The 111,068-nt window shown below is 40.7% G+C and overlaps 5 protein-coding genes and 2 long non-coding RNA genes across 9 annotated transcripts; 4 read left to right on the plus strand and 3 right to left on the minus strand.

The window, feature by feature from the left end:
* Positions 1 to 7,158: 7,158 nt before the first annotated feature.
* Positions 7,159 to 13,126, plus strand: LOC120729000 (homeobox protein otx5-like). Of its 2 annotated transcripts, none has more exons than XM_040024341.1 (3): positions 7,159 to 9,043; positions 10,141 to 10,292; positions 10,570 to 13,126. In XM_040024341.1, the coding sequence occupies exons 1-3, from the start codon at positions 8,917 to 8,919 to the stop codon at positions 11,206 to 11,208; spliced, it is 918 nt and encodes a 305-aa protein (XP_039880275.1). In that variant the 5' UTR covers positions 7,159 to 8,916; the 3' UTR covers positions 11,209 to 13,126. The 2 variants fall into 2 exon arrangements, with proteins under 2 accessions (XP_039880275.1, XP_039880264.1); XM_040024330.1 differs by having other exon boundaries at positions 7,159 to 9,016.
* A 21,945-nt stretch (positions 13,127 to 35,071) lies between these two features.
* LOC120729033 (histone H3.3A) lies at positions 35,072 to 38,927 on the minus strand. Its single transcript, XM_040024415.1, has 4 exons — positions 38,793 to 38,927; positions 37,722 to 37,865; positions 37,284 to 37,437; positions 35,072 to 36,554 (listed from the first exon to the last, which is right to left on the minus strand). The coding sequence occupies exons 2-4, from the start codon at positions 37,847 to 37,849 to the stop codon at positions 36,426 to 36,428; spliced, it is 411 nt and encodes a 136-aa protein (XP_039880349.1). The 5' UTR covers positions 37,850 to 37,865; positions 38,793 to 38,927; the 3' UTR covers positions 35,072 to 36,425.
* Positions 38,928 to 39,646: 719 nt separating this feature from the next.
* On the minus strand, positions 39,647 to 42,350 carry LOC120729025 (histone H3.3A). Its single transcript, XM_040024404.1, has 4 exons — positions 42,214 to 42,350; positions 41,002 to 41,145; positions 40,666 to 40,819; positions 39,647 to 40,556 (listed from the first exon to the last, which is right to left on the minus strand). Exons 2-4 carry the CDS (start codon positions 41,127 to 41,129, stop codon positions 40,428 to 40,430), a joined length of 411 nt encoding a protein of 136 aa, XP_039880338.1. The 5' UTR covers positions 41,130 to 41,145; positions 42,214 to 42,350; the 3' UTR covers positions 39,647 to 40,427.
* Positions 42,351 to 42,890: 540 nt separating this feature from the next.
* Positions 42,891 to 52,596, plus strand: nop53 (NOP53 ribosome biogenesis factor). Of its 2 annotated transcripts, none has more exons than XM_040024366.1 (12): positions 42,891 to 43,135; positions 43,652 to 43,728; positions 43,848 to 43,953; positions 45,595 to 45,797; positions 47,035 to 47,090; positions 47,572 to 47,667; positions 47,956 to 48,057; positions 48,171 to 48,338; positions 49,339 to 49,514; positions 50,399 to 50,465; positions 50,844 to 50,920; positions 51,030 to 52,596. In XM_040024366.1, the coding sequence occupies exons 1-12, from the start codon at positions 42,930 to 42,932 to the stop codon at positions 51,088 to 51,090; spliced, it is 1,395 nt and encodes a 464-aa protein (XP_039880300.1). In that variant the 5' UTR covers positions 42,891 to 42,929; the 3' UTR covers positions 51,091 to 52,596. The 2 variants fall into 2 exon arrangements, with proteins under 2 accessions (XP_039880300.1, XP_039880310.1); XM_040024376.1 differs by having other exon boundaries at positions 43,851 to 43,953.
* Positions 52,597 to 54,473: 1,877 nt separating this feature from the next.
* Positions 54,474 to 84,639, plus strand: LOC120729022 (gap junction delta-2 protein). Its single transcript, XM_040024391.1, has 2 exons — positions 54,474 to 55,615; positions 83,265 to 84,639. The coding sequence occupies exons 1-2, from the start codon at positions 55,545 to 55,547 to the stop codon at positions 84,112 to 84,114; spliced, it is 921 nt and encodes a 306-aa protein (XP_039880325.1). The 5' UTR covers positions 54,474 to 55,544; the 3' UTR covers positions 84,115 to 84,639.
* On the plus strand, positions 71,035 to 72,584 carry LOC120729043. Its single transcript, XR_005694839.1, has 2 exons — positions 71,035 to 71,135; positions 71,179 to 72,584. It is a non-coding gene; the product is annotated as an uncharacterized LOC120729043 (long non-coding RNA).
* LOC120729048 lies at positions 72,466 to 72,887 on the minus strand. Its single transcript, XR_005694840.1, has 2 exons — positions 72,754 to 72,887; positions 72,466 to 72,526 (listed from the first exon to the last, which is right to left on the minus strand). It is a non-coding gene; the product is annotated as an uncharacterized LOC120729048 (long non-coding RNA).
* Positions 84,640 to 111,068: the final 26,429 nt, after the last annotated feature.

Below are 111,068 nucleotides of genomic sequence, written 5' to 3' on the forward strand. Positions count from 1 at the left end.
CATTAACCCTTCCTTTCTGTCCATCATAACCTTTTTACACTCCTGTAAATATGCATCAGCAGCACAGTGGACCCCATGATGCAGGCAGGCCACTGTAGCGTGCTCTAAGTGTCCTCTGAATCTTGACAAACAACATCGAAACAAACAACGTTAAGGACACGTTGCATTTCAGTGCAACCAGTGGCTTACCTCACTTACCAGTACACTTACACAATGGGTGAATTTTTACATATAAAGTTACACTTGTGTTGAATATTATGGCATTAAAAAAGTGTTTTACTTTGCTGACCAAAGAAGGCAAAAGAGAATATGGGTTAGCATGCAGTCAGTCTCATGACCATCAGACAATGCTCATGATGTAGCCTCCAGCTCTTCTGAGATGGCTTTCATTTCTGCTGTGAAGGTGTGATTGTTAAAAAAAAGAGCACACACACACATGCAGATGTGTAGCTACATCTATATATTGTGTTTCCTGCAAATTGTATGTCCCTTGCATGAGCAGTACTATATGATTGAAATCACAATTATGGTTTTTCTTTGCCACTGAGTTGCATGCTGGGTAGATTGCTGTGTATGTGTGGTCACTTTAGTACTTTGTGAGAGGGCCTCTCAATCTGCACATGTGTATTGATGCTCAATTGTCTGTGTATATGTGTGTGTTTTTTGTGATACCCAAGGACCACTATGTGCACACCTTTGTCCTTCTGTGTGAGTGTGTGTGCACAAGTGTGCATTTGCGCGCCTGCTCACTCTCACATCTCTGTTACAGCCTGTCCATTGTGAACAAGAGTGTTGAGCAAGATCCTGACCCACCGGTGGGTACTAATCACACACATTCCTCAGGATTAAACAGCCAATTAACAATAAGAGCGCCATTGTCGCCCTGTCTCCTTGTGCGTCACACGTAAAAGGTTTTCTGTGTGTGTATGTGTACCGAGCGAGTGCGCGCGACTCTGTTTGTGTGCCGAGTGCATGTGCCTTTGGACGAGCACGAAGCCAAGGTGCTTTTCTGCTGATCAGAAAGAACTCTTTGTGCTCCTGTGGCGATGTGTTACAATATTAACATGAAATCGATGGCTTCATAACTGAGATTAAACAGAAACTGTGTGCAGCGTAAAAACAGCGTTGATAGAGAGAAAGATGTTCTGTAAATGCAAGATGTGTGTGTGTTTGTTTATGTGTATTTTGGCACAGTGTTCTTAATGAAGCAAGATAAACCAGGACCTACTGAGACAACAGTGGCAGCTCCACCCGCTACAGAGCAATAAACATTCCTTGTGATTCTACTCTGTTCTGTTCGTTAGTATATGCATTTGTGAGACTGTGTGTGTGTATGCATGATTGCATATATAAATGGTACCTTCAGTACCATTCAGTGTGTCTGTGTATGTGTGTGTGTGTCCATAGGGTGGGTGTATGCATCAGTGTGGCACGTGTCGGAGTGTGGCTGAGGATTAGTGAGGCTCAGGGCCTGTTGCTCCACTTCCATGATTATTACTGCTGTCTACTGCCATATGGGCTGGTGGTGTTGCAGGTGGTGGGTGGGGGTTCAAGCTACTGTACCACGCTACACACACACACACACACACACACACCCCACCTTTGTCCACCCACTGCAATAATGTCCCCCTTCTCCTCCACACCAGCACACACACATGATCAGAAGACACACACACACACACACACGGTCTTTTATAAAGCATATAAAGCCATATGTGCATGAATGCACATATGAGCTTTGTCTTAACTAGCTGAAGCCTGTGTGTGTGTTACATCTGGGGGACATAACTTCCCTGGAGACAGAAAGCATGTCCATATAGTGTAATTGAAAAATTTAGGTTTAAAACTTAGTGTAAGCTGTGTCTAAGTTGTGAATAGATGGGTAACAGGTACTACTTTAGTACCTGTGAGTCAGCAGGCAACTGAATGCCATATGGTCAGAGAGCAGTGGCCCGGGTTTGAGTCCGAACCTGAGTCTTTACCATACAATTATAAAGCGCTCTGAGGGTGCTGTTGTTGTGAATTAGTGCTACATAGTTAAAAAAAAAATGCAAACTCAATTGAAGAGCACAGGCTGCCTTTTGATGTTAATTAAACACTGTGAATGCTTTTACATTAGCAGTTTTTCCACGGTTTTTACAGTTTAATCATATATTTTTTATGAATAATAATAAATAACTTTAAGCAAATGAAAAGTATTTGGTTTGCTATAAAGGTTACCTCAAATAATCAGTCAACATTATGAACTCCGTTTATTCCATAACATAATTTGTATTTTGAATGATCATTATCTACCTTTTCTTCAACCACAATTAAAATGAAGCCAGAATTTTGGATGAAACGCATCTGAAATGTATAAAAATCAAAGGTTTATTTATTTAAATAAGTACAAAAAGTATAACAATCAGGTACAATTTTATTGGACCAGATCCTGTTAAATGTAGCAATTTAAATTGCACTTGCATAGAAAAATTCAATGAACAATTTACATGTAATTAAATTAGTTCAAGTCAGAATTTCGGGCATATGTGTGTGTGAGTGTGTGTACTTTTTTTTCTTTTTATTGCATTTACTGAATTTGTATTCACTTCCAGTATTAAAAGTGAATATTTTGACATTGTGTGGTGATATTTTGGTATGCAGTTTCTCAGCTTCTACTAATGTATGAGTATGACGGTATGAACAGGTGTTAACACCCTAAAACCTCAGACAGTGATAGGGAGGGGGTTAAATGATGACTGGTATTGCACACACACACACACACACACACACACACACACACACACACACACACACACACACACACACACACACACACACCACCTGCTGCTGTCTGCAGTTGATTAGAGATCTGTCTACCAGAGAAGACAGCAGGACACACACATGCACGCATCAGGGGGTCTGCAGTCTGTGAAATTGATCAAGATGCTGGCCAGACATTATTTACAGATGAACTCATAGTCAGACTGATCCTCCTTCTTCTGTCATACACACACTTTGTGCCTCCACATGGGACCCAAAGGAGGCTGGAGTGCAGCACAGCTTCTTTAAGAAAAAAAAAAAACTCAGCAGAACTGCATCCTGCAACGACTGACGTCACGCATATCATACATTATGTATAATTACATTAATCTCTTCTCATAAAACAACTGTCCACATAACACGCATGGTAATAAAACCAACACTTTAACACTTTAAAAGCTGAACCCTGAAACTGAAAATAAAATTTTTAAAATTATAATATTAATTATACAGCAATATTAATTTGCATAAGTGCATGAGTTTTCATTTTTATTCTATTTGCTGCAGGATGTAAAGAATTATTTATTTGTTTGTTTTTTTTGGGTGGGGGAGTGTGTGCATTTTATTGCTTAGAAATTTATTGTGTAATTTATTGAAGTTTATATAAGTTTACACCAGTTACACTAGTTTACACTAGGCATTCAGGGGTTAATTAAAACATTCACTAATATCATTCATCAGCCTGATAGCCACGACTCTATTCAAGAACGGGGCCTCGTGTGACTGTATCATAAACATGGAAAAAAATGTGAAAAAAAGTCTTTGGTTGCAGTTGATAAAAGCTGATATGAACAAAAGGCGTTTTAGAATCACGGAAATAGGTTTGTATTTCTTTTTTAAAATGTCATAAATATAAATAACAAACATTAGTTTCTTCCAGGCTGTATTTACCATAAAAAATTCATGTGAAACAATTTTTCAGAGGTTTCCAAACATGAAATATATCACCAAAGAGACCACCAAGTATAAATATGACTGAAGTTTTAGCTGCATCAAATTTGTTAGAGATTCTTTAAAGTAGCTTGTTTGTTTCCATATATACATAGTCACCAAGGTGCAAGTAAATTAAGTATCCAGCCCTGGTCTATATTTGTTGAGTATATGTTTATATATGCATCGCATTGTATAAGTGTTAACAGCCTAGATCCATGACAGACTGCTGGTAACCCAAATCCTTCTCAAAGGACGCGCTCACGCAAGCCCACACATATGCATACGTATACACTAACAGTGTGCAGAAACATTGTAACAGCAGGACTATTCAGTGTAACCTACTCACAACTGTACATATATGAAATGTAAGCACTATCAGAGAGAGAGAGACACATGGTCTGACCTGGGCTCACGCAGAGTAATCCTTACATGAGTTAAATGGGGAGTTAACACTGACCTCGATACATACCCTCCAACAACAGCATTCATAGCTACATACAAACTCCTACAACAGATGTAGTATGAACATGTGTCGTCTGTGAATGACTTTCTATATGAATAGGCCAACTTGTATACTGAAAAACATGAGAGGCGGCACAGCGCTGACAGCGGGACCCTGAGAAAGCTCAGACTGGGTCTGTCACAACGCCCCTCCCATGCTCCCCCTCCATCTGCCTCTCTCTCTCTCTCTCTCTCTGTTCTTCCACTTTTTTCTGCCCTGTTTTATCATCACTCTAGTCAAGTCTTCCTTTCTTCTTTCTTCTCCACCCCATCCGCCCTAACTTTCCGCCCAGTTTCCTCCAGTTATAGACTTTTGTCGTCCGCCAGTCACTCACGGTAACTGTCGCATTCTTACCTTCTCGTTTGTGTCAGCCTGGCCGGTCTCACCCTCACTCACACACAAACACCACTGTGGCCTTTTCTCTCTCGCAACAGCAACTTCCTATAATGTTCGTTTACCTTATCAAAACTGATCAATCCAGCCACAGAAGTTAAGGTCCAGGCTCTCCGTTCCAGTGCAGTGAGCGCTCAGTTCTCTCCATCCACCCTTCCTCTGTCAATCTGGCCACAAACCCCTCTTTCCTCCCTTTATCCCGAGGTAAGATACTTACTTTTCAGATAAAGCATATTATGATAAATCGGCTGAACTCTGTGCGCGTGTGTGTGTGTGTGTGTAACTGTCTCACACACACACACACATGCACACTATAAGCACACAGAGTGTACACAGACATACAAAAATACGCTGTGTATCGAACAATATGATGTCAGAGTATTTAACAGCTGGGGGAAATGTGTGTGTGTGTGTGTGTGTGGAGGGTTTGTGCATGTATGTGTATGTGTGTTTTAGGCCTTTTTGAATTTAATGGTTTTTGGTCTTTGTCGTGTTGCAAATGGCACAAAAACAGCTTTTTTCATCTCCATCATGCCCAAACACACACACACACACACACACACACACAGAGTAAATTTTCTGTCAGTAAAAAAGCCTCGGGAACATTTCATGAGCAATGACTGAGTGAAACTTCATTTCAATTCCAGTTTGAAATCCTTTTTTTATCCTTTGGAATTAAAACATTCAGACATCCATCTGAGCAGCGCTGAGCATACAGATGAGGAGGATTTCATATCTGAGTATTTTTCTTTCTTTTTTTTAAACTATAGCTGTCCAGAATGGATGAGTTTGCTCTCAGCTTCTTAGTTTATTGAAGGGCGTTCACTAATGAAAAAGGGATGAGAGAAATAGTGGAGCATATGGGCAAATGTTCTCTAACAAAGTGGGATGGCAGTTAAGGTCAACAAGGGGAATAAAAGAGTTTGGAGAAAATGAAAACTAAATGAAAATACAATGGCGGTATTTGCCGGTGGGACATGTATGCGTGCTTGTTTCAAAATGGGATGTTTACGAAATGCTGTGCCCTGCTGTGTGTGTGTGTGTGTGTGTGTGTGTGTGTGTGTGTGTGTGTGTGTGTGTGTGTGTGTGTGTGTGTGTGTGTGTGTGTGTGTATGTGTGTGTAGGTGTTTGTCTGTGGGAGTATAGATTAGATGCACTAAGCCTCTTATGTGATGGTTGCCCTTAATTTGCTTCTACTCTGGGTCCTAGTGCATCCAAACCACAAGCATCACGGAACAATTTCCAAAACAAACAACCCAGAAAACATTACTTGTCATGCAACAGTAAAATCCGCTGCTTTGAATAAGAGCATTAATATTTAGACTGGTACCTAGCCCTGTATCTTAGGGAGGGCTTATCTTTTTATGCACATTCAAGAGCACAATTTAAAGAGTAAAAATCACAAAGAAAATAACTTGGAGGAGAAAAATAGTGACTGTACTAAATAATTCTGAATAAATGAGTCAACTTCCTAATGCTTTCATAATGCTTGTCTTATTTTCTAAAACAATGGATGCGGCAGTTTTGGAACTTTTTTTCTTTAAATCTGGTGCAGCATTTAGGCTACAACCTAATGACGATTTTAAAAAAAAAATCCTATATTTTATTATCTTATTAGGAACCTAACAGTCTAATTTAGAACAGCTTTTCCATTTCAAAATAAATGTACAATAACTAAAAATAACTGTATTAGGCTATAAAGCATAGTTGTAAAATATTAGTATATATATATACTAATATTTTACAACTATGCTTTATAGCCTAATACAGTCCCAAATACAAATGTGTCATTTATAATTAGCATACAATACAGGCTATTTATGCTTTTGTTTAATATGCTCGCGTATATTGTCAACTGAGAAACTACTGATTAAATGAAGTTATTTTTCCTACTATAAGCTAATCAAATTCTACTGCTCATAACAAAAAACATTTCTAACATAAAAAGTAAGAAAACAATGTATTTTCTGTTAGCTTATAACATAAAACATGTTAAAAAATGTACTTAAGACTCTGAGGGCAGGTGCTAGGAGAATGCGCGTGCACAGCACTACCGCGCTCGCGCCCTGACGCGCATCTGAGGTCTCGCTATTCCCGCCGTTTTTTTTTTTCATGTCAGCTGGAGGTCTCGAGACAGTCTTGTCTTCGGACTCCCCACAGTTAGCTCATTTAGCTATCCTGCTAGCAGTTAGCTGTGTATAAACTACCCAACAACAACTGACAATAACAGCTAGACATACAAACAAACACACAGGCGTACCTGGATGCGGTAAGCAACTGAAGAGTCCACCGTATCCAAACCGTGAACAGCGCGCACACTGGAAGGCCTCCCACACACTGAGACAGCCACACACACCTCAGCAGGTGAAGACATTTTATTCTGAGATTTGGAAACGTTCAAACACGCCGGTAAAATACTCTCTGTGGCTCTGTGTGTGTCTTTATATCTCCTGCTTTGGCTTTACAGAGCTAGATAAACCCCTTATACAGTTTGGGCTGTAGCTACATGTGTGTGTGTGTGTGTGTGTATGTGTGTGTGGATTTTAAACTATAAGAAATCCGATTCAATTAACAAGCGCAGAGAATCGGCTTTGGACACTGTGAAATTGTCTCGCTGTAGAGGATGGCACAGGCCAAACTAGCCTGGGAGGAGACACAACGCATATACAAAGCTCATCGATAATAAATACAACACCAGGACTGACAAAATAAACAAAGGGTAACGGAAACAAAAAAACAAACAACCATCTGTAATAATAGTGCGTACAAAATTATAAGATAACGAAATAACGTCGGACTTTGCAATAAAACATCTTTATCAGATACTTATTACACATTTAGAATTTAGGTATATAATCAGACCAGGGCCTGACAAATCAAATAAAACTAGTTTCAGATTATTATTATTATTATTATTATTATTATTATTATTATTATTATTATTATTATTGATTAAGTGAATGAATGGATAATTGGTCCGGAGGCAGCATGTTGGGGATCAGAAGGGGATTTAATAGCAGAACAACGCGGTCTTTGTGCTACTTTTAATCCGGCCTGTACCCCCTTCTCCGCCTCAGCTGCTCTACCTCTGCCTCCACACTCAGTCGTCCAATTATTTTAGGGAGGCCAATTTCAAAAATACTTTAGAACAATATAATACATTTTTTAAAAAAGAATTAATTCAAATTAAAAAAAATGATATCTTGACAATGTCTCCGGACACCTATGCTTGTTGCTGGGACGACTGTTTTAAGCTTGGCAAGTGGCTATAAAAACGAAAATTGTTAAAAATTTGTGTTTGCGCGCGCGCGGTGTGTGTTTTATAATACTTTTTCGATGTTTGTGTTTACTGCCTGCATACCAACACGTCTTCTTTGTTGCTGCGGCGACATTTAGATCAAATAGGGACATTAAAAAGACCATATATTATCCTCTATTGAAAGACAACTTGAATGAATAATGAACAATATGTAGATGCGCGTGGGCGTGTGCGCAGAGAGAGAGAGGGAGAGAGAGAAGGAGGGAGGGCTCTGGGTGTCTACTTGGATAAGAAGTTACTTCTAATTAGCCAGTCTCTTCTCGCTCTCCTCACTTGTCCGCCCTGCAGATCAGCATCCTCTTCTTCTCAGGGACGACCAGGGACAGAGAGGCCCCCCACCCGCCTTACAATTTTTCAACACCCGTCAGACCGCAGGCACCAAACTGCTGTGGAGCTGCCGCTGCTGCCGCTGCTTTTTGGCATCTTTCACCCGGCCACGTTATATGTGCGCACTGCAATTACGCACGGCTCTGATGGAGATTCTAACCGGCCTCGATTAGCGAACTGTGCTGTTTTCAGTGTGGTGTATTGACTTGTCGCACCGGGCCGACTTCAGTTGAGGTAGTCTTTCTTTTTTTGACTAGAAGCATTGAACAAACACCAAATCCTTAAAAGCGCCGTGGTTTTACGCGTCAGGTGGAAACAAACGTAAAGGGGCTTGGCCAAAGGTGCCTGGCTGGAAGGCAGTAAGTCAGAGTAACGTATAAAGATAGTTGAGGAGAAGGCAGTCAATGGACAATTAAAAAAACAAAAACAACCTAAGGCCAAACATCCCAGGAAAAGGAACAAACACCGTTAAAGGCAGTTAGAAGGAAAATAGAGAGAGAGAGAGAGAGAGAGAGAGAGAGAGAGGAGGGAAAGAGAGAGAGAGAGAGATACACCCCCTGGAGACTAGTTAGGAGACCCGGCCCCCGGTCTGAGAGAAGGAGAGAGCGAGTGAGGGAGTGTTTTAAAGCCGGCAGGAGGCATGATGTCCTACATTAAGCAACCCCATTACGCCGTGAACGGGTTAACGCTGTCCGGCCCGGGCATGGATCTGCTCCACACCGCCGCCGTTGGATATCCCAGTAAGTACTGGCCTTTGACTTCTGTGTGTTTTTAATCTGTGTAAACCTGTAGTTTCTTTAATCGCCTTTATATTAAGTAAACAAATAAAATAAAACAAGGGAAATGATGGAATTAAGTGAAATATTCGTTATGTATTTATTGCTTATATCGCGCAGAAAAACGGTAAAGAAAAAAAAAGACTCAATTTGAATAATATATTTGAAAATTTATCTGTACGGTTATATTTCTGATTATGAACCTAAGTGTCTACTGCTCCGTGTATCAGAACATGTGTTCACTTGACCTATAAATTCAGAGGATTATAGAGTCAAAAAACAATGAAAATGTGTGAGAAGAGAAAGGCCGCCTGTTCTCACACGGAATTAAAACTAACTCCAATCTGTTGCGCTTACAGTGTAACCTATTTACAAAAAGGACAGTCATTGTATTTCATATTGGTGCATTAATAATATATATTTTTTTCATGAATGAACACTGAGGTTGTTTATAAAGGCCGATATGCAGCGATCAGCATCTGCCACAGCCCAGATGATAGTTTGAAACGACGGCAGAAGGCGTGTTGTCGAGCTCGGCCCAAAGTTTACGTTTTTAAAAGTCATAATCCCCGATGTGGATATTCATTTCGTTTCGGTCTTTCTTTTTTTCCCAGTCAGAAATATTAAAAAAGAAAGAAAAACATCAGGCCTGCTGGATCCGGTCCTATAAAAACGTTTCAATCCCGCACACGTTTGTTTCTTTCCTCAATGCCACATAAAAGATTGAGCTACGGAGACTCGCCACTATTTGTTTGTCTACAAATATCCACAGCAGCGTATAAAATGTGAAACGAAGCCGCAACAGTGCTTATGTATTTAAAGTGTATGCTGCGAATTCAAGAGAAAAATCGGAATTCGTTTATTTGTTTCAGCGTTTTTATTGAAGTGGTTTATATATAGATTTGAATTTCATATTATTTTCAATTCATCAGTTCAATCATTTTTTAAATGTAATAAATGCACACCGACGTTGATACATGGCCTTGCATGGTCCAATAATTTTTCTGCGGAATTCTTCAGATATAAACTCAACGTAGATTTTAACGTGGCAATAATAATAATAATAATAATAATAATATTTTTTGTAGGCACCCCACGCAAACAGCGTCGGGAGCGCACGACTTTCACGCGTGCGCAGCTGGACATCCTGGAGGCTCTTTTTGCCAAAACACGCTACCCAGACATCTTCATGAGGGAGGAAGTGGCACTCAAGATCAACCTGCCTGAGTCCAGAGTCCAGGTAACACATTATACTGAAAATTATACTCATATATATTTTCCTATATTGGCAGGGCAAAACACCTGTGTGTGTGTGTGTGTGTGTGTGTGTGTGTGTGTGTGTGTGTGTGTGTGTGTGTGCGTGTGTGTGTCACAGAGACACACATACAGAAAGAAAGTGAGGGTTTGTTGAGTTCTTATGAAAGCAGCTTGTACATCTTTAATGTTTTTTATCAGCTGCTTTGATTGTGAAATAGTGATACTTAGATATCTTCTCTCTGATGCTCCTGTTCCCAAAGGTCTGGTTCAAAAACCGTCGTGCCAAGTGCCGCCAGCAGCAGCAACAGAGCACAGGCCAGTCCAAACCACGGCCCCCTAAAAAGAAGGCATCCCCTGCTCGTGAGGCCAACACCGAGGCCAGTGCCAACCCCACCAACGGTCCCTACAGCCCTCCTCCCCCTCCTCCAGGCACCGCCATCACCCCCAGTTCCAGCTCTGCTAGTGCCACAGTGTCCATCTGGAGCCCAGCCTCGATCTCTCCGCTGCCAGACCCCCTGTCTGCTTCCACCACCCCGTGCATGCAGCGTACCACCACCTACCCCATGACCTACACCCAGGCCCCAGCCTACAGCCAGAGCTACGCAGGCTCCTCCTCCTACTTCACTGGCCTGGACTGTAGCTCCTACCTGTCTCCAATGCACCCACAGCTGTCGGGGACCGGAGGGGCCCTGAGCCCTATCACAGCCTCCTCTATGGGCGGGCCCCTAAGCCAGTCCCCAGCCTCACTGTCCTCCCAGGGCTACACAGCCGCCTCACTGGGCTTTGGAGCCGTCGACTGTCTAGACTACAAAGACCAAACTGCCTGGAAGCTCAATTTCAATGCCGCTGACTGTCTGGACTACAAAGACCAGAACTCCTGGAAGTTCCAGGTCTTGTAAATAACAGGAGGTGGGGCGTGGGGAGGGAGGTAGAGGGAAGAGGTAAGAAATAAAAAGATAATAATCAAAGTAGGTTGAAAAAAAAAACCAAGATTACTTTCTATGTGTTTTAGAAGGAGGAAGAGGTAAACTTGGGACACAGAAGTCCCACCAATCACACATCAGCTGAGGAAGTGATCGGCTGAAATAAACTCTACGTGTTTGTTGTTTCAGAAAAATATCAGTGGGAGTAATGTGATCTGTTGAAGCTCGGTTTGGTGATTGTAACAAAGAGATGGCAATCGTGTTTAAGCAACATAGAAAATCAGCCTTGAAATCAAGGAATGGCTACATGTAAGGAAAAAGAGACTGATGTATGCAGAATAAAATCAGACTACTGAGAACAAGCTTTCCTTTTGATTCGACTGATAAAGCTGAGTTTGACTTGGACCAAATTTAAAGCAGGGCTTATTTGTAAAATTGACAATGCACAACAACATTTGTAACCTACAGGTTGTTTTTAACATAGAATTGAAATGGACCTTTTACACTGATGAGAACTGCATTTCTTCCTTTCAGACTTCTAATTTTGTTTTTTCTGTCATGTTTTTCTTTGAAAAAGCTGCTTTTTTTAATCATTGAGCTTTGAGAAATGAAAACAGTTCAGCTAACCCGGTGTGACACCTAAAGCTTGGTGTCTTTACAGGGTCTTCTCTAAATCACACACAAGCTGATGGTTCCTAGTAGCCTTGCATGACAGTGACCCCTGCAGCCTGTGTGGGATACGAGCTGAGGGGGGGGGAGGAGTAGGTCACTCCAGTGACTGCAGTACGAACCTGTTGCCTTTGAGCATGGTTATAATCATTAGCTGAATGGCTAGTACATTGTTAGTGTAATAAGATCACTTCCACACATTTTGAGGGACAATGGTCACATTGTTGCTAGTTGAGGCAGAGGAACCCCTCATCATCTCACAGTGGCATGATGAGAGCAGACTGCCAATAAACTGCTGCAGTGAGGTATCTGATGGGAGAGGAGACTGCACCGGAGAAAGGGAAGGGACTGGGCCTACATGCGGCCGACTCACCCCTCCTCCTCCTCCTTTGCTCAGAGTCTGGTGCCTCTCACAGCTCCAACCTGTAAAGATGTGATGGGTACCACTTTATGTGTTTGATGTTTTGTCTGATTTCTTTTCTTTTTTGTATTAGACTTAAAACAACTTAAGTTTCTTTTCAAATTTGTGAATTTGTTTGAGTAAAATTTGTGGTAATTTGTTTTTAAGTTCATATTACTATCAGTACTATTATAACTATCATCATTAATATTATATCTTCTGCTGACATGGACTTTGCTAATATACTTTTTTGTTGTTGTTTTGTAAATATTAAAACTTGAAAGTGTAATCATGTCTGGTATCAGCTGTGTGTTGTTACACAGGCACTCCACCCAACAGACTCTATCACCCTCTTTCTTAATTTCTAGAAAACTGCCAACTTTTAATTTTTTTTCTGTTTATATACTTCTGGTTTCTGCTTCTTCTTCTTCTTTTTTGTCAAACTCAGGGGTTTATCCAATAGAAGTAGCAGTATGCTTCTTAATCATTTATTGTACTTACATTTTTTTTTTTTGCTTTATAATCGTCTCTGCTTATTTTCTGATATGAATTATTTTGTATATTTCATTTGTCTCCTGTGTTTGACCGGTCTCATCACTACCATGCCAGATAGCTACAATGTTTCTGAGACATTAAACAACTTCATTAAAACTCCTGGGTTACTGTGTTCTCTAAGTCATGGATCCTTCCATTTCTCTGCAATTCAGGGCTGCAAGATAGTGCTAAATAGTGATACTGCAAATTTTAATATCGTTCCAATACCAAGGGAATACAGGGTCAGTACTGCTGGTACTAATACAGATACTTTTAACATATAAAGCCAGCTTTTTCAGGGGAGAGCAGTGTGTCACAATTTATGAGATGAATCATCATCAATTTGGAAATGCATTTTAGTGTCCACTAAATCACTGTGATTTTTATTCTCCACAATAATTAGTTAACACAGAAAGACACATCTTTCAGCTTTCCATTTATTTTTAAACTGGGTTTTTTGGAGACCTGGAATTTAAATTTGCCTGTCTCTGAAGCTTGTTGGGTCAACTCCTGTTGTTTAAATTTGATATAGGCTATTAATAAAACAGAACTGACAGTCACACAAAAAGGATCAGACATTTTTCATAGTGCATGTTTGAGGTATGTTTTTTTCATTTCCAGAAAAATAATGTGCCTAACACAATTCAGTGTGCCTGATATGAACAAAGTACCGATCCTATCACGCTAGCATCAATCCAATACCGATACTGGTGTTGGTAATACTATCGATATTTGGATCGATACGCCCACCTCTACTGCAAGAGAAGAAAATGGAGCACTGGGACATCTATAGTGGGGAACATTGGGAATCCATACAAGAGGTTCAGTGGGTATAAGGCTGAAATGAGAGGGAGCAGGGCAGAGAGGACAGAAAACAGATTAGAACTAACCCTAATACCGAGTCTCACCACCACACCGGGTCCAAACTGAAGCACGAGAGACAGGCAGATTACTTTGGATTGATGGATGTTTCTGTGTGTTCCTGCCACCGATAGGCCAGAGGGTCAGCTTTATGGGGGTTGCGCAAAGTGCACTGGATGAAAGGTTTTAGCCGTGCTTCCGGGAACCACATAGGCTATGTCTTTTGTCCCTGTGCACTGCCTTCTATATGCTTTATCCATATTTTATGGTCAACCAGGGTAATACAAAGGCAGTCCATGGGCAGGTCAACCTGCAGGGAGTGTTTGCTATTAGATGTGATGTGACCGGTCTGTGGGCTACGCTTTCTTGTACTGTTGTTGATCTGTCAGCCAGTCACAGAGAAGAGCAAAGTTATAATATTCTCTAATGCCTCAGATCAATTACTGTCAGTTTGAGCATCAGTCAGACACCTCAGATTAGATCAAGGAACAAAATCCACAACTAAAAATCAGTGTTGATTCTTACAGGACAAGCGAGTCAGTCCCAAAGAATCCCAACTTCAGCTATGAAATGAAGATATTTACAGACAGGAGGAAAGAAAAATGTATTAATAATAATTAATAACTCATCCTTTGGATATTTTTTAGGCTTAATGTTAGGTATATATGGCTGTTTGACTGATAGAGCCTCAGGCACAGGCAGCCATAGCTGGCTAATTCGACTCACTGAACTGGACCTCACCTCTGTGTTTTGTTGTGTTGGGGCCTTTTTGATTATTTTTCGTGGGATTATCTAAAAACTATTGAATAATCTATGGTGCAAAAACAGAGGAAAGTCACTCGGTGACATGAACAGATCAATGTCATCAAAGGTGTTGATTGCTTCTGTTTGAACAGTTTCTAAAGGCTGCTATTTGTTCTTTTGGGAAATGTTTTGCCTGTTTGGTTTGCTGTAGTTGGGCTGTCACAGTGTGGCCGATGTGCTTTTTTTGGGTTGCAAATTTGCGTTGCCGAGAAAGTTAAGCTTTTGAGCTGCTGGGAATACAGTTTATCTAACAAAATGAGTGAGACTAGTGAAATGCCTGAGGAAAATAGAGGAAAGGAGGACAATCAAGCTTGAAATAAGGGCACTGACTTGAAAAATTGAAAGTCTTCAGACAGAATACAAATTAAATGTGGGGAAAAAAACAAAAGGACTAACATATGAAATTAAAGAGCTTACAAAAAAGGATGAAAATGCAAGGGAAGATTGCAACAAACTGGGGAAATTGATTCTGCTGTATTAAAACCACAAAGAAGCACACGAGTCAGTTATATTAAGTCCCAAAGAGGAAAAGGAAACCCATAGAGACTGGTTTAAACGTACTACCGAACACAATTCAGCCGTTATGGAAGCTCTAAAGCAATGGCATTTTGGAGCTTGTAGGCCTTTCTGCAAACTGGTCATGGGGCTGTGGGATGCACTGCTTGCTGCAAATTTAGACATTTCTCCCATTTCCCCAGATGAGGCACCTGGCGAAGTAAAACTGAAAATACTCATTCACTATTGTTCAAAATGACATTCCCCTCTCCAAATCAGACAATATGGCAACAACAGACAAATGTAAATACCACAAGTGTGTGGAATATGTAAAAGTGCCATGGTTCTGGGTCATTTTAACCCAGCATGATCTATTTCTTGTATTTTGGTATTTCTTCTGTATTATGGTTTATTTTCTGATTCTTTAGTTGTCCTGTTTGGATAAGTTTCAGTGTTATTCTGGTTAAGAGTTTAGGTTTAGTTCAGTGTCTACTCTGTGCCTGTCATGTTTCTTGTTTTACTTTGAAGGTCCGTGTCTCACGTTAGCATGTCCAGTGTTACTCTCCCCTGTGTTGTCATTATGTTTCATTCGAGTCAGCTGTGTCCTCATGTGTCTCCACTTCCCCTGATCACCTCATGTGTGTTTCACCCCCATGTCTGGTCATAGTTTTTTGTAACAGTTTATGTCATAATTCTAGGTCTTAGTTCTAGTACCGTAGTACCCACAGGGCACAAGGAGAACAACAGCCCCACATTCAAACCCAGAGGGTCCTTAAAAAAAAGTTAGCATAATGAATGCTTTTCATATAACTTTCAAATGTCAGTCACCAGTATCTCATAGGCAGTCGCTTCAGCTTCAGCTTCAGCTTCCGTGCAGTGGAATAAACTTTAGATTCAATCATGCCCACTTCATGTCATGTCCACTTTCTCTGTTCTGTGTTCCCCATGTCACTGTGAAATGCTGATTGTGTTGAGGCAGCTTTGAGGGTATATTTCTATAGACTGTACCTTGAGTAACAGAATTACTTTTACTCCACCTTTATTTCTGCGAATTCAGGAACCTCAGCCAAACTGTGTTTAGAGAATCGTACCTGACGATGATGAAAATATGGAGTCATGTTTTGTAACAGGACAGCAGGTTAAAATATATCCTTACAGATACGAGTTGTGCATACAAAAGGACAAATCTCAAGGTATTGAGTTACCAGTCCAAGACAATAATACCAACCACAGTTGAAGGAGATTGATTTTTTTGATAGTGACAAACTTCAGTACCAAACATCAGTGAGAGCAAGGATAGAAAGCCTGGAGATTGTTTCTATTTTCTGGAACAGTACACAAGAGGATGACCGAGGGAACTTTAACAGCTGTCTCCATGTTGTCTTGGACAGAGGATTCAGAAAGACTTAGTCTTTGCTAAAGAAGCATTTTGGCAATGAGCATAAAATTTACACAGCTTATATGAAGAAGGCTCCTTAGAGGGCGTCAGTAACACTGAGCATGACATGAAAGCTCTGTAAGCACATACCCTCTTTCTGAGAGTTAAAATGTTCTAGAACACCCTAACTACACGCGTGAGCTTTACAACACGCTTCAACAGGTTGGTCATGATAGAGAATTTTCCCTATTTCAAAAAAAATACATTGAAAAGAATAATTTTAGGTTTAGCCCATTAAAAATGAACACCGGCAATTGCCATTATCATTATATATAAATATATATCTGTATGTATGTATATATATTACAACTTTAATGATTGACCAGCTTCTGGCCGACATCAGGAATCCATGATAAAGTTGTTCTATATGCCACAAGTTCTGGAGTTGTGTATAGTGTATATAGATTGTATATGATGGACATTGTGCTGTCCAAACTATGCTTTCTTAATGCACCATTATAAGTTATCATGGCCAGGAGGACATGTCAACAGGCTATTGGTTTTAAAACCAGAGAAGCTGTGGGCACAGTAATTCAAAATTAACTGGCAACATCAGAGATGATTCAGAACCTTCAAAAAGTAGTAGTTCTCAGATATACCTTTAAGATCTACCAAACTAGTCAGTGGTCGTTACAGCACCGGATTACCTTTAAAGAAAAGGGAATTATGCATACTTGACAATAGAAATGTTGCACCAAAGGGTGTGCTGACCATTACAGAGAAGATTCCAGAGGGACCAATTCACCATTTGTTTCAAACTACACCAACTTAATATATGATATATCAAGGTTAGCAGGTAAGTTACGTGATCGTGATAGTCTCTTGGAACATAGGGAAGGCAACCCCCCCCCAAAAAACGATATGTACCACACAATAGAGGCGGCTGAGGTTATTACTCAGGCTGCCCAGTAACAGTGAGACTTCTGACTGGGATTTAGCCTGAGAACACAGAGCTGGGTTCAGCCTCATGGTGACACAGCATAACTCTGGCTAACCCAAAAAGCTTATTAACATTAAGCATGAGACTGCAGTCACTAACAGACTTCAGTGGCTGTTCATTTACCCAGTTACACTTGAAATTATAATGCTACACTCTGTGACATGAAAAGACAGATTTTTGTTACTAAATCGTGAGCAGAGTGAATTCAACAGATAGATAGATAGATAGATAGATAGATAGATAGATAGATAGATAGATAGATAGATAGATAGATAGATAGATAGATAGATGTCCTGTACTCTGCAGGCAGCATACTCCTGTAATCCCCCAGAAGCAGCATATGGACCACGAAGCACAGACACACAGACAGGGATACACTCAGGACTTAGAAATATGATTCATTTCTTTCCCCTCTCTAATCCCCTACAAACAAGCTGGTGGCTGGCCTGCTCTGGAGGCACACTGTAATCATGCCACAGGCTGCTGCTGCTGCCAGAGCTGAGCGGCCTCCCCACCATCCCTCCTTCCCTCCCTTCCTTTCTCCCTCCCTCCTGTCCAACTGCAGTCCAATTTCCTCTTAATCGATTCCTAATCCCACTGCCGCCATAACACATGCGTCAAACACACGCTCAGGCACACGCAAATACACATAGGCATGAATTCGTACTGACGTGGGTGCAATTGCATCATCAAACATACACTAGTGAATGCAGACTCTTTTAAACATATAGTTTTTCTTTCAGGGAAAGCAACAGTATCCATAAAACACAAGCATTCTGCTAATGCATGCTTATTGGTAGACTAAGAACTTGCAATAGGACACACATCTTAATGGCACTCGTTTCCAGAGGAAAACAACATACTGGAAGAATAAACGCCAGAAACTTACATGTGTAAATAAGAAGGGACTTACAAGGGTGGTTCAAGTTAATCAGGAACCTGCTGCTAGAAATTCTCTGGTGCTCCTAGCTTCAGGGCTGAAGTCAAAATGACAGCTGTAGTAGCTCACAGTGTTGTGATATCCCTGACAGCTACACAAAGGCAATTTACTATAATCGAAATCCATAAAAAGTTTACAAAATATAACAAACGCAAGAAGAAAATTATTACGCTACAAAATTTGATAATAAAGTATGTTGCTTAATCAGAAAGTTATTAATTATACTACCTGTTATATTACTCTGTAACATGATCTGAAATGCATTATTACATTATTATCGTTAGTTAACAATATAAATCTCAGGCTACAGTTCTATAGGCCGACACGTATTCCTATCCTACATATAGGTTTTTAGTGTTGACATGTGGACACAAAACTAAAAGTTGAAAACCAGACCAAGATACGCCCAGGCGTTACCCACAGTGATTCTGTATAAGCATGTACAGGTAGAAATCAAATCTACAATCTGGCAAGCCTGACCGCTCATCACTGCTTTTTGTTACCTGTTAAAGTTCAGGCTCCGGAAGCTGGGCTGGGGTCTGCATTCAGTCAGCTTATCATCACTCTGAGATCTTTGCTAGCTTTGTGTTAGCATACTGTCTGTGCAGATGTTTACATTTTACCATTGTGCTCTTGTCCTTTTGTGCAATAAAAAAGAGTAGGAGAAGTCCACTCCTTGTAAGTTGTAGACTGCTCCACCATTTTCCTTCTTCCTATTCCTTTCCTATTACCTTCCTATTCTTCCATACCTATAACATCAGGTATTTCGGATGTTGCCTGTCATGCAGTTAAATGAAGAAAGTTTGTAATGAAAGTAATGATATATTTAGAACTGTAATGGGATTGCTGAATTTAGTACAGTAAAGTGTTACATTACTGCATTACTGAGAAATAATGTGATTGCAGTAGTCAAGGTCAAGGTCAAGGTCAAATTTATTTATATAGCACATTTCAAACAGCCGATGCTGCACAAAGTGCTTAACAATATAAAAATGGTATTAAAAAGCAACAATGTAATACAATAATAACAGTAAAAAAACAATAATAGGACAATAAAAGAATTAAAACAATAACTAAACTAATTCAAATAAGACCAAAATGCTTGGGTCATAGTGTGTTAAAAGCCAGGGCATAGAAATGTGTCTTTAGTAATGATTTAAATTGCTCAAGTGTTTGTGCAGATCTAATATTTAAGGGGAGACTATTCCAAAGTCTGGGACCTGCCACAGAGAAGGATCTATCACCACGGGTTTTGAGGTTAGTCCGTGGGATGGACAGCATTAGTTTTGAGCTAGACCTCGTGGTTTTTCCTGGAGCATAGGCAGAGAGGAGCTCAGACAGGTAAGGAGGGGCTCGAGCATTAAGTGACTTAAAAACAAAAAGTAGAAGTTTAAATTGGATCCTGTAGGAGACAGGAAGCCAGTGTAAAGAAGCTAAAACTGGGGTTATATGCTCTCTCCGTTTGGTACCAGTTAGCAGGCGAGCAGCTGCATTTTGAACCATCTGAAGACGATGGATGGTGGCCTGATCTAGACCATAATACAATGAATTGCAGTAGTCTAATCTGCAAGTAAGAAAAAGGTGAATAACACGCTCAGAGACGTTAGCCGGAAGGTATGGCTTTACCTTGGCTAGCTGTCCTAACTGAAAAAAACAGGACTGAACTACTGCACTCACCTGCTTATTCAATTTAAAAGAACCATCAATGTAGACACCGAGGTTTTTTACATGTGTTTTACAATACGAGGAAAGGGCGCCCAGAGTGCTGTCGATATGATTAAAGTTGCCAAAAATGACAACCTCAGTTTTATTTTCATTTAGCTTTAAAAAAATTTAATGACAGTTCTTATAGTTACACACAATGCTACATATTGCACAGCAATCAATTCCATTAAAATGCTCCAAAAGGTACTAGCAGTGGAAACAGGGGAAAGAGACGTCCAATTTAGTAATAATTAGCAGTCTGGGAAGTCTCCAGGTATATACGTTCATAATATCCCCTTGTCTGTTTGGGGAACTGAATCCCTTTTAGACCCTGAAAAGACCACTAGAGGAACTGTAGATTTAAGTACTAGAGCAGGGGTGGGGGAACTCCAGGCCTCAAATGGTTTTAGATGTGTCCTTGATCCAACGCAGCTGATTTAAATGGCTAAATTACCTCCTCAACATGTCTTAAAGTTCTCCAGAGGCCTGGTAATGAACTAATCATCATCCTTATTACTAATAATTGCAGAACTCACTGTGCACATTTTGAAACAACAATAACAGATTAAATTCATGTACTGTGGCCAGTTAATCGTGTGCTAACTTGTCAAGATCTGGTGAAAAAGGTCCCATTCACACAGGACTAGAGAACAGTTTACAACCATCTGGCAACCACTGATGAGGGAATAATGAGTACTTATGAGCAGTTGGCGAGGTTTTGGAACCACTCCCAACCTTTTGGGGACTACACAGTTCTCTCTAGCAACCAGTGGTTGTATAAATATGACAGACAGCTTTTGAGCAAAGTGTACTTCAAATCACGTAAAAAACGTAAATATTTTGAGAGGGCAAATGTTTGATAGGGTTGATAAAGCATTCACAGTACTTTACTTGTTGTATATTTTGCCATTTTATAGCCAAAATGTATTAAATTAATTATTCACCATATAATTCTACACACAATTCCCCATAATGACAAAGTTATATCGATATTTTTGCTAATTTATTAAAAATACAAAGCAAAAAATATAACATGTACATAAGTATTCACAGCCTTTGCTCAATCCTTTTTTGAAGCAGCTTTGGTAGAAAGTACAGTCTTTTTGAGTATGATGAAGCTTGGCACACCTGTTTATGGGAAGTTTCTCCCATTCTTGTTTGCAGAACCTCTTAAAGATCCATCGAGTTGGATGGGGAATGTCAGTACACAGCCATTTTTAAATCTCTCAAGAGATCTGATGTTCAATCAGGTTCAACTCTGGACTCTGGACCCAAGGACATTCACAGAGTGGCCCCTAAGCACACAGCCAAGTAGTGTTTTGGCTGTGTGCTTAGGGTTGTTCTATTGGAATATGAACCTTCACACTAGTCTGAGGTCCAGAGGGCACTGGAGCAGTTTAACATCAAGGATGTCTGTGCATATTGCTGCATCCATCTTTCCCTCAACACTGACTAGTCTCCTACTTTCTGCTCCCAAAAAACATCCCCACAGCATGTTGCTGCCACCACCATGCTTCACTGTAGGGTTGGTATTGGCCTGGTGATGAGCAGTGCCTGGTTTCCTCTTAACATGACTCTTGGTATTCTGTCTTTTATTGGTTTATTTTTATAGCATGGTTTTATGCATGTTTGTATATATTTTTGCATGCTTTTATTTTGAAGTTTGTTGGGTGTTTTACTTCCTACCCACCCATAACAACACCTGCATTAACACCTGCTCACACTGCATAAAAGATGGGAGGTGTGGGCAAGTCGATAGGAGTCACAGAGCATGTGCAGAATGGCATGAAAGCATGAAGACTGCAGAGCTTCAGCAGAGCAACAGGATGGGGAAGCCAGACAGAAGCCAAGGAGATTGGCCCTGGAAGTGTCTGCTGAACTGCTGTTGGATATAGTGGAGGAGTTGTATGCAGTAAGGCCTTTCTCAACCAACCAATGAAGAAGAGGGTTTTCTGTGATGGTTGGTGCAAGAACATCCATGTCAAGACTGTTGCACCTGTCATACATTGTATATGTGTAGGACTTTTAGCTTGGTTTTAGTTTTTTAAATGCCCTGGACTTGTTTTATTGTAAATAAATGTTGAATTTTGTGCTCCTTGGTTATCAAGAAATTGAATCCAAGTGTTAAACTTGTATTTGTTAGCTGTTCACTGGAACTCTCAATGAGAAACCAAAGAGGTGATACATACAGTATTAAAATGTAATTATTTATCATAGCACAACTGTTCCTCAATAAAGTTACCTAAGATTAACTGTATCACGTATTTGGTAACGAGTTAGTCATTTATTTTTCATTTGTCAGTCATTAGCATCAGATATTATTTATCATACCTCAACATCGTAGCATAGCATAGCCCTAGTCTGAAATCTGCACAGATTACATAAGAGACATTAAAAATAATAATTCGTATCAATCATTTAAATAAGATTTGTAATGGTCCAGTAATACTTCTAAATCACATAGTACTGCAGTGTAAGTAGTGAGTGATCTGCAGCTAACAGTGGTAACAAGATCAGTATTACACTATGAATGGATCAACCAGCCACTGTCAGCCTCAGCATACACTTCTGCTTAGGGCTTTACTGCAGATTACAACTTAACACCTAGTTAATATCACTAATAGTAAAAGTCAGACTTTAGAGCCGCAGATTAATGATATGCTTCACTGAAACAGTTGTCTGGATTATGGAGGCACTTGGCATTTGGAGCTAGTGAGAGCATGTATCCAAGTGACTGAACCTGAGGCAACAGGTAGCAGTGTGGCCATTTCAGTACCTCTCTGGTGCCTGTGCCACTCTTTCTGATGTCCCACCTCCCATCGGAGGTTTCGTTTGACTTCTTTCCCGCTGCATGTAACCTACCTCTTCTCCCTCTGCACCCTTCTCTTTCTCCCTTCTTCTCACATGTTCCTTCCTTCACGCCGCCTCCCCTCGTCTGACCCTTCCTCCCCACCACCTCCTCCAGTGTGCCCCTTCGTTCCCTCCGCTCCACCTCTCCTTGCAGTTTGTTATTCTTGCTGATCTAATTTAGAGAATGTCCCAAATCCTCTTAGTGTCCTGCTCCCTCAGCGCAACACTAAGTGAATTAGATGGGATTACTGTCTCCCTCTTCCTCCTCCTCCTTCTCGTCCTCCTCTTCCTCTCCATCCACGCCATCACTCTCGCTCATCATCTCTATGTCCATCTTTCTGTGGACATTTCTCTTTTCATCGGCGGGATTAAAGCCTTCTCCCTCTCCACATGACAAATTGGTTCCAATGTTCCCCCTGCTGACAGATGCTGTCGCAGGCCCAGTCCATCATGGAACATTAAGTATCGTTAATTAAACTTTGACCTCTTGCAAATAGAAAAATAAAATCATGACATAACACAGATGAAGTCCATCAAACATCAGCATGTCAAAGTAGAACAGGGAGAAGATATTACAAGGAAAGCGCTGTATGAACATGGATGCTGCTGATCAGGGTTGCCGCTCACCCTCGTTCCACTGCAGGCAGCACTGCTGGAACCACGTTTCTCAACTGTGTGACTGGGATTGATTGCACAGGATGCTGGAGGAACCCCAGATCCAGTTTTGTGCCAGTAGTCTAATCCTCAGTCTGGCTCCCACAGCTTCACCCTGATCTCTCCTGTTTAATTGCAGGGTCAACTTAGGTGCTGTTTACCAGAACGAACTCTGTGGTAACACTAAATTTGTCAGAATCCCTTTTCTTTCTTAAAAAATGTGAGATGTTGGTGTTACCATAAAAATATTATTTTAACCATACATATACACAAGCTGTCTCACATCCTGTACTTATGAACTTTAGTCTTGTTACCTAGATTAGGTAGGACTTTCTTACAAATTACTCAGTTTTTGAGCCAGAGCTAAATGTTGGACCATTTTATTAGTTTGTTACTTAGTATTAATGAGCAGGCTGTGTGTCTATGTAGCGCACCTGTAAGAAAGAGGGTGTGAAACAGATGGAGACGAGGAAGATGGGAGATTCTTTAAATGTATTCATAAATTTTTTTCAACCATTCACACATAATAACCTCACCCCCACTAACTGCATGTCTTTGCACTGAGGAAGAAAGCCAGAGTACCCGGACAGAATCCACACAAACATCAGAGAACATGCAGACTCCACACAGAAAGGCCTGTGAGACCAAAGTGCTATCTCCTACTCCACCTTGCTGCAAGCTGGTGATTCTAAATAAGGCTAGGTTAGCCCTGTAACAGACTGGTGACGTGTCCAGGATGTACCCCACCTCTCAACCTATGGCAGGTGGGATAAGTAGGCTCCATCGGTGGAGATTGGATGGATGGATACATTTGAAGCTCAAGGGAAATGTTACTATTTATGGATGACTCATTTCAAAAGGGAGTTTGTGTTTACGTTCTTTTCCCCCCGAGTTGTCTTTGAAAACAAATTGAAAGATAATTTTGCATTAACCAAAAGTTTTGTGAGAGTGCCGGACCAGTTAATTTGCAGAAGAAGAATCTTATTATCATAAGTTCTGTGCATAAGTTGCAGCATTTGGCTTGAGACAACACTACTCACGCAATATGCAACATGTAAGGGCTCAGGAGGTAGAGCAGTTGAGCTATTAATCACAAGGTTGGTGCTTCAGTCTCTGGCTTCCTCAGTCTGCGTGTCTCAGTGTCCTTGGGTAAGATATCTAACCCCAAGTTGCTCGTCCATGGATTCTTCAGAGAATGAATGTTTGTGAATGTTAGACAAGAAAAAGAGAAAAAAAAAGTAGAGAAAACGTGCTTGTATGAACGGGTGAATGGAGCATGTTGTATAAAGCACGTTGGGTGCTCAGATAGAGTAGCAAAATGCTACATAAGCATAAGAACCAATCCCTTTAAGTTTGTTATAGTTATTCACCATGAAGTTTTTATACAGACATAATTTTTGTAGCTTTCCCTCTGTATGTACAAGACTTATATCCAAATCCAATTTATTTATATAGCAAATTTAAAAACAGAAAGTTTGCCCAAAGTGCTGTACAGAAACAAAAGGGTAAAACACAAGATAAAAACACTGACACTCACATAAACACATAATAATACACATAATAAACATATCAACTCACACCAGTCTGAAAGCTGTCGAAAAATGGTGTGTTTTCTAAAAGCGACTTAAAAACAGGAAATGAAGATGCCTGTCTAATATTTAAAGGCAGCGTATTCCAAAGTTTGGGGGCCAAAATTGAAAAGGCTCGTTCTCCTCTACATTTTAGCCTAGATTTTGGGACAACCAACAGGAGCTGGTCAGCTGATCTAAGGGTCCACGAAGGAATATAAGGCTGAAGTAACTCAGAAAGGTATGGGGGAGCAAGACCATTAAAGCATTTATAAACCAGCGTTAGACCTTTGAAATTAATTGAACAGGAAGCCAATGAAAAGAGGACAGGATAGGAGTTACATGTTCATGCCTGTGGGTACCAGTCAAGAGGCGGGCAGCATGATCCTTGGCTGACTCCAACATACAGTGCATTGCAGTAGTAGTAGAGTTGAAATAAAGGCATGTATTACCTTCTCCATGCCACGTCTTGACAAAACTGGCTTCAGCTTTGCTATTTGCCTCAACTGGAAAAAGCTTTTTTGCAACACAGAACTAATATGTTTGTTCAATTTAAAATCCGAGTCCATAATGACTCCCAAATTTGCCACGTGCTGTTTGATATAAGACCCTAGCCAACCACAATTCCCAAGCGGGTTGCATGAAATATTATTAGGCCTAAATGCAATCACTTCCATTTTACTCTCATTGAAGCTCAAAAAGTTCAGAGCCATCCAAGCTTTGTCATCTTCAAGGCAGTTCAAAAGGATTTGGATGGAGCCTGGGCCATTTGGTGCTAAAGGCAAATAAATTTGGCAGTCGTCTGTGTAGTGAAAGGATATTTTGTGTTTTGTAAAAATAGACCCCAAAGGGAGCAGGTATAATGAAAAAAGAAGAGGGCCAAGGATTGAGCCCTGGGGTACCCCACAAGAAAGAGGGGCTGAGGTGGACTCAAAATTTTCAACATTAACACTAAACGTTCTGCCACTCAAATATGAACGAAGCCAATCCAGTGCTGCATCTTTGATGCCAACCAGGTGTTCCAAACGGGAGATAAGAATACTATAGTCAACAGTATCAAACGCTGCAGTAAGATCTAAAAGCACAAGGATCACAGCACTTCCACAATCATTAGCTAAAAAGATATCGTTAAAAAGTGCTGTTTCAGTGGAGTGTAAATGTTTAAAACCAGACTGAAAAACATCCATGATACCATTAGTATCTAAAAACGTATTCACTTGGGTAAAAACGATTTTTTCCAATATCTTTGAAAGGAATGGAAGTTTTGAAATGGGCCTAAAATTTGAGGAAACTAAAAGGTGAAGGCCAGGTTTTTTTAATAAAGGGTTTACAATTGCATTACAATTGATACATTTGTATCAAACCTTGCCCGATGAGGCATTGATGGTCGTGTTTATTGAGACTTTGGATGTATACAAAACTGTGAGTCAATTGCTTTCAAAACGTTTTGTGCTTTTGTTGTAATACCTGTACTGATTTCCGAAACCCTGCCTCGAACATATGCCCGTGATGCAGCAATAATGAAAAGAGTGAAACTAATACTGAAAGTAAATGAAATTAAAAACAAAAAGTCAAAATGGAAATGAAATTAATTAGAAAATACAAAACTATATTCAATCATGTTAGGGTTGGTTAGATATATAGATATAGTAAATATAATCACATGTAGATTTAAGCAATATTGGCAAAAGTATAGTCAGTGGTAGATGCTATGTGTTTTTGGTAATTGCAGTTAAACATTATTGTTATTACAAAAAAACATTATAAAAAACAGCATCTGTCTCATGCTAGTGGTAACATAATAATTGCATGTAGGTGAAAATCTAAACTGGGATCAATCTCTTCACTGTAACAAATTCCAGCTTCACTTACAGATGTGCTTGGCCTTTACACGTGGCTCAAACACGTATCAGTTATCAGTATTTTATTACCTACAGTTGTTCTCATTTTCAGTGTTTCTACTTTGACCACTACATATGCTGTATTTTCTGTGGATTACACTGGTAATCATCACTCGTCACTGCCCTCTGTGTCTGATAGCATCTAGTGTTGCCTGAGAGCCGCTGACCTTTGCCCCCATCACTCCACCACATTTATGTTACCTGTGATTTCTTACTTCAGTATGAACACTTCTTTAATATCCTGGAATACTTTACACATGTTTTACCTTCATGGAGCTGCATCAGAGCATTTTACATGACACAGGACCAAAAGTCCTGCTTTTTAGCCTAAAACCCCACTCCATGTTTTTGTCCCCCCTCGCCTTCCCGTGCTCTGTCTTTGTCTCAGTTTTCTCCCCCTCACTCGTCATCTGTAGGCCATCTGATCCCCCCCATAAACAACGACTACCTACCCATTTCTCCTCCTTCACTTTCAGTAATTCCAGCGTTGCCTCTCTCGTTCGCTTGCTCACGTAGCTCGCCCTAATCCAGCTCTGACCTCAATCCCGTGATGTAATGGATCATGTGACGCAGGGAGAATGGGAGAGAGGAATAGAAAAGAGGAGAGCGAGAGAGGAACAGGGGACGTAAAGTGGGGAAACATGGCCTAATCCCCAACGCTGGAGCTGCAGACCAATCACAAACTTGTGGCGTGGGAGGGGTGGGGGTCAGGGGTGCCTCCATTAAGTTACAAAATGTGAGTCAGACACACACATAAGCACACACCAACAACACACACTCCTTCTGGAAACAACAAGTCAACATGTTTGTTCCGTCTCTGTGACTCGGTGGCTATTTACATGTCAGTGTGTCTGCCAAAAAAACACATCAACAGCCAGGGTGTTTGTGACGGGCGAGCAGCCTCACACTCACACAAATATTTACTGTGTGTCACTGTGATGATATGAAGAATTCATCAAGAAACGGCATCTATTCATTGCCAAATCATGGGCATCGAGCCTGCAGTCTGTGCCGTGCAAACACGCAAAGGCTTAAAAGATCGCTTTTGACTGTACATGGCTCATAGAATCGACGCAATATTTGCTGTAACCATCAATTATTTTGTTCTTAAGTAGTTAAAAGCAAAGAAAGAAACGCGTGAAGTCACTATATTCTCGGGGGAAACTGCTTGCTATCCATGTTTCTGTTTCACTGCCCATGCACACGTCCTGCAGTTGTATTTAATTTGGAAAAACAGACACAACATGAGGAGGAAATATAAGGATAGGGAGAGACTGACCAGTCAGTCACAAAACTGCAGTTCTTAACTGTTCAACGAAGGGCGCTGTAGAGAGGCTGCCGAGCATTTCCCATGTGTCTGCAGACTGTATGTTCTCCCTCCCTCCTCGCCTGCTTCTGGTAGCAGTGTGACTAGAGAAGCACATGGCCTAAGCGATGCAAGCCAGCACAGACACACACATGCACACAGGGACACACTGGTGCTGCACAGTAACATGAACAGGGATGTAAAATGTGTCGCTACTCATTTACTTACTCGTTTCACTTGAGTGATTGATCTTAACTTTGCTGTGTTATATGAGCAGGGTTTAGTGCTGCCTGTAGGTTCTCCCTGTGACTGTGTGGGCTTTTTTTTTATGTTATCCAGAGACACATGCATGCTGGGTTAATTGATCATTCTTAGCTAGCCATGAGCGTGTAAGTCTTTCTGGTTAACAGTAGTCTTCCCTCAATGAAAGAAAGCCTTTTTCAAAGCTTTGTGTTGATCTTTAAGATCTTTCACTCACAAGAAAACATGCACAACTTTATTATTTCTTCTGAAATAATTGTAAGAGCAATTCACCATATTAATATCATATTGTATAAAAATAAGACTGGAAACAATTGATCAAGAAAAGAACTGGTCAAGAAGGTTTTTACTGAGGCCGTAAATCAAGTGAGGAGAAGGGCAATTCTTCTCATAGGCTTCAATACAATCTGACTTCCTTTTGCAATAAGAAATGTCACCCCCTGCTGGCCATCAGTAAGAATGCATTTTTAAGGCACCCCAATCTTGGCATCACTTTTCCCTTTTTGTTTTCCAGACAAAGGGATTTTTTATAGACAGTCAGCAGGTTACCTAATTTTAACCTAAATACCTTTATCATTCTAATGTAACAGCATTTTAGAAAACATCTCCCACCCCATGCAGGAGACTCTAACAGCACTGAGCAGCTCCTTCAGTGGCTGTGGCACCCACGATGTGGGACGTGGAGAGATTTCGCAGGTCTTTCCTCCCCACTGCTGGCAGACTCCACAACAAAGACTTCAACTGATCAAACACACACACATCCACACATGTGCAATAGCAGTAACACTAAGTGCAATACTCTTTCTGGCATCGTTGTATCATACTCATATCGTATATAGCATTTGTATTCTATTTTATTTGATTGTATATAGTATTTTATTTTATTTTTATTATATTCTATTTTGTGCAGTTTCTTATGGATATATTATTCCAGTGTTTTTTCTCTAATTTTTCTATGCAACTTTGCACTGTCCACTGCTGTAACAAAACAAATTTCCCACGCGTGGGACTAATAAAGGTTATCTTATCTTATCTTTTCTCTGACCACATATATACTGACCAGTGGAATCACACTTCAGCATTAAGTGGATTAAAAAGCTACATGAAAACCATCACTTGCGCTAACCCCACATGTAGTCCTTAGCATTCAGCTATTTTTTCTTTTGTTCTTATGTCCCCCTCATTGTCCACACACAGTGTGGACAAACAGCTACAGTCTTTATTAAACAGCATGTGTGGGACTCCACTGAACCCTGCTGTGCTGCTAGCTGACTACCAGCTTGTGTTAACAGGAGACCACAGTTAATCCCTCAGAGCAATTCCCAACTCCATCCACCCCAGCCCCCCACAACCTCCAGTTCCTCATCACCCCCCACTTACTAGTCTCTTTGTGGTGCACTAGTACATTACAGTAATCTCTGTGGTCCACTCTTGTAGTCTTAACCCATTCACCGCCCTCCCACAGTGACTACATCCCCAAATGCTGCAACCATACAATTTAAAAAAACAAACAAACAAACAAACCCAATGTTACGTCCATCTTCTGCCAGACATCCCAGCTGGACTTCACAGGACAAGTGAGGTTAAACCCACTTCAGTCTCAGTTTGATTTCACCTACTTATTGTGAGGTTAGGGGCATGGATGGATGCCAGAACAGGCTACTATCGCTACTATCCACTCAATTTGACCTCCAAGAGCATTTTTGGTGTAGTCACCTGAAAAATACTATGTCCCTCTTTGAGGTACTGCCCATCCAAGAAGCTTGTGCTCCAGTTTTGGTTAATCTGTCACTTAGAAGCATGATTGTGCCTGGTATCTTTACAGTTTGTGAATGCAGCTTGCTAACCAATCTGGCTAGCATTTCAGGGCTAACCAATTAATTTTTCCAAGGTGCCACATGAGACTGTTGTTGAGGGTCACACCAATAAGCTTATAAAGAGATCAAATGAATACAGATCAAAACTGAGTTCACCTTATTGGTGTGGCCCTCCACAACAGTCACAGTTTATCATGTGGCCCCTTGGGAAAATAAACTGCCTAGCTTCTTAGCTTAACTTAGCATACTACACTCTCATCCAAGTAAGGTCTCGTCTGGCTCCTTTACAGCACATCGAGGCCCAATTGAACACTTTAAATATAACCCAATAAAAACTGTGATTATAATTGTTTGGATAATGATGGGGACATGCTACATATGTTAGGTGAATTTGAACGCACACATGACCCGTCTTAAAACTGCATTACAAGGATGTAAGTTGGACATGCGATAACACAATCAATTAGAAATAATAAAGAATAAGATGGATTTATGTCCTGTTATAAGGTAGCATTTTAATTCTCTCTCGGAAACGCGGTGGCGTCTGTATGAGAACAACCTGCTCGTTTCTATTCATGTGTTGTGGATGTTGGACTAAGAGCAAGGACTACAGGAAGAACAGCTAAGGCTGATGCTAGTGGGGATCCTTATTAAACAAAGAAACAAAGAAACAAATGACATCAGACTTTTCACCTTCACCTTCACGTCTGACAAATTTGAATGCTTTAGAGTTTAGATTTTAGAGATTGATCCATTTGAACTGTTTCAACTGGTTTAAACAGTGGAGATTCCTGTTTGCATAGAGTTTTATGCCAGTTTTGGCCCCCACTCGTTCCCCCCCACCATATACATCTGTCCCTCTTCCTTCTTCTCCTTCTGTCCTATGTATATACCCCCTCCTCCCCCAGATAAGACACACAAACACACACACACACGCACTGTACCAGTTCTGTTCTAATCTGGGGTCGACCCCTCAATTTGCCCCCTTCTCCCCCAACACACACACACACTCATCTCTCTCTCTCTTCCTCAACATCTACCCACTTCCCTCATTTGCCCACTCCCCCCCTCCACTCCTCCCAATCCCAGCACTGTGTTAATCTGCTGCTGGTCTGACGGTCAGCACTTTGAGCAGCAGACAGACAGATTGGCTGTAATCCCCTGAGTGCCACAGATGGAGCGCCACTACGCAGACCTTGGGGAAGGTGAATGCACAGTTGTGTACAAATACACACACATATACACACTGAAACACGCACAAAGACAAAAGCATGAAATAGAAAGAAGAATAACTATGATCATACCTCTTTAATGTGTTGACATGCAGAGTCCATTATATGTTGAGCTATTAGAGCTGTAGTGGTTTCACATGATGCTTCTTTGTTTTAAGAGCAAACTGAATGTTTCTAAAGAGCAAAGAAAAGCTAGAGAGGCTCCAATCAGTGGCAAAAGCTAGACACAAATATTTCACACAGTAATTCCTCGTTACTGCAGCTTATTCAGAACAATAAAGGCCTGGCTCACCTGCTACCACCATGCTACCCTTCAGGTCCAAATCCTGAAAGAGACCATTCTTTTCATATTCTGCCATGAAATCCTGCAACTGACAATTAGTAGGGTGTTCCTTTCATCCAGAGCATGAAATTATTTCATGTATAATTAACTGGGTAAGTGTGTGAAGCCAATTTTCAGTATAATCTGGGAAAATGCGTCCCGTTTGGAACAGGAAACAGACTGGGTTATTGTGCCACCGAGGCAGGATGCTTAAGTCTGATCCTGGTATGGATGTTTCAAATAATCCAATACAAATTTATCTGCTGAGCTGTCATTTAAAAAAAATGTAAATACATGAAGCGAGACAAAGCATATAAAGGTAAATCGTGGGATGTAAAAAATCAGCTCGTCAAACTTATTGATCAGGTGATATTCCCCCCCCCCCCAATCACCTAACACCCGCTGCTATACAGGCTGGGGCACTTTGGTCAGTTTAACTCACGACTGAGGGTGGAATTTAAATGAGAACACGGGGTGTTGGGTGGCATTCAAGGACAAAGGCTCTGGCAGTCAAACCCCTGGCTGTTGGAATGTTGGATCTTGGGATATGGCATGTCACATCTCATGTGGGGGAGGAGCCTGACCTTGCGTATAAGGTTGCGAGACACTGGATAGATATAATAGGGCTCACCTCAAAGCCCAACTTCAGAACTTTGACTCTGGAACCAGTCTCCTTGAAAGGGACTGGACTTTGTTTCAAACTGGAGTTGCCTGGAGTGAGCAGTGGCAGGCCAGGGTGGCTATTCTTGTATCCCCCTGGCTTGCTATCTGTACGTTCAGATTTTCCATTGTGCACAAGAGGGTTGTGTGTCTGTGCCTTCAGGTCGGGGAACTGGTCCTGACTGTTGTTAGTCACTTCAGAGTGCCCAGATCTGCTTGATCTGAGCCTGAATGTTATTCTGTTACTGAACTTGTGCTAATCACAATTTGTCCATAACAAGCACGATGTTCAAATATAAGGTTGTACATAAAAGCATGAGGTGCAACTTGATGACTGTTTTTGTAATCATTTCGTGACATCTATGATCTCATGTCTTGGACACTTGGATAAAGAGAAGAGCTAATAAATCCTTCGGATGGAAGCTTTGGAACATTGAGTCTAAATAAACAATGCTGCACGGAGCTGCGGCCACAAGGTGGTTGGTGCCAGTCGAGGATGTAACGATGTAGTTTTCATCCTAGGTGTGGAACACTGCAATTTTGTTGGCTTTGTAAGGTGGTGGCTTCAAGCTCGACCACGCAGGAATGAGAATTAGCATCCCCAAGTTTAAATATCTCTGGGTTTTGTTCATGAGTAAGGGAAGATTGGAGCGGGAGATTGATAAGCGGATTGGTGCAGTGTCTGCAGTGATGCAATCTACATCCCTACTCTCACTTGTGGTCATGGGATCTGAGTAGGTTTGGTTATCTGAGTAGGATGCCTCCTGGGGCTCACCTGGGCAAGATGTTCCAGGCATGTATTACCATGAACAGGCCCCGGGGTAGGTCTACAACACGCTGGACAGTATACATCTCTTGCGTGGCCTGGAAATGCCTTGGTGTTCCCCTAGATGAGCTGAAGGAGGTGTCCAGGAGAGGAGGTCTAGGATTCGCTGTCTTGGCCACCACAACATGGTCCTGGATAAACATCAGAAAATGGAAGCATGGATGGACATAGAAGAAAAGAGAATAATATAAAGGAAAGCTGTGACAATTAGACTTTGTACGCACTGCAGGTTTTCCTAACCAGGATGGGGTTTTTTTTTTACACTGAAAGGTAGTTCATTTAGTCATTTTAACATTAACTAACAACTTGTTACATTTAGTCTGACTCCACTGGACTGAAAAGGAAAAATGGGAATCCTGTCAGCTGGAGTAGTTGTATGAATGCTGATCTCATGGGGAAAAATATATATATGTAAAGACTGTGTCTTGTATGAAAGTTATTAAACAAGTATTGACTCAATAAAGTCATGTGAGCTTTTGATTAGAAGTGACATCAGACAGAAAAATGGTGCCCAGAAGCGATCGCTTGTCTGTGGGTATGTGGGTGTACATCCATACATGTTTGTAAGTCTGCACCAATGTACAGTGGTTGGTCAAAACAAAAGGATTAAAGGCTGGTGTTTGATTAGATGTTTGTTTGTCTGTGTGCGTTTCATTGTAATCAGTATAGCTGAGGTCACACAGACATGCAGCGACATGGGCAAATGTGTGTGTTTTATTGTGATGAACATGGCTGAGGGCATGGCTTTATCCCTTTTAATCAAGGGAGTAGAAGGATGAAATGAAACAGTGATGAGGGGAATGATGTCAACCCAGGAAGGGAGTCTCACATCTGTGTGTGTGTCAGAGAGAGGGGCCTAAAAATATTAAAAGGCAAAGTTTAATGGACAAAAAAAAAAAAAAGAATTTAATGTTATAGCTGAGCTTAAGGTTAACTTAATTTTGGTTAACCACATTAGTGGTAAGAAAGATGGAAAAATATTTTGATTTCATCCGTACAATTACAATCATATACATATATTTCTAAATTAAGGCCCATCGTGATTTTAGAAGTAACTAATTTCTTGGTGTAGAGGAGCTATGTACGGTGTTTTGGAGTTTGTACGTGCTTTGTCTCTAGGGGCCACCGTAGCTATGAGTTCAAGTCACAAACACTGTGTTGTAGCGCCATCTAGTGGTGTCACTGCCATTAATATAATATAAGGAACTTAAGGAAGTCCCAGGTGCTCTCGAACCTGCTGTTTGTGCATCTCATTTAGCTTCAAGTTTTAAAGTTTGGGGTCATATTGAGTCATAAAAACTATTTTCTTTATTTTTGTTTCTGATGTGTTGGGAGCAGTTTGTAAGTGTTTGAAAATGAAGAGCCAAAAATATTTAAAGCTTACAGAGAGCACAAAGTACTCTTTACAATAAACTGGATCCTTACAGCGCCAACTCTAGCTATTTATTCCTGCTACAGAATAAGAAGCTATACAGGTCAGCAACCATTTACATGTAGACTGAACCGAAATGTAAATTCTTAATATATTTTAGACTTCTTTTTTGTAATGCTGCTAAACTGTTGGAAAAGCTTATTGGTAAATGAACAGTGGTCTTTCTTTAACAGGTATAAACAATCCACCTGAGAGCATTTATTTATGCAGCACAGACACAGAGGAGTGTGTGTAACATCCATTTATTACCACCTTATATGACAAATCTGGAAATTACAAACATTGTTTAATTGAAACATTATCTTCAACATTTAAAAAAAAGAAACTCAAATAAAGCAAAAAACAAATTTAAGTTAAAAGGGGTGAAAAGTCAACCTGAGAAGCGGTATACAGATGATCAATTGATCCAGAGTGAAGAAAATAAAAGTACAGGGGGGACGTATACAGAAAAAATGACTATTATTAGTCATTCAATGCTGATTCAGAATATCCTTCACATTTTAATCAGTTGTTTTATTTTCTTAAAAAAATCATTTTTACACTTTGAGAACTTTTGGTTTTACAGAATGTTACAAATCTTGATGAGCCTTTGCTATAAAAAGGTCTTGGTATTAAAAAACGTGCCACTGCTAAAAAAGTATCTCTGACACCATTTGAGCTCATAAGCTTTGGTTTTAAATAATTAGAACCCAATTTGAACACAACAAACAGACAGATGAGGTTAAACTCTATAAGAGCGTGTACAAGAGGATCAAACTTTGGTGTCACTGAGAGTCAGTAGCATCACATTTCAGTAGAAAAAAATATTTCAAATCTGCTTTCTGTATTTGTTTTGTTTTGAATCTGTTTCATCCCCCCAACTCTGTGTCAAATAGTTTCAAAAATAAAATAAAACAAACAAAGAAAAAATCACAAGTGTGAGACTTATTTGGAAAGACAAAACCCAACACAATGAATAACAGCAATGAGCCATATGGTAATCATAGAACTACTTCCCCAAGATGCTGATAGACTGTATACAATTTGCTGTGGTGATCAGAGCCAACACTCACGCAGACACACAGGACACCAAGTCCAGGCTCAGCTCTCTGGGGCAGAAACAAACTGCTGCTGAGCCGAGGCTGGCAGGACAGGAAGCAGGACGAGAGGACCAGGCAAGTTCTTCTAGCACCCTGCTGCAGAAAGGAGACCAGAGTCCCCCCAGCAGAAAAAAAACAGCCATCCTGTCCTCCTGCTTGTCCCTCCCACATTTGCATTGTTCTACTCTGTTTCTCTCCTCACTTTATCCATGTTACCCACTCTCTCACAGAGCCTGTTAGAAACAGTGCAAACCAGGATATGTGTGCTTGAGGAGATCTCATCACCAAAGATTTGGTACATGCACAAAAAGAGAGTACCCTAGAAGTCTGCTGCCGAGAGCACTAAGAAAAACACGACTATACACTTTAATTATAATATAATCAGTTTTCCTCTACACACTACTAACACAGGGAGGGAGGGAGGGACGGCGGGTGAGGGGCAGAGGGATGGAGAGGCAGAAAGGTGAAGGAAGGACAAGAAGAGGTGAGAACGAGAGCGTTTAAGCACGCTCTCCGCGGATGCGACGTGCCAGCTGGATGTCTTTGGGCATGATGGTGACACGCTTGGCGTGGATGGCGCACAGATTGGTGTCCTCAAACAGACCCACCAGATAGGCCTCGCTGGCCTCCTACAGAAAAGAAGAAATGCAACAGTTGTCAGCAGAGCTGAAACAATCACTTCAATGATCACTTGAATTTGGTATATTTATTACACTTTTGGAGTTCATCAGTCATTTTGCAAAAAAAAAAAAAAAAAAAAAAAATCTTGAACAAAATTGTGCAGAGATTTTATTTTTTTTTTAAACTACATACTAGAGATATGTTTGTGTGTGTGTGCACACTGTATAAAGTCTTCAGCACACCTGATATACAATATAGATGTAAATTTTAGGAGTGCAACAGTTTGCAAAATTCACTCTAGCAATGTTGGCTCAAATCACATTTTCAGCACAAAAAAAAAAAAGCACAATAACATGCCAATGTTTTAAAAAAAATGCATAAAGTAATGACACCTCTCTCTTGTTGTGTCAACACTGAACACACAGCTTCAAGAACCCTGAGCTTCACATGGTGGCAGGATGATGGATCTACACAGTGTGAGCACAGAGGCTGCAGGTTCTGACCCTGATTAAATATCAACATATTGTGTGAGTTAACACATCACACACATTTATTCAAACCAGCACAGTGTCTGGCCAGCTTTAGAAACTAACCCTGCGAGCAGTCAGGCTGTTTCAGGTCGAAACAGTCAGGTACAGATACCTCATCCAAAGTCGTGTGTGGGCAGGAAATCGCTGAAGCTAGCTGAGAATTTTTTCAGAGGGATACTCCTCTTGAAAGCCCCATTTCATACTGACCTGCAGAGCTCCGATGGCTGCGCTCTGGAAACGCAGGTCAGTCTTGAAGTCCTGGGCAATTTCCCTCACCAGACGCTGGAAGGGCAGCTTGCGGATCAGCAGCTCAGTGGACTTCTGATAACGACGGATCTCACGCAGAGCCACAGTACCCGGCCTGAAGTGCAGAGGTGGAAATTAAACTTACTTTAAACTTGGCTTTGACTTGCACTGTGCATATGCAACAATAAACACATTTAGAAGAGGAGAGACATCAGTGATAGCCTGAAGAAAACACAATAACACAAAACCCTTACAGTAAGCTAAAAAAAGAAATTAAATCTAACTGGAAGAAAGACAAGGATATGTGTCTCTCTAATTACAAAAACGATAACTTACTATAATCTTCCTGGCCTAAAACGGAGAGGAGAAGTTTTGCAAGTTAGTTTTTGCCTGCCTTACCTGTAGCGATGGGGCTTCTTGACACCACCAGTGGAAGGTGCGCTCTTGCGAGCAGCCTTGGTGGCCAGCTGCTTACGTGGAGCTTTACCTCCAGTGGACTTACGGGCAGTCTGCTTGGTACGGGCCATGGCTACTACAGATCACCTGAAAAAGAGTGAATAAAAAGGTTGAATTTGATATTTTATAGGACAATTTTTCAAATGCCTTCTTTTTCTTGCTGAGTAATATGGAGGACAAATACATTAAATGCTTGAAAGGCTCCAATAATTAAAATATGATAACAGGAAAACCTTTTATTGCATTTTGTGTTATTTTCTGTTATTACAGCAACAGCATTGATGTAATGCTACTGCTGTGTCGAATATGCTCAATAATGGCAATTTGAAATTAGGCAATTATTTAATCACAGCTACCGCAGCTTGTAGGTTGCAGCAGACAACTTAGATTTACTCAACTTTTCTAGTAAATAAACACACAAGACATTTCCCGTTGACGACCAGCCAGACATGCGTCAATCAAAGTTGAACGACTACACGATTGGCTGGCAAAGCTAAAACTATTACCATGAGCCAACCAGCGTATGGAAACTAAAATGGGCGGGCTCTCCAGCTACCTTCCACTGTTACTAGGTCCGCCCACCTCGCTCTGATGATGGCGGCGGTTTGATGCGCAAGCGGGATAAAGACCCAGGGCAGAAGAACAAGCGGGTAGCACATAAACAACTTCAATTTTACAACTCTCCGACGCTCCAGCGAATCGGAAAATGAAAAAAACAGAGATAGTACATGTTAAGGAACTCATAGGTGAACACAGGAATGCTGAACGACCCCTAATGGCAGCGTAGAACCGAGCTGAACCGGCGCATAATTTGAACCAGAATATCCGCTCATCTGAGCGGCTGCAAAGAGGACTGCATTTCACCGCCGCTTCGACAGCCGTGTGTGTCTTATTTTCTCACACGACGAAAACACTGCTTTTTCTCCCTCAAACGAGCTTGTGAATTGTAAATAAAAGAAACAGAAAAATTCAAAGTTCAGCCACGAACCAGGTGACACATTTCGAGACGCTTACCTAGAGGGAAAGTGAAGAGAAGTGGAGAGAAATGTGTCGCTTGTCTGTATTTTCTTCTTCGTATCCACAATGGGAAGCAGCGTCCAGCGGGAAAATGGCCGCCGCGTCAATCATGTGTCCCACAATGCAACGGCGTTAACAACATTTCTGTGGTTACAGTGACAGGTGCTGCCCGGAACTGGGGAGTTAGTTTGACGTTTTCTTTTTAATCGAACATTTCGGGCTTTTAAATGTCGGTAAAGCTAAATGTAGAAAACGGAAGTGCCTGCGCTTCCTTTGAGTGCCTTCTTTATTGTCGAATTAAAGTATTAACATTTGAGTCAAACTGAAAGAGACATTTAAAAGTTGGCTTCATGCAGTGACAGTTCAAAGGTTGTTTTTAAGTGCTTTTTCGCAGCAGTCGGAAAACTACTGTCAAAATGTTTCATATTCGAAATGCTGTTATTTAGTTTTACAAGGACTAATTTTAAAAAATAAAAATAACTTTGGAGTAGTTCTTCCAACATTTTTAATAGTATTTTTGCTAACTATTGCTGTTTTATGAATTTACAATAAAAAAGTAAGTAAAGTTATCCTTGTCCCTGGAGTGAGATTTTCTCCCCAACCCCTGTTAAAAGGACGTTTTTCCTACCTACTGTCACCAAGTAATTCCTTATAAATGGTCATCTTTTTTCCTCTGTTATTGCAGGGTATTTACCTTACAATATAAAGCACTTTGAAGCAACTGTTATTGTGATTTAGTGCTATATAAATACAACTGAAATTAATCTTACTAGGTTAATTTTTATAAATGAATATGCCAAAAATACAAAGCTGGGGACTTTAAATTGCTTCAAGATAAAAATCACAACTCATTTAAGCACAAGAATCTGTTTATTATGTTTGTATGTGAATTCTGGAGTACAAATATTTTGCTCTTAAAAATGACTGAAACATAAATCAAGAACACAGTAGAAAAAAAAGGGTTACCATATCAACCTGAGAGAGGAACAAAAAGTCATAATATTACCTGGACATGATAACGTGGCTGAAAATTAAAATATGATTAACAAAGGTCTGCTACATATATGCCGTTCATCATCTGTCAAACCATGCAGTGTCATCATAGCACAATGACATTTCCAATTGACAACCAGAATTGATCTTTTGAATTTTGATACATCAAACAGCAACAGTAGAAATACACCATATCGTAAAAAAAAAAAAGCAAAAGAAAACTTACTACTTTTACAACAAGTTTCTACTTGTTTTTTAAAAAAAAGAAAAGAAACTCAGAAGACTCATATCAATGTATGTGTCTGTCTGAAGATGAAACTCAACCTTAATGCTAATTTCTATTCCCATGTTCAGATCATACACTATTCTTGGTTCGCAAAAGCATCTTATTCATAGAGGTCACAAGGTATTCCTGTGGCTCACTAATTAGAACTGATGAATGATTTCAAAGTACATGAAGATACCGCTAAGAAAAATCTGCTACCGGTAGCACCAAAGAAGACATGATCACACATTTACGGTTATCACAATCATGATATATAGAGAGAACCTCAAACCAAACTACTAAGTATAGAGGAAGGAAAAGGAGAAATGAGTGGCGAAGGGACGAGAGGACAGAGTATAATAAATCAAAATATTTTAAGCACGCTCTCCGCGGATGCGACGTGCCAGCTGGATGTCTTTTGGCATGATGGTGACACGCTTGGCGTGGATGGCGCACAGATTGGTGTCCTCAAACAGACCCACCAGATAGGCCTCGCTGGCCTCCTGCAGGTGGCAGAAAAATTCAACATTAGAGGCATTTTAGTGAACGGATGACAAATAGCCTGTTTTTTTGTTGTTTTAAAAACGAAATTAATCAGTGAGAGCTACTGACCTGCAGAGCTCCGATGGCTGCGCTCTGGAAACGCAGGTCAGTCTTGAAGTCCTGGGCAATTTCCCTTACCAGACGCTGGAAGGGCAGCTTGCGGATCAGCAGCTCAGTGGACTTCTGATAACGACGGATCTCACGCAGAGCCACAGTACCCGGCCTGAAGTGCAGAGGTGGAAATTAAACTGGCAGTGAGTCAGTCTTATCTTATAGTGAGAATGTGCAACAATACAACGGGGGCCCCTAGTTAAGAAGACTGACTAATGACGGATGCCTGCTCTTTTCATGCACATTAGGTTTACATTATACTATAGTTTCCAGGAGAGCTAGGTGACATCTCACCTGTAGCGATGGGGCTTCTTGACACCACCAGTGGAAGGGGCGCTCTTGCGAGCAGCCTTGGTGGCCAGCTGCTTACGTGGAGCTTTACCTCCAGTGGATTTACGGGCAGTCTGCTTGGTACGGGCCATGGCTACTACAGATCACCTGAAGAAAACAAGTAAAAGGCTGCATTAATAAAAACAATAACAACAATAATAATAAATACAGACACTTTTTCCCATATCTATGACAATCTTTTTCGTTACAGCAATAATAAAAATAAAGTGATTGCATATTAATTTAGTTTCATATTTCTTAGATGTTCAACAGACAGGGTTTATTTTTTTTCTTCCGGAAAGTTCAGAATAAAATATGTGTACAGGCTGTAAAGAATGAAAATTAACTTTCGCATTGTATTTAAAATGATTTGGAAGTTAACAGCAACATGACAGACTCCACTCTTCCACGGGAGCCTGAGTTTTGTTTTGTTTTTTTTAAATACCCGAGGTGGCTTATGCAATGGCTATATAAAAAAAACCCCCAAAAAAACAGTAATAGGCAGCATAGGCACCCAATCATAACTGAGCCCTTTATCAGATAACCCAATCACATCATGGATTAGCGCCTTTGGGGCGGGACGTAATGAACATGCCAACCACTCAGGGCACGGGGTTTCCCAGACAAACCTCGCCCCTTGCGCACTGAACGTGGGTTTGTTCGTTTCTTCATATTGGGCTCTCCGCTTGCTCACAAGTCTAGTGTTTTTCATTCAGAATGAGCTATTTTAGAGGAAAACCAGTCGACCCCGCCCACCCCGGCGGCCTCGTAAAGGCAAACTAGCGCACCGAAGATGATGGCTGGCTGGTTGGCTTGAAGAATGTAAACGGGAAGGAAAAATCGTTGTACCAAACGAAGAGGGTGACGATAAAAACGACGGAAGAATATAAAAACCGCGGCATGAAAGTGGAATACACTTTTTGAGGACGACACTAGACATGTCAGGGGATCGATTGATGATAATTATTGTGTCAGATGACCCCTCACTTTAGGCGCATTTCCGAGTCAAATTCGACCGGATCACAAGTGCTTTTTAGGTCCCTCACTCCCCGAGCAGGCAGATAATAGCTCGAGTGCCCTGCGTTTTCGTCGAAAATAAACGAAAAAACAAATAATTTCCAAACTAACTTGACATTAAAAGATACAGTGGAGTTTTATTCAAATAATGATACTCACCTTTGAAAACTTGGTCAAAGATTGCCGCCTAAAACTGGGAATGTATTCTTGAGACTCTTAAGCGTTGTTCTCGCAATAAAATGAAGGGAGGAAAAAAAGGAAAAAGAACATATGAAAGCAAGAGGAGACACGTTTCCCATGATGCAACTGTGACAAACATATTTCACACATGCTGCAACATGATAAACAACTGCATCATCACCCTCACCAGCAACGTCCCGCAACAAGTTTTTCCCCAAGCTGATTTTTGACCTTTTTGTTGGTTAAAGTAATTATTAGAGAAGTGTTTAAACCAAACGCCCATTACAGGAAAAGGGAGACTGAAGCACCATCAGCATTCAAGAGTCATTGCAGAAACAGTGATATTCAGTCTTTCAGCCCTTTAGAGCTATATTTGCTGTTTATTTTATATTATTTCTCAAAATAAAAAATGTAAAAGCAGTGTAATTAAACTGTTAATATTATACAAATATAAATATATATATTTTACATTAGAGCCAGTCCTACAATATGGTGAGTTTGTAAAATATATAAACAAATCTCATCTTAATTTTGTAAACAATGCAGTGAAAAGCAGAACTACTTTTTCATTAAGTTAGTTATAAAAGCAGTTTAATAGCGTTTACTCTGCCAGTCCGGCTGGTGGCGCCAAACTGTGGTTCCCGCATACAAAAGAAGAAGAAACGCGCTTCTCCCTCCCCCACTAGTCCTCCAACATGGCGGCTGCCAGGAGATTGAAGCGCGTGGCGATCTCACAGCCAGGTTTTTTAACTTTAAACCCCAAAGTAACCCCTACAGACCTGGTCAGCAGTCGGAGAAAGCGTGTGAACAAGAATAAGAAGAAGAACTGGAACAAATACAGTGACGTACAGGACGTAGAGGAGTTTCTAGAAGACGTCAGGCATCAAGAGAGGACCACGGGGTGAGTTAACAGCCAGCGAGACGTGTTGAAAATGTGTATTTTAAGTATAAAATTAAAAACAGAAATTGTCAACTATTATATCTGATACTAGTATTTCTGCTCACCTTTACCCCTAGGTTTATATTGGGCAGATAAAAATGTGCTGTGTTTACCTTTCAGTTGATAATAATCATGGTCTCAGAACATATCCGTTTAAACATTACAAGGATGAAGTTGCTTCTGTCGTGTGTGTATGCGTGGGACTTTTATTTTGTCACTATCATGGTTTGTAATGACTTGATAGTTTCAAACCTGCTGTCGGCCAAAAATATACAGACGTGTTGGTTTGTGGTCTTGAAATGTGAGCGTTTACTGTTATTGACTTTGGTGGTTTTTAGTCTGCTTAAAAACTCCTGTGATGGACTTTCTTTTTCTCCGCTGTCCACAGCATACATGACACTGTTGAATAATTGTTGTAGTTGAAAATCTGTCTTTTAAATTATACGTATGACATAATGGCACCTTTTTGGATTTCAGGGGTCTGCTGTCTGAGAAATCAGATGACAGTTTGTTCTTTTTGGATGTTGGACAGCCGAAGAAAGTTGAAGAGAAAGGTAAACTTGTTTCCCTGTCATCTAAAGCACTTTATTTCTATCCTCTTATTTCTATTATTTTGTTTAAAAAATGCACCCGAACAAGTTGGTAAATCTGAAATTTTGTTTCTTCTGTGAAGAAGCTGCAGAACCAGTCAAGGGGAAGAAGAGGAAAGGGAAATCATCGCGTCCTCTGAGGATAGACCTGATCCTTAAGCATGACTCCCTTGTTGCACCGCCTAAAGAGTCAGTAATCCTAGTCTCTTCTGATCCTTGAATCTGTGGTCTTTCAACAGTATTTTTTGGGGGGCATTTTTGCCCTTATTAAGTGGCACAGTAGTGAAGAGTAGACAAGTGTGGGAGCGTCAGGGAAGACACACAGCAAAGGGCCTTGGGACCAAGGTCTGGGCATATAGTCCTACTCTGAGTGTGACACCCCCCCATCCCCCCCTTTGAATCTGTTTTAAATTGTTTGTCTGCTTTCCAGTTTTTTGTTTATCACACTTAAATGTTTTAGATCATCAAACAAATGTAAGTATTAGACAAAAATGATGCACGTAAACACGATGCAGATTTTAACTGAAGGTGTTAATTATTAAGGGGGAAAAGAAATTCAAAACCTACATAGTCCTATGTGAAAAAGTGATTGTCCCCTCCTTTTGTAACATAAATTGGTGTATTGCATCTTTGCAAAGCTGTGTTCAATTTCTCTAGCCACACCCAGGCCTGATTACTGCCACACCTATTCTCAATCAAGAAATCATTGAAATAGGACCTGCTTGTGGTGTAGATCAAAAGATCCTTGAAAGACATCATGCCAAGGAAATTCAGGAACAAATGACAAAGTAATTGAGATCTGTCAGTCTGGAAAATTTTATAAAGCCCTTTCTAAAGCTGTGGGACTCCAGCAAACCACATTGAGAGCCATTATCCACAAATGGCAAAAACATGGAACTCCTTCACAAGAGTGCCTGGTCAGTCAAAATGACTCCAAAAGTGCAGCAATGACTCATCCAAGAGGTCACAAAAAACTCCAGAACAACATCCGAAGAACTGCAGGCCTCACCTGCCTTAGTTACAGTCAGTGTCAATGACTCCACCATAAGAAAGAGACTGGGCAAAAAAGGGCTGTATGGCAGAGTTCCAAGATGAAAACCACTGCTGAGCAAAAGGAACATAAAGGGTGGTCTCAGTTTTGCAAGAAAACATCTTGATCTTCAAGACTTTTGGGAAAATACTCTGTGGACTGACGACTTCACCTGTGAATGGCTTAAGGAAAACAAAAAGACAACTTTAGATTGGCCTAGTCAAAGTCCTGACTGGAACCCGATTGAGATGCTGTGGCATGATCTTAGAAAGGCAATTATGCTCGAAAACCCCCCAGTGTGGCTCAGTTATAAGTGTGCAAAGATGAGCGGGCCAAAATTCCAGTTATCCCAACACTTGATTGCAGTTGTTGCTGCTAAGGGTGACCCAAACAGTTATTAGGTTAAGGAGGCAGTCACTTTTTCACGCAGGACAATGTAGGTTTGGATTTTTTCCCCCCTTAATAATAAACACCTTCATTTAGAAATTCAGGAGACAATTTGTAGAACATAAACCTATGTTTTAAGAATATTTATTATATTTATTTGGCTTAATGTGGAGGACTGTGTGTGTCCTGTGATGATCTCATCCTTGCGCTCCCAGTATTTCCTTCATGGGAATGTGAAGACAGTTCACAGGAGCTCAGGAGACTGTTATGTGAACAGTGTCCTGGGATCTGAGGATATAAAAACACACCAGGAGAGGAGATTCTGCTCTAACACTTCCATTTCTTTTGCATCCTTCTTCCGCATGTAATCAAATAATCATCTCTTCTGCTTCCTCTTCCACCCCCCCCACTAGTGTGCTGGCCTACCAGAAGCCAAATGCCAAGAAACTTCGTCGCACTGCCGAGAGAGCGGAGAAGCTGGCAGCCAAAGGCGTGGTCCCACGGAGCAAGAAGCGTCTGCTGAACAGAACCGTTGTCGACAGGACGAGCAAAAAGACAGAAACTGAGGCCAACAACAACCCAGAGAGAGATTTTTATGACATTTGGGGACAAGAGAGTGAGTTTTGTGTGTTCATTTATGTACATCCAATGATGATCCCATCCTTGCGCTCCCAGTATTTCCTTCTTGGGAATGTGAAGACTAACATGGAGCTCAGCTGATTGTTGTGTGAACAGTCGTCTGGGACCTGAGGATACATCTTATACATATCAGATTATATCTACTGTCTACTCTGAGATTAAAAAACAAACCTTTTGCCTAAGATTTTCTCGCAGTGGTGCAGCCAGTGATGCAGTCATTGACAGTTCTATTTGTTTCATGCTTCTACTCACATCTACAGCACGAGATCCACCTGACATATTTTGATGGTTCACTGGTTTCTGTAACTTTATAGAAGTTGTTAATGGCTTCAAGGGTAAAGGTGCCAGAGAACTTCATTGATTTTTGATGGATTCAGCAGTGATTTAACACTTTCACATGGCTCTGAGACTCGGGGTTCATGCAGAACTGTGGATATCTGTATCTTGTTTACATTCTGGTAGTTTATATGTGAAGGATAAGCTATAAGCAAACATGAACCTGAAATGTGTTTGCATGCATTTCTAGGTTTGGGTATAGCTATTGACTAATATTAAGCTGGGTATCCATAGAGCAGGTAGCCATCAGTGATATGGGCACCGTGTGAGTGAATACTCATTTAAAGATTTCTGTGGCACAGAATGTTTGTCCATAACAGCTGATGTGATTAGGGGAACCCAGAGGAGGAAGCTGTAGGTCACAGGTGTCGAACTACAGGCCTTGAGGGCCAGTGTCCTGTAGGTATTAGACCCAAAACAGCTGATTTAAATGGCTAAATTACCTCAACATGTCTGGAAGTTCTCCAGAAACCTGGTAATGAACTAATCATTTGATTCGGGTGTGTTGACTCAGGGTGAGATTTAAAACCTGCGGGACACCGGCCCTCGAGGCCTGGAGTTCGACACCCCTGTGTAGGTTTTAGTGCTGGCTTGTTTAGAGTTGATTGCAGTATGCCAGTGTTATTGTACATGTATTATGAAGTTCCAGTTTAGGTCAGCCAAAGGAAATGTTCCAGTTGAGGTGGAGGGATACTTTAACATGCTGCTTTGCTGTCTAACAGCTGCTTTCCCTGCAGCTGTGTTGACAACTTGCAAGACTGGCACAGGGGTGTGGTTTGATTTTTCCAATATCTGTTGTTAATTTAGAAAATGTGGAAGTTTTGACGCATTTTATTGGAATGCTGTGTATAACCCCCCCCCCCCCATTTCAATTACAGCCAAAGATTTGGGCGAACCTTGGTATCTTCAACAGACGCGCAAGAAACTTGTCAAGGTGAGAATAACAGTTGACTAAGATTAATCATGCTGTCTGAAGTGCTCCAATTATGCTCATTTACACGACCTACTAATTGCCTTATTTTGGGGGGTTAGAATAGGTTCAGCTTGGTGTTAATTTGCATAGATGTGCATGGACCCCATGTAGTCACGCTTTCATATAATTACAGAACGTATTAAGTTTGTAGTAGAGGAAGCTGCTCATTCATTCATTGTGTGCAGAGATACTGGTTTGACATCATGGCAGTGTGTTACATGGCAGTGTAGATAAATAATGGTGTAACTTGACTACAGCAGTGTGATAAGCGGGTTGGCAGCAGTGTTTTCTTTGGGGGGGGGGGATAACTGTTTGGCACAGGCTGTAACTTTTCAGAACCCTTACGTGTAAGATAGGGGGAGGGCTTTAATTGATTCGAATCGGTGTATAAAAATATATTTGTTGTTTGATTTTGTTGAAGTTTGGTATTTTGATATTTCAGCGTCCAGAGAAGCTGAACGAGAAGCCGTCTGTGCTCCCGGCTGTAGAGGTGATCGCTCCGGGAGGGTCCTACAACCCAGACTTTTTCTCCCACCAGGTAAATTAAAAACCTGCATCTTCGGGTGTAGTTACTGATCCTACATATTGAAATGTAATTGCCGAAAAAGAGTAAAGTGTTGCATAACTGTTAATAATTTAATATTAGTGCTCTTTGGTGCAAAAAATAAACATGGTAACTTTTATGTAGGCAAATTTTTGAATGGAAACTGTATTTAGAGCAAGGTGACTTTGAAACTATGGCCCCAGCCTAACAACCACTGACTTAGATTATTATAAAGCTGCAGCTGGTAATTAACAAATGTTCATCTCTCTCTTCTGAATGCAGGAATTGCTCAGGGAAGCCCATGAGGTGGAGTTGAAAAAGAAGAAGGTAGAAGACAAACTAGAGAGACAGCTGGCTTACAACAAAGCAGACACAGCTACAGAGGTACAGCTGACAATTCCTCTAGCTCGCCTTCATCTTTCACTTTGTTTTTGGTGCTGCTGATGAATGTGTCTTTGACTTTTTTCAATTCTATTGTGCGTTATTGCGTTTTTCAGGAGACAATCCTCCGTGAGCAGGTAGAAGGCTTGGTAGAGGAGAGTGAAGAGGAGGAAGAAAAAGATGCTCCAAAAGAGGATGGGGAGGAAGTGGCAGTGGGAGCCATCGCAGTGGCCGACAAGAAGACTGAAAGACAGAGAAAGAGAGAGAAGGCAGAAAAAATCAAGGTACAGCTACAAGAAGGTTTAAAACATCCCAAATTACAGTGACCCTGACCCTAAGAAGTTTTCATACATCTGCAAAAAGATTACACTAAACCCAAAGTGCAATGATTTTCACAGCACACATTTTGATTTGCCACTGTTGGTAAAGGACGGGTTTGTTAAGGACTGCTTCTTTCCACTTGGGTGGTCCTTCTGTATACATGCTCACTGTCGTGGCTTATTAAGGGCGCCTAATGGAGTCACTATTGGGCTGATGAATGTGTGCCTACAGTGAAAAGCCAAAAGGTTCCACTGAAAACTCATTAATTGCATTTTATTGTATTAAGATTTTTCACTGGAGGATACACTGATGTCTGTGTAAGAATATTTAGTTCAGTTAGAGTGGTGGGTGGGACTTCAATACTCACGGACGCAGCTGGCAATATCTGCTCTCCCTGAAACCATACGGGACCAAGAGTAGAAAAAACTAATGGAAACTGAAGTTTTAAAGTTAGTCTAACAAGCTCACCTCCTAATACCCATATTATCATTCCACTCACATTTTAAACATTTATCTCACTGCCTAAGACTCCAAATTAATCATTTTTATAAAGTATACAATATCTCTTAAACAGTATAACAGTACTTGATATAAACACACCAGTCAGAACAGATGGGTTAGACGTGAGTACATCAGAGGGCAGCTTAGGTTGAGCAATTTGGAGCCAAAGTTAGAGGCAAGGCAGAGATCATTTGGACATGTACAGAGGAGGGACAGTGGATACACTGGACAGAGGATGACCCGAGATTCATGGATTTTAATGCAGATGAATATGCAGAGGGGCAGGTGATCTGCTGTGGTGACCCCCTAAATAGGCAGCCAAAAGAAGAGTCAGAACAAACAGCTCAAACGTAATCTGATGACTTCAACACTTGTAAATAGTTAACCTGAAATCTGAAGGGGATAAAACATGCGTGTATGTAACACAGTCCACTCATGGCTCTCTTTTGAACCCTAATATAGGAGCAGCAGCGGTTGACAGAGAGGCGACAGACTGAGCAGCAACAGCAGCTCTTCCAGCTTCGCTCCATAAAGACCTCGATCAAACAGCAGGAAGAGACGACCCAGATCAGACAGAAACGACGCAAGGCCAAGGAGGAGGCCCAGAAAGCTCAGCCCAGGCGACTCGGCAAACTCAAGTACAAGCCTAACATGTTTTTTTTACACACTCATACTTGCGTGCTCCAGAGTTTTAACAACTTTTATACAGTCTGAGGTGCAAAATGGGTTTAAATTGTGATGACAGGTTTTCTTTTTTTTTTTTTTTTTAAGTTTGATTATTTCTTTGTTTCTTTGACAGCTGTTGTTGTGAAATCAAAAAAAAAAATTCTGATTATGACAAGGGAAGTTTGAACACTTAGACTCTTTATTGCTCATCTGGGTTTTCTCCTTCAGTCACAGCTGCTAATGGGGACAGAACTGTAATCCTGTAAAGTTGTACAACAGCTTCAGTGCACTCTCGTAATGGCTGCTATTCCTGCTAGCTATGAAATCAAAATATTGTTTTTAACTAAACAAAACTAGCATGACAAGTCATCTGGTAACAGTCAAAGCAAGGTTTTTCCCAACTGTTTGGGAGATGTACTTATTTCCACAGTGGTGGAAAAAGTGGTGGGTTGTTGGGATTAAATCAGGGTCACTGAGTAGTTTCTAAACCTGCATGATTGGCACTTTAGTCATGTGATCCTACACTGCCATCATGGTTGTCACATGTTCAAAATGGCTACCAAAATAAATCACATGGTTAGCGGTCACACATTTCAGTTTGCTTGTCTTCTGTCTTTTTGTAGCTTTTTAGCATCAAGCTGCTGAAATAGTTTCAGCACTTTGACAAATCATAGCTGAATCATCATGTATGATTCAGCTTCCCCCACCTGGTATTCATCCACATTTTCAAACGCCCTCGCCCCAGCTCAATTTTCTGTTGGTAGTGGCCAACATTGTCTCAGCAGGGGTCATTTTTGGCTATAAATAGCCTTTTCTATCCACGTCTTTAATGTTTGCTTTATATATTTCTTCACAGGTTCCAGCCTCAGGACATGGAGGTTCAGTTGAGCGACGAGCTAGCTGGCTCCCTGCGACAACTCAAGGTACTTCAGAAGCACTTTGACCTCCGTGAGCAAGGACACCGTTTATCTGTAATGGGTTTTGGCTAATTTGGCTGCTGTATTATCTTCAGCACTTCTCCACTATTCAAAGCTTTATCCCATTCTCTCATACTGTGCTGACTCGCTTTCCCCACAGGGATCATTAGTTTCATTTGATGTAATTGCTGGTGGAAAATTCCCAGTCCTTCCCTCTTATCTCCCCCAATTATGTCTTTGAATAATACTTAAATCGGTCTTTGTGATGAGAATAGGATTTTATGATGCACGTGGGGATTGCATATCCAGTGAGAGCAGCGTGACATTTGTGTCACATGGCTTTGTTTTGACTATTTCTCTTTGTGTAATGTTGCGACTCCACAGCCAGAGGGCAGCGTGCTCATGGACCGCTTCAAGAGTCTGCAGAAGAGAAACCTTATTGAACCCAGAGAAAGAGCCAAGTAAGGACCTCTGCTTTGCTCTTACATAACATCTCATCAAAGGCCCAGAGTGATGTGTGAATTCATAAGGTGTGTAGTGAATAACATGAGTTTCCACCCTTCCTCCTAGGTTCAAGAGAAGACTCAAGGTGAAGTATGTGGAGAAGAGGGCTTTCAAGGAGATTAGTTGATGCCGACCTACACATCACGGGACTGAACGCAAGAAGCTGGGAGACTTTTAAACCACCATTGCAGAATAATGGAACTGTGTATATACGACATAATGACTGAGGGCCTGCTGGGCCCTTTCAGACTGATGTCACCTGCAGCAGTGATATATAAACTCTGACCAAGAGTGCCGGATATGAGTTTTAATTGTTTCCTGTAGTGCATCTGCCATGCAGTGTTTCTATAATTTCTTTCAGTTAAATACAGATTACTGTATCATTGTGTGTTGTGTTACATAATGTCATGCCTATCAGGGCACGATCAAAGGGTTTGTAGTAAATGGCCGAGTCCAGCTGTCAGTGTGTCACTACGCTGCTCATACAAGAGTACACTAGGTTAATGAAGGGTTAAACCCTGCAGTGGTAATGGCAATATGTCAGCTCATTGCTTAAGATTATGCCATATTCACACACCTAAACATTTTAGTGTGTTCTGTGCTTGTTTGTTTTGATAACACAAGTCCATCATAGAAGCTGCTCAAATGAGATTGCATCATTTAGTCTGTTTTCACAGACAGTTGATACACTCTGCTTTAGATGCTAGGATGCCCACATTATGTAACAATTTGCAGCATACAAAGTTAAGGGTACACAATAGAAACAAAGTATGTCTTTTTAAAATCCTCAGTTGCATTAGTTGATTAAGCTGAGCTTAACTGAAGTAGATTAATGCATTTCTTTTTTTTTTTTCTTTTTTTTTTAATATTGGGTTTAAAAAACAAACAAACAGATGGGCTTGAGGAAGTTGGCATGTGATAATTGATTCCATCCCGCTGGCTTAAAACCATAATTGCCTTCGGTGTCCCACTGGCGTGAACAAGGACCTGCACGCACACACACACAGACACCCACGCCCCGTCCCCTAAGCCCCATGGTCCCTGGAGTTGCTCCAAAGCTTCTTATCTGTTAATCAGTGTGAAATTGTAGTCTTTACCTTCAGTGTCCACAAAAGGGCTCCCAACCACATGCATGCTAGTCGGTTGAGCTGTCCCTCCTCCCTCTCAAGACAAACTGAGCACCTGATCCTGGGCTATGCTTGTTTGAGCACTTATTAGTGGTGATGACGCCAAATTACCTGCTGATGAATTAACCTGATGACTCATAAAGCCACAGCTCGTCTCCAACCCCTCGTTCTATATTTAAAGTTTTTACGAGATATTGGGCCAGAAGTAATTTTATCAAATAATTTGTTGTACAGATATTTTTGTGGATGTTGCTGCTTTTTTTTTTTTTCTTTTAAGTATTTGGTGGGTTGTATCAAAAAAAATTGAGGCATTTTGACATGTAACACCAAATCTGTAGGACTTCATGGGAGGTGACAGGTCTGGAGAACTGAGATTTGATAAATCAGGCCTATGGTGAGGCCTGCAGCTCTACAACGCCATCACCAACTGCACATAAACATACCGTCAGTTACAGTGTTATAAATGGAGGCTAATCAACATAAAAAGATTTTTTTCCTTTAATTTGTCACCAAGCTGTTTCCAAACTAATTTAATTGTTTTAGTCAAAACAAAAGCGCGCACATCACCATATAAGGATATTAGTGTTTTCTCCTGCGCTCATGCCAGTGACCGACTGCAGCCAAGTTGTTTGCTCCCCTCCCGTTTGCCCTCCTCTCTTCACGTGTGAGACATGGTGCTGCCAGATTGTGTTGGCATGAGGAGTAGGAGGGATTACGTGTGTGCGCAGTCACTCATTACCTCCTTCAGAATAGATTACTACTCCTCCGGTCTGCAGAGCCAGCGAGTAACAGTGGAAGCCTCTAAAACACTCAGCTGCACTGCATGGAGATGCCACAGTGTGTATATGTGTGTGTGAGTCAACGTTGTCAAGTGATCTCAGGCTTGTTTGCTGCAAAGTGACAGGCATTTTTTTCCCCTCCCTCTCTCGTGCTCTTTTTTTTTCTTTCTTATTTTTTGGGGGGGCGGCCCAGTATCCTCCTGCCTGTCTCACCTTGTCCTCCTTGCGTACACGCAGCACACGCAGAGGCACGTGGACGCACTGAGCTCTGTGATGCAGGATACAGGGATATAAAGATCCCAGAATGACCCCAAAACAAGATACACTTCAGACAAGGAAGCAGTGCTGAAAAATCATATACGTTTGTTGTGTTTAGAGTGTACAATCTGTGTGTCAGAGCACCTGTCAAATCAACACAGAAGCTCTCCTAACTCACACAAAATATATGGACTGAAGTCGACATCTATCAATCTTTGAATCCAGGTGTTTTCAGTCCCAGTACTCACTTATTCTGAAGGGGAAACTAGCCATAGAAACATACTGCTTTTTGTACCATACTGTAAATATACCTTTTAATCAAGTTTATGGGAGCATAGCACCTTTTCAGCACTGTCTCTGAAACTACAGGAAATGTGTCCTGAGGAGCTGAAAGTCAAATATTTTAATATTAAGCATTTAAAAAAAGTCAAATATTTTCAAGTTTTTGTTTTTAATGTCATTGCAAAGTAAATATGGGATTGTTCGAACAAAATAGCCAAAGGAGGACCCTATCCTTTGTGCTAGATTCGGGATTCATATTTTTTCTGTAATACTGAGTAGGGATGCCCTGAATGTGAAATATCAACACTCGTTTGTTTTGATTTTGTTCTTTTCTGGCTTTCTATCATCTTTAAAAGTGCTTAAACACACAATTTTTCCACATTAAGCCTGTGGAAAATGGATGTAATAAAAATATCAGAAGGTACAAGATGTGACATCTTATTTGCAAATACTGAAATTCCTCATTATTGACTAATATTTATATCACATTAATATTTATATTACCACTGCGAAATATATCTAATGTATATCCCTTATAGACTATTGTCCAGGTAGTATTTAAAAGCCTTACTAGCAGCATATTACATAATATCTGAATTATTATTTATCACCGTAGATCATGAAACAGAGTACTACAGTGCCTCTTTGCAACATCTGCTCTGTGACATTTAATGATGATTAATGCATTTGTTAAAAAAAATAAAAAAGAGCAACAACGGGAAGAATCACTGATAATGAAAACACCTAGATGTTTGGTCATGCGTGATTTTCTCGCATAATTACTGATGGTGTGTTTGAGTGAGTATCTCACGCACACAAACACACACATGGAGCGCTTCCATCGTGTTCTCGCTCTGTCACACACTTCCCCTGTGTCGCCTCAGTATCCTTGCATAGCCTCGGCGTGACACTGCCTCTAATGTCTCCGTCTGTACAGTAGGTATCACTGCACAGACGCGAGAACACAATGGATGGCAAAAATGTAAATGCAGGAGAAAATCGTGTGTGGCGGAAGAGTGAAAAACTGTTTGTGTGGTATGATGGGGAGGTGGATGGGTGGGGGGGATAAACACGGTGATGGAGAGTGAGTGAGAGGGAGCCAGAGGGGGGAGGAGCAGAGAGATGATTCCTCGCTTTAATCCTCTAGACACACGCTCGGTCTGGCTGCCTACTGGCTCAGAGAGACAGAGGGAGAGAGACGGAGGCAGGTGGAGGGCGCACACAGAGAGAAACCAAGTGGGAAGGAAAAAAACAAGATGAAGGGAAGAAAGGAAAGGAGCGCTGCCTCTCGTAAAGCACGCTGACAGAAACAAACAGAGAGAGAGAGGCAGGGAGGAACTGGATAACCCAGCGACTCCGGCACGGTTTCTAGCAGAGGGAAGGAGGAGGAAGAGTGCGATGCTACAGTGCTGCTCTGCCTGAACCAAAGCAGGAGGGAAGGAAGGAGCAACACAGAGGAGGAGGAGAAGGAATCCCTCGAAAAACAGCCTGAAGAGTGAACAGAGAAAGAGGATGGAGGAGAGGAGAACACGCAGAAACCCCTGGGTGCTCAGGCTCACATGAGTGTATGGACCTCTGCCCGGCCGGAGTTACTACAAGATGCTGTCAAAGAACGAGCGTACGAGGGCGGAGTGTTAGTGTGCGAGCGATGGATGTCTGTTTGCACAAACTACGGCCGCTCCGCAAAAGTCAGCAGAAGTAGACAAGGCTCGGGTCTCTGTCAGAGCAGGTGTGTGCGAGTGTTGGTGTGAGAACATAGGACACACCAGCTGTTTTAGGAGGTAAACAGAGCCGGGGTAGCCCAGAGGAGAGGAGAAGGAAGACACGTTCACGTGAAGAAGTGCATGGAAGGCGAATCGCACACGCGGAGTCAGGAGTCACAGTTAGTGGTGTGAGGAAAGCGTGGCGGACAGAAGACACGGAGTTTACAATGAGGTGTCACTGAGCTTCTCCGGGGTTCCTGACTTCTCTATACCAAACCAGCCACCTGAAGCCACTCCCTACCTCAACTCAACCTAACAAGTGGACTTGAACACTGAGAGACAAGGACTTGAACCCCAGCTGTCTGGGAAGCCCACCTGAAGTGGGGTCAGTCCTGACTTTCTGTGCCCAGTGGATGCCTCCTGACTCCAACCATGGGAGAATGGACCATCCTAGAGCGCCTCCTGGAGGCCGCTGTGCAGCAGCACTCTACTATGATTGGAAGGTGAGCTGTTGAAGACGTGAATGCTATCTTTTAATTGAAATTATGTGCATGTGTCCTTATCTATATGCGTTTCTACAGTATAGTAAGTGTGTGCATGCTGACTGTGAGTCCCTCTGTGCTCACATTCAGGTCCAGGGTGACGGGCTGCAGGTTGTGGGGGGTAGGTGGGTTAGTTTCTTTAATCTGTCTGGGTGATACGATGGGAGCGTTATGCAGCCATGAGGGCTACTATTAGTCCACATAGAGGACTAAAACATCTACAATTCTGTCATTCCCAGTTTTTGCCATGTGCTTCTCCACGCTGATGACTCCCTCCTTGCCGTAACATCAAGTTGGTTTCAGAAGCCAGCACGCTACACAAGCGTGACTCAGTTGACAATTTACCACAGTTTTCTTCACCTCTTGTCTTTTTCTGTCAAGTATGAGGTCATCTTCTTTATCTTTACTCCCCCCCCCAAAAGAAAAAAATCCACGAGCCACAGCCGATCACAGCAGTTATGATTTATGCATTCTCTAACATGCCGAGATGTGTTGCATCTTAGTTGGAGTAACTCGTTCTCAGGGCCGCAGGACGAGCAATTATTCATGAGCATTTTAGCACATCGGCTCTGTAAACATTATTAGAAACGTCTTAACATCAAGTAAAGGACGTATTCCTGAGTATGAAGGCTTTCTCAGGATATGTGTGAAACCGCAAGTTCAACTTAAGTTCATGAGAAACCATCTGAATTTGCAGTTTAAACCAATTCCCTCCAGCTACTGACTCACCCTTGCTAGTGGTACTCTTGAATTATTGAGCGAATGAATGTTGGGCAGTTTATAAAGTAAATGATGCGTGGAGTTTGTTTTTTTTCTGGATGAGTCTTCTTCTGCTTACAAAACTCTGAGTGTGAAGTTTGTCGTGTTGACTTGAAGCTTGATTTTGAGAGTCAGACTGGTCAGAGTCGTTTCCTTTGGTGTTATGATACATGGTTTGTCAGCATTTGCTTTCCCTCATTCACGAGACCCTGGGAGCACACTATCCCTCATCATCATAATGGCTGCGGGGTCTCAGCAAAGAGCGGGAAGGAGAAAAGACAGAAAGAGAGGGTAGCTAAGGAGAAACTCTCAAAAAGAACAATGACATCTACGGAGGCAGTGAAGGGAAAGGGTAAAAATTAAACAAATCAAAAAGCAGAGCAAGAGAACTTGGTTCCAAAGCAGAACGGGGATGAGGAGAACCGACAAGCGGAGTGCGAGATGTGGGAGACACGAAGCAGATGACGGAGAAAGAGTAAAAAGACCGAGTGAAGGCGAAGGCAGCGGGGAGCGCTTATTCACAGACAAGCGAGCAGACACATGGCTTCAGTCTGCAGGGCGTTGGTAGGAAGCCAAGAGGAGTCTCGTCACGAGATGGTGCTGCATGTCATGACCTAAGCAGAGCAAGCAGGACACCCAGAGGCTCAGATCATCTTTGCACAGATTATATCTATTGTACAGACAGCTGAAATGTTCAGAACACAGGAGGAGCCCATTAGAAGTTTAAAAAAATATCCAAACATTCACATGGGCTTACCAGCAGCCCTTTCCTGCTTAAGTTGCATCTGCTCTGGCTCAATGAGTACCCTCACTCTAGTTACTCGTATGGCAATATTTGTAGCAAGTCTGCAAATTATAGCACCTGAAAAATTCCCACATATCTACAGACAACAAAAGTTCATACATAATCTTTCTGATAAAACTGAGGTGGTACTTTTTTAAATAAAAAAGCTTTTATCATGAATACACCACCATCACTATCCAAGCTAAGGGGTCATTCTCCTTGTTGTGGTGTGCCTGGTTTCACTGCCAACACGCCACTAATGAAAGTTTTGGGCGAGACTCCTTATGTGTGATTTAGACTTCTGCAGGAAATTTACACTGTGAATTAATAATGTAACTGGAAACCCCTTTTAAACCCTTTAACACAATAACGTCCCATTAGATGGTGGGGTGGCTGTAGCTCAGGCGGCAGAGCAGGTCAGCCACTAATCAGAAGGTCGGTGGTTCGATCCCAGGCTGCCTCCTGGCTGCATGCCAAATATCCTTGGGCAAGATACTAACCCCATGTTTGCCTACTGGTGGTGGTCAGAGGTCCGGTGCCAGTGTCCGGCAGCCTCGCCTCTGTCAGTGTGCCCCAGGGCAGCTGTGGCTACAATGTAGCTTGCTATCGCCAGTGTGTGAATGCGTGAATGACTGAATGTAGTGTAAAGCGCTTTGGGTGCCTTAAGCGCTCCTTAAGGACTAGAAAAGCACTATACAAATGCAGGCCATTTACCATTAGCACAGGGGTGTTCAACTCCAGGCCTCAAGAACCGGTGTCCTGCAGGTTTCAGATGTATCCTTCATCCAACACAGCTGATTTAAATGGCTAAATTACCTCCTCAACATGTCTTGAAGTTCTCCAGAGGAATGAATGATTTGATTCAGCTGTGTTGACCCAGGGTGATATCTAAAACCTGCAGGACACTAGTCCTTGAGGCCTGGAGTTGTCCACCCCTGCATTAGCACTAGTTTTTTAATATGTAGAGTTCATGCTGCGGCAGGACCTAATTGCGATCTTTTCCTAAACCCAACCCTTTTGGTGCTTGAAGCTAACAAAAGCAAAAGTGAACAGTAAGTAAAAAGAGGGTTCCCACTCAAAATACGAACTCCAGTCTTCTGATAGACATCATTGCCAATGCCTAAAGTGGGGATTATGTTTTCCCTCTCTGCGAGTTTGCTAGCGTCTGCTTGGGTCCCAGTGATGTCAATGTCATCATGAGACAGTCAGCGAGAGGGTTCATGCAAGAGTGTGCATGCCTGCCTGTTTTCTGTGGCCGTGTGGACTCGTCTGTGAAGAATTTACATTACAATGCACCGACTATGCATGCGGCCAGGCAGCGGACTTCAAAGCAGTATAATAGGAACGACTACTCGCCTGTCGGGTCTCCAGCTGTCCGCAACCAAGTATAACTAAGGCTTTAAATGCACCTTCCTGTTCTTTCAATCAGGAGCATTTTTTGTTGGTGTCTAACATTGCAGCAGTTATTACATAATGGCACTGACATCAAAGAACACCTTGCACATATGTGCAAGACCCCAGCGACTTTGACAGAACGGCAGTATTTGATGCCCTAGGATTGAGCACAGGTTAGAAGTGGGTTAAAAGGCTGCTGTTATATCAGCATTTGAATTCCAATTCCAAGACACAAAGCCATGTCCCAACAGACATTTTTGCAAAGACAGATATCGCTATCCGGTGGAGAGAAAGCGGGTTTCAGGCACTTCCACGCTTATAATTTGGAAGCAATGTCCATTTTTTATAGCGTCTATGATGGCATCAACGTGAATATAAAGAGGCAATTTAAAGTTTCAACCCCACACCGAAAACACTGGTTGACATCAGTCTGTGTTTACTGTAGAAGTGTTTTTGGAACTACTTTGTCCTCCACTCCCACATTGTTTGACATACTGACAGACTGTGTAATGACCAGCTGATTGATAAACAGCTTTGCCTTTCTCAGGCAGTCTTGCCAACCGACCGCTTATTTTCGTTGCTTCTGGTGGGAGTGACTCGGATATTTATTCACTCATCATGAGATACACAGTCTGTTTATTGGAAATCTCAAACACATTGCTGTTTATCTCAGTCATGCTGGAGGACATTTTAGCAACTTGTCCAATTAAAAAATGGATGAACATGGGGATTATGTCTGTTGTTTACTACGGTGAATGGACCAGCAGTGTAATGAGGTGGGTGCTTTGAAATATGTAGTCAAACTTCAGACGGGCATTTGTAAGCAAGTTCGGGCTGGCGCTGTGGAAGTCAAAAACCGTGTGACTGCTCTTAAGTGTCAGTCTGACTTGCTGGCTGGGGCTGCTACACCGAGCGCTGAGGGACCGGGGGACCGCTTCTCACTTTATCCTGGGGGAATCATTCTGAAGAGCTGCAGGAGAGTCAAGGCAAAGGTGGCCTGACTGGAAGGCAGGGAGCTGGAGGCTTGGCTGGTTCGAGGATCTGGGTGAGTGATGAGTCAGTGTGTTATCCAGAGATTTTAGTGTGTGATCAAGATCTGGCTCTGATGACAGCCACTTAACATGGACACTACTACTATGAAGGATCCAGCTGAGTCAGAGCTCTTCACGTGTTCTCCACAATAGAGTAAAGTTGTGAAGAAGGGGAGGATTTCCGGTAGCCGGAGAAGGTTGTTTCAGGTTCGGCAATGGATGTTGCAACCATTGGACGCAACAAGAGACCTGGAACTGTATCTATCATTGGTACTGCAGCTGTGAGTACTATCAAAACTGTAAAGACTAAATTAGTTATTATGTTCGACACTAAATTTGCCACAGATGTAGATGCAGAAACGCGTTCTCTGTATCTTAAAGAGAAACTTAATAGAGATGTCACCCACCAGAAAACTGTCAATATATGCAACAAGCTCAGTTCTTTCAAGGTTACTGCTGAATGTAATGACATTAGTGAAATGGTCAAAAAGTGCATCCAGCAGGGGAGATAATTGCATCTCCTGGTGTTAACATATTAGCATGATGATGTCTCTTCAGGTGTTGTCTTACAACTGTGGTGGCCTGCGTTTGGAACAGGGGATAAAGCTCGACATATCGTTGTGGACAGTTTTCTTGCAGAATGGGACATTTTATGTTTGCGAGAGACATGGTTACCTAAAAAAGACTTGGGAAACTTAACTACCTTTCCAAAATTTGATGTCAGCACAGCTATAGTCAGAGACAGAATAGCGGGGGTGAATGTGCTTTGGGGCAAAGAAAAATGATGCTGTGATAAAGTCAGTTAGACTGGATGATCAGCTGGTGTATTGGTATACAATATACGCAGAAAAACAATAGTTTTGTTATCCTTAATGTTTATACTCCCTATAATCTTTCAGCCATGGATGAAAGACCTAAGCAAGGTCCAGAGTTTGAACAGAAGAAACTTGTGAATTCCAGATATAAGTATGCTATTCGCTTTATATTTAAAACGAGAAAGTTATGACTCTATGGCCAGGACAATGCTGAGTAATAAAGTCACAGATTTTTGGAAAGAAACCATCAGCCATCAAGGCAAACCATCTCTACCGTGTGTGGTTGAAGATATTTCTGGGGCAGATAATATTGCAGAATTATGGAGACAACATTACATTACTGCATTATGGATCACATTACTGCAGCACATCTAAAAAATGCTCGTTTAAGCTCTTTTAGCACTCTGTTTCCCTGGTTTTATGATCCATACCAGACTCAATGTTGTGTATTTTGCTTTTCCCTGTTATTAAGGACAAAGCTGGACTAGTGAGCTGTCTGGGTGATTATAGGCCGACTACACTAGCCAGTATTTTATCTAAGGTTCTAGAAAGAATCCTGGTTGATAAAGTGTGTATATCTCTTCTCTGGATAATCAGTTTAGTTTCAAGCATGGTATCAACATATGTATATGTGGATTTAAGAAAACAGTGAACTTGTATAGGACCAAAAATTCATCAGTCCTCATGTGTTTTATTGATGTGTGTAAAGCTTTTGATCAAGCAAACCACAGGAAACTATTGGTGAATTTAAACAATGTGTTCCTGGGTACATTGTGAGGGTTCTCTTTTACTGGCATGCTCATCAGTAGATCCAGAAGGTACATGTTGCATCCAAAGATGCAATGAGAATCCTCCTTAAAGTGCAAGTCAGATGTTTGTAAGTGTAGGGGTTTGTACTTTAAAAGCACTTTTCAGAAAGTTAATGTTCACTTTTATAGAAAGTTTGAATGGTTCTGCTAACAGTATAATTTTAGCGCTCATGAATCCTACTGTGAATTTTTCCTGTTACTCATCCAGTCTAATGAATCAATGGTTGAAGTGTTTGCGTAAACTGATTTCTTATAACTGCGCTATGTGTAATATAAGATTTGTATTCATTGTAGATTCTATTTCTAATATTGTTTCGTGTTTTAAATATATATATACATATATATATATTTTATGTTGTGCTTTTTCTGTGTAATCATGGACTTAAGTCTCTTAATAAAGCTTGTTTCCGTCAGTCCTAAACCCATTTGTCTCTCCCCTGCTATTTTCCTTCATCTCATTGGTCACTGAAGGTGGCGTCCTGTGAAAGAAGCACTGGACAGGTTGCTGTCCCTAAGGCGATGCCAGCGTGTGCCTGAGTCAATTTGTCATACATGAGTCACGCACACTTTAGCAGTAATATAACACTCCTTCGTGTAAGAATACACACGACCCTGACTGTAGAGTCCCTTCTACAGTCAGGGTTTATATGTATGTGTGTGTGTGTCTACAGAAACACTCAGGCTGTACGTAAAACGTGAGCTCTAACGTACTTTGGCAGCAGATCATGTGCGCTTGCTTTAGTTCTGCCTGCGAGTGTGTGTGTTCTTGTGCATCACCTGCTAGCAGTGATTTATTCTTCCCATTACGAGCAGCGGCCCAGGTGTAAATCGAGTTCTCCGGGATCACATGATGGACTGTGGCACTGCCTTTTGGTACACACAGCCTCTGAACACAAGCTGTGATATAACACTCGCCACTTAACTACTGTCAACACATCACTCATTCTGTCGCTATGGTCCTCCTTCCATATGCGGAAGTGTCATTTGTCAGCTGCCATTGGCCAGCACGAGACTGCTAAACATGCAAGTCCATCCTCCCACCTCCTAATATTGATCTCCAATAATCGAATGGAAACCGGCGCTTGATAGAAGACAGGTCGCTTAATGAAACAGACTTTCAGGCCTGTCCATTTGCAATACGAATTACCTCATGGGTTTAACTGACTGAAATGTTAAGTGAGCGATTAAAGCTCTAAGTACCTCATTGACTTTTTGCCTGTTAACATAAACCTTGATATTAATTAGCAGGCCAAATATTTATTCTTACAATGGCTTTCTCAATGAGCCACCCCAAAGACAGTAAAATAAAAGTTCAGTGATCAGCATCACCATTTATGAGCAGCAGTGTTAAACAGGTCCATTGACAGCCCTAATAGGCATGACTAGAGACAATACAAGAGAGAACAACCGCCCTCAAAGAATCCAGAATAAAAGCAAAACATTGAAACAATGAACACTAAGATTAAAGTTCATAAGATAAAAATATCAAGAAGCAAGTGACTCTCTGAAGCTACAAAACATGACTCTATGATACTAATAGTTCAAAGACATGATCCTCTCCATCTTTCAATTTTTCAATTTTATTCAGAATCTGCTGGGAAAAAGAACAACCTTAACCAAGCATTTGCATGTCTTTCTATCACACATTCGCTCTCTGGAGCCATCAGGACAAGTTTCTCTGGCTGATTTTCAGTCCTTATGTTGAGCCTCTTTAGGTGGCACTGCTCGTTCTTGGCTACCTGACAGAGGAGCCGGCGTATTTATGGAGTAAAGGCGTAAAGGAGTTGCATTTGCTCGAATTTTCTCATAAATAATTTACTTTGTTGACTTCAGCAAATTCTTAAACTTAGCCAAATTGTATTTTTAAATTTAGTTTGGTACTTACTGTCTTTAAGCAACTGTGACCACATAATTCATTGGGATTAATAAAGTATTCTGATCTAAGGCCGGATTTAGACTTCTGTGAGGAATCTTTGTAGAGACTATGACCAATGTTACTGCCAACATTTCTGCTTGTGCTGCTACATTATTAATGTGTTAATTACCATGTGGTCGCGTCCTGGTGTTTTATATGCAGTGCAAGTTGACAAAAACGAATAAAATGCCGGGACTTTTCCCCCCTGCTGGTTCCTGCTTTTTATTGTTTATTTCAGGGGCAAACATACTTGTGATTCTAGTTTTTCCACTTCTTTTTATGTTTCCTCACATTGCATAGTATTTACAATCCACTTTGGGGGAATTTGTGAGTCCTTATATTGATGCTATGATTATTGCACCTTATATTGAGATGATGATGGTTATTCTCACTCTGTGAAAAGTAGCTGCAAATGCAAAGGAGGAACTGTCAGTACTGAAGAGAACAATCCCAGAAGTTGCGAGGTGCATTGACCTGATGTGTAGTTACATTTCTAGGGAGGTGCATGTTACATTACAGAGTAGGGTTTCAGAGGGGTTTGCAGCTGTGACGTTGCTACAGCATAGATTTCCCGGTGAAGCATAAATCCCCAGTAATCAAACAGTATTTACGCTGGCTTTGAACAGTCACACTTGAAGACAGGATAACAAGAGTCCTGATCTGTTTAACCCTTTCATGGATGAATTATGACAACCTCAATCAGGATTTTTTTTCTTAAGTATTTTTATTAATCTTTAGGCATGAAAAAAAGATTTTTGAACTTCATTATTTAAACATGCACTTTTCTAAGAGTTTGTCCACTTAGGAGGACAACATACATTCTGAATTTGGTGTGGAATGACACATCAGTGTCCAATGTAGTGGTTTATGTGCAAGTATACCATCAACACTGACACAAATACAAGAAAACAGCCTTTGAATAGCTGTCACTGTAGTGACCACTATGCGTGAAAGGGTTAAATTCCCAAACTGTAGTTCGTTCAGCTCTCGCTGTTTCTGCTTTAAAAAAAATGTAAAGAATTTACTGTAAGCCTGACCAAACGCACCCAAAGGTTTTCAGACACTGTTAGATGATCTGACGAGCACTTTGTCTGGAGCATTTTGAAGCCTTCGAACTGCTTAGATGTGCATTTCAAGTAGGCCTTCCAGCTTCAGTTCATTAACGTCTCCCTTCAGAAGAGAAGATGATGGAGGATTTCATTTGATCTCAGCGTGTCTGTGCACATGCGGACTTTTCAGCAGGTACTTATCAATACTGTATGTTTCCAGTCAAGGTCTCCATCTCGTTCTTGACAAAGGCCTGCTCTCTCAGTGGGATTCCTCAGCACGGCTCTTGTAAATCTCAAGAGTGTTCACTCAGGGAGCTCATCCATATATATGTGTGCATGTATCTGTGTATGCCACTTTATCAGCACACTCCAATGCATGCATTAAGCTAAAACCAATATTTATTAGTGACCTTTGTTATCTGCAACTCGATGCGTCTCTGGTTGGTGGCAAGTTTCAGCTCTGTTGTCACATGACCTTTAGATCATGGTGCATTTATTTAGCAAGTCCCTGTGGAGCACTCGCAACCCCATAGAGGCTACGCTCGATTTTGTTTGTACATAATTAGAATTAGCTCACAAATGATGCTATATTGCAGGAAAAAAAAAGGAAAGAGGCTGCGATATCGAGTCGCTTGCGGCAGATTCCCCTGCGAGACTGTTAAAAAGACACTCTAACAGGGAGCCAAGTGAGACCGCCAACATGTATTCCCTCTATCCCTCTCTGTCTCTGCTTTCACACTTCCTTCCATTCATATGTAATGACCCCTGAGATGCTGCCGGCTGTAATGTCAGCGCCTTCACGGTGCTACCACACAACACTTATTAAAATGACCTCACATGTTATATTGCCAGATTATGAATTACTGATGGGAGTAAGACTCATGCCATTCCTGCTACATTAGATGGCTCCTACACAGCTGCTGATAAAACTTTAATTACATGCAGCATCTGGAAATGAAATGTCAAACATAAGTTTATTATTGACGGTGCCTCACAAGTATGCACTAGTGTTCCTGCTAGAGATACAAAGATCCTGGAAATGAGCCCTCAGAGCAGGAAAGAGCTGCTCTTTAGCTGCTCACAGCCTTTCATGGCTGGAATACTACAACCAGCCTCCATTGGGATTACTATAGAGGCAGAGTTGTAGCTGGGGGAGAAAAAGAGAGCAACTGCATGTAATTACACAGCTTGTGTTCTCATTTCTTTTTGCTTACACCCCGTATCTACTTCCTCCCCCATCCTCTCGCTGTACCCCAGCTGCTTATTCTTCCTTGCTTCAATCTCACGCTCCACATATGCTAAGGTCAGGGTTGACATGGCATTTACTGTCATGGTCCTGGGTCATTAACCGAGCACCCACACTGCGTGCTTAACATTTATATGTTCTTAATGTATTTTCATTAGCGTACTTAGTCTCAAGCTCGTAGTTCCTGAGGATAGTCTTATTATTCTGCATTCCTTGCGTTTCTATTTGTTTCTAGCTCCCTTTTGTTTCTTGTTAAATCTTCTTTTGCTTGATTGGTTACACCTGTTTTATTTACCGACCACCTAATCAGCCTTTGTGTATTTGAACGCTCAGTTTGGGTCTGTCCCTGATTGCTCTTCACTTTCTTGCTCTGTTTTCTCTGAGGAATTTATTCCAAGTGATTTTGAATATTTGGATTCAGTTCAGCTACGGTTTAAAAAAACATTTCTAAACAGCATTAAAGGATGATTTTGATTTTAAATACTGTGTACTGCATTTGGGTTTCACAGCTGCCTATGGCATTTACAGGCTGACAGCTTACTGGTTACACTGTAAGACATTATTTAAAGTAAATGTTAAACCTGCACATTAATGCCAATCTGCTTTGTGCATCTAGGAGGGCATCAATTTATAAAAACATCTCAAGGGTGGAGGGGATGAAGATTAGAGCAGGGGTCAAAGTTCAGAAAGAATTCACCTTGCAGAGCCTCAGAGGGAAGCTGTCCCTGTCGGGGTGACTCAGCAAGGCTTATGGGTTTAGTGTTAGCACCTCACTGGAGGACGGAGCAGGTCAGTGTTAGAATGATACTGAAGGGTTAGTTTAACCTGGACAATACCACACACACACACACACACACACACACACACACACACACACACACACACACACACACACACACAAACATGGGATCCACCCTGGAAAAATGTCTATCTAAGGCAATTTAGTCTTATCTTCATTTATAAGATATTGTTTCTTTTTAAAGCTCTGCTACATTAACTTTGGTACCCTGCTGTAAAAAGTAATTATAGTTGAAATATCTAGAAGGCTTTATTGTTACTTATCATATATGTGCTTGTTAGTTCTAGACTGATACATTTTTCTACCCTTCCAGGCAGTCATTAGCTTTGTATCACTTGAGAACAGTGCAGTGAAAATCATTTTTGCCAACAGCAGTGTAAATCCAAGTTGCAACTGAATCCTTAGCAGTTATCATATGGTTCGCTCTACTTTTTACAAAATGGAGTGGAAAGCAGAACCAGTTGTGTCCCTGGTGGTGCATCCACGCACTTCTGATTCACCTTAAGTTATTAAGAACCACCTGCCGGCATCCACTGTTGTGTTGTCACAAAGTCAATACCTTAAAACCCACCCAAGAAAAGCAGTCCCTGTGCTCATCTGTATTACTGCATGATACTCAGAGTGATGCAATGAATTATTTATCATAAACAAACTTCACATCACTGCATGCTGGTTTTCATGCTTTAGCGGCACAAGCTGAATCCAAAGTAAAGCAAACATCACACCTTTCGGATCCCTGATTTTTTTTTTTAAAAGCCAGACAATGAGTTTAAACTACAAAAATCACCTCTACCCACAGTAAATGTGGTTTTGGGGTATTGATGTAACTCACAGACTGTAAATAAAAGATGGATAAGATGATGGCCCATGAGGTAATCCTCTAGTGGATTCTCATTGTGAAGCTGGAAATGGTTGGTTGGTTTTTCAGGGCCAGAAGTGACCATTTTTAGACTGCCAAGTTATTAGCTAATGTGAGCTACCCTAGTCAAAAAGCTGCATCCATAGACAGATACCAAGATTTGCTCATTGCCATGTTGGATGACCTAGTTTCAGGTTATGCATTTCAGATTCTACTTTGCTATACAGAGGAGTTCATAGATGACACAGTAACGCTAATGTGCTTGGGGATCTTGTGGGTGCAAAACAAGCCCAAATTATTACCCTTTACTACCGTGTTTGACAGCTGGTATGAGGTGTCCATGGAAACCCTTTGCAAAGTTGTGCCTTTTTTGGCTTCCGTTTCAGACGCCATTTACTTTTTTAAATTCAGACTTTGTCCTGCCAAACCTTTTTGACCTTTTTTGCAGGATTGTCTCGTATAACCAGGGGTGCACATAAGTGGTCCGCAGGTGCGCATTCGCTGTCAAAATAAAAGACGCACACCAGATAAGAAGTTGCAACGCGCGTTTGCGTACATAAGATTTTCTGGAGGAGGACAGACATTTGTTCAGAACTCTTAAAGATGTCGAAGAAGCTCCTTTAAGCAATTACTTTGGTGTTCCTCCACCTCCAAAGAAATGTCAGAAGTCCGAACCGTAAAAGAAGCGCGTATTCTCGGAAAAGTGGTTGCAGGAGGTGAGCTGGCTTCAAACAAATGATGAACGCACAGAGATGTGGTGCAGAATATGCTGTGAAAATCCCACTCTAGCGGACAAAAACAGTGCCTTTAATATGTACGCAAACGCGCGTTGCAACTTCTTATCTGGTGCGCGTCTTTTATTTTGACAGCGAATGCGCACCTGCGGACCACTTATGTGCAACCCTGCGTATAACAACATTGTCACCACCTTTTCCACCTCAAGGTGAACTTGTTTCCTTATACAAATAAATGGCAGTATAGTGGTACGCAGATAGTATGCGGATTGTAGGCAGTGAGCATGACACCAAGGATTTGCAAAAAGTCTGATTCACTTTTTCATCATCACTTTTTTTCACTTTTTGTGCAGGGTAAGAACAATTCCTTATGCATATTAGTGACTGAGTCACTATTGTTCTACAAGTCTTTTTGGTTTATTCAGATTAACTTTGCAAACCTAAGCCATGCTGCCATGTTCTTTGTAGAGAGAAAAGTCTTTCTACTGGTAACACTTCCAAACTAGCCACACTTGTTCAGTCTTTTTCTAATTGTTCTGTCATGAACTTTAACATTTAACATGTTAACTGCGGCCACTAGAGTCTGAGATGTAGCTTTTGCATTTTTTTGCATTTTCTCTAAGCAATACTCGGTCCGACCTCGGAGAGAATTTGCTGCCACGTCCAATCCTGGGGAGGTTGAATGCTCCAGACCAGCAAACTGCCAGGACTTCTGCTTTTACAGCAGTGGTCACACTTTCTAATTATCAGTAAATCAAATGCATTTGATTAGCAGCACTTGGCTGCTACCTCTGCTCTTAATTCCTGTGGAAACAGTAAGGTTGTACTTAACATCGTCCAGGACTGGACATAAAAGTCCTGTGAAATCTTACTTCTTCACATGATTGTATTTAATGCACTCCTATGCATGTAAACACAGCTGTTACCAAGGGAGACAGTTGTGTTTGAAATATTTAAACATCTGATTACAGTGGAACAAATTCCCATGTAGGGCCACCCAGAATATCTGTAAGTGTATGGTGCACGCAGTGCTTACAAAACACAGTGAATCTGTGATTTAATGATAATGAAATGTCATTAAAACTCATCCTTGCCTGGCTGTTTTCAGTGCTATAAAAAGGTTAGGAAGAGGGGAAAAAAAGCAACTTACATAAAATACGAGGGCTAAAATTACAACAAATATCTATCTTTGATCTTTGTTTGGAACAAGGCAGAGCATCAGCTTTTGATGTTCTCTCACTTGGGTCTATTTTTGTGAGCTTGGGGCTGTGAGATTATTGTCTTATTTATACAATATGCTTTTGTGAGACATGACTAAGAGCATTACCATGCAGGCTTTGTAAAGACGCTCCATTTTATTTGATTGATCATCATGTTTGTCTGTTGATCAGATAAAACCACTCCTCTACACATCATCATGTATCCTGTTATCTCATCCCATCTCGCTTTTTGAAGATGAAAAGGATATTCTTCTGACACTGATTTATCCCCCTTGCACCCCACAAAGCAACTCCCATCTTCGGCTGCATCTTAACACTTCGCTTGGATTACTGTTAGGACCACTTGGTTTGTGGTCGATCCATCTGTTTCTGCTGTTTATAGTGTGCGTGTTTGATGACTATTCCTCAGAGGCAGTATCAGCTTCTGCACAGTGCAACTGACTCAACACGAATAAACAAATAGCGAAAGTGCACACACCTTACACCTTGCTAAGACACACACAATCTCTGCCAGGACTAACATGCTGCACCATCTGATTCACTGCCTTCTCACACAAATGCCCCTTCACACACATGTGCGCACTCATAACCAGATGGTCATCCAAATATACAAACATGTGCGTAAGCTTGCAGTGCGGTTACTATATTTACTCATCACTCAGGGGCAGGAGCATACACATAGACACGCTTTCTCACACGAACGTGCATGCTGCCAAAACTGTCGCAGTCCCCATGTCTGCAGCTGATCATATCAGCAAGCAGATAGGGGGTGACAATGCATTCACACCTCGGCACACACACACACTCCACGAAGCACGATCCCATTTGCAGATTCTTCAATTAAGCGGTGAGGCAGAGCTGCAGGGAGCGCACTTTATTCTCAGCAGTAGGTTGCATTTGCACCACTCTCGTAGCTAATTATGAAAAAAGAGATACTTGGTAGACAGTGTTGTGAGGTGAATATAGATAAATTTAGACTTCACAACTTGTAGAATGACAGCAGAAAGGATTTGTGATGCTGGCTGCAATTTACTGGAGAAAGCTGTGTCTCCCAACAGGCATCTGTGTGGCATTTATCGAGGCTCCATTCATATCATGTCACATGGTTTCGATAGAAGCTTGAAATAGTTTACTGTAGGCAATTATCACTCAGTTATTTCTATTTAAATGAAATACTAAGAAAACATGTATTTACTACAGGCAGTTTGTGATCACACCTCTGAAAAGCAGGATAAAACCATAGACTGTATATGAAAGATGGAGAAAGTTGTCTGTTGCCATTTTTAAGGCAGCCATGCACTAAACATGCCCAGGTTTATATTTTATTCCTAAATGAAAAAGCTAAATAAAAACAAAATTAACATCTTGCTCTTTCTATCTGCAGTTTGCATGTTCTTCCCGTGTTAGTGTGGGTTCTCTCTAGGTACTCTGGCTTCCGTCCACAGTCCAAATAAGTGCAGTTAGGTTAATTAGTGATCGGCCAAAGGTGTGAGTGTGAATGGTTGTCTGTCTCTCCATGTTAAGGCCCCAGTATACACTGCAATGGTCCCTTTGCTTGCTGCCGCAACATCATCTCATAGTCACTTGTTTCTATCTCATCGACTTTTGCTAAATTTTTTACAGAAACTCTCAGTTTTTCAAAATGTTCCAACATGTCCCTCTGTATATCTGTATATCTCTGAGCTTCTGTACTGGAATATCATTAAAATTGTGGTAAAAACTGAAGCAAGCACACGCTCGTGTCTTTAAACCAGCTACAGTGGCAGCTTTTATTCTCATACTTTATGTTGATCTTTTACATCTATATAATACGGAGCCCCGCAGGGGACATGGGAGAAAAAAAAAATTAAGACGGACTTTTGCGAGATCTCGCAAAACTATCTCGGGATCTCGCAAAAGTTTTGCGAGATCTCGCAAAACAAACTCGGGATCTCGCAAAAGTTTTAGCCGCATTCTTCCCGTTAGCTCGAGACCTACTACAGCCGGGAGGAACACCGCTTTCCCGGCACATCGTGCCTTGACCTCCCTGTCGGCTTCGAGCCGGCGTCCGAAGAATGCGGCTAAAAGTTTTGCGAGATCCCGAGTTAGTTTTGCGAGATCCCGAGTTAGTTTTGCGAGATCTCGCAAAACTTTTGTGAGATCTCGCAAAAGTCCGTCTTAATTTTTTTTTCTCCCATGTCCCCTGCGGGGCTCCGTAATATAAAACCCAGGATTTAAGATCATTTAAAAATTTTTATGTCACGTGTCTTTCAGTCATTCATATTTGTCATTGATTTGCATGATTGCATGATTGTAGAAACACTGTATAAAAATAGGTATTAGTAATATTTTTTTTCTGGAGTGTGTTTTGTGTGAGTGGGTTTGGGATGTTCCCTGCATGGCCATGTGCTGTCTGCTTGTGTGTCATGGAGGCTCCCTGCATGTGCCAAAGAGGCTGATTTGGGCTGGGGCTTGGCACGGGATTGCCACGGTGGGTGGGGAGTTGGCACGGACGGTCTTAGCTCGGGATTGTCCAAAACCCACTGATTTAATCCGGATTACGGCCATCATTTCTCTCTCTCTCTCTCTCTGTCTTTCTCTATTTCCCTCCACTGACCCCCACTCCCACCCCCGCTCCATCCCTCGTCTCCTGCCCACGCAATCGCTCGCTTCCTCTGTCCTGCTGCTCTTTCTCCTGCTCGTGCCTCACTCCTCCATCACGACCTTACAACCTACCCCCCCAAAAACCAACGCTCCCACTGGCTGCTCTGTTGCCATGGTGACTCATTTCACTCCTTTCACTTTTTTCAGTCTCACCATTGATACAGAGTGAATGATCAGTGAGTCAATTTTAGAAAGTCTATTTTTAATGTCGTGTTCTCCCATTGAACTCTATCACATGGTCTGTTGCCAAGGTAGAGCTACCTGAGCATCGGCAGGAAAACAGTATACTAATCTAATCCCCATTAGTGATACAACACCATACAAAACTGTAGTCACACCACTATGCTGGACATTTTTGTAAATTACTGTAGTGTTCTATGAATACTGTAAAGTACTGCAGATGGAAATGCCTTTGAGAAAAAACCCAGCAAGCTAGTGTGCGTTGTCTAAATTTAACACCTTACTTTTTCCTTTGGCAAATGGAAAAATGTATGAAAACGTAAAAGTTAATTCATTAATTTACTTATGTATTTATACTGCTTTCATTTAATTTGGTTATGTGTTTTGACCTTGATTTTCATGTGTGTGTGATGCAGTTTTGACTGTTTGTAGGGCAAAGATACGTTTTAAGGTTTGCTGTCCAACAGACCACCAAGACCAAAATCATTGTTTGTCAGTCTAATAAATAGTAGCAAAATCGTGGCAATGCATTCACACCTCGGCACACACACTCACTCCATGAAACACGATCCCACACTGTTACAAAAATATCTTAACAAAACAGTAATATTCCGGCAGCTGGGGCGCCAAAATACTACTGTAAAATAACAGAAAATAACTGCCCCATAAAAATACGGTCATTTTCAGTAATGGTGATTCAGTTTGTTGCGCTAATTTTACATGGGATCTTGCCTTTTCAAGTGATTTTAAACATTAAATTAGGAACATGTTAATGTGATTAAACAATGAAATTATCCATAAATAGGAAAAACCAAATCCTAAAAAAACAGTAATATTCCGGCAGCTGGGGCGCCAAAATACTACTGTAAAATAACAGAAAATAACTGTCCCATAAAAATACGGTCATTTTCAGTAATGAAAATAGAGTTTGTTGCGCTAATTTTACATGGGATTCTGCCTTTTCCAAGTGCTTTTAGACATTAAATTAGGAACATTTTAACGTGATCAAACAATGAAATTACCTATAAACAAGGTCAATGAATGTGGCAATATGAATCATAATACGTAAATGTACAGAAATATACAGTTAACAGTTGGTTTAAATAATAATGGATTGCATGCCCTGGGACAGACTGACAGAGGCAAGGCTGCCATAACGCACCATCACCAGTAGGCAAAGAGTCTTGACCACGGACACAATACCAAGAGTGTCCGAGCCGGGGCTCGAACCGGCAACCTTCTGATCACAAGGCGAACTGCCAGCTCTTGAGCCACGATCGCACTAAATAGCAATGATAACAATACTTATGTGATGTAACACAAGCTTATAGGGATCATGTTATATACTTTTCCATAGCATTACATTTGAATTCAACAGTTCGATCTTTCAAATAACGGACAGATATTTGTGAAATCATGATACATTTGTGAATGTATTTTAACAATCTAAATATGCATATGTACAGACAGATACATTTAATAATCATGACAATTATGTTTTATTACATTACAGTGATTTAACGTTAATTTACATTTGAAATGTGAAATCACAGTCTATTTACGTAACTTTAATGATATTCTAGAAGAACAGAACGAAACTGTAAAACGCAGTAAAATACTTTTATATTAGGATTTTTTCCTACAGTACAGCCATACCCGCGACCTTGTGGTTGTTAGTTCACATTCATTGGCCGATGCTTAGCGTCATGTTATTATGTGTCCCAACATCCAATGGCATGTCACATTGTTTTCATGGCCACACCCTCACCCCAGGTGCAGAGGCCTATTTCTGTTCAGGAATGTTGTGAATACTTTGAGATTTATATTAATTGCAATTCCTACCTCTACATTTACTTTTTAAAATATATAATTAGCACAGCTAATATACAAAAAAATATATTTAAAAAACAAGTAAATTGTGTTTTACGATATGTACAGTGATGTTATGTTATTTTACCTTTGACATATAAAATCACAGTCTACTTATGTAAATTTCATGATATTCTAGAAAGACAGTACAAAACTGTAAAATATACAGTAAGATACTTTGACATAACTATTTTTTGGAACAGTGCATTTGCAGATTCTTCAATTAAGCGGTGAGGCAGAGCTGCGGGGAGCGCACTTTATTCTCAGCAGTAGGTTGCATTTGCACCACTCTCGTAGCTAATTATAAAAAAAGAGATACTTGGTAGACAGTGTTGTGAGGTGAATACAGATAAATTTAGACTTCACAACTTGTAGAATGACAGCAGAAAAGACTTGTGATGCTGGCTGCAATTTACTGGAGAAAGCTGTGTCTCCCAACAGGCATCTGTGTGGCATTTATCGAGGCTCCATTCATATCACGTCACATGGTTTCGATAGAAGCTTTTCACTTCAAGCTTTCTGACAATAAATAGCATGTGAAATCTTAAAGGGAGAGCTTAGCAGGGAATGAAAAGAAATAGTTTACTGTAGGCAATTATCACTCAGTTATTTCTATTTAAATGAAAGACTAAGAAAACATGTATTTACTACAGGCAGTTTGTGATCACACCTCTGAAAAGCAGGATAAAACCATAGACTGTATATGAAAGATGGAGAAAGTTGTCTGTTGGCACTTTTAAGGCAGCCATGCACTAAACATGCCCAGGTTTATATTTTATTCCTAAATGAAAAAGCTAAATAAAAACAAAATAAACATCTTGCTCTTTCTATCTGCAGTTTGCATGTTCTTCCCGTGTTAGTGTGGGTTCTCTCTAGGTACTCTGGCTTCCGTCCACAACTCATGTCTTGCCAGATATCAAGAAAGACGAGAAAATCAATTTAGCAAGCAGCAAAGGTGAATAGTCAGGTTTGCCATGTTAGAGAACCGCAAACTGTTAGTAAACCGCTACGGAGCCCTGATGCCATCTGACTCGAGAGCAAAGGTCCGGTAACTATTTTCACTGGTCTCTGTATTAGAAATTCATCTTCTCCTGAGATGGCGGACTCAGCAATGTCAGTCACAATCGGCTTTGTGATGCCCTGTAACAGCTGGAAGAGTGCGTGTATCTGATTAAATGTGTGTGTGTATGCACGCACATGTGCATGGAAAGGTGTCCTGACAGAATTGGTGCTCAGTGCAATCGCTGGTGTTACAGGTCTCCGTATTTTAGTTTAGTTCGTTTAGAGTGTCTGTGCATGTGATTATATATGTGTGTGTGTGTGTGTGTGTGTGTGTGTGTATGTGGTGAGGTGGGTGGCCATGCAGGATAAAGGTCTGTCAGCAGGGGAGAGGGCAGCCCCCTCACTCCTTCTGTCGCTGGCCTGAAGGACCGGAACATCCCCCTGGGTGTGTGTGTGTGTGAGTGTGTGGGTCTCAGGGTTCCTGTATGAGGCTGGATCCAACCTGGTGCCAGATGACCTGCTGTGAACTACGAGCTATTGATAAACCTTGGCAAAGGAACAGACAGACTGTGAGAGAGAGTGTGTGACAAGTGTCCATCCATATTTGATGTGACAGGATTAAATCTGTCCGCGCTGTTGGTTGGATTTGGGTTAACAACTGGTTTACTTAAGACACACAGGAGAGATAAAGAGTTGAACCTTTCAGAGAAAAAGCAGAAAGAGAAGCAGGATAAAGGGTGGCGATGGGGTGCAAGAAAAAAATCAGCAATATTTTGTCTGTTGTATTGCTGAACATCATTAAGAGCTTATATACCTAATAACTGTCTCCAAAGTGACCTACATGACTTTTTTGTGACCCTCTGAAAAGTACTTTTTTCTGGGTCCAAGCCTTAACTGCCTCAGCTGAGGCACTTGTCCTTTCAACATGCTGCAGTACTGTGTCCCTTCTTTTTCTGAAGCGCCATGGCTCCCAAAAACTACTCAGTTCTTATTCTACCCCTCTACAGCTTTTTATTAGCACTCATCTGCAGCCCGCCTTTAAGCTAAGCTTTTAAAAACTCACGGTGTACACCACAGCCCTCAGGCTCTCAGTGTCCCAGACACCAATATTTTAATGCTTCAGAAAAGATGAATCACTGTCTGCCCAACTATGAAATCAGTATAGAGATTAATTTTAGGATTATGAGTCTTTAGTAAAAAAATGTAATTCAAAATACAGCAATATTAAAATGACTAATCTCTAGGTAAACAGTTCATGTAGAAAAGGCAAAACATTGACTGAAATGCAAACCACAATCACTGGTTATTGTCAGACAACAACACAGCTTTTTTATTAGCTTTTAAAAATATATGTGGTTGTATAAACTATAGCTGGTGTGTGGAACAGGAAATCAGCAGGATGTTCACTGACTACACTACAAAACCCCAAAACAGCAGTGTATGGAGGGCTCCCAGATTGTTAAACTTGTCCTTTTTCCACCTCTATGGCAAACCTTAATGCCTAAGTTTATTAAAAACTCAACCCTCAAGGCCTTTACACACTGGACGTGTAACATCCTGGAAGTATTGCACCTATTCCTGATGCTAGTGTTCACACCAAGCACCTAAATTTGAATTTGCGGCATTTATTTTTTGAACCAAGCCCAATTTTTCTGATCCGATATGGCAAATCAAGCCACTGCATTTTGCAACAAGTGCACTCTTAGCTCAAAATATGTGTCGGAACTGAATACACAAAAAGCAAAATAATACGATTTTACCTCAGACACTGAGATAAGACTCTGCTCTGGGGCAAACAGGTCTCTGAAATGATTCCTCTTACTCCTCAGATGTGGACCCAGCTCCGCCAACAAGAGCTCAAACTGTCCCACTGACATCCTGAAATATGTACTAAAGCAGTCATGATGCAGCTTCAGCATTGTCTTCTTTTAGCATGCTAACAGCTAGCTGTCAATGTATATTATTTTATGACAGTTATGCAATCTAGCCAGCATATAGCAGAACCAAACAGAGTCATTTTTTTAATTTCCCGTCTCTAGTTAGTTTTTCCTTTGTGATAACGGATGAGGTCATTTTCAGTTGCTCTCTATCAAATGTGACACTTGAAAGGCATTTTGAAAGACAGTTCCAATGAATGCAACCATCCAGCTCCTCTAGAACCGCTCATGTCAGGAAATTTAATTTATAGTGGAGGCACAGCAAGAAGATAACCTTGTTCCACTGCTCTCCATTTGAAGTCAAAAAGCAATTCAGATCGATTATCAGGGTCAGTGAGGGACAGATCTGAGGTGAAACAGATGACACAAGATGGAACTGACTGGTCAGTTTGTGAGGGACAAAAACTGATGGATAACAAAAAGAAACGAGCGGGTTGGGGATGTAACTAATAGAAACTGAGTGGCAGCAGCGATGCGGGGTTGACAGTGGAGGTAGTGGTGTGACGTGCAAACAAAAGCCGAGCTAAGCACTGAAGCAACAGGTATTGAAGGAGACCAAAGGTGAAAGTCTGAAAAAGATTAGCAGGTTAGCCGTATCAATGAGCCTTACATCACAACCCGAAGCAGCTGATGGACTCCTCAGCCTGCAGAGACAGAGCTCAGAGCTTTCTCTTTGACTTAATATCACTGGGGATTTCATAAACTGAAACTGTAGCATTAAAAGTCGAGACTATGTATCCATATTTTAAAATAGTTGCTGTATCTTATCTCTAAAACTTCCTTTATCTTCTCACCTTAAAATGCAATAACTGTGGAGCCCGAGCCCCCCTTTCCCACCCCCACACACAAACACTTAAAAGCAGGGCCAGTATATTCTGGATTTGAAAATCTGAATTACTTCTAAACAACCTCAACATTGGATAATTTGCTGTGCCTTGCTGGCATAATTTACTCTTTCAGTGAACTCTTCTTTGGGCTTTTTGCATGAAGTGAACTTGCATCGAGCCCTTTGAGGCACCGAAGCTCCGCTCTGACTGGTGCGACAAATGCGCCCCCCTGCTCGGCTGAAACACGTTCTTTAGTTGACTTAGCTTCTAGTCTGCACACTTCTTTCTCTTCATCTCCCTTCATTTTCTGCCCCTTGCCTGTTGCCGTGGTAACTAACAGAGGGAAGTTGAGTAGAGGGGAGATTGAAGGGAGAGAGGGAAGATAGGGGTGTGTGTGTGTGTTTGCTGGGTTTATGGGTAAAAGAACCACTGCTGCGCTTCCTCATCCCTCATCCCTCTTCTTCTTCTTTTTTTTTTATCTCCACTGCCACATCTTCCAATCTACAATCGTGTGTTCCTTATTGATCCCTCGAGCCACTTATTTTCTGTCCTTCCCCTCCTCTTCCTCAATATCCGCCTCAATATGAGCTTAAGAGAGCCTCAGCTCTCTCATGATCGCATTCATCCACAGTTAATGAATTTTGTGATGTTTTTCCACCATATTAACATCTCAACCTTTCTCCTTGTCTAACACAGCACACTCAAAAATGCCTTTCCACAAACATCATAACACAGAGATCTACATTTGTTCATCTGCTATGCCTCATTATTATCTGAAACTCAGCTCCAGCGCATAATGAGAAACAACTCCCACATCACCTCGATTTCTATTATTTTTCAGGAAAGTTTAATTGGAAAAGACTGACATTAAAGATAGATTAAAGATTTCATTTCTAATACCACGGAGGCTGCACTGTGAATTGCATTTTAATTTCTCTGAAAGTTGAATAGTGTTGATTACCAGGGCAGCAGCAGCAGCAGCATTGCGTGTGATTGTGTCCATGTATGTCTGCATACATATGGAGAAACAGATGGAACAAGATTTCTCCAGTCACATGTCAGAGCTATAATTTTTTTCATGCTATTGTACATTACATCAATTTTTTTTTACAATTAACTGCATGCCTGTAATGAGAGCTTTCAAAACATACAACCACCCCTTTAGTGCTAGAGCTCTATTGTCAGATAATGAGAAAGAGAAAAAAAAGATGGCGGGTCAGGGACTCGCAGTTGCTGGAGGAGAGGAGGCGTTTTGGAGTTGGTGTAATGTTTTTGCATAATCACCAATAAATTAGTCAAAAGGAACAACAAACACTGTCTGCTGGGAACCGAGGGTGTGAGTGTGCTGAGAAACGTGTCTGTAATATCGTTCAAGCATATTTATAAATTACTCGGTGTATAAATATGCTCACTGGCTAGACACTCAGTGATAAAGCAACACAAAAATCATGTAAATGAAGCTGATTTCAACTCTTTTGTAAAAATCTTTGCTTCATTTTAATTGTGCATGTTAATGTGAATCTGCACATTTCTCCACATGAGATAAGAAGGCAGTTTACTCTGTGGAATTTCATTTTTATTTTTTTTGTGGGAATCACTTGTGAATCAAGGCTTTACATAGAAAACTACAGACACAATTTTAAGATTATTCCGGATTATTCCTCATGGGGGCCGACGACTGCTGTTGTGGTGCAAGGGAGATAAATGGGGGCCCAAAGCTGCATGAAGAGTGAATAAAACCAAGAAAAGAAAGAATAATGCTCTGAAAAGGAGAGGGAAAAAAACAGGTGGGGTTTGCTCTGTGCGGTACGATAATCTAAAGCTATTCGATGGCATTAACAAAAAGACCCCTAATGGAAGAATCCTCCCTTGGCCCAGCCACAGATTACAGAACTGGGTTTGCGTGTGGAAGCTATTATATAATTCATTCTCTACGATGAGATTTTCCTCCATTGCTGGTTTTCTTTACTAACCCCTCTCTATCTCTTGCACACCGTCACACTACTGGCACATACCTCTTTTAATTTAAGTTGAAGATGTCTGAGCCACTGCGTTTTTGGTGACTTTATAATCTTTTATCCCTGTCTGGAACTCATTCATCTTCAACAGAAAGCTGATGTCTTCTGTTAGCGCTCACTCAACAGTTTCCCGTCCCCGTTTGGACGTTCCTCTGCTACAGTATATGTGTGTTTGTGTGCACACAATTACTGCTATACACTCTCCACCATTGTATTGTGAATTCCCTGCTTACTAAGCTCCTTAATGGAATCGCTTATTATTTTTGGGTTTTTTTTGCATCTATTCCTTTCCCCCTTGCTCCGACATTCCTCTCTCCCTGCTGCTGATCACAGGTGAAAGGATTGGCAGTGAGTCTTTTATTTTTCATTTTGGAAGCCATCACTGGTGACCTGTCGTTTTGATAGGAGTTACATGTGAGCTGCATGCCGCTGGACTCTGGAAAGGATTAACTCTGCCCTTCAACTCCACATCTGCGCCACGCAAGACTGGCGAAGCCACTGTGCGATTGGTAGATTACCGTTCACACAGCCAAATGCCATCTAATGATTATCTGGCAGGGTCTCAGGTGCAGCACCATGGGTCTCCCCCTGGATTCACAGTCCAGTCCCAACAGTGTCCAGATAAACAAATCCTCTAATTGATATGATAAATCTGAGAAAGCTTTGTACTTTACCTTTTACATACTGAGTTGATGAAATGCTGAAACTGTTTTGTTTCACAAAAGTTAGATTTTACTGTTAAACAGAAACTGATTTGATAAATGGATCAGCAATGAACAAATAGTGATGTATTATAGTAACACTGGCTGTGTCTAAAAGATGTATATAGCCACCATCGCATCATCTGATGGTTTTGGATGCATTCTGGGATAATAATCGGACAAGAGAGTTGAGTGCTAAGCAAGTACTAGTAAGCTGCATTCTTAAAGTGTAAGGCTGCCGGAAGCAGACACAAATCTGGTAATTAGTGCAGGCTAATAAAAAAATACTAAAATTTTACTTGCAAAATGAAGTAATGGGGCTACCACACAGGAAGCCCCATTATTTGTCAGGCAATTCTATGAAAATGCTCCAAACACAATACAGTGGAGAAATCCAGTTTGGTGACTGTCATTATCAGAGATGAGACCAAACAGAGCAAACAGGTATAGCTCCTTGTGTCAGACACCTGTTAAAGTATATATACATAATGTTTTAGGCTTAAAAAAGGATTCTTCTGATCAAGGAGCAGCACCTAGGAGCCTCAAGTCTTGCCCCCTTTTTAGTGGCTTGCATTATGTAATATATGCAATATTACCAACATATTTAAATGAATGCAAACACAACTGCAAAAATAACACTAACATGTAAAATTGGGAAGTGTATCATTCACTACTGCTGTCTAAATTACACCCAAAACACTCCAACTGTCTGTTGTGAAGCTCTTTTTCAAGAATGAGCTCCTCTTCATTCATTATACTGTAATGCCTGTTAGCACTAACTCCATGGCTATTTTTATATGTCAAAATCTAATGACTCGCACATGCACAAAACCCATAAGTCCATGATAAATGTAATGAGGTCAGGTTTTGACGAGCCAGTGAATGGCGTGTCCTCTGGGTTCATGTGAAGCAACGACAGCGATTCTTATTTATGACACTTTCATTTATCTAAACGTTGGTGATTGGTGAGAGCACATCTTACACAGAATTCAAACCTCGTATTTAAGGGATTGAACAGTAATGCAACAATTGATCAACACACTAACAATATTGCTGAGCCTGTCTGCGGTGCACAATCTTGTTTTAGACAAGTATGGTCGCAGAATACAGTGCCAGACAGCCATCGGCTCATGGAGCGTGCAAAAAGCTTGCTATCTAAAGTGCTTGCTCGGTCTAAGATCTGAAAAATAAATGAAGGATGCCTAAAGTAAGAACAGAACAAAGAAAAAGATGTTGGAAAGAAAGAAAGTAGAGAGGAATATAAGAATCCAGTTTACCTAATAAGTGTGTCTAACATAATGGAGGCACACAGACTCACAAAGTGTACAGATATGCCAAGTCATCACATGCAAGAAAATGCCCGGATAGACGCGAATAACGAGGCACACCTACACCGAGGCTGAGTTGATGTGAACCCATTTCAGGAGCAATAATCTCTGTCTCACCACACCACACACAGGAATAGCACCAAATCTGCAAACAAAGCTCACCTCCTTCTCACCTGTTGCTATGGAACTAAAAGGAGAGAGGGTGTATTGTTAACAAGAAAGCCAACAACACAGAGATGGTGCTTGGATATTACCAAGATTAATCACATTTCCAACTTAAGTGAGTCTAAACTGTGGTTGCTATGCTAGCTGGGCCTAAAGATGCAAAGAAAAGAGAGACTAAATTTAGATGTGGATATGTCATCGCTGCTTCCCCTCTTCACAAAACACACATACTCTGTTTGTAAGACACAGGTAGCAGGTTGACTTATGAGGACTGACGAGTAGCGTTAGCAATGCTCTGCACATAAATGTTTTTCTTCTGGAGTGTTTACTCTGGCTGATAAATGACATTTGGAGCACTCTTCTTCTCTGGTTCTTATCCGGAGGAACAGTGACTTAACAGTGACACAATGCCTCTCTCTCTCTCTCTCTCTCTCTCTCTCTCGTTAATACAGGTTTTCCCTTTTCTTTTCGGCTTTCGTCCTTAAAGCCCGTGCTTTGATTTCAGCGTCAAGTCACCTTGCTTAACTTTGTAGCCTTAATAAGGTCATTTCTATTGCCCTTTGGTCTTTATAGCTTTGTTTTCCTAATAATGAGTCAGCCATTGACAGTTCGGAACCCTTCAGTTCAATTCAGTCATATTTATATATCACCAATTCACATTAACAGTCCTCTTAAGGCAGTTTATACTTTTTAGGCAAAGGCCCTACAATATTGGAAGGTAACCCCAATAATCATACAACTCCTATGAGAAAGCACTTGGTGAGAGTGAGAAGGAAAAACTCCCTTTTAAGGGGAAGAAACCTCAGAGAAGGGGTAGCCATCTGCCACGACTGGTTCAGGTTGAGCGGAGGAAGATATGACAAAAGACACACTATGGGAGAAAGAGTTTTTTCCATAACTAATGATGAAATATAACACTGGTGTATAAACACAAGGGAGTGAAAAGAGTTGATTGAATTGTTCAATCACCAAGAGAAGCAGTATGGGAAGATTTATCATAAAGGAAGTCCAAATCCAAACTGGGAGCTGGTTCTATAGTAGAGAGCCCTGATAGCTAACCCTTAGTTAAGACCAGAAAATAAATGTAGCTACATTCTTCTTATCAGTTTGTTCATATCGGGGTTAAATGGTACAGCAAAATGTATCCATGCACCTAACATGCGAGTAAAGAGAAACATGATGGTACCAGTCAGTCACAATAGCTCTGTGAGCTGCCATCTGTTTTCTCTCTAATGTTACTTTGACTTCCTGCTAGCATTTTGTTCAAAGGACTGGACATAATTTCATTAAACAAATAACTTCTGGTGGAGGGAATGAGGTTACCATAACCCAGCTAGAGATGCTGATGTATTTTAGGGAGAGGACATCTCATCCCCTCATCACCTCTATCACCTTTCTGATAGGGACGTTTTCTTGTAGAAGAACACAACTGGTGAGATGAAATGCACAGTATTGTTATTCAGTGCATTCTCCAAAAGAAAATATTGCATTAACCCCATTTTTCTCTGTGTTGTTTGTCTTTTAGGATCTTGCTGACTGTCGTTGTCATCTTCCGTATTCTGATTGTGGCCATCGTCGGAGAGACGGTGTACGAGGATGAGCAGACCATGTTCATCTGTAATACTTTACAGCCGGGCTGCAACCAAGCTTGCTATGACAAAGCCTTCCCCATTTCCCACATCCGCTACTGGGTCTTCCAGATCATACTGGTGTGCACACCCAGCCTCTGCTTTATCACCTACTCTGTCCATCAGTCAGCCAAGCAGAGAGACCGGCGCTACTCTTTTCTCTATCCAATAATGGAGAGGGACTACGGCGGAAGGGATGGGGCTCGGAAGCTCCGCAACATAAATGGAATTCTAGTTCAGCACGGAGGGGATAGTGGAGGAGGGAAGGAAGAACCTGACTGTCTGGAGGTGAAGGAGATCCCCAATGCCCCACGGGGCCTCACGCATGGGAAGAGCTCCAAGGTTCGCCGTCAAGAAGGGATCTCCCGCTTTTACATCATTCAGGTGGTGTTCAGAAACGCCCTAGAGATTGGCTTCTTAGCGGGCCAGTACTTCCTTTATGGCTTCAGCGTGCCTGGGATTTTCGAGTGCGACCGCTACCCGTGTCTCAAGGAGGTGGAGTGCTACGTGTCCCGGCCCACAGAAAAAACGGTTTTCCTGGTCTTCATGTTTGCCGTGAGCGGCATTTGCGTGGTGCTCAATCTGGCTGAGCTCAATCATCTCGGCTGGCGCAAGATCAAGGCCGCCATCAGGGGCGTCCAGGCCCGCAGGAAGTCTATCTGTGAAATCAGGAAGAAGGACATGGCGCATCTGTCTCAGCCACCCAACCTGGGACGCACACAGTCCAGCGAATCGGCCTACGTCTGACGATGAAGACAGACAACAGAGGGGGAGTGGGATGAATGTGCAACAGAGAGAATGAACGAATTCTGATTTTAATTTAATGAAGATGGTGTGGAGGTCAAACAAGATGACCTCTCCTCTATGACAGAATGAAACAGAATGTAAAAAAAAGACCAAACCTCAGGCTCTGCGGCGCTGAAAGTCAGCTGAGGCTTGAGAAGGAAGAAAATTAGAGAGGATCAAAGAGGACAATAAATTTCGTTTTGCAAACATACATAATAAAGACATGCTGATCTCATAAGGAGATAGTCCAACTGCCATTTTATACTTCTGTCTTTTTTAACTAACGACCTTCTCTGCTTCTCGTTTCTTATGCGGAGAATTAAATCCTCACGGGGCTGATCTAGAGATGAGAGTAAGAGGGGAAGAGGGAGGAAAACAGATGAGAGGCTGTTTTGTGTTCTCTGGGGATATTCGAAGGCGACATGGTTGATGCATCCCATGGTGCTTTTCTTCTGGACTGTGTCAGCCTCAGTGAAAAAAAATGGGAGGGGGGGGGGGGCAGGATAGGGGATGGGACAGGGAGGATGAGCAGCAGCAACATTATTAAAAAGAGGAACGGAAGAACTGTCAAAGCCGTGACAGACTCTGGGGAATGAAGGCAAGTTTGAGAGTGAGGGAGAACAGGAGGGAGACGTCACGCTTTGGGAAAACATATGAACCAAGGAAGAGAGAGGGGGGGAGGAGACAGAACGTTTTTCTTTTGCTTCCTCTCTTTGCCTGCCTGAGATTTTGAGGTAGACCGACGCCAAGAGAGAAAGCGCTGCCTCCCAACAGCGTGTCATGCCTCTGCTGGAACACCGTTACAAGCCAAAACCAAGAGAGCAAGACTGACGATGTTTATGTTTAGTCTCTTGGCAAAAGTTGATTTTAACAGAAACACAGTGAGTACAATAAACACTCCCCCCCCTCTCTGCCCTATCCCTTACTCTTGCTCTGCTCCACTGTACAGACCTGTACAGACCCGAGGGGTTTTTCGAACGACAGCAGTGACCTTCGCTGCTCTCCTGCTGCGTAAACATCTGAGAGGAACTAATGAACAAACGGATGATCGGCCAGACAGCGTCAGTCTCTGCTAAAGCACAAACTCCACTCCCTCCAGCTTTTTCGTGTGCTAAGAGATGAAACAAAAAGAGAAGAGCGAAAGATAACGAAAGAGCTTGAGAAGAGATCGCTTTACTACAACTTTAAACAGATTTTATAAAACACACCACAATGAATAATGATTTTTCTTCTTTTGAGAAAGCGATGGTGCCATCCTTGAGATATTTAATTATTGCTGAAACGTTACATAGAGTATATCATGGTAATATTATTTATCCATTTAGAGTATATCCAAATAGATTTATTTATCTTTATGGGGCGGGTTGATTGGGAAATCTTGTTGCTGTACTTTTTATGTATAAACTGTCTGTCTTTTCTTTTCATTTTAGTTGAGTTTGAAGCATTTGTCACTGTAGGTCCTGATTAATGACGTGCACGGTGTAGGAAGGGGAGAGATTTGTGAGCTTTGATATAAAAAATGCTTTGAGGATGTGCAGCTGATTTTTTCAAACTTCTTTTGCAGCTCTTTAGAATAACACTTCTTGTTACTTATCTGAATTTAAAATGCAGTTACACCTTTATGTGTTTTATAGAGCCTTGATTTTCTTCAAAAATCAGCTGCGCAGCTTCAGGTAATTAAGGCCTATGAGCCATTAGACAAAGGCATGTTTACACAATGCGGTGTTTCTTGAATGATCAAGCTGTGTAACTGATCGTAGTTGCTCTCTAGGGACAGTTGTAGGTTGTTTGTTTTTTTAATTTCAGTGGCTTTCGTTTTGCATTTCTTTCCTGACTGGATTTCAGCATGCATGCATGGTGAGAGAAAAGAGAACGATGTGCAAGAAACAGAAAAAGATAAAGATGACAGAGAGTGTTGCACCTTGATTATTGCAGACGAGTGAAAGAGTGGCAGACTGAAGGAAGTCACGCTGGGAAAAAGATTGTATTTCTGGACACATACAGACATGCACAAGTTTATGATGCAAAAGATGGAGGGAACACACTGTGTGCCTACTGAACCAGATATAGAGACAGTTGGGTATACTTTCGTTCCACCAGCATGATTTCCTCCTGTAACTCTGCGGGGAGGAGGCCCAGGTGACTGAGACAAGGGCACAAGCACATAGCAGTTCATGCCAAACTCACAATTTGTCTGTTTAAGTCTTTTTGCAGAGGCCATAATCAGTTTACAGGTAATTGTGACAGACCAACACTCTGTGCTTTCGCCATTTAGGAGTATCAAGTGAGCATTTGCAAACTGATCACCCCTACGGAGCTCTACAGTGCAGTGGCTTCTCTTTGAGACATTTGGGCTTTGGTTCTAAAAGGGGCCATTCTTGCACTAATGCAACTTTCTCACTTTGCTTATATGATCCTTTAAATACATACCAAATGGCAGATAAGCTGTAAGAAACACACAGCTACATGCATTCATCCCCATCCCGGAAATGAGAGAAGAGAAGATGGCAGAATAACTAACGGCCAAAAAAGCTTTGTTTTTAATGGGTAATGGTCTGTTTTTATGTCCTGGTGACAACTGGAATTAGAGGTGATTGACATAAACCCTCAAATAAGGCATTAAAAGATGGCTGCGAAGTGGAGACATGCTTCATATGACATACATATGACCCAGGGGCCAGAACTGGCAAAGACTCCAATCCGGCCCCACTGCACAGCTTTGGAAATCCTTAAGGAAGGCATACATTTTGGACTTTTAACAGCATTTTATTAGTTTTACAGCTTTACCTTCATGGGCCCTTCATACTACAAGAAAGTATTTCAGTAATGCATAAAAAATTTAATTACAGAAAAGTTCCTGTATAGACAAGAAACAAGAAACTTGTGACTTGGATAAACTTTCAGAATTGTAATTATGAGCGAGTTAATGAGCTACAGTGTATTTTGTGTATTTTCTACACAGTCAGCCTTTAACTTATATTTTATGTTAAGTCATAAAAACCATGCAGAGTACATATAAATGATCACTGATCATTTTAAAAAGAAAAATCAGTGCCACAAAATGATATTGAAGCTATAGTGGAAATACTCTGGATATGACATGATGCTAAGTAATGGCCCTAGATCTGCAGTTGGCCTTTGAGCTTAAGCAGCAGCTCTATTTTTACATTCACTCTTACTTTTATAATCTCTGTGATTCTTACAGGTGATTATCCCCAGATTTAGTCTCTTCTGAGGATGCCGATGGGACTCGGTGAAATCAGCGAAGTTTACTACGTGGACTAGGAGGGACAAATGTGCTGACAGGCTTTGCCAGAATGCCTAAGGGTTGAGCAACCTCTTGGCCTTCACTTACTGTGAGCGTGTACTTCTAGTGAAAGCTTAAATGCTGACCTTGAGCTTAAAAGCCAAGCCAATGTCCTGTACTATATGCGGCTCTGGCTGAAGAGTCACTGCACAGTACAGCGTTGATCTAATCCCTGCAGAGCACAGGTCAGTGCTGGTGTGAGGACTATTTTTACTGAATGGCGTGCACGCATGTTCAACATACACTCATTCTGCTACGAAAACAAGCGAATGCAAAAGTAGGAAGAGGAGTTTGAGCTCAGTTTAGAGCTCTTGGATTCTGTCGTTATGTCTGGTTTCATTCAGGTCAGAAACACAAACATGCACGCAGTGTGAGGATGTGGAAGGCCATAAACGTGTCCTGGTTTTCTTCGGTTTACATTTATCCAGAGTTCATTAGCGACTTGCAGCCAGTCAGTGGGTCCATCACGTTCCAAAAGTAAAAGCAGGCCTCAGTTCTTCCAGCAGTCCACTACTCTCCACCGTCTGCTTTTCTATTTGTCAATGTGAAATGAATTATGCAATTTACTTTTTTTTGTTTTTTTATTTGCTTCTCTTTTTGACGTGTGGGTTCATTTTGTTGTCTGTTGCTCTTTTCGTGCAGTGACATATCACAGAAAAAAAGAAAGATGTTTTTTCTATGTAACGGAACAAAAAAAACAACTATATGTGTAAAATCAAGGGTAGAGTTCTGAAATATAAGACTAGCAGAAAATATGTTATATTTCCTCCCTTGCCAAAGTGATATGCAAAATTTAATTAATTTTCAAAGATTTTGTTTATTTTAAATGCATGTGTAATTGCTAGAGTAAGCATGTTTCTATGTTTTCTTCAACAGAATCTTAAAAGAAAGGCTTTTTAAAGTCCAAAATATGGAATGAAGCTATTTTGTCTCGATGCCAAGTGTGTATATAATTTACCCAGTTTTCAGACACTACAGAGCCAGGCAGAGTATACCAACTCAGTGATGTTAAAACTACCTATTACATTTTAGCCATTTGAATTTCCAAAAGGCTAGAAAAACCACTGCATACGGTAAATCTTCTAGTTCAAGAAATTTGCACACCGATATATATATCTTTATAATTAGTTGAGCTTTGTAAGCCAGTCGCTCAAATGTTGTACTGTAAAAACCACAGGGTACACAGGAATATGAACGTACAGGTAAAAGACTGGCACCATTTAGATGTCAGAACATTCCAGGGTTTAGCCTCCAGCACAAAGTGTAACTGACCTACAGTTTCCAGTGTTTTAGAGTTCGATGATTGAATCCTCAGTGAAGCTCCCTACGGACAACCTATTCAGGAAAGAAAACTGGTGATCTTTTACACTAGTCTCTTTTTTAGTACAAATACACAAAAGATTGCTTTTATAAAAACAGTATGCGTGTCAGCATACCTTCCATTTTCGATCGAACCTTGTACTGTAAAGCCCAACAATGAAAATTGTCCTCAAGCCTGATTGTTTACCTGTTGGTGCTACCGAGGTTGGATTTCAGATACATTGCCACATTCCCTAATGTCCAGCACACTACTGCCCACAAATGTACCACAGATCAGTGCAGGTCTCCTTAAAAAAAAATCAAGCCGTTTCTCTTGACTGTTACTAACAGATGGCCACGTGTGCAAAAGCATACAGCCTGATGACATCATTTCCCTAACTCTCCACTTACTTTACAATGCAGAAAAGTAGCAAACAAATTGATTCCTCAGGAAACGCAGCCTGTAAATGAGCTGTTTCATTCATTCACACAGAGCTCATTGAACTTCTACATAACTCTTTATTCTGCTGCCAGAAAGACCTTAAATTAACTTAATCACATTATGTAGCCAATTTTAAGGGCTAGTAGTGGCCTCTGAGCAACTTTGGAAAAACGCCCCTCTCATACATTCAAGGGCTTCTTAGTACAAATTGAAAAGTCATGGAAAACAGAAAAGAAAATTCAAACTAGGCATGGACAATGTGCACTCATAGCCCAAGATTAATATAGTATCGTCAGTTAGGCATTAAAATCATTTTTGCATTTAAATTGAAAATTAGACAACTTGTGTCAAACGAAAAGCTTTTTACTCAGTTTAATTAAATGGAAATGAAAGTTATAAAACTCCTTTACCAGATGTTCAGCTTCATTTTATTGTGAAACAAAATGTTCCCTCTTCCTCCTCTGAGCTCTGGGCGATGCTGGTGCTGCCACCCTACAAGGTGCATAACACCCATTTCAGGTTTCAGGAATGCACCTCTCAGTTATAATTACTTCATCTAATTAGACTGAGTGGTAGATCCAGGCAGGATGGAATTTAACCAGTGCTGCCACCACCTACAGCAGTGGTCACAGTGCCATTGATGTGATATTACTACCTGGAAAGCTTCAGGTTGTTACATTTAGTGGAAAAAAGGAGGTGCAGAACAAGTGGAACATCAGTTCCATTCCCTTATTTTCCATCCTCCTGATTAAGACCAGCATTTCATGAGCTCAGACCACGCTGTGTCTTTAAACCGATGTTACAGTGAGAGGGATGAAACCAGAATTGTTGTGTTTTAGGGGAATGGGGGAGCAATGTCAAACATGGCCAATATTTGGCATCCATTAGTGGTGATCAATATTTAAAGGATAACAGATATAGAATATAGAGAATATAGTTTAAAAAATGTAGCCCTAGGCAATCATCATTTGTAAGCTTAACCTTTGCAGTCATCTGTGACATCTCCAGATGTAAAAAACATGGACTGAACATATGAACAATGGACTACACGCTGAAACACGCTCACACTTGTAACCGTGATCGGAGAACCTGTCGTTTCTGACTGCTGATTTTACAATGTACGTGACGGACCTTCGTTGAAGGTTCACTGTATATTTCTGACTGGTGTACTGTATGTAAAGACTGAATAAAACCTTGAATGTTACATCGAGCCTGAACTGGCATCCAGCCTGCTGATTTATGACCTATAAGCGAGCGTATTCGTCCATTTGTGTGTTACAGATCGGGTCGTTTTCTGAACGATGTGTTGTGTGTGTGTGCGTGTGTGTGTGTGTGTATAGAAAACGTGAGTGGGTGGATATGTGACCACGTGGGAATGATGAGATTTGGGGGGGGGGGGGAGCTTTCTGTGGTGTGAAGGAAACTGAACAAAGGTGGCCACAATTCATATTTATACAGGTCTATTTATAGCAGACAGAAAACAATATTTGAAGAGCTGCGTGCAGCACAGCTGGCTGGTGTAATGATATTTCTGAACTCAATAGGTGACAGCAGGATTAAAACCTGATTTTATGATGAAAGGACAGGGTGCGTGTATGTGTGCAGTGCTTTTTTCACACTACATGCAACAGAGTGCATCCAAAAAATACAATGCCTGCATGTATGTAGCATGTTTCTGTGTGTGTGTGTGTGTGTGTGTGTGTGTGTGTGTGTGTGTGTGTGTGTGTGTGTGTGTGTGGGTGTGAGAGAGAGCCTATTTGTGTGTGTGCATGTGTGACCAACCCCCATCCACCTTCCTCAGCAAGGTCACATGGTGGCTGTGCTGGACTGGGATTGAAGGCTTGTTGCCACGGCGATAAGCCAGCCGGTAATATCTCTAAGCACAGCCAGGATTAATCTGCCGACAGATGGCTGGCTGCTCAGCACCACTTCCTGAAACACAGACATACACAGAATTCATATTCACCATCATCATCCTCGGCATTATTGTCCTCTTATCCTGTCATATCACCTTTGCTTCCGCTGGGACGCCGCCATACACATCATCAGTTTCCTCCAACATCGAAGCCATCCACCTTTACTGCATCAACTGTAAGACCAGGGTTACGAGTTTTCATCATCACCATCATTTCTCCTCATGTACATTATGATGAGGAGCCGTCATAAATTACTTTTTCTCTCACCTGAATGACCACGGCCATTATCTGAAACTGCCTTCATCTCACAGGGATCAATACACGCGGTATAAGTTAAATCACCTTGTGTGCCTCTCTATTCATCACCATGGCCTCATGAAAATGGAAGCAGGACCTTAGTTCACAGTTCAGAGATTTGACATGTCATGCACACGGCTACTGAGAACACTGCAGAGCAGATGTAAGCAGTGAACCTCACAGTGAAGGTGTGGGGTTTAAACCTTTTGGTTTGGTGGGTACACTTTCTCTGGAGAGTTTCTGTTCTCCATGTGGAATCAGTTCAGCATCATATACCAAAAGTTGGGGGAATTTATTTGTGAAGACAGTCATAGCAGTATTGCCTGCTGCATCTGGAAAAGCCGGTTTATCTGCAGCACACTGCAAGAAAGATGAATGTGTAAGGCAACCTGAAAATGAATGGATGGTAAATACCTAAATGCATGTCTACATAATAAAAAGTGTACCATATGCACATATGTGCAGACTAAGAAAATTTCCTCCTTCAACACAAGTGTCAGGGAGATGAATCTTTTAACTTACCAAAGTAAGTAAAAATGCATTTGTGCATCTGCACTCATCTGTTACAAGCCTAATAATCCATGACTTCATTATGCATGTGACAGGTGAGTGTAGACTGATACTAAATAAGAGTCGCTGAACCTGACAAATAGCATGACTTCTTCCACCAAAGGTCACCCAGAAAGTCTCTGCTTTAGTTTTGGCCACTAAATTGTAGTATTTTATCCATCTATACTGGTGTTAGCACTAATTACCAGGTATATGTATGTGTGCAGTGTTAGCTGATATCTTTTCATCTCACCCAAATATGTAGCATGATTTTATATCTCTGTGCTGGTGTTGTTCCTTCATCTTCATAATAATGTTGACATAAATAATTGCATTTTTATTCTTTTTCCTCCATATTGCAAAGCTATGACATCACACGCCTGATCAGTTGCAATGTTGATGCTGGACAAACATGTTTGTGATGCAGCATCAATACCAACACAGGGAGATTAGACAGACCACAAATATGAGAGGGGTGGAATGTGCTCAAACAGACCTACACACCAGTGGGCAAATTACTGAACTTGAGGTGTAGTTGCTTTTTCAATCAGTAATTAGTGGAGTGAACTCTACACATATTTCAGGGCCTCTCAGAAAATCCTTTACAAACATCTGGGAGTGAAATAAATCCCTGTGTGTTAAACACCTGGTTTTAACACACAGGATAATGTGAGATGGGGTCAAGAGGGATAGCTGTGTGCTGCAGATCTATTTTACAGTTTACAGGTTTTTATGATTTCTTTGCACTTTTCTTTTCGTAGGATGGAATGATAGTGCAGCATACACCTTCAGTTTCTTAGGTTTCCTTATTGTTTTGTGTACTGGTGAATCCAAAGTGCTGTCAAACAAATTCATTCAGGCTCACAATGTGAAACTACCAGCTGTAGTCAATCATGATCACTACCGAGAACTTAACAGGCTTTGTCAAGTTAAAAGACAGCGTAGAACCTTTAGCACCATTAAAAACATTAAAGTGAATGTATGTATACATGTGAGTCTGTATGTTTACTTCTGACCATCTGCAGATCCAAGATAAAAAAAAATCGGGTTTGAATATATTTGGATATTCAAACCCGATTTTTGTTTTTTAAAGTCAATAAAGATGTAAGATGTACAATTTTTCCACCCTAGAAAAAAAAAAACAGTTCAAAGAAATCATTAAAAGCCCCAAATTACTATAACATTTATGCTCATGATACATGTATCCCCTGTATGTATCACCAAAACGAGTAACCAGAACTATACTATAGACAAGTTGCCAGTCAATCAGAGGCTGACAATTAAAAACATGTCATGTCCTTGAACTGAAGGGACAGCAAAGGGAGGGGATGAAAACTGCGGGATGAAAAAGCGTTTATTTTTGGTCTATTTGACAAACAGAATTATGCTACTGACCAACAGCAGAGAACTGGTGCATCCAAAATAAATTAAGCTGTTAATGTGTATTCTCCCGTTTTGTCAAAAATGAAGCAACACTAACAGCTCTTTGCATTTTTTATGTATTTTGACTTGATAGTCAATTCAATTTTTATTTGTGTAGCCCAATATCACAAGTTTGCCTCTGGGGTCTTTACAATTTGTACAGCATATGACAACCTCTATTCTTAGACTCTTGATTCAAATGAGGAAAACTTCCTCTCTTGCAAATAACCCAGCACACTTTTTTCTTTTCCCCCCAAGCTTTCAGCACTGAATATTCCTAAGTCCATGATTTTAAAAAATGAAACACTGTTTCATAAAAAATAATATACGTAAACACATAACAATTTGATAACATACATTTTTGAACTAATGTGCTAATTCTTGACAACCAGTAGTTAATGAAGAGTGTTTCCTGACACAAAGAGCTAATAGGCAACTGAAGCAGTTAGCCGAGAGCTGAATCAATATGACAGAAATATGTAGCGGTCAGACTCAATGAGTCTATTTATTTAACTGAAAATGTCTAACTTCTTTTTTAAACTAAACCAGTCTTACCGCAAAACTCTTCTCTACATGATTTGCCATGGCTGATGGGCAAAGCAAGAAAATGGCAGGATGAACACATGTGAACACACTAACAAAAAGTGTTGAAGAAAGCAATGAAAAGATGATGGGAATCACGGGGTGCATAAAAATAAAACAAGACCATCAGAATGAAAGGAAAGAAGAAAGCTGATAAGCCATACTGGTAATGATAGAAGTAGAACGGGAATGAAATGAAGATTTGAGACAGGAAGAGAAACAAATGGCCTCGAGGAATGTTAAGAAGGGTGCGAGAAGATAGAGGAGATGGGTAAGGCCAGAGAAAAGCCTGGAGGGGTAATGAATGGAGGCTCAGGGTGAAGTGAAGCATAATGGAAGGAAGGAAGGAGGGAAGGAAGGAAGGAGGTGAATGGAAAATTAACAAAGTTAGAAGACACAAGAAATTAAAAAGTCACAAAGAGAATGCTGTGTAGAATGCGTAAGGAAAGCATGTAGGGTGGAGTGAAGGGGAGGTGGTGTAAGGCGAGAGCAGAGAGGTTTAAGAGTGCTGCTGCAGCCGCAGAGCTGGAGTAAGGGAACATGCGAACATGCTGGCTGTTCTGCCTGGCTGCCCCTGCTCTGTCTTCAGGGAGAGCAGCTGAGGAGGAGGGAAAGAAGGGGATGAGGAAGAGAGGGACGAGGGTAAGCGATTGCTTTGAGACTGAATATAGAGAAAGATAAATAGGTTGCGGAAAGTGTTGATTTTTTTTGAGGGGGTAACAGGTGAAGAAATGGGAGATGAAGATGATGAAATGGCAGTCATGCTGTTCAAACAAAAGTGGCTTTCTGAGAGTCAACAGGGAGAGTGAGTGAAGTGAGAGGGGCTTTAGGGGAAATCAGTACTATGGTAAGATGGGAAGAAATGTAGAAAAGAGAAAAAGTTTTAAAAAAGGAGTGATGGGACCAGAGAATCAGGAGGCATTTAAACCAATGATGGACAGCGACACAATGAGTAAGAAGGACAGTAGAGACAAGAGAAGAGGCATGAAGGAGGGTGGAAGAGGAAAAAGAAGAAGAAGAAAAAATAAGGAGAAGGAAAGGAATCATGTCAGAGTGATTGTGAGATGGCGAGGCAGTAGCTCTGGGCAGGGTGAGAGGAAGTGATGCGTATGCTAACAGGAAGGAGCAGATCTCGGCGGCATGCGCCAATCAAACACCAGTCCTCCCAGGCGCCCTCTCTAACCGCCAGCACAAACATATACTACCAACACGTGCACACACACAAACACACAAACAAATTACAAAGCATTGGAGCCGATCCTGGGACCACTTTGCTTATACCTACTTGAACAGACATCTAACATGCATACACAAAAATTAGGACCGGCAGGAGCTTAATGAAGGGATCAAGCACGAATGCACACACAAGGTTCACCTGGCAAGCTCTCAGTGGCATGAGACAGTGTCCAGGCAACGTCTGACCATTTCATTAAGCACCAGCCAATGCATATTCTAACATGCTATGTATATGGAAAATACTGGAGCCATGACGTGAGATGTGCATCATACAGTAAGAAGCTTTAACTCAAGTGTACACCACACACTCACACACACACACACACACACACACACACACACACACACACACACACACACACTCCTCAAATAACAGCATTCAGACATTTCTAAGTAAAAGCAATACTACTACTGCAAAAACATTCATAATTCTTCTTAAATAAACCATGCAAGTACTACAAGCGACATTTAATAAACATATCTAATAATTCATTATGCAGGCCCATCAGACTGTGAAATCATGGAGCCCCCAAGCTCATTAAAGATGACTTTTTAAATAGTACTTATTTATATATTTATAATATTTAACACACATATAATTATTTTAGTAGCTTAACTGGAGGTTTTCAAGTTTAACAAAACAGGAAAAGTTACAGAAAAACCCTCTAATTATTAACATATGAAAACCTGTGGTATCTTGAATACCCACACCCATCAGCTCTGCTAATCAGGTTTTTATGCATACAGTTGCCATATAAATCTTTCGTAGTAACCTGAATAAAAATAACTTATGAGAACACTTACATAAAGCAGCATTTTTACTGGTATTAAAATGATAAAAATACAGTGGCGTTATTACCCCCCTACAAATCTCAACTTACTTAGCATTTAGCAGGTAAAGCTAAGCTAACATAAAACTCAGTGGGTGCAATTAGCAACATTTTTTATGTTAACATAACAACGCTAATGTATGTGGGACTAATAGTAAGAACAAAATTTCTCTCTTGATTTGCACTTTTAAAACAAACTAAAAAAAGGGAGAGGTGCTCCAAACACCAAGCTTGCACAATAAGCTAGCAGGTAGTCCTGTTAGCAAAGTTAATTTAGCTCGTGTTTTAGGAGCGGCATACAGTAACTACAAGATGAACATAGCTGTAGCCATCAGGTTCATGTCAGCCCTTCACACTCACCATTAGAGTTAACATAGTAGCCCCATGGATACGTATCCCAATGTAGCATTGGGAAGCTATCCTGGAGTCTGTGAATGTTTTAGATTAGAAGCATTGTTTAATACCAACCACAGACATACTATTCACATACTAGTCACCTAAAGCCAAGGTACACTTAACAGTTCTATTAATCCTTGATAATTTCATGTTGTGATGAATAATTGTCTTGGCCACTGCTGCTTTATTTAGTTTTTTTTCTTTTCAATTTATATAATTTGTTTTATTACACTGTTTCCTGTTTATATTCAAACCACCAATGTGTGTTTTTATTAAAATTTGTAAAATTAACTTCAGGATCTTAAAGGTATGGTGTGTAAAATCTCACTATTAGATGTCAGTAGATTGCAGACTGCAGTCTACTGAGTCATGTTTTCTTACCACTCCCAATTCAAGCACACTAGCTACAGTGACTGCTGTCGGACAAATAAGTGAGTTCCTCATTCATCTGTAGTGAGTGTAGGTCTGATATGAGTCAGTGAAGCTCTTTCCAACGAGGTTTTACTGCTGTTAAATGCTGTTAGCTGGCATTGGTGAAACTTTCTCTGTAGCTAATGTAACATTTAACACTTTAATAAAGTTGAATATGGTCTTTCAGTTATTTGTCAGTAATGTCAGTCAGGTTCTGCTTCCTGTAAACAGAGGCGAGGCTTCTGTGTACATGCACTGAGGCTGAGGTTACAAACCAGGTGAAGAAGATGGCTGATTAGGAGAAGTTCAGCAAGAAACGACGCTTACTTAGGTGATATGGTTTGTTATGAGTACTGGCTGTCTCCACTGAATCTGGATTTCACCCCAGAAGGTCATTGCAAATAAAAACTTGTTAAGTTTTTACCTCATCTTTACTCTGCACCTTGCAGAGCATTGCATTTCCAATTGAAATGGTATCTGGTCTGGTAACACCTAGACTTCTACCTTTACCTTCTTTAAGCTTAGGGCTGACCTATGTTTTATTTGGCATGGGATTGGTTGGGATTGGTGTCACAAGTACATGAGCTGGTCCATGTGCTCTGTCTCTAGAATAACTTTGAGTAGTTCAGTTTGTGGTGGGAGCATTTTATTTTAGAGAAACTTTTCATCTTTCAGGTAATGACTGGAAATGTCTATACATACAGATGCCTGTATAGCTATATCTAGAGGGATATCTGTATATATCCCCCTTCCTCCAAGGCAATGGTAGTATGGTAACATACTTTATAACTTTTGGCTGCTCCCTTAATTAACAAAGGGTCCCCAAAACAGGTAGTTTTGTTTGATTTGGCTAAATTGTTACATTGGATGACCTTTGTATGCAACCCCATAGAGGATTTGTGTTTAATTTTATATTATATTTTAAATGACATTGTAGCCCCACACCCATTTTGGGGAATTTAATGAGGACTAAAAGTGAACGACTGAGGCTTAATTTTTAAGAACAATTCTTTAGGTGAAGAATACAGCTGCTGTATAAGCCCAGTCCATGTTCTTGCATAGCAAGCAGTTACAATTCTTAGTGTCAGCGCGACACTTTGCTTCAAATTGCTGATTGCTTTTAAATGGTTTGAAATGCATTCAGGTTTGTTTAACTTGTTGAGCAAAGTGGCATTTTGCACTATGAGTTACTCGATCTTCACCTGGCTTCACACATTAGGGGCTTAACTCACCACAGGGGCTCAAGAATCGGAGGAAATCAGAGCCTGTGAGATGGCAGAAAGGATGCCTTTTGTTTTTTTCAGGTTTGGATTTGGAATAGAGAGAAAGACAGAATGACAGTGGTTGTATTTGTACATTTTTACAGCAATTGCCTTTTCTTAATTTGGATTGTTTTTTTTGTTTTTTTTAAGGGCTTAGTGACTCCAGCTCCAGGAAAATGTAAGATGATTACAGCCTGTACAAGGAATAAAAATGATAAGGATAGACATGTGATGGTTCAGAGAAGAAGACCTAAATGCAGCTCGCCACAGGCAAATAAAATCAATTCATTGCACAATTTTGGGCCACGGGCACGGGGAACATAACATGACAATGGCTGAAAAACTGACAGGAAACCCAGACCCCAATAAGACTAAATAAAAAATAAAGTTCAGAAAGCAAGCACAAATTATTTAAAATATGACAATATGGACCTGAAATCTGATTAAAAACATAAAAACTTAAAACTATCAGTTTTAACATTTGTGTGGTAAAACTACTTGCTTATTCAGAATGCTACATGTCATTGTGGCATTGGTTGTATTTTTTGTATACTTGGTGCTAAAATTAATATAGACCAGTAAAGCTGATGATGGCTTGCAGACTGGAGGGAATCAACATGTATAGCACATAAATTTACAGGTTATGTTCATTTTAAGCTGTAAATTATGGATGGTCTAATTTATTGACTATCTGCCTGACAGTTATTGCCTAGAGAATGACATGATGTATAACCGAAGCGTGAACAAAACCTTATAGGTGCACTCTAAATGATGGACCCTTAAATAAAACTCTCATCATCATGTTAGATTTTATGGGGTAGTGTGTTACCTCGTCTTTTAACAGTAAAGGTTAAATCTAATCTAGTGCATGTTTGATTTTTTTGTGAACATTTGCATTATTTTGATTAAAGCTTATTTTCTTCCTGTCGTGTTGATGTATGTGGTACTTCCAAATGCAGACCAAATGCAGAAAAACTTGAAATGTACTGTTAATATTAATCTGGGGTTATAGTCCAAAAAAAACCCTGCCAAAATAAAACAGGAAGTGAAATGGACTAAATGGAGGAACACAGACATGAATGAACCTAATGCAGGGAAACTGACACAAGAGGATGGATGCTAAACTCTACAGACAACCAAAACTAGAAGCAAGAATCAAGGAAAAAGAAAACATAAAGTAAATAACAAGACAAACTAAGAATCACCGGTAGATGTTCAAATAAAACAAAACTACATGCTGTCAGATCTCTTGACATATCAAAACAAGAGAATCACAGGGGTAGCTAAGATTAATAAAGGCTGCACTTCATATTAAGTGAGCCATGATTTCTTTTTGTGTGTCTGTGTGAAACTAAGAGGAATTATTTTCTGGCAAGGGACTTTGCTACAGTGGTGAAATTTACTGTCTGCATTGTCCCATATAGATAATAACTAATGCAGCATATTCTCACAAGACTGTGGTATATTTAATCTGAGCATGTCTGGCACTATCGGTCAATCGTAAATAAAAACATCGTTATAGACTTGTGTGTACAGGGCATTTTGAATTCCTGGAACCAGTGAGAAAAAAAAAGAAAAAGGCAGCAGCTACGTTGTACTGTGTGATGCTGAATAACACCACACCCTCCCAGAGGTTAATAAGTGCATATCCACTGTGGGATTGTATTCATGTATACATAATAAAGTCGAGAATGGCATGCACAGTTACAAATATTTTATTATGGGGATGTGATAGCAAAGAATTTGTTGGAGAGTGAAGAATAAACTAAAGGAAGTTGTTGCTGGCAGTGACAAACTGTAATAACTTCCAGCAGAATAACAAATAGTCGGCCTGTTTGTCATGGAGCAGGAACCTCAATGTAAACAGAACAATGTGCCAGGAGCCATAAGACCTTTCAAACAGTGTGAACGCCGCACACCGCTGTGCCCATGGCAACCACGTGACTTTAATAATTGATGCTATCATTCCAGTTTGTTTATTTAAATCTTCAGCTTGTAAACTTTATAGCCTGTCACAACATTTACTTTGTATATGAAAGCTTGCATGCACTTGGGTATATTATTATTATCTCATGTGGGCCGGATGATGTCTCATATAGGCTTAACATAGCATGTTGTTATGCTTTGCACAGACATGGCATATTCAGTCTGACATGCCTTTTAAAGCAGCCTGGTTTGACAGTAGCCACTTACTAGCAAACACACTCTTCAAGTCAGGAACATCAAGAATTGCAGTGAGATACAGGTAAAAGAAAAAATTACAATGCTGCTTTGGAACAAAAGGTATTTGATCTATAATTCAGGTAAAAAAAAAGTGAAATTTGAATTTCCCTTGTCCTATGTCCCTGACTTACTTCATCCCTGAATATATCTATGAATTATTGAGCGTATCTTCCTATTGTTTTGGCTGTGATATTTCTACTTTTTAGTGGCTCAATACTCCTGGCGTCATTGAAAAAAATAAAACAGTTCTAATTCGCATTTAACATTAAAATCAGTCCCAAGATCCCATCATTGAAGTAATCATTAAAACCTTCTAATGGAGATTTAAAGCACACGACTAATACAAATTACAGCTTTAACTGCTACATTAAGAAAATCCTTTATAGTAGGCATTTCCACTGCCTTTGATCTCTTTTCTTCCTTCACTGTTGCCAGAGGAGCATTTCCCCAAAACTCGCATGCTGTAACGTTATGCTGTGCTCCCAGTTTTATTTTAACTTTTAAAAATTCATACATCAAAAAATGAAAATCAGTGATAATATGGTACATGATATTTAGATATCTCAGTTTTGTTTCTGCAGTTGTTGAAATGACTGCACTGTGAAATGCTGGGTAGAGTCAAGGAGCATGTTTTATAGATGAGTGTTTCCAAATGCCCAGGAACAGGGACAGTGGAGATTAGACAGGAGCTCTTTACAGGACTGGACTGTGTCTGCTGAGCGCTTTCAGGGAAACAGCGTTAGGTCAACTTACACTGACAAACACAAATATTCAATCAAACACACATACATATATACATACTCTACCAGCCTGCACGTGTTCGCAAACCACAGATATTCCCTATCCATCCATACAACACGCTTTCCTCATATAATCCTCATCACTATGGATCATTACACAGGCTTTGAAGCTCCAATCCGTCACTTTAACTGCATCCCGGACCTCTGACACTTTGTTTATGGTAAGCTGAGGGATGCAGAATATCTTGGAAGCTAGAACTGGTATTGCTCTCATCAAGTTACACACATGGTGTAGTTTTAGCCACCGTGGTGCAGAGACAGAACAGTGATGATGAAACCTGAAGGGTGATTTCTCATCACTTGACATTTTTAAAGGTAACATACAGATCTGTCTGTAAGAAGTTCTAAATGAGACTGACTGAGAATGAATGAAACCTAATCTTGGTTTGGCAAAATTTTGAAAAAGAACTGAAATAGTTTTTGTTGCATTTGCTGTTTGCAGTAGCTTTAATTATACCTGCACCTTCATTGGTTACCCACAAGATCCCTGTGTGTATCCTCATGCGTACATTTATTAAACAGTTAAGCTGTCACATTTTTTATTAATCCTTTATTTATCCAGGTAAAAATCTCATTGAAATTAAAAATCTCATTTCCAAGAGAGACATGCAGAGCGTACAGGAGAATTAGTCCTCAAACTCATCAAAGCTGGCAAAAAATATATTTCCTGTCACATTTTCACATTTTTTTCAGATGACATTTAAGTTTAAAGTCAGTGTTTGCAGGATTGAACACTTTCACATTAATGCGCCCAGGTTTTTTTTTACCATCACTAATGTGACTCTAATCAAAATATGGCCACAGGTAACACTGAAGACACATTTTATGGATTCATATGTCAGTTTGGTTGGAGAAATTATCATTATACATCGACTGAAATTTTAGCGTGTAGAAAATCATGAAAACACGAATGAGCAAATTTTATTTCCAGCGTGTATTATGGTGTTGGCTTCATAGAAGTGACACCTTTGTCCTCAAATACAAGGTGGCACTAAAACTGACTATGTTCTTGCTGGTTGACTGCGCTCATATAATATAAAGTAATGTAATGACAAACAAATATGCTTTCACAATCTGAAATAGCTCATTTTTCTGTCAAGTACCATCGTGCTCTATATAACATCTGCTGGTCTCTTTATGTGTGTCCAGAGGTGCATGACTGGCCGAAGCGAGACCAAAACGATGACATCAGTTTCATTACACGGGGGCACAGGTGCAATGGGGGGTGAGCAGTCAGCATAAAAGCGCACTTATCCTTTTATCTGTAAATTCTTTTTCTGAAAAAAACTGCTATTTTTAAATGAATGTGCAGATCTTTTAGATTTAGATTCTTGTAGATATGTTCCAGAGAACTGTTCCACGAATGTTTGAAACTACGCTGAAGTTTTACTCTCTGAAAATGTTTATGGATTACCAGGAACAAGTTTTATGTAGCTTTGCCACTTTGTAAAAGTATTTGCAGATCGTTTTGGCATCTTTTCAGATTCTTAACTTATATCTTTCACACCTTTTTATAAAATGATGCCTCTGATAAGAGCAAAGAAGGAAAGGGGAAAGGAACATATCTGTAAACCTTGTCATGGCGATCAAACTCATGTGGATATTTTTGATGGTGAAATGGAAACAAGGTCGCCATGCATGTCTCCATTTCTGTATACATTAGTGAATGAGTATACGTTCTATTGCCTGCTTCCTCGTTACCACTTCGAATGCTGTTGCCGTAACTTCTTTTGCTAAAGCAAATGTTAACTTCATGCTATTGGAGCTCAAATTATCTCACCAACTTGACCACATTTGGAACCAGAAACTGGTTCCAAATAAATGAAAAACTTAATTTTCTCCCCACAGATGATAAAACAACAACAATGATAAAACACACCAGATGCACATGCTTATCGACCCATATGATATGTTTAAACGCACAAGCAATACATTTCCCTGCTGAAGTTTTGGAGAGAGGAGATGGGAAACGGATTTAATGGCAGTAGATCTAAAAACTGCAAGAACTCACAAGAAAAACAAAAAGAACTTCTGCAGCTGGGAAACGGCTGCGATTGCCAGACAACCAGTGATGATAACAAAGAAAGAAGCCCACCTTGCACTAGTACTGTGTGCAAGAAATCAATTATCCCCAGTGCCGAGGATCTGCCGCTACAGATCAGTTCTTGTAAAGGAAGGTGCCAAGGTTATTTTAAGACAAGCTGAGATGTCTTCCTGAACAATTTTGTCCACCTCCACGGTTGTTAAAAAGAAGACTTCCAGCCTTGGCTTTATTGCTTGTGGTAAAACTGTTCTACCTGGTGATTCAGAAACTAGAGCTCTCAGCATTCAGAGGATATTGTGTGGGGGGCTGACAGCAAAGGCAATGCAATGCATTGCCTGCGAACATATGAAGAAGTGCACAGTAAACTCTTTTCTTCCTGACAACGCCAGGAAATGTTGCTTGCAGGATGGATGTGGAGCACTGAAACCAAATGACTTGAACTGCATATTTTTTTCTGGAATTAAAGAGCGTAGTTGGCCCATAGCATATAAGCCATTATGTGATATAATTGCTGTTTTTGAAACTACTGCAACATGCTTTTAGAGACTGCGTAAAACCAACAGGAGGAAGGCTCCACAGCAAAAACTCCAACATAATTTATACCAAATTCATAAATGTTGTATTGTTGAGGCTGCTGAAAACATATGAGAGATGGTTTTAATGGGGCATGGAAATGGCAAATGCATGACAGCAGAGAACAACAGTATTGCATCATTTACTTCTCAAGGACCTCTAAAGTAAATCCATTTGAAGCAGACCGTGTTTTAGAAAGCCTTTGTTTTTTATTCAGTAGCCTATAAGTATTTTCAAGGGCAATGTTATTTTTGAAACAGCCCTTCTTGTACAAATGTTAGACAAGATTTAACACACAGAGGAAATCGATACCTTAAAAACGCTGAGGTTCTCGCCAATCAGATGACTTCTACATAGACTGCTTTTAGTGCTGCATACACATTACATTCTGACAGACTGAAAACTAATCACAGGAGCCTGCTGATGTAACAGGTGCAGCTGCTGCAACATTTCAGGATGTAAACATTAGGACAGCATGTCCTTAATATAAGGTTAAATGAAACTTTCTCAAAATAAATTGTGTCTACAATTTGGATTTCACCTTTAGCTGTGTAGCCGTGTTTGAGTTATCTCCTCCTTTTGGTTGTCTAAAACATAATTGATCCTGTCTGTACTAAATTGGCCACTTTTTCTTTTCTTTTTTGGGGGGGGGGGGTGTAATCCCTGTTCAACTGTATGTTGCAGCTGATCATGTTGCAGCTATCTGACACATTTAGGGGCATAATCAAGTCGACCTGTTGAATTTCAAACTGGAAATCAGAAGCTGATGATCTGCTGGGATTTTAACACACAACGTCTCTAGTGTTTGTAGAGAGAGAAAAATATCCAGTGAGCAGAAGTTAGCTGGATCTTGTTGATCTTATAGGTCAGAGAAGAATGGCCAGACTGCTTTGAGCTGATAGGAATGCAACAGTAAATCAAATAGCCACACATTACAACTAACGAATGCAGAAGAGCATCTCTGACTGCACACGTCGAACCTTGAAGCAGATGGGCCACAGCAGCAGAAGACCACAGCAGGTTCCACTCATTAAATGACTGTGATAACTGCAGACAGATGCAGGATTCAGGAAACAACGGTAAGCTCAAAAATCAGCTGTTAACTCAAAGGAATACAAAAGTTTGAGTATTTGCAGAGCAAGAAATACAAAAACAAAGATTCTTTAGGAAACCACGGGACAGGAAAGCTCACAATCAAGAGAGACAGCACGACAATGGACAAGAGGAGACTCAGACAGTATAAAAACACACACACAGGATAATAATGGGATTGGTAACAGGGGGGAAACACAGCTGGGGATACAGACACATAAAGGTTCACTGTACTAATATGGCCCCCACAGGCAGTAGATCTCAATCTAATAGATGCTAAAGCTCTTCATGTGATTTCACATCACTGTTACCTACTTCTTTGCTTTTCATGCGCCTTAAATGCCTTGTAAAAAATAAATCGATAAATACAAAATATGTGTGTAGTACTATTTTGAAAACTCTCGTGCTGGTACCTCTGTCCTGATCAGCGCTGTTGTGCAAGTAAATTATGGTGGTTGAGAAAGTGTTATGATCTTCATCCATGTATAATAATTCACTGTACATAGACGGACCAATCCAGCTCCATGAATTTTTGTATAGCCACATTTTTGTATAGGTATATTTGTTTCTTCATGTTGAGCGAAAAACAGTTATTACAAAATTATTTCAAACTGAGTTTTGTCTTATGTAGTTATGTCAGAGATTTGCAGAGTTGCATCAGCCAGATCTAACATTGCTAGTAATTACTTGTAAGATTCTGAGCTGTCACTTTCCCTTTCTGTAATTTCGTAGTAGGTCTGTCAGCATCAGCAGTTAGTCATCTGACTTTGGATGTAGCTATAAGCCAGAGTGCCATCAATAATTCTTCCCCTTTAGGCTGTTAGATGTCAGAAAGGCACGCAGATGGACAGATGAGTCAGCTGCCTCTTCAACAGGAAAAAAGCTGAATGTCAGGAAGAACTGGCAGAACTACTAATTAGATTTGGATGGAGTTGACCTAAACTCTGAGGTGAAGGTGAAAAGAGTCCATCTAAGTCAGTCATTATGACCTCTGTGTAAATTGCACATTCATACTGGTTCATTTCCCAATGTGTGTTAATCTCTGAAGCAAAAGAAGAGTGGCTCAAAATGTACTGTAGTTATATTACACTAAAACTCTCTCTCTATAGGAGAAATGTGTTAATAGACAGACATGTAGCAATATTAAATGACTACCATATTGCAGTCTGCTCCAGTATATGGAAGCCTCCACACCTCTTCTGAATCATCCTGAATAACTGTGGCCCGTTAGCAGGAGCACTGAAGCTCCACAGTGTGACTAGTCTGTCAGTCGCTGGTGCACAACTCTGGCCTGGCTATGCTCATTGAGCTGGTGGTGTGTGTGGGTGGTGAATGGCTGGAGATGTAGGTTTGCATGCGTGGATGCCTATAACAATATGAGCTGTCGGTATGTATGTGTGCCATGTTTTCTCCTTATTATTATATTATGAGTTTGTCATTAATATTTTAGACATTTACATTAGATTTTAACTTCAACTTTTTCCCCTCATCATGCATTATTAATACAACTCATATTGTTAAAATCCAGCCGGGTTCATTTTTAAGCCATAGTATATGTGTTCAAAATGAATATGCAAATGAGTATTTACAAAGTATGTACAAATATATTCAAATAAATGAGGTCTATGAAACAGTGTCAACGGTGAACAAGTGGCACCGACTGCTTTGGCATAAGTTTTTCTAATGTTCAGACTGGGTGAACATCTACTAATATTACACTGACAACAGAAAAAGACAATTCAATACACACTATCTGCCATCAGAATGTTGAGGAAGATTAAATATTTTTCCATAATTGCATGATCTAGTATGATCAAGGTGGCAGCATCTCCGAAATGGGGTATAGGAACAGTTACAAGTTACAAAGCAAAAAGATCAATAAACAAAAAAAGGCAAAGTTACTTAAATTCCAGGATCTGGTTAATTACAATACATCCATAATCATATACAAAGCCTTTAATAAACTTCTACCTGCAAATTTACAAACTATATTTGAAATTCGAGAAAGGGTTTATATTGTGAGAGGCTTCGGAGAATTCAAATTACCCAGAACTCGAACAACCCGTAAAGGTTTTTGTGCGTCTGTATGTGGTGTGAAAATCTGGAACAGTCTGAGTTTACAACTGAAACAATGCAAAAATATTCATAGATTTAAATTCCTCTACAAACAGTTGGTCTGGTCACAGTATACTCAATGATGGTTTTAGTGTGCTCTGTAATGTCTGTTCTCTTACCATTGCTGGTATGGATTCCAAAAAAACCCCACGAATGTATGTACATATATGTACATGTGTGTGTAGATATATATGTATGTATGTGTGTTTGTCACTATGTAATTATTATTGCCTGTTACCTGTGGTAATGCAATTTATAATTAATATATATTCTGTATTCAGTTATGAAGGTTCTATTGTTGTTTGCGAGCTGCCGTTGAGATGCTTGCATGTGCCCGGGGCTGTTGATGGTTTGTTTGGTTGCAATGATGGGCGTAGCTGTGGGAAGCTTATTGTTTTTTGTTGATGAGTGAGTATAGGGGTGGGATTTAATAAGTTTTCTTCGTCCCACTCCTTTTCAGGTAATTTTTGTTTTTTGTTTTGTGCACTTTATGTTCAATATATGCATTTTTGTTGTGCCTGAAATGAACAAATAAATGAAATGAAATGAATGAATGATGGAGCTCCTCCTCACCCTATCCCTATAACCACCCTTACAAGGAAACTAATTTCTGCTGCTTTCGGTCACTACCCACTACAGTAAGGTCAGATCCCCAGTGGCAACAGTCTAAAAAAATGTACTGCAGATATTCCTCCACAACATTTTCCAGATGTAAAAACTCAAATGGCTCTCTAAAGGAAACTCCAATCTAGTTCAAGCTCCAGTGGGTTAACCCAACACCACCTGATGGAGAAAACACATTTTGGCACTTCTTTTTGTAATCTCAATCTTTCTTTCAATACTTGACGTTCTTGCCAAAAGGTGAAGGCTCGAGCAGAAATCAAATGGCAAACATAATGCTCTGCATTCCTCTTACCCTCACCACACTGTTACAGTACAGTTTTTTGGTTTTGTTTCTTACTGTAGAAACCCTTTCTCCTCTTTCTTCTTACAGTTTAATGTTGATCCTAACAAGATTCAGAAACTTGAACTCTTGATGTAGAAGTAATTCTAAACCTTGATGGAGAAAACCACCATTTTCCAGGAATGGACCAAGACGTGGGTGTACCCAGCCACACACATAATGCTGCAAACCACTGCAATGCAGGTTCAATATCATGATTTGATGGCACCAGCAAAACAACCCCTGTTGCACATTTTCTGTCATTTTTATTTTCAAATGTGTTTGTTTTTCACGCTCATCCAGCTCAAATAACTGAGTTTCATCAAAACTCAGTTACTTCTTCAATTTATGGAAATCAGCACCAGCAGGGAAAAGATGCACAGAACTAATTCTACTTTATGAGACAGGCAAGTAAGGAAGGATAGACGGAAGATTATACGACACAGTAGATGAAGATGAGACAGATGAAAAGAGAGGCTGATTGCTGCACTATGTGCTTCCTCTGCTGTCCAGCTCCCGGCTGGTGCTCGCATGACATGACAATCTTGGCTGAGCACGTATTAAGCACGAGCCCCATTAATTAGCTTTCAACCTTCAACGCGATAAAGGACTGTTGGCATGCATGGGTGGAGCAAGGGTGGGATTATGATGATAATGACAGAGGGGGAGAGCGGGAGCGCTGTGCAAAGAGAAAGTGAAGCTGATGAGTGATTTTGAATTCACAAGCGCAGGCCAATTTCTGTCGAAAAATTTTACTTCTTACTACAGCTCATACAGTTGCAGAATTTCGAATGAATCCAGCATCAGTGGTACAAAAGCATGAGAGAGCATGTGTGATGGAGAGACAGGGTGAAGCAGATGATCAAGGCTGAGCTGCATGGATGGATGAGTGCACAGATGGGTGAAGGGTGAGAGATGAAACTGAAGAGATATTGTGGGTACGTCAGAGGAAATAAATGAACGGAGGAAGAAGGAGGAAAGGGCAATGATGAAGCTATGAGGGACAAAGACAGATGAATGGATAATGATGCTGGGGTGTAGGAGATGAAAGTGCGCTGTAGATTATGATTAACTTTGTCGGCACTGTACATGTACATGTCCTACATCATACTGAGTAATGCTGTAATGCATAGTTCGTGGACTGCACCCATGAAGAACTTGACAGATCTTATGTGCCAATGCCAAACAGCTCATTCTGCAACTGACTCCAGTTTTGAGCACGAACTCTGGATGGACCCTGCTACAGCAGTACGTTGGTGCGTGCTCCAAGCATGCCATATTTGACTGATCTGGATGGGGCCCATGCCATAGGGATGATATGGCTGAGATCATAATGCAGGGAATAACGTTCTTGTATTGTGAACTAAAAAAGTGATTATTTTTTTAATGAAATGTTAAAATATTGATGACCAGGATACCATAAGGGCAGGCTTATGGTACATCTTGGCTTTATGGCCAGTGATCTGGTGTTATGATTTACAATTACATCTCACATTTTTCCAGTGTGCAATCCCTGCCCACTCAACTCTGAATGATTCCTTGGATATTATACTGAACTGTTACCCTTAAACATGCATTAGTGTGTACGTATCATAGATAGGTTTCCTTTAATACAGCATCAATACCAGTAAAAAAATCGATTGGTCAAAAACCCGAGCTGTTTGACTATTAACGTGCTCGACACTTACAGATCCAGACTCTGTGTGCCGAAGGAAAGAAAACACTCAAACTCTCCAACAACTGCAGATAAGTACTACTGAAGTATTATTTATAAACCTCAAATCACAGGTCTGTCCCACAGCTGCTTTTAATGATGTCACTTCCAGTCTTTTACCAAAGATGTCACTGCTTTTTACAGTTTAGGTATTTTCTAGGGAGCTGATGTGGCACTTCCAGTATGAGTGACAGAAAGATGTGAAGGGCTGCTATGCCCCATGTGGACATCAAACAAGTACAAAATGGTGACTGTTAGACTAACAGCGTTATTGAGCTATGGCTGTACAACAACACAGCTGGTCTTTTATCACATTTTATCACATGTGCATCAACGCTAGCTTTATTTACCTCAAGTGATTAACTGGGTCATGACATATGTCTTATAAAATAAAGACAATATGTAGTTTCTCTTCACAGATTTTTGAGAATTTAGGCAGTAAATACTAATTTCAAGAATGGTGAAAGAAAGCTATCACCTCATTCTGTTCTGATCTTTAGGAATATCGACACATTAAAATGATATCTGGAAAACCCGCAAGCAGAATAATCTTTACTCTGACTTCTGCAGAATCAATCAGTATTTTAGACGGGGGTCTGGCTCCGCTTCATGAGACCTCCCGCTGCGCCTGTCTGTGACAGGAGGCTGTCATCTTGGTAATCAGCTTATCACCTGAAAGAACATGGGGTCCTGATTTAGGTGAGGGGAAGGGGCTAAGATTGGTTGGTTATGTAATGCCTCACACTCAACCACCTAACAAATCGGATGCAGTTATTAATGTCTATATTTCCGAGCATGATTCTGACATCAAAGGTATGTTTTAGTAGTAAACTAACACACACACACACACACACACACACACACACACACACACACACACACACACACACACACACACAATATGTGCAAAAACTGAAGTCCTTTGATTACATATAAATTTTGTTACATAACTAAATGTACACAGTTACATTTAATGAAATATGATCAAATTAAATTTAATATACTGGTAAATGTTAATTTTATACCAAGCATATTTTCCCTAATGAATCAATATTTGAATAAATAAACTGTTGACTTTATATATTTCAGTTGCATGTTTACTCAAGGTCATTGCTTCATGTTTACGAGGGTCAAGAATCATGTTTTTTTAGTGTGTTTCATCTTTCTTCTTTGCAACTTCTGAATCAGTTTTCCTCACCTTCATCTTTTATTGGATTGTTTTCAGCTTCTGCTCAGTCTCCACATCCCTTTTGCCTCTGTTATATTTTAGATTTCTTTATTTTTCTTCATCACTTCATCAGTGCTTTCTGCATCAAGTAGTCCGTAGACTCGCACAGTTTTAATTACATTAGTCAAACATTATGGTCTGCATGCTGAAGTACTTAAAAATCGAATAAATTATTAATAAATTATACAGCTGAAGCAAGACTTGTGTAAAAATAACTTTGAGCCCACTGAGCGG

The sequence above is a fragment of the Simochromis diagramma genome, unplaced genomic scaffold, assembly GCF_900408965.1.
Source record: "Simochromis diagramma unplaced genomic scaffold, fSimDia1.1 OVJJ01000348.1, whole genome shotgun sequence".
Taxonomy (NCBI): Eukaryota; Metazoa; Chordata; class Actinopteri; order Cichliformes; family Cichlidae; genus Simochromis; species Simochromis diagramma.

Coding starts and splice junctions, on each gene's coding strand:
- LOC120729000 (XM_040024341.1), top strand. CDS start 8,917: ATGATGTCCTACATTAAGCAACCCCATTACGCCGTGAACGGGTTAACG. Junction 9,044..10,140: donor CTGGCCTTTGACTTCTGTGT/GTTTTTAATCTG, acceptor TATTTTTTGTAG/GCACCCCACGCAAACAGCGT. Junction 10,293..10,569: donor TGCCTGAGTCCAGAGTCCAG/GTAACACATTAT, acceptor CTGTTCCCAAAG/GTCTGGTTCAAAAACCGTCG.
- LOC120729033 (XM_040024415.1), bottom strand. CDS start 37,849: ATGGCCCGTACCAAGCAGACTGCCCGTAAGTCCACTGGAGGTAAAGCT. Junction 37,438..37,721: donor AAGAAGCCCCATCGCTACAG/GTAAGGCAGGCA, acceptor TCTGCACTTCAG/GCCGGGTACTGTGGCTCTGC. Junction 36,555..37,283: donor CAGCCATCGGAGCTCTGCAG/GTCAGTATGAAA, acceptor TCTTTTCTGTAG/GAGGCCAGCGAGGCCTATCT.
- LOC120729025 (XM_040024404.1), bottom strand. CDS start 41,129: ATGGCCCGTACCAAGCAGACTGCCCGTAAATCCACTGGAGGTAAAGCT. Junction 40,820..41,001: donor AAGAAGCCCCATCGCTACAG/GTGAGATGTCAC, acceptor TCTGCACTTCAG/GCCGGGTACTGTGGCTCTGC. Junction 40,557..40,665: donor CAGCCATCGGAGCTCTGCAG/GTCAGTAGCTCT, acceptor TGCCACCTGCAG/GAGGCCAGCGAGGCCTATCT.
- nop53 (XM_040024366.1), top strand. CDS start 42,930: ATGGCGGCTGCCAGGAGATTGAAGCGCGTGGCGATCTCACAGCCAGGT. Junction 47,668..47,955: donor CAGACTTTTTCTCCCACCAG/GTAAATTAAAAA, acceptor TTCTGAATGCAG/GAATTGCTCAGGGAAGCCCA. Junction 48,339..49,338: donor AGAAGGCAGAAAAAATCAAG/GTACAGCTACAA, acceptor ACCCTAATATAG/GAGCAGCAGCGGTTGACAGA.
- LOC120729022 (XM_040024391.1), top strand. CDS start 55,545: ATGGGAGAATGGACCATCCTAGAGCGCCTCCTGGAGGCCGCTGTGCAG. Junction 55,616..83,264: donor CACTCTACTATGATTGGAAG/GTGAGCTGTTGA, acceptor TTTGTCTTTTAG/GATCTTGCTGACTGTCGTTG.